We start from the raw sequence: 142,848 nt of genomic DNA, 5'->3' as shown, positions 1-142,848 counted from the left end.
CTTTGCTTTTCCTACCAGACCTATTCAGTCCTCTGTGCACCCCATCGCTCCATCATCTCACCCTCAACTCTCTCCTTAGCTCCAGTATTTTATAAGATAAATACTTACAACTGGAAGGTGTGCTGGAACACGGCACCAAGCCTTCCAGTCATGTTATTATCACCCTCATTTCCAGCTTCGTTGCTATGAGGTGCAGCAACAGTAGTGCTGCCTGGTCCTGGTTTAAGTCTGCCCTCCAGTTCTGCTCCTGGGCGCCTTTATAAAGGTGCTGTGAGAGCAAACACTGAACGCTGCAGCCCTCCCGCGGGGCAGTTACAGTTTTGTATTGGATTTGTACTTCCCAGTACCCTAATCTGTATTTGGGTAAAGCTCTAGCCGTGCAATCCTGCTTCCTCCGCCGTGCCAGCACTACCGCTTGATGCAAACGCACAGTGAGCCCCGTAGGAGAACGGAGACGGACACAAATAACCTTACAGTGAAATGGGGCTTGGTTTTCACCACGGGTGCCAGCGCCGGCGCAAGGGAGGAACCAGAACTGCAGCATCCCTGACGCGGATCATCACCGATCCTGGGAAAATGCACCCTCAGAGACCTGCGGATAGCAGCGCAACGTTGACTTCAACAGGGAGCGAGTTCACTACTGCCCCATGCAAAGTCCAAAAAGGCTGAAAATTCCAGCACAAAGTAAACCGTGGTTCTTCCCGATACCCCTTCCTACGGCCTCAACTCCAAAGATTAAATCTACAACTCTTAATAAAATTCTGTCATCATTTCTATCAGTAGTTTTCAGCCTTTAAACTCAAAGTTGTTGTTTTGCGATATAGCAAAGTCTTTGAAGAGGAAGTTTTAATTATGACAGAAATATGAGTTGTTTGTCCTTGATGACCATTGACAGGGAAAGATAAAATTTGTTTATATCTCAGAGCATGAACAAACACAATCATCTAGTTTTTAGAAAACAGAATGTGCTCATAACGTCCCTGAAAGAGTTGTAGCTTGCAAATAAATAAATCACGTTATTCTATTTTAAAAAATAACCTTTTTCTCCTCAGGAGCTGCATGAAAGCTCCACAAAAAATACATTTTACCTGCCACTCATTGTAAAAAACGTAGCACTTCCCAAGACATGTTAATATCTGCTTCAAGTATAAAACTCTCAGGACAGTTTTAATAGACCTTCAATAATTTATGGTGAAAGAGGAAGAAAAATTAAGAGGAGCTAATTATGGCCTCAGTGGATCACAAAGAAACCAAGCACTTGTTTTCAGGGAGATACCAAGAGACAAATAGGTCATGGAAGAGATCAAAGAAAGAAATCACCTCTAGCAGGAGGAAAAGATAAGGAGTCTTTAAGAAAGAGGTGAGCAAATCATTAGGCAAAAGCAGGAGCTGACACAGATGCTTCCTCTTCATTTGCACATTGCCCTTCTTTTGGTGGGTGGTTGATTAATGGTGGGAAAACAGAAAAGGAAAATGCCTCTAGTATATATATGTATATGTGTGTGTGTGTGTGTGTATCATTGCTCTAAATTATGTTCGGAGAACGCACATCCTGCATGCAAAGGTCCAGGGGCTTGGTGACACAAGGACGTTCCCAGCACCACAACCAGTTGCTCCTGCACATGGACGTGGTGTGGATGCTCTTCCCTCCTGCCAGGGCACCTGAACCACAGTGCAGACTCCAGCCAGAGCGCCGGGCTCCTGCAGGACTCGTGTGTTAGGTGCAGGATCCCATCGTGTGCCAAAGCAGGGACAGGCTGCACGCTAGTGGCATCCCTATGAACTGTTCCTAAAATGTGTTTTTATTTCCTTCTAGCTGCGGGGAACTGTATCGAGGTGTCCTAGGATAGACTTGGGTATCTCAAAAGAGCGGTCGTGGATGAGCATCAAAGATTGAATCTCTCACTGTGCACGCGACATGTGACAGGTCTGCTACAATACACATTCCAGCACCTACAGCAGTTTCCCTGCTATTTTATTTTTAAATGATTTTAACTACCTATGAGCAAATACATCTTATTGCCCTACCAGAGACACTGGCCAAACACTGCACAAATGATGCAACATTTAATATCTTCACGTGAGAGTAAAAAAAGTGTTAGAATGCTAGGAGGAGGAAAATAATTACATTGTTTTCAGGCAATAAGACAAAAATCTGTTATTCTACTAGAAAACATGCTGCCTATAGACCACAGGAGGGCATCACAGCTTAAGAGATCAGAAACTAGCACAAGCTGGACAGTTCTTTTCCCACCCTACGCGTCCTATATGTTATCATACACTCTTAGTAAAAGCCAATGGAAAACAAACCTTTAAAGAGATTGTTAGACCAGTTTTAGTAATTTGCAAAACAGATATTTCTGACATGCTGTATCAGGGGCTCAAACCTCTAAGATGGGAATGTTAAAGCTTTGGAGAAGAGTACCAGGAGCAACAGGATATTGAGAATTCAAAAATAGCCCTTAAAAGTTAAAACCTTTTCATTTATTTAAAACGGTATACAAGCACAAAGTCACATCCTTCTAATCTGTTCCAATCCCTTTAATCTAGTTTTTATCAGTGCAGTTGGCTTCTGTAAATCAACAGATGTAATTTAATTAAAAAAAAATGCGACCACCATGTGGGTCATTTTCATGTTTAAGCAAACCTGTGTTGTTGGTATGACGCAGGTTCAATGTTTAGGTCCTTTTTCACCTTTCCGTGGATAAAATCCACAGGGAAACCTCCAGGATCCCTCCATGCAGACTGTTTGCAGAGTGCACTCCGCACCGACATGCTCCTTGAAGGTGGCAATACGGTCCTGTTAATGCATCCTGGCTGGGTGTGGATTTTGCCCTGCTGTTTCTATATGTGCTCCAGTTTGGGACCCATCTTCGCGCAGGCTGCTCAGATCTTCCAAACCGCTATTGCCAAATTCCCCAGGGCCCTTTGGGAATTAAGGGGACCCAGCCAAGCGTGGCGAAGGAGGAGGGGACCTGGGCGCTATTTCCCAGAGATCCACACACGTGCAGGCAGGGCTGCTAATCTAATCGTGTCACAGAGATATCACTAGACTTTCAGAAGCCTCACTCCTACCTGAATCAATACCTCAGGCAATGAATGATTTTGCAGTTGATAAGAAGAAATTTCCCATTAAATACATGCAGCAGCAGCACAGACTTTCCGATTTGTGGAATGTGAAAAACTTCTTAAAAGACATTTGACAGCTATACTGCAGATTTTTTTTTTTTTTTATTACCATTCCTTTTCTTTCTTTCTTTCTTTTTTTTTTTTTTTTTTTTTTTGCAAAATATTTATCATCAAATCTTGACCGTAAATTTGAGACTATCATGAAACAGCAATGATTGGGACAGTCATCAATTTGGCATTGATGAAACCCCATTAAAAGGTGCTACGAAGAAACCAGACAATCTTCTGCCTACCTAGAGTGTGAACATGACACAAGATGGATATTTCTACCCCGTGAAAATTTAGATATATAAGAATCTGCTAAATGAAGCATTCTGGTATTGTATGGATAAGAAGATGACAACAGAGTAACATGCAGAAACTGTTTGTTCCAAGAGCAGAGTCAACAGCTCTTCCTGACATCATCTTCCCAGGCCCTTTGTAAAGAGAACGTGCTGAAAGAGAGAAGAGCAGGGTGAAGGGGAACGTCAGAGAATTTAATTCAATTTAATTCTTTGAACTTGCATTCCCACTTGTTCTTCAGTCCTGCCCTCTTCCTCCTGTCTGAAGCTCTATTTCCTTTTCTTCTGTATTTTCCACTGTAACTAAGTCCTTTCTCCTCTAAAAGTTTATTTAAAAACGGCCATAATTTGAAGCAATGCGATGAAAATAAAACAGAAAAACGTGTTCTGAGAAGTCAGGAAAAGTTTCGGAACATCAAAGAATCTAGCAGTGCTGGGACAGATATGAAAGGGGAGATCTGAGCTATACCTTAGTCCGAGACAGAACAGGATCAAAACGACGTTGATAGTTGGATCAAATCAGAACCTCTTTGCTGACTATGACTCGCTAGGGCTTAACCATTGCACAGAGCAGGAACACTTGAAGGAATTGGGTTTTCCTCCAGCACAGAACATTATCTTTCCTTCCTCACATTAACTTGCACCAACACAAGGGTGGGGAGGACAAGTTCAGTTATTCTGGCTTATTTCTCTGTGCATCTTTGATGTGCTATGAAAGTTAATGCCTATTAAGAAGAAGTATTCCAGATACTTCACAGATATTACCGGTCCCTGGTGCAGCTCTTGGCTACCCTGGCAGCACTTTTAAAGAATTCTTTTCACCTAGGAAGCTGGGAAGTTGTATATATACAGGGTATATAATATGGGGGGTGTTTAGCTGAGAGAAAAATTCATCTCCAAACTCCTATCAACCACCATCAAACCCCCTACAAGTTCTTGAGTTGAAGCAGAAACTCTAAAGTACTTTGGAAAAACTTCTTTTTTTTTAATAGTATTTTTGACATAGTTAAAATGAGCAGGTGCTAGAAGTATTTTAGAAAAGTTTATTCACATGATTCACTAAAAGCATTTTGGTTAAAATTTCAAAACTCACTGACTAAGCTTGAGCATAAGCAAAGGGCTTAAACTAAAATGAGGGCAAGTGAGGGAGGAAGCATTCAGAAAATCCTCCTAACAGTAAATTAGGCAGTAGACATAATCTAGGATTGCAACTGATGTTTAAAAAGGAGCTAAATACATCAAGAACGGGTATAAGTATCGGAAGCAGAAGAATTGGCTGATCTCAGAGATTCCTTCCACTCCCATTTTCTACAAATAGGACAGCATTACAGTTAACAACATTTTCAGATATTTAGCTTTATCCAGATATTCTAGGTATAGCAGTACGTCAGACACCAGGGCTCTTCCAAATGTGTCGTGTGAAGTTTCCACTCTCTAATTTATCACTTATTTATGCAACTTACCTACTTTTCCTGAATCTGTCCCCACACAAACACACCCAAACTCGGGACACTTTTTTATTGTCTCTCTGTTTCTCACACTGAAGAGCCCCAGGATGGTTCAGCACGAGACACAGATCCTGGGGAGTAAAGGGACACAGGTAGGAATGGAGGAATTTAAAAACCAATGCACCAGGCAGCACATCCCAGGAAATGCCAGTCACTTTCCAGGCCCTTAAACATCCCCACCTAGTTTCCTAAAAATGAAATATATTTATCTATTATGAACAAGACACAGACATTTTATTGGAAAAAAATGGCAATAATAATAAATTACCTTTCAGCACATGCTAGTAAAATATACCATGATTTTTACATCTCTGCAATAAAAGCTAAAATACCAAGTTACAGTGGAAATATCAGGAACATAATGGGGATACAGTAAATGATCCCACCTAATTGCTTGTGCTTGCTCTTCCTAAGCAGCTTACTGTATTTCCTTACCTCCCTCGGTTGGAAAAACAATAATCCATCCGCGGGTGTTTACATGCAAGAAATTCAACAGAGGTTCTTAGGAAAACCTTTGCGCTCCAGACCAGATAAGATAACTGCAAAGACAGAGGGGGAAGCTGATGTGTTTGACAGGGGCGGAGGGAAGGAAAGCCCATCCCTGTGACTACTGGTCCCTTTTCCCCACCCTGCTCACTGCCGTTCGCCTCTTCTTGGATTCCAGAGCTGCTTTTATTCCTCAGCAGCCTTTCCACAGCCTCGTGGCTTCAGGCACACTTGGAAATTGTAAAACTGTGGCTTGTTTCAGAGAGAGAAGAAAGGAGAGCAGATGGCTCTGGTTTGGATTCTTTTATGCACCCAGAAGATGTGTTTGCTGGCTCTGTAATTAACTCAAAAAGGGGGGAAGAACATTTGTTAAGGACAGAGTGTGGATATGACTTGAACTTTTCACCAGGTAAGAAGTCACAGAATCTGTAAAGCGGAAGGAAAAAGTTATTGAAATATAAATATAAAAATATGAATTATATTGAAATATATTATATAGAAATACAAAACATATGAAAATATCTTTTAAATGATGTTTTATACTGACCATCACATTTAAAATTGGATGCAAACTTTCATCAGATTTTATCTATCAAATACCTCAAAACTTAATTAACAGATGATGCTTTCAACCCACATTTGGTCATTTCAAAGAGATGGGGACTATCTATTCTTAGAATAGGTAAGAAAGAACTCAGAGAAAGAGACTTTCTAAAACTAATTTGATTTTAGACTGTGCTTTTAACTTTGTTTTGCTTCTACATGATTTGATAGTATTTCTGCAGCTGGAGGAACGAAAGCGCTAAACTAATTGCCTTATAATTTCTCATATTGGTAAATTCTCACTGTTTCTAATAGAGAATCTTTCTATAATGCACGGATTAGGGATGGAAAGTCACAGAGATATTAGTTCTCACATTAAGCACTTCAGTGCAATTTTGACACGAGCCGCAGTCGCGGCTCAAGGATGCTCATTCCGTTAATATTTATAAATCTCAAATCCTACATAATTTGTTATAAATGCCAGTCTAAATTACAATGTATTTCAACATGCTGCAGTGCATACTAATATATACTGTTTTTTCTAGTGCTATGAATACTTCAGATTTTTAAACAAGATAGTGGTTTCATTGCAAAATAAATGTTTAAATTACCTTTCAGCATGACATGTTACTACAGAATAATCTTTTTAGTTTGCAGCGCAGAGTAAATAGTTAAAGTTTTCTCTTTTTTTTTAACTGAAAAAAAAAAAAGAAGAATGATGATGTAGATGATGAGGGTGTCTGAAGCTGACGTGCTGAGTGAACTGATTAGCAGGTTAATAAAGGGACTTTCCCTAGAGGCAGAAATTGCTGAAGGAGCCTCGAGACCCACAATGAATTCCCAAAAGGGAACATCCAGCTCCGATATCAAACCCTTGTTGTGCAGCCATGGATAAATAAGAGTAGCAAGTAGTGCATAAAATATTACAAAACTGGCTCAGCCTCGTGTCCTCTGAGTCCCTACAGCTTCTCCTCCTTACATAAAGGGCAGGGTATGGATCTTGGTACTAAGCCAGTACTAACTCCTGGTCTCCTTAAAGGACAGCGTTCCGATCTGGGCAAGGTGGGTGGGGAGATCAGTGCAAATTGGACAATCACCCTTGGGATAACACAGACCTTAGACTCTTTCACACTCCAAGCTGGCAGCAAGGAACATCACAGCAGCATTTACTGCTCGTTGGCCTCTTGCTCTTCCCGCACACGCATCCTTCTGCGCCAGTAAATCCAGCCAGGCAAGTCCAGGGACTCTAAGGACACGTAACCTAGGGGGTCTTCCAGGAAACCCGTTGCCCAAAGGTCTGTTTTGATTGTGGTAATCAATCCTACATATGTTTTCTTTTTCCCCCATAGGCTCTTAATCTGAAGCACCCAAACTAACGTCAAGCAGAAGTATCAGAGTAAAACAGTCTGGGATATAACTTCAGCTGAAAAAGTCTCTGGTTAGTTGCGGGTAACAAAACAGTCACAAAAATCATAGGTCTCAGTCTAGTCCTGAGTTTGGTGTTTAAACCTGTGAAAGTCACGGAATATTTTCTATTCCTTGGTGATTAAATGATGGGAATTGCTTCAGTCAAAAGGCTGCTAAGTCTTCTACAGATTACACTCATTACTTCTATTACTGACAAGGTACCTCTCCTGCTTTGTGCATCTTCTAACTCTCCACTACTTTTTCATCCCATTATCTCCTCAGGGCTCTCACTCTACGGTGTTTAGTACTAGGGGTGAAGAACTGCCTTTCTTCCAGCTAATTTTCCAATAATTCCTACTTTCTAAGGAGTTAAGGTGAGTTATGAATTATGTTTCAAAAAGTTCATGCATTGAAAGTTCATATATTGAGGACAAATTCTGCCATCTTTCAAGTTTAAAAGTAAATCTTATCTTTCTCTTTTTTTTTTTTTTTTTTCCCTCTCCTCCTGTCTCCTTTCCCAGGTTGGAAACAGCCTCTTTCTGTCCAGAAGGCCAGTGAGCCTTTGATTTGAGGTTAACTTTTTAACTCACTGCTAAATTCAAACCCATCAAGATACTCAGCTGAAGCTGATTCTTCCCATACTAGTTTTAAAACAACAGGACTATATTGATATCAGATTTTTGTTTGACACCCATTTAGGTTAGATCTGAAGGGCAAAGCAACTCTAGCTCTCTAAAGCACACATTGCATTTAACCCCAGTAAAGGTTTTGGGTATCATTTGTCAAACTTCAACAACAGTGTGTAGGGAAAACAAAAATATAACCTCTAGCTACTATTGGTAAAGAAATCCTTTTGTGGATAACCAAGATGCAATCTCTGTCTGGCTTATGTTTTTCTCAGATTAGATTGAGCGATAAGGACACACCAGCTTCAACACACACAGATGCAAAAAAGGAAACTCCCGTACACATGTCATTCATAAAAGTGTGTTGTATATCACTTATGCTCAAGCACACATCCTTTTGAATCAAGTCAGAGGGATCTGGTATATTATCTCATTATCACGTATAGCTTTAGAGAAAAAAAACTTATGTCTGCAGTTAGCCATTTGATGGAACAAGCTGGTTCTTCATTTTTTTTTGATAGTAAACAGGAGATGTGTCTCATCAAAATTCTTCAAACCTTGCTAAATTATTGGCTGAGACAAATCTTAAAATATTTTGTCTTGGAAAGCAAAATTTATCTGCATTTGATAGAAGAGATTTTGTAAGAAAATCACTGTGCAACTTGAAACAGAGCTGTCACTGCTCTCTCTAATACATCACAGGTAGTTCTGTAAGGGAGACCCATGGTTCTATAGCACTATCAGTGCTGAAAAAGGTAGCATCAATCCCCATCCAGATAACTGTGCCAAACCAAGACTACTTTTCATTTGTTTTTCTTTTCAGGATTCTTCGTGCTGTAAACACTTGTGAAACTTTGAGCAAAACTAATACAAAACCAAATACAAAGACAGAACCATACTCATCACAGCCTTGAAAAGCCCTAGACAAAATATTTCACAAATAGTAAAGGTGGGGGCATGGATACACCCCCGTATACGTGCAAAATAGGTAAATTTTGTCCATAGTTTGGGAGATGCTTCATGATGGATAAAGCCATTCAGGACCCTAGTGAGGTTCTGTCTAATGAAACCATTTTGAACAACAGCTATTCTCAGTTTTTAAACTTTGATACGTGTCAGCTTTCCTTTCCTGCGGTATTTGTGCTCATTACAGCTTATACTTTAGTGACCATAGTAGGGCTTTTTGGAAATCTTTGTCTGATTATTATAATAAAGAGACAGAAAGAAGCTCAAAATGTCACAAATATCCTGATTGCCAACCTCTCTTTATCAGATGTCTTAATCTGTATCATGTGCATTCCCGTCACAGTTGCCTATACCTTAATGGACTACTGGATATTTGGGGAAGCTATGTGTAAAATCAGCTCTTTCATACAAAGTATATCTGTCACAGTCTCCATTTTCTCACTTGTACTGATTGCTATTGAGAGGTACCAGTTAATTGTGAACCCACGTGGCTGGAAGCCTAGTATTTCCCACGCATACTGGGGAATTGTTTTCATCTGGGGGGTTTCTGTTATAATATCCATTCCTTTTTTAATATTTCACCAATTGACGGATGAACCCTTCAAACATCTATCTTCCCATCGTGACTTCTACAAGAACAAAGTTGCTTGCATCGAAGCGTGGCCATCTCTTATGGAGCGGCTGATTTTTACCACTAGCCTGCTGGTTTTCCAGTACTGCTTCCCACTGGGCTTTATTTTTATCTGCTATCTCAAGATATTTGTATGCCTCCGGAAGAGACATGGCAAAACAGATAGGATGAAGGAGAACGTGGGCCGCCTAAGCGAAAACAAAAGGATTAATGTGATGTTGATATCAATCGTGGTGACCTTCGCAGCTTGCTGGCTGCCTCTCAATATATTCAACGTTGTTTTTGACTGGAACTATGAGGCACTAATGAGCTGTAACCATAATCTAGCATTTACACTGTGCCACCTCGTGGCAATGATCTCCACTTGTATCAACCCCATCTTTTATGGATTGCTCAACAGGAATTTTCAGAAGGATTTGGGGGTGTTAGTTCACCACTGCAGATGCTCAGCTTCACCAGAGGAATACGAGAACATTGCCCTCCCCACTCTGCAAACTGATGCATCTAAGGGATCTCTAAAATTAAATACTGCCCCTGTGGATATCTAAACCGCTGCCTATATCTAACTGATATCTAACCGCTAAAGTTAGCGAGGCAATTTTTGTGAGTTTAGTTTTGCACAAAAAGGACTACACTCCCTCGTGTAGACACTGCTAGCAGGCACTTTATGACAACACTAATTACTAATAAACCACTTCTAGGAGGCTTAAAGATCAATAGCAATAGATTAACAACAATATTAATGTTTTAGTCTCTTAATCCACAAATTTCTGGTCGCTTTAGCACCAATAAAACTCCCTCCATCGGAGCCAGTGACACAGCTGCGCTGCCAAGACCCTGGCTCTGCCCAGGAAACTGAAATTTATGGCACCCCCAACCTCATCAGACACCTTTCTGGCCTTCTGATTTCCCCCTCTTCCATCTTCTTCCCATCTCAGCTATCTGGTTACCCTGCACAAGAGCTTTTAGGCTCCTAAATTATGCTAAACCTCCACCAACATCATCTTCTCCATCCCACTACATCAGTAGCCTTGACTGAATACCAGTTGAGCCTAGAAATTGAACCTCTACCAGGAAAAAGGCTGGAGTTAGAACTACTTCTTCAAGTGAGACCAATAGGGGCCTCATCGAGGCCCTGCAAATTCCTCCCAGCTTGCTGCTGCCCCACACGCACTGTGCTCTGCTCCCACTCTCCCCTACAGATTTCTTCGTTAGCCTCAGCACTAGTCATTAAAACAGGCGTTCCAGAGCCTCCTATCGAGCAAGCATGCTATAAATCTGGAGTAACTCATTGGTTTCAGCTGTTGGCACAGATTATTTTTCTCTTCAAAGAGAAACCCATAACTCTTATGCTCTAATTTCAACAATATCTTCCCTCACATCACTGCCCTTGCAAGAGACCATTCTTGAGACAGATGCAGTCATTTTTCCTGGAACGTTTTCAAAAATATTTGTTTTTCATAATGCTGGGCACAGAAGCCCAACGGGACAACACTGAAAACAATTTCTCTGAAACTAAAACATACTAAAAATTACCTTCCAACTTGGTCATAAAAAATAACCAGACACATTCTTCACCCATTCTGTGATGCCGACACAAATAATTTGCTATAATTGTGGTTTAAATAAGATACTTTGAACACCTGAGTCCCGCAATTCACCATCTTAGGGGTTAACTCACTTTTGCTTGTTCATATTATTCAAATGTAATTAGCTGTCTGTACCATGAAAGCTTTTGAGTTCCATCAGTCTTGTTTGCTTCAATATTCACATGCAAAGTCCTTGTAAGTTATTCTCTAATTTTAACAATTTGCTGGTATCCCACTGAAGCAAAAAGAATTAACATTCAGGTGACAACCAGTGTCTTGTACAATGAAACTTACCTGAAGGATCTAAAATTCTCCTGGGCAGGGACTTTGCCCCGTTCATTGCGTCCATCATTTGCCACGTCCAACGTGTCCTTCAGAGACTTCGCCAGGCCATAGCTCTCCCACAGACAGAAAACCAGGAGACAGCTAAATATTTAGTAAGAACTAATGTCTGGTGACAGGATCCTAGTATTATTTATGTGCACTAATTCCCAGTCTATTAAATCACTGGGCGCTCTATTTTACAGTGTCAAGGCCCATACTTAAAGCAGCAATATATTAAAATTCATCAATATGACTCTCAGTTCTCGACATGTCAAATATTTCATATAGTATTTAGTGTTTGAATTGGGCCGAGCCATAGTCCAGTCCTGTCTGCATGCCCCAAAATGCTTCACTTTGTAGCATAGGGGTTTTTAAATATCAGGCCCCAAAGTGGGAAGCACCGTAAACCATAACTTTCCATGCCAGGTCAGTGGTGTTGAGGAATCATCTCCGTTACCACCTCCTGCTCTGAGCACTTAGACGGTACCTTCCTGGGACATTCAACAGTTAAAAAAAAATCAAAGCAAAAAACAGTTGCTATTGCTTTTTGGCTTTTTGGATCAGCAGGTGTCTACTCCCGACACCCTCAGCAAATACAAGCAATCACTGTTCCCTGGCTCTTGGTGTAAGAGCACCCTGCACAAGCACCTGGGAGCTCTCCGAGCAGCGAGCCGGGGCAATAACGGTGCTCATGCCTTGATTTCTCCTTGTTTCTTCCTTACCCTTTCATCCCAGTCGAGTGCTGCCACCCCGTCTCCGCGCCGAGCATTCGCTTATCAAGTATCTCTTCTCTCAGTGCTGCACTTTCCCCAATCCCTGCTCGCTGTCACCCTTGTCCTGAAGATGCCACCCGCGGTGCCCTCGTTGCAGACGCTGCCTGCGAACGCAGCCTGAGCCCTCGCTTCCAATAAGGCAGGAGGAGCTAATCGACTTCAACAGCAACAGGAGAAGATAGACAGAGAGGCGGCTTGTTCTTAATCCATAAACATCACGAGTTGCACTGTGCTGTGCTAGTGATAAACTTGTAACTGTGCAATATAGAATATTTAAAGGCTACTCAAATCACAGTAGTATACTGACAAACGCTGTGTGGGTTATGTAGTCTCAAGAGATTTATTTTCCTTTTTTTTTTTTTAAATCTGTACAGCAACCAGTTAAAGGTACAACTGTCTTGCTCACTGGGATGTTAAGTTTTGTTACATGGTGTAGAGCAATGGAGCACTGTGAGCTTCACTGGGGAAGCAGAAACCTGGAATTAATAAAAAAAATTGCTGCTGAGACTTTCTGTGTATATTTGAGTAGGGTTCTGGTATACAGACCCCTCTCCCATCTTTCTGTATTTAAAATCCTGCATTATATCGTTGTTAAAGAGGGTTGGTCACATAGACCACAGCAATGTAGCTACAATCATATGTATATGAATGTATCTTTATATGTATTTGTATTTTATGGCTAATTGGTTTGAGTCAGATGCTTGAAAAATGGCATTCATTGTGAAAACGATTCCCCAGAGCAGCCAGCTCCACTGATCATTGACTGTGATTAGGCACCCGTGCAAAAACCTGTAAAGTGCCACTGTTGTCTGTTTCTTCAGCACTTGGATTCTTCCTCTCTACTGACAAATAAATAGTACCCTGGATAAAACTGCTCTGTAGCCCAGCTGGTAAATATTCCTGATCATAACTTCAACAGGATGGTTCCCATACAAACAGTTCTGGAAACTGGTTTAGAATCACATATTCACTTATTGGATAAAATCAGGGGGGAAAAGTACTTATTTACTGTTAATTTACTGTTAAAACTGGCAATTCTCTGAGTTACAAATGCTCATCAAAAATAGATGCAAACAACTAAAGAACCTTCTCAGGGTTTATGCTGTTGACATCTTTCATGCCTCACCAACAGGGCAACTTTTCACTATGGTATTTTATGATTTCTACTCAAATATAATCACTGTGCTTGGAATGCCGTTTTCCTAGACTTTTTGCAGATAGATTCAATAATCTTTGCAATTTGTCAGAGTGGATTTCTCTTCAACAGCTCAGGAAATTTTATCCGCAGCACAGATACTGATGGAGCTCTGAGTGCTGCATTGCAGCCTTACTGGTGCATACTCTTTTCTAAAGCATCATCTGCTCCTGCATTTAATTCATCAGTATCTACATAGGAGTAAGATACTTTGATTTTTCTCTTTTCAGCCAAAATGTTTGCACCATATTTCCATACTTTTATATTATCAATACCATATTTTTACATTATCAATATTTATTTCCACACATCATAAAAACTGCTGCATGCTACAATGGCATGAGTTAAAAACAACCAAATATTATTAGGGCAGACTCTAGACTTGAAAATTAGATGATTTTATTTTACCAAAATCTGGTCCACTACAAGTTACAAATGGCACATATGTTCTCATATATATATATATATTTAAATTGAATTGCAACTGAAGCAGTTGCAAGGCAGGAATATTTTACCTCAAAATAACTCTAAACAAACATTGCTCTAACCTGTATTATAGCAGGTAAAATTCTGAAAAATGCCCCAGCTGACTTTGAGGAAGATCAATTTTGCATTTAAGAAGTGTCTGAATCTTACCCAGGCTCTAGAAAGAACTGGAAATTGCTCCAAGCCAGGTAGCTTCCCACTTAAAGAAGCCAGGCCAGGTAAGGCAATTTCACTATGTTTATTGTGAATGCTCTGTCAAAGCTATTTAAGCGAGCCCTGTGCTCTGAGTCACAACTCAGTTTTAGTCTACCTTTATATAGAAAGGAAGCTTATGCCTTTACATTTCCTTGCATTTGACCCTAATAACACTTGAACAAGTAACAATAAATGTCTCAGAGATGATTACACTCCTAAACATCTTAGGTAAAAAGGTGGCTGGTTACAAAAGACACACAAAAATCAGCATCCCCCTTGAAAGAAATACTGGTACGAGATTATGGCTGAACCCTGGGGTGCTCTGTGCAGAAGACAGAACTTCAGACTAGCAAGACCACAAACCCTCCAGAGGAGCTTGGTTGGAAAAGCGGGGGACGAGGGAAAACAGCTAGGGTTGTTAGCAGAACACTAGAGGACTTCCACTTCATGTGGTATATTTCTTGAAAGACTCAATTCCAAAACGCTTTATGGAATATACTGAGGAACTATGGATGGTAACGCCATGAGGGAGACACTAGCCCAAGCAGAGCCTGTCCTGCAGAGCGCATGCAGTGCACACACCTCCAAACCTGGCTCTATAAATCCATCCTGCTGCCAAGGAATTACAAGAAAACATCTGAGATATTTCCAGGTTGAAATGACCTATGGAGCAGATTAAAAAGTCTTCATATTCACCGAATCACTTTCTTCTTCCACTCCTCCACTTACCTCAGGCCATCACTGTAAGTGGGTCATAAGGCAAGTTATTCCACACAGATGAAGTTTGCTCCAGCATATAAATACTCTTATTTTCCTCATCATCATTTTGAATACTGCACTGAGAGGAGAGCAAATGCGTAGCAAAGCTCACCACAAAAGGTCAGAGGACTGCAAATGTACTTAGTGGAACCTCATAGACTCCTTAAACACAAAATGAAACTGTCCTTTCAATTCTGAGCTAATAAGCCACTTAAAAATGCTCCATAATGACAACCTTGGAATTATCTTGTCTACTATTGCTCACTTTCAAACAAGGCTCCTTTGGCATATGGCTTCATTTCCATGCAAATGCACTGACTGATGCCTTTTATTTCATTTCGTGGGCTTCTCTATTAGTCACAGGCTATTTACATAATGTGATGGAAGTGGCACCTGTGCAGAGCTATTCTCTGCAGAATTCGGTTCATCCGCACAGCTACTAAGGAGGAACACTCGTTAATTCACATCGATGATAGGGCTATAACTGTATGAAATCTGAGTTAGTTCTTCACTGTAAGAATAACCAGTAGAGCTGGGAGAAAAAAGCAGAGCAATGGACCTCCCAGGCTCACGTTTCAGCTCCTGCAAAGGCTCCACATTGCAGCCCAGGGTTTAATTTCAGCCTAGAAGCCACTTTAGGACTTGTCATCACTCACCACCAGTACATCCTGATCACATTGCCTCATTTCTTCAAGCAGGCACAGCCAGTGGTAGCTGCTTAATCCACATCACATTAGTGTTATAAATGCAACCGCTGTTTTCTTACACATGAGAAATGATCCTGGGCAAGACAAAAAAAAAAAATTAGATCCCACTCTTCAGAATTTGCCTCAACAAAATTAATTAGTTACTATCCCTGCCCCTTTCAAGTAACTCAGTGGGAACTTAATAGAACCTACAGCCTTATGCTAAACCATTCCCGTTGCCCATTCAGTGGATCCACCACTAAAGGTTCTCTCTTCAGCTGCAAACACAAACTCTGAACTGAGAGCTCACGGCAGCAGAGGCCCCAGAAGATACCCAGGAGGATTGTGCAGGTTGAAACATCATGAACATGTATCTGGGTACTTAATTCAATTCACATTGGCAACTGCCTTTCAAGAAGAAAAGTCTATTTAAGTATTTTAGCTTCATAGGATATTTTTAGAATCATCAAAGATGCACGGGAACCATTTAATATCTAAGCTATATAGGGTGGAAAACCCACATATATATCCATATGCCAAAAGGACAAGCGAAAGGAATAGGCAAAATTAAAAAAGGACTGGCAAACTTAACATGCATCACTCTTGTCTGTCAAAGGAGCCTTGTCAAATTGCACCTATCAAGACCTCAACTCAAGCATCTACCAAGAGATCAATTTAATCAAGATCAATTTAATATGAAAAAAACACAGCAGTGCCAGCATGGCCAGGTGAGCCAGGTGCCCTGTGCCACCTTCCCCAGTGCGACCTGCACTAGCGCTCCGCAACTTGCCCCAAGAAGCAAGAAATAAGGGCTCTACTTGAAGGAATGTAAGGGCCACCAGGCACCACCAGCATTAGCAAGGGGCTGCAAACCTTCTCATGAAGCCTAAGAGTCAGCCAGGAGCACTCGATTGTTGGGTCCTCCAGGAATATCTCTGATCCTTTGGATTTGTAGCACGTTGGTACTTCACCAGGTCCCGTCCCTAGACGGTTTTAAGTTTGTTCCCTTTAGAGGGATTTCCAAGTAAAGGTCAGCAGGACTTCACCACACCCACAGGATAAACCTCGGAGAGCATAACTGAGTCAGCAAAGAGTCTCTCTTATGGTAACCATGTCTAATAGTCCACTATTTGCAGAAAAACGTTTATCAGGTTGACCTTGCAAGGCCGTCAGCTGGCACGACAGCCTCTCCAGTAAACATTGACATTTTTGCTTCTCAGCTGGCTTTCGGTGTCTTATTATGTACAGTTCATCAGACCTTTCTGGCAGCGTAAACAGGTCAAGTTCTCACCGGACAGTGCACACAGGGCACACAGCTGCACAGGCGAGAGATCAGACTTACTTCCTCCTCCCTGGGGCTTACATCGGTCAACCAAACCAACACTCTTCATCCCCAACACCCAAGGAACATCTAAAACATCCCAAGCGTCCTCCTGAGCCGGCCATCCAGAGGGTATTTCTGCTGGTGCCGTCCATCTCCAGCTCTCTGTTAATGGGAAGCACCAGTCTGTGGAGCTCAGCGTGGAGCCAGGAGAGGAACATAGAGCATCGGAGCAGGCAGGAACCCTGGAATAGGTCACATTCCAGCGGTTTTGAACGCCATTACCCAGTGCACTGACCCGAAACATTATTCCAAGACTGTGCTCTCCAAAGGCATCTGCAACCCTTGAGCATCGCAGAAGCTTCTGCCAACAAGTGTCAGACCCCTACATATGTCCAACAGAAGTCCCTCCAACTGATACAACCGTGGAAGAGCGATATTTTTTACTTTATTAACTAAACCCACCTGAAGAGTTGCCTGTGTTTCACTGGGCGTGCCACACTATGGCCACGTTACATTTAATTATCTGTTTGTGCTGCCACTGAAGGAGCCTGGGATTCACAGGGAATGCAAACTTCCTCGCAAAATGCTTCTGATTAAAGACAGAGCCTTTAAAAAGTGGCCACAGGATCCCAAAGAGGCCAAATTCTGTTAAAAGGTAATGTGGGGTGTTAATTAAAAAATGCTTGCAGTATGTTTTTGTAGGGAGGGGATCTTGCGGAGTTGTACAAACAGCATGTGAGACGAGCAACAGTACACTGCAAAGAAACATTAGGACAGGCAAATTAATATAGTTCAGCCTTCAGTATAAAAAAGGAGTTTCAGTATCTCTGCTGCTAAGAAATCACAGATGCTTTTTGTATTCCTGAAATGGCTGAAAACAAACAAACAAACAAAAATCCTACTATTTAAACTAGTAAACACATAATGGGCTTTACAGACATGCAGAGATTACATAATTGGGTAAATTTATTATTATGCATCTAAAAAGTTTTAATACTTTCACTACAAAGCTGCAATTATTTTCTGCAACACTCACAGGAAAAGAAACATTTGTTTAGCTTGTTTTAATCACATTTTCTATCTGACACCATTGCCTTTAGTTATAGGGGAAAAATATCAAATGCCACTGCTAAGTTAAGGGGGGAAAAGCACGTGTCTGTTCTGCAATTGGCACCAAAACCAAACAGTTTCCAAGCAAAGTTAGAGAAGCCACTTGGATCAAACTGTCTAAAAAGGCAAAAGCATGAGGGGAATTGAGAACTAGCAGGTAGCCGGGCTGGATAAAAACATGTTTAAGGGATGGGGTATGGAAGAATAAAATGTGTGGAGTTTTAGGAAGGGACTAAGAGGGATCATCTGAAGGATGCATGAACCAATGCTGGTTGGACTGCCGGCAGAAGAGGCCTCCGGGGTGGTCAGCAGGTATCTCGGTGGGATCAAAACCTTGTTTTTAAATCTGTCCAGTGTTTGAAGCTAGCAAGAGCTCTGGCGCAGCAGGAGCACCATATGGTGGAGCAAGCTCCTCTCCAAGGCAGGACATGGAAGCAGCAGGTTGCGCTCTTGGCTTGGTTCTGCCACCAGGACCATCTGGTTTCAGTGCTGAGCGCACACTCAGCCGCCACAGCCAGGCTTTTGGAGTGAGCACAGTGCTAATTGGACTGCACTAACGATGTCACACCAGTCATACCTGCTTCAGGGGCCCGTCTGATTGCTCTAAGGGTAAAATAATAAGGTCAGAATATAAGGTTGATGCACATTCCTGAAGATCAGATTTGACAACCAGCCTCCGGTCATGTCCATATGAAATGCAGATGCCAGTAATTTGCAGAATCCCAACGTTCTGATCATCTGAGGATGTTACTTCTAGTCTCCTTTTCTATATATCATATATATCTATATACAATACCACGTATTAAGGCATTGGCTCATTGGACCCATTGCGATTCCACAGATGAAGCCAGCACGAGACTCATTCCTATTGATTTCAGCCCTGGTTAGGTCTGTCGGGGGGATAAAGATGAAAAATATTAGTTTTCCTCTTACACAGGTGCCCAGCAATGCAGACTGTGCCCTGCTCTGCCCATGGCTCCGTACCAGAGCTCCTCACCTCTGCCCCATGGGCAGGTGTCCTCTCCCTTTCTCCTGGCCTGGGCTCCCCGGGAGGGTTTTTGTTTTTCCTAAGAATTTCAGCTCCCAGTTTGTCAGCAGCATGAACTGGGATGGAGAAAAAAGTCCCCAGGGCGGCGATAAGCTAAACTGGAGCCAGCGTCAAACTTTCCACCTAGAGCAGCAGTTTGGCAACACGTCATGGCATAAACACAGCCACCATCAGTCTCAGAAAGGTAAAACATTAATTTCTACATAAACTACTGAATTTCCCATAAAAATTTTAAAGATTTTTTTTCTGTTGTTGTTGTTTTTTAAATCAAGCAAACATTTCTTTCAAATGTGGACCTTTACAGAAAGCACCGCATGCTCCCTCATCACTCACCACCCAAGACTAGCTGCACCAGGACAGGAGACTTTCCAGGAGCCAGCTTGATCCATCCAGATTTTTGTTTTCCCTCTCCCTCCTTCCCCCTACCACTCCCTGACTGGGAAAGGGCAAGGATTAAGTTTCTCACAGTATTTAGCAAGAGCAGCCACCTACCTGACAGAACTGCCTAGAACCCGGATCTAATGACACCTAACTCAGCTTTACCAATCGGGGTGATGCAAATGAAGGTTTCGATTTTTTCCAAAATACTTCGAGGCTTTTACCAGCTGCAGTGCTTACATCAAACAAGTTGTTTCCATTCACCTAGATAATTTTTAATTAATAAATGACAACAGCTATGAAGCAATGGAAATCAAAGGCAAGACTTCGGCATCGTTAAGCAAGCCAGGGCATTTTACCAACATAATCCCTGAATGCTGGGCTACCAAAAACCTACAGGTTCTCCAGAGTCATCCCTTCCCTTTCTGGAGATGCTCTCTGGGTAGATTTGGAGCTTTGGCAGGTCTGCTGGCCCCATCAATTGCACAGCCCTCTCCCGGGATGTGCCCGGCCGACCACACGTGCCCTGTGAATCCAACTGGGCGACACCACACACCAAACCTCTGGAGCACATCTGTCTTATCAAACAAGCAGGGACCACCTGCTTTCTTCTGCACACCCAAGGCATTCAAGAGTCGTGCAGCACACGAGTTGTCCAGGAAAGTTTTGAAAACATTTTTTCATCCATTTTTCCATTTTCCATCCAAAGCATGAATTTCTTCAATGTAACAGAGAAGTGACATTTGCAGGACCTCTGTCTCATTTCAACTGTAATGAAAGCTCAGGATAGCCTCAACTGTAGATCCCTGCCCATGTCTACATGCCCCAGTGTGGGGCAGCCCCAAGACCAGCATTTCCACATGCTCCTCCAAGAACCTGCAATGCACAAAGTCCGTGTCAACCTCCTCCTCACGCTGCCCAGACCTCCTCACGTGCAAACTCTCCACGCTCTATCCTTGCATTGCTATGAACACACTGCAAGCCTTCAGCCACCGTCCTACCAATGCTGTATATAAAGCCATGCTTTAAATGGCTTCATTTAGGCACAAGCCTAAAGCAACGTGGACCTGCTGAGTTTCATGCATTAACCGCACGTGCTCGTTGCCGAGTTCCAGTGCTGGGCTCTCCACTCAACCAGTAAATCGGTAGTTTCCACATATGTTTTCACGTGGGGCCCCTGTGCAAATGGGCAGAACTTGGATTTATGAATCAAACAGTTTTTTCTCCTTGCTGAGTGTTGCAAAAGGGAAAGAAAAGTAATCAAAATTCCATCCTCATCTCATCCTTTTATTGTATTGACGTTCTATCTTTTTATCTCCGGAGGCCAGGGTTAAAGTTCCAGCTCTACCAGAAGTTCAGGGCTTGTTGGATTTTCTCCAGCCCCTAACAACTGTTTGCCCACATCATAAAATTATCATCTCATAATTTGTCACCATTAGTCACTGCTGTTTGGCCAAGGCAGCAGGTTGCCCTGGGTCACACCTGACACACGGGCTGGGCAAGGCAGGACACACAACCCAGCACCTCCCCGTGCCCCGTCAGCTAGGAACATTGCTCATTTTGCTGCAAATGGGCACTATTTAAACACTAACATAAAAAGAGGAATGGTTATTATATTGGCATTTTCCCCATAGCAGTTTATGGGTACAAACTATTTTCTTTTGCACTGGAGATAATCAAGGTAGTAGCATGCTGAGGTTATATCTAATTAATTTTTCATGCTAAAAATTTTCTCCATGCCAGATAGCTGATGCAGGCTCGTTTAGAAACCAGAAAGCAAACAGGAAAAAAAAAAAAATACCCTCCAACTTTGTTCACCCTTTTCACTTACAGCCATAGCACTTAGAACATTATATTTGCTATCCATTGAATACATAGCTATCCCAATAGCTATCCCAATATTTGCTATCCATTGAATGAATATATAGCTTGGATTTCCTACTAAACCTAATGTTAAATTAAAAACCAATCAGGTTCCAATTACTCCCATAATCTTTGCAGTTCTTTCTTGCCGCTCAAATTGTATTATGACAGGAAAAGCACTTGAGAAAAGCAGGAATCCTTAATATTTTAACATGTCAACCTTCCTAGCCTATAGATTTATGCTTTCCCGCTCAAGCCAAGTGTCTTCAGGGCCAAACGCTGATGCACAGAAGATCCTTTGGGATATGTGACCCTCTATTTTGGGTTGTCATCCAAGCGGGGGACATGGAGGAAGATGCACGGCGAACCCTCGCACTGGGAGCTGCTGTGGCTCGCACGTCGACACCTTCCAGGTCTCCAAGTTGGCCAAGGAGGAGCATCCCTCCAAGCCAAGCATCCTTTGGGCCGAGATGGACAGTGCCACTGAAGTCACCGCAATGGGAATCGGGCACCGCCTCTGCCCAGGCTGCTGCAGAGCAGCAAAGCGCCCGTGTCTCTTCTCCACGGGGGACACCCAGGGTTGCACGAGCGACATGAGGCACTTCTGTCCTGCTCATGCGCAGCTACCTGCTGGTTAACATTTGCCAGAATGTCATAGGGGAAGGAAAAAAGCTCTCCTTAATTATAGACCTTCTGTTGTTCAACTCGGGGTGTTATTAAAAAGGAAAAAGCACAGAAAGCTGCTAATCAGCTGCTCCTAGCAAAAAAAAAAGTTCGGAGATGGGTTTTTCAAGTGATTAGTGGTGAAACACATGTTCACAATCCAGACTCGCAGCATTTTCATCCAACAGCTATTTTCATTAACCAAGACAGGGTCAGAGGGGGGACAGTTAACAGTCAATACCAGCCTCCAATACCAATAGCTTTATTAACGGCTCAAAATTTACTTAGCAGCTTTGTTTCCAGCGTCCCAATAGCTCCAGAGGCTGCATAAGCAGCTTTAATTAGAAGTGCAAGTCTGTCCTGCCCCTTTGCACACAGGACACTGCCAGGACAACGCGTCACTATCTGGAGCCCCAGGACCCAAAGGGAGCGGGCACTAAGCAAGGGCAGGGGACAGGCAGCAGATCTGTGTGCTGCCTTCGGCTCCTGCTGCACCCCGGAGATGGGGAGCCCTCGAGGCTGACTGTGCCCTTGGGATCCAAGCCCAGGAGCTCAGCACTCGCATGCAGCACCTCCAAATTGAACAGAGATGATCATTAAGATGAGAAAACGCATTCAGTAGAGCACTAGCTAGATTTGGTTTAAACCTCCATCGAGATAAGAGGTTTAAAAATAAGAGAATCGCTTTTCTGCTACTTGGTACCACCCAACTTTGGGCGCTGTTCCCAAGCGCCAGCCCCGAGTCCTGGGCACTGCAGCGAGCCAGGGACCATCGCACAGCCCCTCGCACCCGAACAGGGGCCATGCAGCCCCCACAAGCTCACGGCTTCTCTTGGCAAGGCGCTCCTGGGGTTGCTTAGTGCCTCCGGACCTCCCGGGCTCCTCTCCCTGGAAACGTCCTGCTAAAACACCGCAATGCACCATCAGATAGGACTTCATCCTTGCTACGGCAAGGACCAGCAAGAGGCTATGGCAACTCTATAGCTACTTCTTTGACGTCTTGCAGCAACCGAGATGCAGCACTGGGGCCCCTGGGGAGGGCAGGGAGGTCTCAATTAAGGGCACATTTGTCACCCGGATCGTTACAGCTCCATCACCTCGTTATGGAGCACCGCAGGGCGCTCGCTCACCCAGCGCCGCACCGGCCCAGCCATGATTTACAATTAGCAAAGTGCTGCGATTTACAATTAGTGTGTTTGGGCAGGACATTGCTACCGAAACTGCGATTAACAGTCTCAATTAACCGGTGGTGATAGCAGAAGCATAAATTCTGGCCACACATCATCGCGACCCTCACTAGCTCCTCTCCATTTCATGCTAGATGTGCACAGCCCAAACTTTTGGTCACACTGCTGACCACAGCAGGTCCCTGGGACATGAGACTAAATGGGTTTGATTCTACTCAAGGTTTGGGGCTCCCAAACCTAAAGAGGAAACATTGCGCCTGTAACCAGTAATGGTTTCAATACCATAAACCCACCAGACACTGCCATTAGCAGTCCCTCACATACTCCAACCCCATGTCCAACTCCCATGATCAAGCCCCATTTCCATGGCAGAGACCACACACAGGTCATACCCAACCATGTGGATTGCAGGGCCCTGGTTTGACAGAAAGGCCACATCTCTAACATCTGCTCACCTGATCATTTTCTGAACCCTCAATTACACTGGACGTTGGTGCAATGCTTCAAAAAGGCAAGGTCTTCCTCTCCCTGAGGCAGCTTTAAAAACATAAAAGCACAAATGAACACACGATGGACCTGAGAATAAAGGTTCATTCCTCATGGTTATAATGTATTCAGACATAATCCCACAGAAGTTCCCAGTAGATTTAATTCATGCACTGCCTCCCCCTAATGTTATCAAGATATGGCAAGGAATGCATTAGACAAATAAATATGCATTTATCATGGGGATTGGAACAGCTGAGACCAATTTTCATTTTTGCTTCTGCACTTGGATATTTGTAGATATTGTAGATATTTTCCTTCAGCAAACAATTCAATCCATCACAATTAAAGTGATATAATGTCATCTTTACTTTGATTTAATTGTTCCTCTTCTGCCCAATACACAAGTTCAAATTACTTTAAAAAATACATTTAAAGTAATATTTGCAATAGAAAGATTATTTTCAAAATTAGTACAAGTCTTCTAATGGGTTCAGAATTACATGCTGGGAGTCTTGCAATGCATTGATTTTCAGTACTTAAAAGACTTGCAGAGTGTGCCAGCATGAACCCGAGCTGATATTTTCCAGGAACTCTAACGCACTGGGCTGCTCCAATCCCATAGGAGCTCAGACCTCTTTCCTGCTCGCTGCTGCAAACGGCAGCAATCCTTCCCTCTAATGCTCAGCACAGAGCTTGGGCATTTCAGATCCCAAACCACATTCCCAATGCACCCAAAGAGCGAGTCCTGTCCCCTGACCAGGCAGGCAGCCCATGGGATCCATCCCTCCTGTGCTCTGCCCTGGAGCACCAGAATTAATGTCTGCCCTTAGTGCCAGCACTAATGTCTGTTACGGAAGAAATGAGGACTTCTTGGCGTGGGACATCCAATGCTCTTGGCAGTGGCCAAGGAAAGCCAAGTGATGGAGCCAATCTGGACATAACATCCAAGGAGCTTTCGGTGCATCTTGGCTCCCCCAGCTGCACACCTACGGGCAATACTTTTCAAGGCAATGCCACCACCATTTAAGTTCTCATTAGCTGTCGAAACAGGGTTTTACATAAGCAGCAGCAGTAGCGTTTCAGGAACCCTCCCCTGGTATGGATTCAGAGAGAGCAGTTACCCACACCAAGCTGCAAATCCTCCACCACGGGTCCTTCCATCAGCTCCAGGAGCCCAGATGCTGCCCAAGGCCTGCCGTGCTCCTGCTTCACATATAAACTGAGGATAAATCTGCACCAAAACACTGAATTTGCACCATTTGCACCAGTGCTGCTGAATACTGCTAAGCAGTACTGCATATTTTTTTCCACTTAGGCATTCAAAAATTAATACACACAAATTGATATACTTACTTCTTATGCTTACATTTTACTACTAATTTGCCCCATCTGGAGACTTGGGGGCTAAATGCAATGCAGGTTTAAATCACGAAGAGACTCTTCCTCATTTTCAAGAGAAAAGAAATCAGACTCTCAATATCAAGATCCCACTGCACTGTGACACTATTAATAGGATGCATAGTTATATGTGCAGCAAAACATAGTATTACAGCTAATCCTATTAGAATAGAAATCTATCAAAGAAATGATTGACAAGAAATACATATCAGTATCTGCTAGTGGCAGCTAGGCAAGGAATGTATTCGAGCTAGATATCTTTGTTAATTAAAACAACTCTGAAAGTCTATATTTTTGTCCATTTTATATAATATATAGATATATAACATTTTGTCCATTTTAATTTTATAAAAAAAAAAGAATTCTAAAAAGCAGGGTTACTTCTTTTCAAGGCTTTAGCAGGTCCAGTACCTGCCTCCACGTTGCAGTGCAGTGGACAGCAAGTCACTGCAGCCTGACGGCGCTGGCCAGGGCACCTGCAAGTGCAGTTTAGGGCGTTGCAGGAAGGTATGAGGGACTTTAGGTGTAACACTAATCCTCTGTGGTGTGGCTTAAATGCTCGGCGGCGTTTCCTGCGTTGGGTTCCATGTCAGAAGATGCTCTGCTGAAGTTCTCTTTGGTTTTGTCTGAAGACGCAGGGTTCGGCTGCCATCTGCCGTTCACTGGGGACTGGCAGGGGAGCATCCACAAGGCAGATCTAAGTCAGTATCAGATCACAAGAAAATGAAATAATCAATTAAAATCCCGCATAAATTACAACCCTCCCGATGTTTGGGGTCTCTTGTTGCAGTTTAGGGATAAATGGGGCTGTAGGAGAGATGTATTTAGGTGGGAACCATCAGGAGTGAGTCCTTGCTGATGCAACACTCACCAGCACAGGGAACCAGATCCGTTCCCCTCCTCGAATCATCCCTAGGGCAGGATGAAAACAGAGAGCAATCGGACCTGCCTGTTCCCTCCCAAGGGTGAGGGAGGAGCATTTCCTTGGGAATAGCAACCGGCAACAGGAGATGGAGTCTGGAAAGGCAGCTACCTGCCCCTCTGCCTTCTCAGGGCGCCCAGGTGGAACAAAGCAGGTTTCAGAGCAGATGTGGTGCCTCTTCCTTCTTGTCCCAGTTTCTAAACACTGAGAACAGGCTCCAAGTCTCATATGGAGAGAACTAGTAGAATATTTTCAGCAGAGCACAGAAACCATCGATTTTTTTTAACGCTTTGGCTTCTGGGTGTTAAAACCTGCGGATCAGAGGGGCTTGCGCGGCGTCCGAGGCTGCAGCTGCTCGGCCGGCACGCGGAGCATTCAGAGAGCTTCTGTGAGAGCTAAAAACAGAAAGCCTGGGTGCTCTGAGGCAAAGTGCGTGCAATCCCCTCCTGCATTTCTTCTGGCCATCGCTGGCTGAAGCAAGCTGAGAGAAAAGATCGCAGGACTAAATAAAAAGATTTAGTCCGTTTTCTCTTCTCCAACAAACTGACCCTTTCTCCTAAGCACTAGAGCAAAAGCCTATCACAAAAACTGCTGGAGTGATGTGAGATGAAACAAGAGATTATGATAGACCTTTCCACCCTAGGAAGTAGCTTGCTAAGGAAAGGTTAGGTTAAAACATCCTTCTCTGGAAATCATTCTGCTCCACCTTAATAAAACCTAGACCCACATTCAAGGGGGAAACTCATACGATTTTAACCTATTTTGTGGAGCTGGCATTGCAATTCAGCCTGCAGAGGCTTGGTAGGACCCACGCTGAGGGCACATCAGCACACGAACTTCATAGATATCAGCATAAGGGACCTACCAGCACTGGAAAACATCCAACAAATACTGCCCACTCCTCAGATTACCTACAGATAAGCCTAGATATTTCAGATTGGCACAGGTTTCAGTTACACTGGAAAATATATCAGATATGTCAAAATGCCTGAACTTAAAGCCAAGGGAGTGCTGCCGGAAAACATAACTGGAAGAACATCCAATAAGCAGATGCCTCTAGGCCATCATACAAGATTCTGCTGCAGCACGATGCACGGACTGTAATTTGAGGCTCGTCAGACTCCCCATTTAAATGCTGTTCCCCAGATTTGCATGCAGAGAGCAAACAGGCAACTCTGATAAATCACTTTCAGAAATTAATACTGAAAAATAACTGAAAACGCCCACCAGCAATGCCACACTTTATTATATAATAACACACTTCTAAATTACTCATGCTCATTTGCAATCCTTTTCCAGCACACTTGCTCAATCCCCTTGAAGTCCACCAACTTGTGCCAGGAGTATTTGCCTAATAGTGACATCATCAACGATTACCTAGATTTACACCAGCAAAACTGATAAGAATCTAGGTTAAAACTACTGACCTGCTTGGCTCAGTGAGAAGTGATCTGCTGATCTTCCGAAGTAGAAGCAGCAAAAGAAGGATGAAATGTGTCCTGTTGACCAAACACGGCCTTCATGGAGATGTGCATCGCTACGCTGAAATCAGGGGAGCTCTACTCTTTCAATCCAAGACAGGATTTGGACCAGTGTGCTATCAAAGATGGGAGGTGGCCTTGCAACTGCCAGCTTCATGTTGGTTTCACTCTTTAATCAGCCAGACTTGGCTCAGTCAACTGGTGAGTCCAGTTTCAGACAGGTTTGACTAAGTTTAATCAACCAAACTCTGCTGAGCGTGTTGGTGTTTACCACCCACTTTGAGACACCCATGGAGAAGCGATAGGAAGGGGGGCTGGGGAGCCTTCCACCACACTCTGTCGCTGCCACTCCACCTCATGGCCCCACAACAGGTTGGCTCCTTGTGGTCATGACACCTCTGTGCCACTTAACCCTCCTCAGGCCTCTCCTCCTCCTCTGTTGGCAAATGATTTGTCTTGTAAACATATTACTGACACTTAGCTGAGAATCTCTCAGGTGAGGACTCCAGACACAGGTACAACTACCTTTAAACATTTACCAGCAACATGTTAGTCTACCTTTGCAGGCCTGTTTGGTTTCCTCCTCGCTCTTCAGCAGCTCTCCCCAACCTGCCCCTGCCCACCAGAGGTAAATTACTCTTTGAGAAAGACCTGGGGGACCTTCCAGGAGCTCATCTTTCCCCAGGATCCATTCTCCAGTGACGGGGACACCAGTTTTATCTAAGCTACTCTGAGGGACCAACTGTGCTTTGTGGTTTCAGCAGGGTCATCAGACTCCCAACAAAGGTCTGAGTTTCCCTGCGAAAGCAAGAAACTTCTGCCCAACTCCTGAACCCATCTATTGACTGTAAGCATTACCTCAACTCTTCATCATCGCAACCAGCCTAGGCACCAACTTGCCATTGAAGATACCTGGTTTCTTCATAGGGCAGATTCCATTCATTGCCACACCAAGATCATTTGTTACTTAGATTCCTCTCAGTTTAGAGAATTCTTTTTTGGGGGAAAAAAAAAAAATCACTACTCATCTGTCTCAAAATGATCTGCTGTAAGTTGAAATGACACTTCAAAAGACCCTGACAAAGCACTTCAGGAAGACGGGCCCCAGCATTTGTACGCCAGCTGTTTTTCCATTTTGAGAAGGGTTTAAGATGGCTGGAATAGCCAGTCTCTTCTCACCATCTCTGCATTCAAGCTAGTGTCAAAAGTTCATCTGACAATTAACCACCAAGGAGTGAATAATAGCTTAAATTCCTGGAGTTAGATTATCTAGCTAGAGGACCCAAGTAAATCCCACTGATTTGTATTACAGTTACTTGTCCACAGCAGGATAGAGCAGCACTCTCAGGGATCAAGGCACATTCCTCTGAGGTCTTCAAGGCCAACAGAGAACAGCAAGGCACAATTCAGCCAAAAGCATCCCAAAGGAAGAAGCACTGACCCAAACCAAAATCAGTGATGACAAACGTTGGCGAGCAGGCACCCAAAGCATAAAGTGCCCATAAACCCCAAGAACAGCTAAGTTGTGCCGCTTCCACAACATCCAGGAGGCACAGAATGTCTTCTGCTTGAAAGCTCATGAGCGTGAAAGAACATGGACGAGAAACATCACAAAGCAGTCCCTGAAATGAGATATGACCTCGGGTTTTGGAGCACAGTAACAATCAAATTTGTTGCAGTAACACTGGGCACGGCCACACAAGCCTGTGCCTCAATAACGTCCATGCTCCAGCTCCTCACCACAGAGTACTTCATTGAATAACACAGCTCACTTAAAAATATAAGCTCACGAAAGCACTGTGCTTCTGCCATCAGAACGTTACCTGAGGTCTCAATAGCTTTACGTAGCTCTTCAAATATAGGAGCCTTGAGGAGACTTGTAGGAGACTGCTGGAGTCAGCAGGACATACTGCTGTCTCCACCAAATCGAAGCCATCCCCTGCATTCCTCAGCACTTGGGGAGGGCAAGTAGCTCAGATTTTCTTTATATCTCAGTTAAATAGGAAATTCCTCACATTCCAGATTTGTATAAAAGAGTCCTAGTTCTAATGAGGTTGTCTTGCTTCTTTTTCTTGGCCCTCTTTCAATGCAGAGTCACTATTAACCTGAGCTGGCATCTTCTCAGCACTCAGAAGCATTAACACAATCAATTAACTACGATCTGGCCACAGCTGTAACTCAACAGTGGACCCGTTCTCTTCTAGCTAACGGTGCTGCTCTGTTGACTTCCAAACAGCCTGGAGAGAATAAATTGCTGCAGTTTATTCCCATACAGCTGACATTCCCGCCATGCCATCACTCACAACGTGAGGAATCTAACCCACCACCCGAGACAGCCTTCAGTCCTCAGAAAGGAGTTGCTGCGTCTACAGGAATCTTTCCACTTCAAGACTCGGCGCGGGCTCAAGCTGCTGGCAGCGAGAGCCCAGAAGTCCATTTGATGGCTCAGAGAGGTGAGCAACATTTTAATTTCTGACGTACTGATCACAATCTCATGTTACCCGATGGCTTTTGGGGGAGTGGGGAGGAGTGTGAGGGATTTGATTTTTGATTTCAGAGAGCAATGCTCTCCATTCTGGCACGTGGAGCTCTGCTCTCACCTCTAGACTCATTAAGCATCTGAGGGTCCTGGCTTGCCAGGGCCTCCAGCATCACAGCATTCTTGCTCCTGCTGCCTGCACGAGCATCTCGTACCCTTGCTGTGCAGGACCACGGAGGCCCCAGGCAACGCTGTGGTTTCCACAGCAAGAGCAGACGCAGAGGCTCCGCAGAGGCATCCCAGCTGCACGGCACCGTGCAAGGGGTGAAGCCAGGAGGAGCTTCTCACCCTAACAACTCCAGGGCCAGGCGCTTTGCAAACAGCCACTCCACCGATACTCAGTTGGGTGTCTCAAGCTGAGAAAAGGGGCAAATGGCCTAAAAATCACCTTCCTTAGACTTTACCTGCTGGGACACAGGCTCAGCTGTGCAGTAGCTCCCTGTCACCGCCCCAGTGCAGGAGCCGCCGCCAGGAGCTGGGATGTGCTGTACACACCTTGAGTGTCACCTGCCAGCCCAGCCTGCAGGGAAACCAGACACGTGTGCGTGGCAGTCCAGGACATCCCAGCTCAGAGTGACAGATACTGAGAATTAAATGTTTTCAGGGGGAAAAGGGGTAATATCCATCTGAGGGCAGGACCTGCCCTTTGGAAGGTACCTTGTTCCCTGGCACTTGGATGATTTCACTCTTTTAACATATTGCTTTTCAGCTGCATTAATTATTTTGGAGGCCAAAGAGCTTTTTCCATAACACTTGTGTTGTCTTTTAGACTAATTCCTAGCTTGTGTTTCAAAAGACAGCCAGAAATCAGTGGTGCAACTCCACCGCAGGAGGAAAAAAAATGGTCTGTTTTCCAAAAATACTCTTAACAAGAACTGCAGCGAGTCTCTACTGCTGTTGCTCATTTAATCAGCAATGTTTTAAACGCATTCACTGACCTTCTCTCCAAAGCAGAGGCAAGCTCGGCGGGCAGCGGCAAAGCCTGGGCTTTCCCTGGCACCGCACGCATTCCTCCGTGGTGTCAGTTCCCCGTTTCCGAAGGTGATGGGTGTCTAGGGCCAGCCCTTCCTCACCCAGTGCCAGGGGCTGCCGCCAGGCTCCAACTGCAGCAGTAGCTGGAGGTCACAACGCTGCTCACCGCTGTGTTCGGCGCTGGGCATGGTGGTACCTGAAGCGTTTCCAGCACAGCTAAGGTCTTCCCTGACTCAAAACACACAAGAGTAGTCCTTTGTTTTCTTTTCCTGAGGTTTTCCAGGGCTTACGGACACACAAGTAGGAGTTTAGTAGACACACCATCTCCGTCAGCCTGTAGCTAACAGAAAATTCAAGCCCTGCTGTATTTTTAGGGCTTTCTACCTAGGAATTTTGTGTGGCAGCTGCCAAAAAGACGGCAATCTGAGCACACACTGAGATCACTTCCTCAATATATTCTTAAGCAATCAGCGTGACGCCTAGTAGATCAAGAGCCCACCAGTAGCTTAGGCTCAGACCATGGGTGGCTGTCATTACACAGACCTTCCCAGATGATTTGCATCCAGCACTCGTGAAGGAAACTTCCTCAACCAGAGTGACCCAAGGTCCAGATTTCCTTTTTTCCACTATAGAAAAAGCTTTACACAAGAAAGGAACAGAGAATATGTCCAGAAGGAACTTTTCACCATTTGTAAACAGAAACAGGTATGTACTAGCATGAAATGCAACACCGTTTAAAAAAAGAAATCATGACGGGCTTTTCTGATGAAATGGCATTAAAATCTAACAAATCAGTCACTGCACGTGCTCTACCTGTCACTGCAGAGCTACATTCGGTGCCAACTAAAACCAGGCCTGGCTTTCTAGATTGTCTTTGGGTAGAAAAGCGCATATTTGCTTTAGCAGGGCACTTGGGTTGCTTGACAGGCCAACGGATTTGTATGACACCAGCTGCTTCCATATCAAATGCTGTGCAAGTAGTTTAAATTAGACCGATCATATTTCCCGGAGTGGCTTGTGCAGTATGCCCATCCCACTTCCAGCCATCTCATGGGCTTCCCAGCAATAAATAACAAGTTTATTTCTTGCCATAAACCAGCACATTATTCTCTACAAGCCCACATGCCACCTCTATTCATTTAAACTAACTTTTCCTCCCCTCCCAAGAGCAGACCATGACACATCTCTATCATAAGAACTGTCAGAGAGCTTAAGCAGTCCAGCCTTGCTACTTCCTAGAACAAAAATAACTGTTAGGTCAGATGCTTATTTTTCATCCAGGATATATTACTGCAAGTTACTTCATTCTATGCAACATCTTTTGCTTGAAATATTCTGTGAAACAGTTTAGTTTTTGTTCAATTAACTACTTATGAACTTTCTTCCGGCTGTTCAGCAATGGCTTAATTTAAGCAATTGAAACAACTGTGTGAACCCCTGCTCCATAGTCTATGCCTTAATTCTGTAAAGATGCCCTGCAACTACACGGCCTTCAGTGATATTCTGATTATTTGTACTTTGCACACGTGACTTGCACTGTGCAAAAGCTCCAGGACTGGTAGGGCTTTTGTTTTACAATTCAACAGGTCCCCGTGTTGAGCTCTGGGGTGACAACAGCAGTGCAGCAGTTCTCCTTAACTTGACTATATGACACACTCTGGGTCACTGCAGTTTTGGACACCTACCACAAGCTCTGTTGGAAGAGCCTGAGCTCTTCTACAGCCTAGGAGTTTTTCAGAGGCCAACAGCTGCCCCATCTTCTCTGGTGAAGAGATCAGAGACAGGGCATGGCATTGACACAGGTTTGAAAGCAATCATCAGATCCTAGTGCAGTTAATCTCGAGTCTTTGCGAGAGTCACACCAGGTCAAAATTACGGAAAAATCTCCACCTCACACTGGCATCAGCATCAGCTGCATCTGCTCCTTCCCCACCCTGCTGCCCCTCAGGGCAAACATTTTAAGGAGTCACTCAGGATTACTCTGCTGTTCAAGCTCTGGCAGAGGCAAGAGCCCAACCCCACTGAGGGCAGGAGGTGGCCAAATACCCCTTCCTTCAGCTACTCTTCTCCCAGGTCCCAAACCAGCCTGCCCATCACGGCGATAGGCTCAGCGCTGTGGAGGATGGTGGTTTCATGGGAGCTGTGATGTCCAGCAACGTCCTCCACGACATAAGTACCACGCTGAGCTCCACAGCTCCTGCTGGTAGTGTTGTGCCTTCAGGAATGCTCCTCCACCCAGAGCCACCCTCCAACGGGACAGAGCGGGCGCCCCACGGCTGGGGAACGGCTCCCATGCAGCCCAGACAGACGCTCCCGCCAAGCTAGAAACAAATCTCCAGGCGGGGCAGCGAAACCTGAAACCAGAGCTTTAAATAACACCCTCCTCAATGCAAACGCTCTCGAGGGGAACCTGTGTTTCTTGCTTAACTTACAAGCGTAGGTCTGGCCCAGGAACTTTGCCCTGCTGGTGGAAGGGCTGGTGCTGACTGCTCAGTTTTGGAAGGTCTGCACTCCGGAGCAGCAGCCAAACTGCTAGCAGCACCTCTGCATTATGTGCCCACCGTGAATACTACTGGAGTGGAACCTGAATGAGATTTTTGGACCAGCGTTGACTGTGGTCATAGATGAGAGGCGATTCACCAAGAGAAGTCACCAAGTCAGGCCCTGGCACCCAGTGCTGACTGTGAATGTGTTCAGCAATGGGTCCCTGCCTGGGTGCGGGCTGCAGCAGTGCCAGAAGCTCTTCACGTGGTGCTAGAGATGAAGTGCAAGGATATGAAACGCTGTCACTCACCTCTGCTTTAGCTGCCCACCTCTGCCTTCTCCATTGCTCAGTAAGTGCTCAGGGACCTCATGTGTGGTGGCACAAGGGGGTGGGCAGGACTAAGGAGTCTTGGTTCACCTCCAGCTCCGCAAGTTTTAAAGAGAGCAGCCTGCACACCAGTGTCAGCTCGGACCTCTACGTGTGCTCCGAGGGGGACACAACACGCCTGCTTTGGGGACAGGGGAAGACAAGAACATGCTGTGTTCTGCAGCAAGCACAAATGTAACATAGGAGAGCTACGGATATTTGAAACAGCAAGTCATCATTTGAATGCTGAACAGCATGAGCCGTGCACAATTACTGCAGTGGCCTTGCAGCTCAGATCTCCCAAGTCTGCTGCAATGGTATATCCAGTTCCTTGGAAATATCAAGACTTCTAGAAAGTTGGCAAGGCTTCTCCCTTCCTTGGCCTCGTTCCCTTAGGACTCCCAGGACAATCTTCAACCTGTTCCAGACTGGACCGGTTAACTTGGTAGCTGAACACTGTACTGTGCTATTTGCTGCTTTGAAAATTAAAAGCTATGGGTTGTCTTCTCAGTTAGGGCTAAGTCACTGCATCATTCACAGCAGGTGCCCGTATGAAAAAATAGGGAAGCACCCTTGGATTCAGCCCCAAGAGGGATGGATGGAAGTTGTTTCAGCCTGAACTCACAGCAGAGCCGAGTCTCTGGCTCTCGACATTGTCCAGCTACCAGAAGGGCAACACACAAGGTAATTCTCCCATAGATTTATACCTAGCCAGCACAGCTAAGCACTGCCCCATGCATCAGCTCTAAGCAGAGCAGAGTTCTTGCAGGAAAAAAAAGAGCAGATAAGAAACTGGGCCTGGCAGTGTCTCCCCCAGCTACGTGAGGCATCAGAGACTATTCTTAACTTCACAGCTGAGAGAGAGCCAGCCTGAAGTAGGTGGTTGTGGAGATTAATGAACACTGGCATTCACAGCTACGACATCACGGGCAGAGTCATTGCAAGGAAGTCAATGCAACGTTGGCACTGGCCAGACAAGCCAGCCCGGAGGATGTGCGACAGCTCCCGTGCGGAATAGTCACCCCCTTGTCTTCAGGGGCATCCCACTCCCTCTCAAATCCATGAACTTTGTTAACAAAAAGGAAAAGAAAAATATTTTAAAAAGCAGACAACTACCTCTCAAAGAATAAAAAGACAAAGAATAAGAAGAAAGGACAAAGAATAAGAAAAAGAGTTCCCAGGTCTAAAATTTTCATTCTTAGCAGGGAATTAAGAAGTAGCTGAACTAAAGATGGTTTGAAAGAACCTCTTCCCCTTTTTAAGGGATTGCATCCAACAAAGCTTTTCTCTGAATTCAGAAGAAAACATAGCAGACAGCAGTGACAGAATGCAAAGCTTTTTATGAACACCTGACCTGTAAGCAGAGGTTCCTCAGCATCCCTTGGGAGGGCTGTGTCTCCACAACTCTCCTGGGTAGCATGTTGCAGATCTGCCACACACCACCTAGCTCCAAAAGTGACCCACGAGAAAAACAGAGACTAAGCTCTCCCTCTGCAATATCTAAACTCATTCAGCCCTGCCAGGGACACCTGTCTGGGGAATATTTATAATCCCAAAGGAAAAAAAAAATGCAGGTATCTGAGGAGTACAATGCCAAAGGGAAGCAGTTTACCTTTTAAGGAAACAATTGTCTAATTTTATTACTGTACAGCACCTTAACTGCAAAAATGCCAGTACCCAAGTTGTAGAAACATCTTTCTTTTCAAAGCACCAAACACTTTTACTAGAGTCCATATAAAGGACTCCCAACCGCCTCCAAATGCAGTCCTGATAGGCACCCAGCTAATGTGGATGCCAAGTTGCACCACAGTGAGGACAGCAGAGGAGAATAGCACCAACGCTTCAGGTCACCCAGGGACTCCAGCAAATATTAATGCCTTCCCTCACACCTGCTTTGGACTCTGCAAGTTACAGCCATGAATACTTGGGTCTACACACACTTATGCTCCCAAACACCTTTAATTTTCACACATCCCGATGTCCCGGCACCAAATCCTTGCGCATTACCATAACTCTCCAGCATACAAAGAAGTGGGGCACGGTCTTTTATGGAGCAGAAAAGCAGCAAGTGACCAAAATTTCTCTTTAACATGTGCCTGTTTACATGGCACAGCTGCACGCAGCCCAGCCACCACTTCTGCAGGTACAGCAAGTGTTTGCATGGGAGCATTAGCCCATGGGAGCTGCTGTGCTTGGGGCCAGCACGGCAGCCTGGATGGAGACGAGCGCTCAAAATACGGTTTTAGGCAAGAAGCTGCTCTGCTGAAGAGCCTCTCGGGTTTTATTTTAACAAGTATGGTGTTTCATGTTTTCAAGTGGAAGCTTAGCATCTCTTAAAATAAGCTCTAGGCATCTTTTAATTTCGGTGCTTAAAAGGGGATTTAGTCACTTGGCTCTAGCAACCCCAATTTGACTCAAGTGTCTAATATCTGTTGGCAGTTCAGCTGTTATCCAAATGCAGGGAAGGAAAAGGCAGGATTTTCCAGCCCGGACAAACAGCTGTACACACAAGCGGGTATTTAACACTAGGGATAAAATTAATCTACTCCCAGCCCTGGCCTGCGAGCTGCTCCCAGCCGCTGGATCCACCGCACAGGGCTGGGGACCATGCGGAGCGTGTCCCGCTAGGCGGCCCCCGAGCCACATCGTGCCACCCTGCACCCTGGCCCGTGGCCACCAGCACCCCTCTGCCATGCTCACAAACACTCACAGAGCACACAGCCTAACTGCAAAATTCAGCTGTGCTTCTTGCTGTGCTTTCCCCTACTTTAAGGCTACCATTGTCCCAACACCACTGCATGCAGGCCACTGGTGTTTTCTCCTTGCAATGTGCTGTCCCCTCCAAGGGACACACTCATCTGGAGTCGAGCAGAGGCTTTCAGCACATGCACGTCGTGAGCGCTGGTATTCGCCAGGCCTGAAAGTCTTGGCCTGCCCTTCAGAGGCAGCAGCCGGTGTCGCTCCCAAAGCGCCAGGACAGAAATACCAGCACGAGGCCCACGTACAGTTTTATCCAGATGCAAATCTTATATCCTATATGCTAAAAGAGAAGCACTGAAAACCTAACGCACAGAAAAGGAGCCTTTGAAATACTGCACTGAAGCGATGCGTGTTCTGAAAATACACTACAACGACAAGTCATCTTAAAAACTGACTCCAAATTCACCTGCACTTCCACAGTTTAGAAAGACTCCGCAAGCTTCAAATCCAATTCTGATTTTGCAGTTTCTGTAAATACCTTCATGACTGCAATAATCTCTTCTGCTCTTTGCTTGTTTTCAGAGTATCTCCAATTTCAGGTCATGCAAATCCACCCTTCTCCCTGCCCCAGGCGCAGGCATTTTAAAAATATCTTCCACATTTTGAAACTCTTACACATTTACCTATAATCTAACCAGAGCTCTCAGGATTCTTGGGGCCAGGAATGGAAATAGATAAAAATCACTATTTTCTTATTTCCTACAGAAGTCTTGGTTATCACACTCCGCTGTAGTGATTTTCAAATCACTTTCAAATCACAAAATTAGTGATTTTGAAATCACAAATTCATCTTACTAAGTAACTTGCAACTAGAAGGTTGCTTCTGAAGGGGTGATACTTTCCCCATCTAGCCTCACGGGGCAATAGAAATTGGGCTCCAGACAGGTCTCTCTGTCCCACTGTCTTGGGAAAGCCTCATTCTTTGCAGTTCTTTTTTCAAGCCAGCACTGATATTGCATAAGACAGTGCCATGAGATTTCCAGGCATCAAGGATACACTCCCAAACCCTACACACAAAAACGAGCAGCAGCATCATGCACATGCAGCTGGCTTGCAGAACACGACACTTGTGAATTAATCAAAGGTTCCTATTCTGTGCATCTATTTGAGCCTGTTTTGTAAATAAAAGACAGGCCAGCCTATTAATATGATCATGCAGTCTATACCTTCCTCATCTCTAAATGTAGATTTAGAGATGCACTTCTACCCCACAAACACACTTTTTATAATGCAGTTTATTTCAGATCCACCAGATGCTCATTTTGTTCCCAAAACAGATTTAATGGGTTTTCTGTGTTCTAAACACCTGGCGAGAAGTTCCATGAAGCTTTAGTATTTTCCTAACCCTAGGTTAAATTTGTCTTAGTGTTCCATATAGGATAATTCTGCAGCCATGTCAACTATTCAGGTAATGCTAGAATGTCGTCATTATGGTTTGGGTCAACAGCATGATCTGTATGTACATTGTAATCATTCTGGTGTTGGGTTGCAAAGGTCCCTAGACTCTTCATTTGGCTGAGGCTAAATCCGTCCTCTTCACAAAGATCTAGAGTTACACTAAGTAAAGGCTGACATTTACACGAGACACTAAGGCTGCTAGAGTGACTCACCAAGGTAAAAGCTAGGCTCTATGTTCTTTCAAGGGCGTAAGCCACAACAGTGCCAGCGTTTCTGCTAACCTGCTCTAGAAGGTCTTTGTGCTTGGCAAGGTAGACGTGCACCGAGTGGCACATCACGCACAGGGCTTTCCCTGAGCAGCCTCTCTGCCTCTTGAAGAGCATCTAAGGAGGGTGAACACAGAAGATTAGAGCAAGAAGGCAGCAATCATTCATAGTGTAAAGAAAAGATGATATGCCAGAGAGAAATTAGTTGCCTTTGGATGACCTTTTAGTGTTATCTTGGAAGCTGAAACTCCCTTTTTCACTAGGTTGGATAGCCACAGTTCTACCTGGTAGGGAGCATTACATACAGGCTCATAGAGAAGACGTCTCTGCTGCCGCCACACTGAGCACATCTTGCTCTCCTGGCTTCCAAGCTTCCTCCCCACCAGTGCCATTAGGTCTAAATCTAAACTAGGCAGCTTCTGACTAAAAACAGTGACTGTCTAGGTGACTAAATTTGTAGCATTTTATCTATTCCCATGAATTCTTCTTTATCCAAGTCTACCCTTGACAAGCATCAGGCCAAGTCCAAAGTGAAAGGACCACAGAAGGGCAGCTATGTAGAGACAGACTTCCCAGTGATTGGGTCTCCTCTCAGTTCAGCCGGGAAGATCCCACTTTGGCAGGAGAATGAGCCCAGCCTTCCCAGAGCACCAGCAACTGCAGCATCACAGACACAGCTCCTTGTACTCACCGTGTGAGCACTGATTGCTTTATGCAGTGCGTGGCATCAGGCCAGGTTGTAGGTTTTGACAGCAGTCATCCTTAGCCATGGCCTCTGCCACGTCTGAAGGTCTTTTAACTGCAATCTTTGCACAAGGAGCACAAGGAAGTTTAGATAATGTTGTTCTAATTGTGCTCAGGATTTTTTTTTTTAATTGGACAGATGTCAATCTTGACAATTCCTTTCAAATCTGCATGTGTCTGATTTTCACACACATAAAAACCCACATTTTTTACTTTGGAGAAAAACAAAAGCTAGCACATCGTGGAACTCCTGAAAAATGACTGCACTGACAATTACATGGTAGACTGACCGCCAACGGGAGACAACGCCTACAACGTTCCCAGGGATCTATGGTGAAGTGAAGCCAGGATGAGTTTGCAGTGGGAACCCAGGGCAACTCACTAACATTGTCTTCCTGGTCTCTCCTCCCACACCCAAGAACTTGGATTATCCAGCAGTCCTTGCATCACAGCCCAGCCTTATTGATAGCCATGTGATACAACCTTGGCTAGAAGCCATCCTTGAACTGCTTGAGAGATGCTTATAATTCAAGAGCAACAGATTGAAATAGGAAGGTTGCAAGTGGTCAAAGTACGTGTCTAATTGCTTCGCTGGACCCAGGCCAATACGTTAACCTTACGTATTGCAGGCTTGGACTAGACACATAGCGACAAGCTCTCATCAGACACGTCTGAATGCCTCCAAGCAGCCCCTTTGTCCCATGTGGCTTCCCGCAGTGGTCAGAGTTATACCAGTCAAAACCAACAAGAATGCAAAATATCCTTCCTTGTAATTGGTTATGACTCTTAGTGACAGAGAGCAGGAGAAGGGAGAGAACAGATCTTAAACAAAATTGAATCAAGTGGCTACGTAAAGCCTCTGAAGAGCTCAGAGGCTTACATTGATCTGGTAGGACAAGTTGGGTGCTTTTGTAGCCTACTGACCTATTAGAGGTACCAAAATCCTAGTCTGTCAAGGGAAACACAGACGAAATCAGCAAACCTTTTATCGCTGTGATGTAATGAGATAGCATAGCTACTTTTTAACGTTAATCCGATGTGCTCCGTTCCTTACAAGGGAAGGACCTGGTATTAGTTTTACAAGGTACTGTTTTCACTTCATCTAATGCAGCAAGGATTTTCATTACACTCTTCCACAAAAAATGCATTAAAACCTTAACTCAACCATGCAGCCAGTTTTCACAGGTGACCTCTCTCTTACAGTCCACATCAGTGATTTTGGTTAAATGTTCTCATGCTCTGGAGGTGACTTTAGCCTACTTGCAATTACTAGGGATGCTACTATCCACTTTTGCACATAACCGTTCATTCCCCAGTCAGCATATTCACAAAACAACCTTCACTGCACGCTAAGGAAAAGGAGGTAGCTCTAAACACACTGATTTATGTTTGTCTCTCCAGGTTCATAGAGGGAATCTGAAGGCTCGGTCTCCTTGCAAGTCTCCACATCCTGGCAGGACAGAGGAATGTCACAGTAAGTGCAAAGGCTCTTGGGTCAAGTACATTCAACCTGCTGAAGTCTCTGTCTCCATCCTGCCATGTTTATTTTTCCCCCCACACCAGGAAAAAGCGGAAAGCCACCAGTGTTCTGCTGACCATTGGTTCCTCAGCCAATGAAGTCCCTAGCAGCCGCTCAGCCCACCAGAGTCACACCACTTTAATTCAGCCGTTATCTATTGACCCTCAAAGAGTAGGTTACACATTTTTTAAATTGTTATTTTTAGTATTTTAGAAATCTTTTGTAAGGATCAGCTTGAGCACATCTTCAGCAAGTCACCAAGAGGCAAGAGTTATCATGGATATCAAAATTTGGATTCTCCCTCCTGGAAAAGGGCCTTCTGGCTTGGGATATTTTCCAGCCCAAGTTGCTAAGAGAATTGAGGGGTCAGGGAAATAGGGCTAGAAATAATTAAGTAGCTGCCACACAACTTAGCCATTTACCAGCCTCCTCCAAAGATTCACTTTGGCCACATAATTGGTTTTGAACAGTTATTTGGTCAAGAGTTGGGAAACTCAAACTATCTAAGAACAGACTTCCATTTTATCTCATGTAGGGAGGGAAAGAGCTGATAACTTGGGCTATTTTGGAAAGACAGATTATAGAAAAGACCATGACTACAGCAAAACAAACCCAGGCACTTCAATTGCACATTTTTACACAAAACAATGTCTGAAAGCTAAATGAGATGGGCAAGAGCATACATCAACACTCCACCATGCAGAAAGGACTATTTTGTTCTGCAAAGATTTGATAGCCTTAAAACTGACATTCTTGATTAAGCAGAGACCTTACTCCAATTTCTACATCAAATAAGCTTCAAGCAGGATCAGGACAGACCAAAGTTCCTTTTCCTTTCTCTACATTCAGCCCCACTGTAGATACACATGTAACACAAGACAAGGAGAACTAGACCTGGTTCCAAGTAAACCAGGCAGAAACCTCTGTAGAAGACAACAGCTACAGGAAAGCAACATTAAGCTCTACAGAGAGACTACAAGATGTGAATTGGCTTTTATGCCCTGTATGACCAGCAACACTTACAGGTTATCAGCTCTTCTTTCCACCGACTTGTTGCTCATAGTCCAGTAAAACATTTTCTCTTGGAGCACTTGAAAGGAGATTCTCCCCAGGTTTTATGATAGGTTGGTGCATGGAAACCAGAGAAAATATTCTGGCATCTTCCCCTGTTTCAAAGAAGTGTCAGCAATACCACTGGGTTTCTGCATGTGAGAAATGCAAGCTATAAAATCACTTTTCTTTGCTATGTAGATGCAGAGTCCCTCTACGAGCCAGACAGGGTCTTCCTATGGAACCACACCTGTGTTCACAAAGGTAAAAAACAAATTTGGCTGAAAAACATGGCTTCTTCCTGTGACTTCAACCCTGGCATTACGCTGAGCTTTATTCTTCCTTTAGAAAACCCCTCGCGGGTGGCTCATTTACATCTCAAAAGCCCAAGACACTTCATTAGGAACACTATCAAATTAGTATCTTAATTGGTAAATGATCCTGACAAACAGAACCGCTCACATGAAATCATCTAATTAATTTGGTACAAAGAAGGTTAAAGTGGAACCTCCCATGGTAGTCTCCTTTATTTTATGCCATCCACTAGAATTAGGTGTTTTTCCTGCATTCTCATTTTGATTTGAATGCACAAGCAAGCTAAAGCTTTTAAATGAGCATTGGCCTATGGGTGGAAAAAGAAATTTGCACTCAATCCACTTCAAATATACCTAGAAGCAAATCAATTATTTTAAGTAAAATAGAGTCATGACATCATCTTATTCACTAAAGAGTGCTTGATTGCCTAAGCTTGTCCCCATTCAAGCAATTACCACGTCAGCCATTTCACATCATTTTCTCCTCCTCCAGGGTCTACAAAACATCAGAGCTACGAAGGGTCAGTTAGTGGTATTTGAATGTCGCATTCGCGCCACACCAACCTTACAGGTTCACTGGTACAGAGAATATGACCCAATAATAGATTCTGCAGATTTCCGAATACTGCGGAAAAGTAGGTATCGCTCTGCCTCTCTAGTGCACATTAATTTTATCGGGATAGCAACAAGGGCTGCCATAACAATTAGAGAGCAGTACACATTCCTAGAGATGGAGTTGGGTTTAGAAGTCAAATGATCGGCCCTTGCTCACTGCCATGTGGATCCTGTCCCTTCTCTAGGGGCACATGGGCAGAGCAGGCTCTGTGGGAAGGGGCTGCAAGGGTCATAGTTGCTTGGGCTGAGCCATGAAGCCACTGTCACAACATGCTGTAGCTACTGCTCAATTTAAGCATCTTCTATATGGCCTTGGTGGAGAGGGGTTTGTCCCATGAGGTTTCGGTCAAATCTGACCTTTCCTCAGCAGAAGTTCAGGTGAACTTGAAGATTCCTTCTGATGGACATGGAAATGGGTCTTTTTGTAACCAGATGAGGTGGGCGAGTGAATGGGGGCTAAAGGTTTTTCTTCCATTTTGGCTTTTATAAGCATTTAATTATTTTCTCTCTTACTTTGACCAGAGGCTTGCTCATCAGCACTCCCTGGTAAGTACATCACACCTCTTTGCTAGACATCGCCTCGGTTAGTTTACCCCAAGCTTAGTTTTCACCCTCACCTAACCCGAGATAAAATGGCATTGCTGAAAGGGACACATGCCATGTCCAGCATCCCACTAACAGCTTTCAGGTACTTGGTTTTGACAAAAACTCCTGAAAAGCCCTGGTTTATTTAGCAGGGTCCCTTTTCAGCCAGAGGGCAGCCTATGTGTTATGAGACCCTGGAAATCATCATACTAATCTGTGGGCTCTTCTGGGTTGTTGTCCTTAAACTCACAGGCAGAAAAATCCTTCCCTCATCTTAGCTCCCTCCAAATTACCTCCTGGGCTCTTCACACCACTTCTTGCCATCAAGCTGCATGACTAACAGCCCCATCTGCAAGGACCGGGTCCCACGGGGGAACATTTGATCCTTACAGCGCATCTCCACTGTTGTTCCAGAGGAAGTCTGCACACTGGTTATCACCGAAGCTTTCCCAGAAGACTCCGGGATATTTAAATGCGTGGCTGAGAATGAGTTTGGCTCAGCGGCGTCCAGCGCACGGCTCTCGGTCTCCCCAGGTAAGCACGTAGCTCTCCAAACTGAGCAACTCGGCGCTGTTGGGATGGACGCCTTGTTCATCCCAGCACACAACTCGCCTGCCTCGTGCTCGCAGCCTGCTGCAAACACACGGGCTGACCTGCGTTCAATCCCCTTGGCAGGAGTGAAGGAGCTGGAAAGCTTCGTGGGTGCCACCCCGGTGCCAGTCGCCACCAAGAAACCCACCTTGCCTAGAAGCAGCCAGGTCCCCGCCACGGAGAGGGATGTGGCGGGACCGGCACCCTACAGCAGCGGGCCGGAGAAGCCAGGGCTGGGCCGCCGAGCGGCGCCTGCTGCCACCTTCAGCCGGCCCAGCTCCGGGAGCGAAGCCGAAGACTTTCCTGGTGTTTATGAGAATTCGCCGCAGGCTTCACCTCTGCGGTAAGGCAAATCGGGGGAAAAAAGACATCCATGGGGTGGTTTTAAGGAATAGTTAGAGGATGAGTCTTCCAGTGACCCCAACATCCCAATGAAGTTCTGCCCCTTATCCTACCAAGGGTTCATTAAGAGGGAGAAATCTTCTTTAAGAATGAAGTATCAGCTCTCATAATAGGACCGAGTCCATTTTCTGCCCCAAGTGCAGCTCTCAGGCAGCTATTTACTCACACTGCTATTTAGCTAGTTTAATTATACCAGAGAACCAAAACAAGGTAGGGTTTGCAAGCTTTCCTAGCAATTCTCTAAGTGCAGATCTCTCAAAAGAGGTTCTCTGTTTAACGCCAAGACCTTCCAAAAAACCCAGGCAGCGCAAACACCCAGGGCCTCATGCAAAGCTAAAGCCCTGGCCAAAGGTGTCTTGTCACCTGGTCTAAAGGGGACTCACATGGACCAGAAGACACTGCTGCCCTGTGGAGCTGCAGCAGGTTTGCTCATAACCTGCAATGAAGCTGCACCTGGGCTGTTGTCCTCAATTATCACCAGCCCAGCATGCAAATACTGTGCTGCATTCAAGGAAACTCATGCTCAGCTACTCATGCATGTAGCTCATGCTGAGCTACGTACTTAGCCCCACCTGCCTGGAGATACAGCTGAACTTGCTGGTGAGCATCTACTGCAGCTCAGCACTGCTGAGCTGCTTCTTTTTGGCACTGCAAACAAGGCAGGCTCTTAGCTATCTATCTGGACAGCAAAACTAAACCCTCAAGAGATGTGTTTGAGTGGTTAAAGTTCTGCTTAGTTTGACATGCGGTACCTGACATCTGACATGAAGGGATAAAATCACCAAAATGAGCTATGCAAGAGCTTCTGAGAAATCTGGTTTATATGAAAGTGTTAACTAGTGCAGAGTGTTTTTGATTGACAGTGCTCATGAACCAGATTTGGATGGTATTTACCTCAAGGTAAAGGGAGAAGAGAACTAAATTTTCTAGAAGCACCCACCTCTGAACATTTAGAGATCCTCTATCACAATCCTGATAACATGTGCTTTGAAATATTGTTATGAATGGAATTTAACACTATAAATGCTGCTGTTAATTCAGATTAAGGAAGGGGCAAGTCAATAGTTGCAAGTCTAATGTACAGTAGATTTAGACAGATTTAGGCCTATAACTCTATCAGCCTGGGTGGCCGAAGCCGTAGTAGCAAGACAAAAAGAGATACCAGCAAAGGACACGATGAGAGCTATTACCCCCCACAACTATATAGTGAATGAGGTCCTTGTACTTCTCCAAATTATTGCTTAGCAACAGTCACTCCACAAAAGCTACAAAATGCAATTCTAGAAGTTTGCCGCTTCCAGCTATGCCTTTTTGAGCCTGCTAATTCTGCAGCTTACTGTTCCCCTCTCCCTTTTCTTTAAGGATGCAGAAAAAGCAGCCTGTGCTGGACTCTATACTGACTATTGACTTTAACAAAGCAATTTAATCCAGGCAAAAGGAGAGGCTTCAGGGGCTAAACCTACTGCCAGGTCTTTTTAGAGCAATTTAAGATTACTTGGCAATGAAACAGAAGAGTCTTCAGGCTTTTCTAGCCATTTGTTGCTATATGCTGCAAGCAAAGAGGGAAACCTGAGGAAATGCAACGTGTCATCACTTCTGGAAAGAAAACTGAAGCAGTGCAGAAAAGCTGAACTCTTAACACTTGGCAGGGCTGGTCGGAGCACTATTAAGTGAACTTAACACAAGCTATGAGATTTAATCCTCTATCCTATGAACTTCCAACTCTTCCAATTTTTTTGCCTACTTGGGGGTTCTCACGTTGTCCTGTGCCTTGTCTCTTGTGCATGCAGTCCTAGTTGTGTCCAGCCTTTTAAATAGACCAAGGATGCCTTCCTTGCAGGCCCCTCCAGCTGGGCAGCAAACCTCACCGAGGTCCACAGGAAGCCCCAGGGCTGAACCATCACCTATAGTGCACACAGCTGCCTGCTAGCATAGCCCTTACGTCGCTTTCATTTAACATGCAACACTCACTGCAAATTATTGCAGCATTTTCTGCTTAAGGACCATCAAGCAGCCCCTGCAGACAGGTAGGGTCACACTTCCTCCCTTAATCACTTCCCCTGCAAGGAATTAGAATAAATTAGCACACAATTAAGGGCTGCTATGTAGAATGAGTTCACCAACTGGTGGGCTGATGTTTAAATGCAAGCATTAAATGTGGATTAACTATTAAAGATCACTGTGCAGACAGACTCAGTGCAGCCGAGGGAGGCACCTCAAGGCCACACACGGTCAGAGCCGCTGGACTCGCCAGGTTGTTTTCCAAAGCAATGGGTTACATGTTATGCAAGAGCTTGCAAACTATAATTAAGACACTTAAAACAGTTTAATGCTTAATTAAGACATAAGCACTGAAGTCTTTAATAAAAGGGATACAAACCACTTGATCTGCCAGCACTATCTGTTCCCCTCCTGGTGAAAACAGCATAAGTGGGGCTTTTAATCCAACTAAACAGGTATAATAACACATACAAAAATAGGACATTAAACAGTATTTTCCACTCAAGTATAGCCTTTTGTATGTGTTATTCTATTTATGTCTCTGGTTCTTCAAACACTTACACACCTGTTTAAATTTACCAGCGTAACACCACTGATTTTGATTGTGCCTATTAGTGTAACACAGTAAAATGCAGGATTGGGGCAGCCCAGCCACCAACAGAAACCGTTGTGGGATGAGGGCCTGCTGATTAATCATTGAAGTGTGATTTATAGCTAACTTTCATGTGCCTGCTGCCTTTAAGCAGCCAGTTTGAAAGCAGGCCCAAGTCTTTTTCTCCTATGGATGCAATTAGCTGCAGCCAGCTCTGAAGGAGGAAGGAAGGAAGGAAGGAAGGAATCTCTCCTGAGATGCTCAGCAAGGGATTAGCCAGAAGGGAGCATCTCGGCACATGCAATGGGCCCTCGGTGCCATTCCCCGCAGAGAGGTGGCCAGGGCTGTTGAGGGCCCTTCAGTACTATGGAGGGAGCAGTAGCCCCCATCTTGGTGGTACTGGGACACCAGCACAGTTCAGCCTGGCTGGGAAAGCAGCAGCGCCCTTCACAAGACAAGGGAATCACCAAAAGTGCAGGATTTAACAAACAAAGCTTCACCCACAGACCATACGTGAAGTGACCCAAATAAATAGCGCCAGGGAGGTACAACCCCCCATTGCTGAGCCTAGGAATATTGGAAATGCTCCCAAAGGCACCAAACCATCACCCTGGTGTACCTACAACAAGCCGCAGCCTCCGGCCAGGGCCTTGCTCCCCACCAGGAGGATCCTGCAGCCTCTCCAGAGCTCACAGGGCTCAACAAGAGCTGAGCCCTCCCAGCTGGGAGGCTGCTGGCAGGACAGGATTTATGCAGCCAGCACTGCTGACCACAGACACCTGCAAAAAAAAAACAGAGGCTGTGGCCGTTAAATGAAGTGGCAGCAGGAGGGCCGGGTGCTGGAGACTCTTATTCTGACACTGGTGGAGGCAGGAGGACAGGCAGGTCCTGCTGTCATTAGCTGGCAGCACATTAAAGCCTCCCGTCTTATAATGCTACGCAGAGGGCTACTATGACAGTCCCTCCCCAAAATACTGGTGAAAGCCCAGGTGACAACTTCTAGGCTGTAGGTAAGATGTTTGGGGGATTTTATTTATTTATTTTTGTGCTGCTCTTTATTTCGTATCTAGTTAGCAAGCTGGGGTTGCAGCGCACTGGGTAGCGCAGAGCTGAAAAGCTGCCTTAAGGGTACTCAGTTGTCAAGTAGCATAGGAGGCAAAGAAGATAAAAAAAAAAAATTGATTTTTAGAAGCCAAAGTATGCCTCCTCTTGTACATGCTTTTTATCTTGTAAAGTTAGAAACAGAAATTTCGATGTGTTTTTGTGTTTTCCCTTACTTGGCGGTGGGATGATTTGAGGAAAACATAAGCGATCCCTCAGTGACGAGTGAATCTGTGCGACACGGGGCAATGGGTTTATCTGGCATCTTGATTAACTGCAGTATTTTGGAAAATAAAGGATGGCTTCCAGATGTAGTCTATAGATGAAATGAATGAACCTATATACAGACAGGGATATTAAAAAGGCTTTTAAAACAACATTCAAGCAGGTCTGCACCAGTGAATGAGAAATAGTTTGGATACACTCCAAAAATCTGAGCTGGCTTCAGATTGCAGTGCATGACAAGGAGAAAGTTAGGGAGTTTTTAGTAGAAAACTTCTGCTTACTTAAATCCATTTTCAGCGAATACTGATAAATACCTTTGGAAAATGAAACCTTTGAATCTTTAAAACAAGAGTGATGCCATCAGCTGATCCTCCCTGGGAATTTATGGCCTCCTGGAACCCTCCTTTGGGCTCTCCGATGAAAGGAATACAATATACCGGGTGTATATATAGCAGCAAAACAGCTGATCTCAGTGGGACAAGATTACAATTTTTTCCAGCACATGTAACTGTGTGGATTTATATTCTCATTTATGTTTGTACCTTTTCACTTATTTTAGCGGGAGGCCATTTATTTATTGCAGAGCTGAAGTTATTTGTCAGTTTTTAACAAACTTAATGCAGGTCCCTTTAATTAAACTTTCCTCTTTTATAAAGTGATGAGAAGCCGGGTTTAGGTATCCCTGACCTGCAGAACGCACGCGGCACCTCCGAGCAGCTCTGCTCGTGCTATTTCACCCCACTGCTGTATCATTCCGGCTATTACCAGCCATAAAAACAAACCGCACGCATCGCTGCAAACGGAGAAGTATCGTCCTGGGCATTCCAACTCCTCATCTCCATTGGTTATAGAAAGCTATTAATTCAAAAGTGTTGCAGAAGAAAAAGGGTGTTTTGAGAGAGGTACAAACCTGCAGGGTCCAAAGAGCTTGAACTAGGATGGTATGTGGCAAATGACCTTGCTTAGCTCTCCTATCTAAGGCTGGCTTAGGCTTGGAAAGGTGGTGGTTGCCCCAATGAACCAAGAGCTATTTCTTTTAGCGTTTACTGGGCTCTTCTGGGTTTTATCCCACCACTGCTGGGATAAAACAGCAGTGGTGAACACTGCAGTTGGGTGTTACTTGGTCTATGACTTGTTGCTGTAATCAGAAATGTTCATATAGTTCTGGAATAGGTCCAATCAATCCTGAAATTCTTTATTTTAAGCTTAAGGTTTAATTGTCAGTTGCCTGAACTTTGTGCTCTTTGGGCTGGTAATGACTGCTCACAAATCGGTGTTTTTGCAATTCAGATTGTTCCATACAATTTATTTTATCTGTATTGTCTTCCTTAAGGGAAAATCCACACCAAGACAGCCTCTATTCTGCAAGGCAAGGGTTCCACTCTATCCAGGAGCCCAGCCAGGACAGCTTTTGTGGCCTGTCATCTAATTTTTACCAGCCACCCATCCAAAACCAGTTGTCACCAACAAAAACCCAGGACAGTCGTGAAACCTCTCCTATGAGTGTCCATAACTTCCCATCCGTTTCCTCTATGTACCAACCAACTATGTTTAACTACGAGCGTCCAAAACACTTTATCCAGGCTAAGAATATGTGCCAAGGGCAACAGCAGCCTCCAGGAGCCACAGCCTCTACAGAGTCAAGCAGACAGATCAAACAGTCCTCCATCCTAATACAACCACGTAACCCTAGTGGGCAGAAATTTTCTTCCTCTTCATCGCTGAGCTCTTCAATCACGCTCTCCTCGCCTTCCTGTAGCGCCCCTAAGGAATCCACATACCCCGTCACACCTGCATCTGCGCAGTCTCCTGCTAGCTCATCATCTGGCCACCGGCTTATATCCATGCCTAACCAACCCCCCGCAGCATTCCTGTGCTCAGTGCTACCCTCGCAGCCCGAATTTAACAGCCAAGCTCCTTCTCCTGTGGATCCTCAGTAAGTACCTACATGCTTCTAACTTCCCCTCGCTTTGAATGCGTGGGGGTTGACATGGCCTCTCCCACGCGTTGACCAACCCAACCCAACCCCAACTGCACTGCTGGCTTTGCTGGAGCCAGCGGCATGACTCCCTTCCACTCCTGGTGTGCAAGGCAGGGCTTTGCAGGAGTGAAATGGATGAGGTTAGGAGGCTCAAGGCTCGCTCCTGGCGTCAGCGTGGAAGGACAGGGCTATAAACTGGGGATTAAACTACGCAGCGTCGCTGGCTACACTATGTTGCTGGCTGCTGGGCTTCTGTTTTTGTTGCTTTGAATGGTTTAGCTTGATGTGATTGAGACCCTTTGTGAAAAGGGGATGCAGAGGAGAAGATGGGCATCCATCTTAAAAGAATTTCTGCCAACAGATATGGCTTAGGTTGGGGGAAAAAGTATTTTCCAGATATAAGCACCATGAAAAATCCTAGGCAGTCTCAGCAGTACTTCCAGGCTCCATATCGTGCTTTAAACTTATTTACAATATAGCTTTCATTAATCAAAGGCACCAACGAAAAGGCAGTCACTTGAAAAATTTTACCCCTTCAGACCAAAGACCACATTCTTTCCTGGATATGTATTATATCATTTTGCGTTTGGGCTGCAATCCAAAAATCTTTCAAGGTCAGTGAGATCTCACAGGGAGCTGGGTCTTGCCTTTTCACCACCATTGCTGCCAATGTTAACTGGAGGTCCTGGCTTGCAGGAAATGTTCAACTGGAGCTATTAGAGCCGTGATGAGGGTAGGGGGAGTTCCTGCTCACATGGGTATGAACTTTGGCTTAAATGGCAGTTTGTATTCAGGAAATCTGAATGTTTCTAGGTTTGTGGCTTTTCTTGAAGCACAGTGCTGCAGGGAATGGCAAGGTGATAGTTGAATGAGTGGGTTAGCTCTGACGCCGAGCAGTGTTTCTTAAAAGTACTGCTAATAGAGCAGGACAGTGTGCGAGGGTTAGTATGCAGCTGGAAGAACCGTTGGGTTTTGTGTGTGTAGTGTAGGGCTATTTGCTTTCATTGCAAAGGGCTTTGGTGCTTCCGCACACCTTTCACATGAGCCTCTCTGAATAATCAAACGCAACATCCTGCAAGTCAAGGATTTTGCTAAACAGTTTACAAAAGGGTGAACAGGAAGGTGACACTTAACCTGTTGGCCTGAGCCAGTGCTGGGAATACATACCGGCATTGTAGCTCTTCTGCCCTGTTCCCATCAGCAGAACAAACTCCCAAGCTCCTGAAGGAAGATGATTAGGAACAGAAATAACTGTCTGATACAACCACCAAATACAAACCTTGACTGCAGTTAAAGAATCAGGTTAAATATAGTCAGCAGAGCCCTGTGACCCCTAGTAGATTTTCACAACCCATTTTGAGGGATGCTCCTCGAATCCCTTCAGAAAGTGATTCCTTTCTGAATCAAGTCTACAACTTACCTTATTATCACAGTCAAAACTTCATTGTGTCCCTTGATTAAGGAGTACAGGATATAGTATATGGAGGTATCTACATAGCATAGTCTGCTAAAGAACCAGCCTGGCTTGGGTTATTGCTGATACCCAGAAGTAAATAACTATAAGCTATTTGTTCACACCTAATCAATTAACTTGTCCCTTGACAAACTCATGGCACTTAATGGAATTAGCAGCTCCTTGAGAATACTGATGGTCTTAGTGCACATATGGAACAGGAGATGGGGCCACAGCAAATTCAAGGATGCTGCCCACAGCAGGCTACCCTGACAGCGTGGTGGGAGGACAGCTAGTGACTTGGTTAGACCGTGATGCTTCCCCTTAGATTTTTCATCCCTGATCTGGCCTACATATATCCCAAATGCTTTACAGGTTCATCTGAGCCGTAGTCTCAAGGTAGCAGGTTCACATTTTGGTGTGTGGAGCTGTAGTGAACAGCCCAGGAGGCCTACAAGCATAACTTTGTTTCCCCTTTTTGCATGAGTAGTTACTCAAAATCGATGTATAACAAACAAGCTAGCATCAAGTCTATGCATAAGACATCAGACCACGAGATTCGAGGAACAAAAGAGGCCCTCATTCAGGACTTGGAAAGGAAACTGCGATGCAAAGACACCCTTCTCCAGAATGGCAACCAGGTAAGGACAACCTGCTGATTAAAGCACTCGTAGTTATTCCTGTTATTAGAATGCAAACGCTTGTGCTGCTGGGGCAGGTTCTGGGCCCTGCTCCACCACGAGAGGCTCCTTCCCAGGAAAGGAGCTGTATATAGTTAGGAGATGATGGAAGCTGGCCTGAATGCATGGCAGCAGAGGCGGCAGCTGTAAATCTGCCTGTAGGCACCTTCTGTGGCAGCTCCGTGTCTGCATCTTTTGTGACCCAGCCCCAACAAGGGCTGCCCCGGCTCCTGTTAGCAATCTGGTGCAGCGTGGCCAAGCTGCTATTGCCTTTCCCTCTTAACCCACCCTCTTGGCCACCACTTGCTGTTCAAGCTGTTCTTGAAATTATGCAGGCAAATTAAGAAGGCTCCGGGCTAGATTGAAGAATCTGTATACCCAGGGAAGGTGGCACAAACTGTATGCCAGGTATCCTGCTAAACTTCATATCCACAAATAACTTAAAAACCCAAGGAGGGTACTCACGGTTCTCCAGTCATGTTCTCACCCTGACTTTCAGGGCCAAGTGTTGATAAGCCACCCCTGAATACTTAAAACTAGGAGAAGCACCCCAAGTGCTTTGGAAACCCATTCTAGCATCACTTCATGTGGAAAAGACTCTTTGATTTCTCTTTATACAAACAAAAACAAATCAAGGAAAGCACATAAGCTTTTATCTTAAATCCTGTCTGCTATTAGAAGGTCTCTCATTCCCATCTAGAGCAAGCAGGTCTCTAATGTGGGAGCCAACCTGCTGCTGGGAGGCAGGCTGTAAAAGCCCAGCATTATCCCACTTCCCACAGCAGAAAGGAGTTTTGCAGTTGCCTTCAGTAGAAACAGGTTTGTGTCATATGTATAATTTCAAATATTGAAGGCAAACAGCACACTAGGTCAAAGCTGAGTTAGTGCGTGCCTAGCAGGAACATCCTATCTGCTTTAACAAAGCTTGCTCTTGCAAGCCAGCTTTTCTTGCCATAGGAAGCCAGGCTAAAAATAAGGCTCATGCAATCACGATCCTGTCCCCTTGCCCTGTCCTCCAGCAGTGTCTGAACCAAATGGCCAGTCTCAGCCGCACTTGATACAGCAGTATATCTTGGGGGATATTATAATATATTAATATCTTGGGGATATTAAAATCCCATGGGTTTTGCAAAAAATGTTCTTCTTCTCTTCTAAAGAAAAGTCCTATGAGGATTTTACCTACAAAGGAGCAATTGCAGATGTGCCCCAGGCTCTGGAGATAGCCAGCTGGAGCTTGTCCTCACTGCACAAATTCCAGGTGTAGTTATTGCCTTTTGGGGGAAAAAATGGGATATTAGCATTCAGCAAAACTTTAGTTCCTGAAGTAAATCCCTGGCTGAGTGATTTGCAAAGTTTTCCCAGCACCAATAGAAAGGTACCCTGGGACTTGCTCTGGCTTCTGCGATGATGCCATCAGTTATCCATAAATAATCCCAGCGCAGAAAGAGGAGGCGTGGAAGGCCAGAGATGGAATTAAAAAGGCTTTGATGAACAGACAGTTTAATCTTTTATGCATTGCACTCGTGTGTATATATTGAGGCTGGCTCCAGTAGGCATTCGGACAGCAAACCCTCTGGAACAGACGTGGGGTCTCTAATCAGCTGCTGCTTTTAATGACAACACTTCAAGTTTGGGGCATATTAACGTGCTCTTACAAGATGAACTGAAATAGCAGATGGACTCTAACAAGACCTCTCCTCCGCTCTGCTCTAAGCGATTAACTTATGAAGAAAGAATGGCTCGCAGGCTGCTCGGACCAGAGAACGCCGCATCCGTGCTAGAAGCTCAGGGTGAAGAGGGCCTCCAGAACGCCCAGGTAACGGGGACCCGTCCCCACAGCAGGGGTTTCACTGGTTGTGGTGCCAGTGGCTGAATCTGCGGGGAGGCAAGGTGGGATTTCCTTGGGGCTGAGGTGGACAGGGAAGGGGACAGCATTGCTCCCCAGGGCTGCATTTCAGAGGGTTTCTAGGGGAGAGCTTGTGCAGTCACGAATAGCAGCACTTGCATCCCCTTAGTGGGCCTGATCTGGAGGAATGACCTCCCTGGGCAGGAATTACAACAGCTGCTGCCCAGCACGTTAGTCCCTGCCTGCAGGCAGGAGCAGGACGCAGGTACCCGCTCCCCAGCCGCCTGAGCTCACGCTTGGCCCGGACCGCAGGATTTACACCTGTCACTGCCTCAAATAAGTGACTGATCATAAGAGGTCAGGACCTTGGGGAGCTTTTGGTTGGGTTTGATCCTTTCCAGGAGACTGCGCTCATGAAGGGGAGACAAAGAGGTTATTTTAGCAACCTGCATGCCGATAGCCAAGGAGATATTGCTACTGGCATGTTGGAAAACATTTCAACTAGGGACTTGCATCATTCATTGGTTATTCCAAACAGGCCAGGGAAAAGCTTTCTTTGGCACTACTTTGGTCAAAGTTAATGGAAACGCATCTATGATGTGGCTCTGGATACCTGTTTTAGCCACGAAAGCCGCCCTCTAGCTGCAGGAGTGCTGAGGGAAGCAGCAGGTTGTCACACACCTTCCCAAATGCAAAGGTCTCCTCACTGCATGGGGCACTTAAGATCACAGCAGAGGAGGATCGCGTAGTTTAGAGCTGAAATGAAACTGTTTCTGGCCACCAATGACCTGATGTCACCAGCAGGGACTGTGATGGATATTGGAGAGCAGGGGAGACCTCATCTTCCACAGAGCAAGGAAATATTCAGCCCAAAACAGGCAGGTCCCTCAAAGGGGGTCAGTCCTCCCCAAAGAGTGGAAGGAGAGGTTGGTTTGCACTAGTCTTATTACTAAATATTAGTCAGTGACTCATTCAGGCTCCTGACTCTTCAATAACCTACTGTATAGCCAGTCTGTATAACCAAACACTAGAATTATCAGCAGCAACTTCATCTCTACAGCATCATTTCACAAGATAACCAATTATGCAATACTTGTGTTAATGAGCAAACATAAGCAATTGCCTTTGAAACTCTGCTTTGAGCTCTGTCCAACAAAACCCTTATTCACATGACATTTCTGTTCAGTTATAGATGTTTCTGTGCCTGAAGCTTAAGCCCAGGCTTAAGAGTTCCATGGGCCTGGGCTACCAAGCACAGAACCAAGCACTGTGATGGCTTAATACAAACACCCCAGACATCCTCGTGCAGAGTTTCCTCTATCTGATTCCACTACTGAAATGAGTCTCCAGTAATAAACTCTACTTGTATTCTCCAATCATCTAAATTCCCAGCAGGATTCAATCCTGAGTTCTTTAGAAGATCCACTCATGTGACTGTGGAGCTGTCAGGGAGCTTAGCCGGGGCTGTGATCTAGGAAGAAAACTATTTTCCAGCTCAACATATGTCCATTGCTCCTGGTACCATATTTAAGTAGGCACAAAACAGAGTTCTTGCCAGTGATTTCACTTCTATTCCTGCTGTCGGGAAGGACACTCCGTACTTAGCTCTCGTTTTAGATACTGTAGTGGAACTGTTCCCCTCTAACAAAGGTTACTGGGCTTGCCAAAAGCCTTGGGTGCCAAAGGCATCTACTGCACCTATCACCTGCACCAAGTGACGAGAAGTTGTCCCATGCTATTAATAGTGCTCGTTACTGCCGTGGCCAAAAGTCTAGGGTGAAAAGGAAGCACATTAGCTCCCGAGGCAAACGGCTTTACATCTTGTCCCAAAGACTTCTGAAGCACTCAGTTTGCTTTTAAGCTGCCCTCAGGATACCATCTTAAAACGTGTTTCCCTTCAGTTTATAATTACGCTTTTTCTATAAGTTATTGTATCTTTTCTCTTTCTCTTTCCAAGCACCAGAATGCAGAAAACATCAGGTTGCAGGTTCCTACAACGCACGTAAGGTAATGCATAAACTTGCACTGAGCTGCTCTTGAAGACCTTATTCTGAATATTTCCAGACAATATTAGTTCTTTGTTAATTTTTCTAAAATGAATTATTTTCAACTAAAATGCCACTGTCTGTGTGTGGTTCATGATGACTGTGATCTAAATCCAGTCCATTCTAAGCATAATGTTAAAGCTGTAAAGACTCCATATACCTGGGGCAAATATGATTCCTACTGCAGATAACATACCTGCACTGAAGGCAAGTTCAAACAACATAAATAATAAATACAGACCTTAGGCCACAGTGAAACCCAGCTCTCCTTATTCTTGTAAATTTTGGGGGATATTAGGCTAAAGATGAGTTTTTACATGTGATACTCCTATGTTAAAGCAAATACCTCGTGCAAAATAAGTATTTAATCAAAACTCATGCCTAACCTAGCAGCTGAAAAACAGAATTGCACTGTTGGATTTTTGGGACTGCAGTCAGTGTTTTGATGTGATCTGTGCTATGGTAACTTCTGCATAACTAATGCAGCTGGTATTATGTGCTTTCTAGGAGCAGACCGTCCTCAAGAGGAGATGAACATGGGCATGACTCGATCCAGGAAAAATTTTTTCAGCCTCGCTTTACACAAGTGCCTGAAGATGTGATTATTGAGGAGGGACGGTTCTGCAGGCTCGACTTTAAAGTAAGGGCAGCCTTTCCCTTTCAGTCCCATTACCTTTTGGTGTGGGCAGCACACAAAAGCTTGCCTGTCTTAGGCACCATCTTTACTCATTTTAAGGCAAAATGCCTAACTTGTGACTGTAAATGCATCAAACTCCCTGCACCATTTAAGGCTTTGTGTTATGTTAAAACTCTGAACTCTTCACGTTTTTTTTGTCAACTTTACAGGTTAGTGGACTGCCGACTCCTGATGTGATGTGGTATCTGAATGGAAGGATGGTTCACCAAGATCAGTTCCATAAAATGATCGTGTCAGAAAAAGGATTCCACTCCTTTATTTTTGAAGCAGTCAAATCATCTGATGCAGGAACATATGAATGTGTGGCTGTCAACCGTGCAGGGGAATCTTCTTTTGCAGTAAAAGTTGAAGTAATCGGTAAGAAACTGAGGACTAATAATTACCTGGCAAGTGTCTTTAGTCTAATATCTGCCTCTGTGTTTGGGACACTAAAACAACTGGGAAGCAGGGGTGTATCTCCAGGTACTCAGGCTCAATTTATAACAATTGCTTTACCTTTTCCAAGATTATTCTAATGCAGACTTCTGGGACTCCATATTTCTTCAAAGAGCTTGTATTGGGGTATCTAGGCATCCTGCCCAGAACTAGAGAGTCACTCAGATATCACAATATTGATAAAATATGTTACTGCACTGCCTTCCTAAAGCAGAATTTGTGCCTACTGTATCCTGGTGCTCCTGGCAATTGCCCCTAGGCTACGGAGCTTCTCTAAGAGACATTACATGCAACTACATGTAACCTTCTAAAAGCTTATAAACAAAGCCTGCTATTGACGTTCAATACTTAAGTATAATTCCTCCTCCTCTTTCCTCTTTAATTTAGCAAAAGAGCATCATACTCCTCCAACTTTCATCTTCAAACCACAAAGCAAAAAAGTTTTTGAAGGAGATACAGCCAGACTCGAATGCCAGATCTCTGCTATCCCAACACCCCGGATTTACTGGAAAAGAAACAATGAAATGGTACAATATAATACAGACCGAATAAGGTATCCTACTAATGAGTTGGCCATTGGTGTGTTAGAAAATGATAACCAGTGTTTAAGTCAAAATTGAGTGAGCTGGTTTCTAAAAGCAACAGTCCAGCCTAGCTGTGCCTTTTATTTGCTACGTGTGACACAGGCCCATGTGTTGGATAGATGCAATGCTCAGAGTCTCGCCTGAGAGCACAGAAAGAAAACTCTGTGACCAGATGCCACTTTGAAGACTGGTAGCAGTCACAGTGTGAGTGGGGAAGCAAGGCTAGAGGATTGAAATGTGCAACGTGCTCATCAGGCTTTGAGATGGCATGGGCTACAAGGGGGCCTTGACACCACCTGCACACGACCACACGGTGAACGAGTGGTATCCTCACAACACAGCAGTGCAGTGTTGGTGCCTAAACAATTTGCAGTGCTCTGCAAGAATTGTTCTAGGGCGTTCTCATCTCCTCAGCGTGCATGTTGCCTCTCTAACTTCAGTGTCTTTGTCTTATCTCCTTCGCCCTCTAAGCATTTACACATCAACCCTTTAATTTTGCAGCTTGTTGCATGACAATACGGGAAGGATTTGCCTCCTGATTCATAATGCCAACAAGAAAGATGCTGGTTGGTACACGGTATCTGCTGTTAATGGAGCAGGTGTGGCCACATGCCATGCCAGACTGGAGGTTGCAAGTAAGTACCACATCACAGCACTGCCAGCCTACGACTTAAGCAGACACTTGCCTATGTATTCAGAGCAGGCACTGAATATTAACCTTGTAAAGCTACCTCCTGGGGGGATTTCTTTCCCAAGATACTGACATAGGCAAAGAGCAACTAGTGCAGGAAGATGCTGCATTTGTTCTGTGTCAAAATCCTGTGTAATGTGTTCTTTGTACATGGTCTGTCTGCATCTCCTGCCCACACTATAAGAAGCAGGATGGCTGTGGGCCTTCCCATCAGTCTCCAGTGTCTTGGATAGGGGGTTGTCTGTTAAATTCGTCCCCAGGGTTTGCTGGTTTACATTGCATTTAAAAACATTTGGGTTGCTATATCATAGGTGCCTGGGAAAACACTGTAAGAGACTTTTCTCTCTCCTCCAGCACATGCAAACAAGCCGCTTCCAGCCCCAAAGCAGTTACGGGTTCGACCAACTTTCAGCAAGTATTTGGCGCTCAATGGTAGAGGACTGGATGTGAAACAAGCTTTCTCACCAGAAGGAGAGTTTCAGCGTTTGGCTGAGCAGTCTGGACTATACGAAAGTGATGAACTTTAACTGGAAAGGAAGACTGAAAACCCATTTGCACCTACAAGAGACACTTACAATATAGATGCAGTTAAATGGTGATTGCTCTAACTAGCAAAATACCTAGCTATATATTTTTACTTTGACTCTTGCACATTCTGCTGTTCCAATTTTACCATGTTAGATTTTATTTATATGGGGTGGTGAATGTAACCCTTTACTGAGTATTGTATTTTAACTGTACAGCCCAGGAAAGCAGGGCCATTAGTTTTTACAAGTGTGGGTGGTTCTAATTACACCTGTGCTAAAGTAGATTGGTTTGTACTGCTTCTCTAATATCACTCTTGATAATATCAGAACTCTGTGCTGCCTGAATACTAAAATCCAATAGATTAGAGTGTTTTTATGATATTTTTGTCAAAGACAAATAAAACTTTAAATATCCACTCCAGGCTGTGGTGACTCCTTATTCTGACAGCGAGCAAAGCTGGGATCTCCCCTGCTAAGCTTGCCCCATCTCCTCTCCCCTTTTCTGCTCCCCTTATTCCTTGTCCTTCAAGCACTGAAAGCTTAAACAGCATAAACAGGATGCTGATATGCCCTTAAAGGGCTCCAAGGGGGCTGGGTCAGGGAGTATTTTTCCCTCAGAGCTGAGATGTTTAATGGAGAACATGGAGGCTGCTCCCTCTTTGCTGCTTCCATCAAAGAGGGGCTGGGAGTTGGACCTGGCTCTTGGCTCTCAACAAGGTCTTGAGCTGAAGCACTCAAGGAGTTTGCAAGCACGGTGCTCAAGGCACCCAAAACCTGTTTTTGTCAACCTCCAACTACCTAAACTCTGCTCTTTGCAGCTTCCTTGTTCTCAAACTGCAGCTGCTAAAGGAAATCTGCAAAACTGACACTAGCCTGAACACTCCCGTGACCACACACAGTAAACCAGCTGTGGGCCCCAGACCTCAGAAACAGCTTAGAGGGTAGTTGGGTGTATTGCTGTAGGAGGTCTGAACTTCATACTACGCTGCTGGATCACACAACCAAAACCCCAAGCAGCTGCACCACCACACGCTTCTCCAGGTGTCCACCATCATGCCAGTCCCCAGGGCTGCCCTGGTAATTAACACTTACACCCAATTAAGGCTTCTGGCTGCTCTGAAGTGATCTAGCACAGAGTGAAGCTCCCTGAGCTGCTTTTTGAGCAGCATCCACAGTCCCACTCAGGAAGGACACAGCATTCCCAACATACGGGCCCGGGTAACATCACACGGTGCCCATATAAATACTAATTTAAACGAACGCATTCTCTCTTCTAACAGGGGAAGGGAACTTCCCAGAGCAGGGAGCCGGCCCATGGCACCACCTGAGGCTGTACTTTATCATTTCATCCCTACCGAGAGCGGCGGGCGGGAAGCGCCATCCCGCCCTGTGCTGGCATTACACAGCCATGCCAAGGCGCTGAACGGCCTCACTGGCAGCCAAGCCCCGACACCCTGAGGAGCGACAGTAACTAAGACCACAACCCGAGGGCAGCCGCCGAGCCAGGGCACGGCAGAGCCCACGGCGGGGCGGCGGCGCCCGTTGGGATTCGAATGCAGGCTGGAGCGGGAGGCGCCGCCATGGAGCGGCAGCTGCTCGCGCAGGAGCGGCGCCTCAGCGGCACCGGTGTGCGGGCGCCAGGGCCCAATACCACCCACAGGAGCAATCTGAGGGAGTTACTTAACCCTCGTTCTGGTTCTAACGGCTCCGGCGGGCAGCACGCAGCCCCCTTGGCCCTTGCTCGCTTCCAAGCGCCGCCATGGCCACCTCTCCCCTTCCCTCCTCAGGTGTGGCCCTGGTGAAGCGGCGGCCCAGCTACAGCAAAGAGCTGGAGATGAAATCGACCCTGCGGGAGCTGCTCGTCTACATCGTCTTCCTGGCCGACCTCTGCATCTGTGAGTTGGCCACCGAGTTGCGTGGCCTCAAGCTACAAGTCATTAAGCTGCAGCCTCATTAACGGCCTCTACATCCCCCAGTACACAACAGTGCTCAGGGACAAGGGTAGAGTTATTTAACCCTTAACTCCACCTATCCCAGCAGCCAAAAGTGTCATTTATAAGTGCAAATTTCTCTGCCTGCATGTTTTTTTTCTAGCAGCTTGACCATTAATGATGCTCGAAGCAGGGACAAGGCGCTCGGAAACTGCTGCCATCCCCTTATTTTGACTTATGAGCTTCCCCGCTCTTTCCTCCAGTGAGCTTCGGGATGGTCAGCACGGACATGTACTACCTGAACAGGGTGATGGCGCATCTCTTCCTGGAAACCTCTTCCTCCGAGGCAGATGGGGTTACCTTCAGGAGCATCAGCAGCATAGCCGATTTCTGGAAGGTGAGTCTTTGAAAAACCGTTAAAAAAAAAAAAAAAATGAGGACAAATAGTAATATTGGAAGTTTTTATGGAGCAGCTGAATAAACCAAGGAAAATTTTGTGCTAATTAACTAATACATGATATTCTCTCTATTAGGCTTTAACAAAGCAGAAAAACTGGGTGCTTTCATTTCATTCAGTTCTTTTCCTTTTTGTTTGGTAAAAAATGCCAGTCTTTATTAGCTGTGTTTGGCGCTAGGAGAACCTACTATCTTGGTTTATCTGGTATGCTGTTAGCTTCACAATCACGCTTCAGCAATGGTTTCAAAATAGATATCTCTACTTTTACTAGTAGGTGAAGGACTCCTCAGAATGACTGGTATTGCCCAGCGGACATAGGAAAATAATTTTTTTCCCCTCAGTTTTTCTTCAGACAGGAAATGCCTGATTCTAACAACTCATTTGGAGGATCCATATTTCATCTTATCATTATGTCTGCTCCGTGGACTATTGCTAGTCTATAAAATAGCGAGTCGTTGGTATATGATATACATGCTCATGTACTAGAAGCAGTTGTAATATGTGATCAAGTGATGCCAAACCACAGGGGAATGTTGTTTCATGTACTATTATCCCCAAGTGTAATGCTCTAAGAAACTGCTAGATCTATATCTGCATCTAAGGAACACTGAGTAAGGAAGAAAATTTCCCTTTCCTTCAGAAACAACTATATCTTACTTTAGATTCAGATGACCAAAATGCATCCAGAAATCTATATCTCAAAACAGGTCTTCAGAGAGTATGATAAACAACAAATTGTGTCAGAACAATATCAAATGCTTAGAATTTTAAACAAATATGTTTACATTCAAAGAGAGAGACATATTTTTAAAGGAATTCCAGATATCTGCTGAACAGTCCCATTGCAGGTCTCTGACAGAACTGCATAGGGAGCAGAATTGACTCATAGGAAAAAACACATGCAAAGACAGCGTATCAGGAGGTCGGTCCTTGCATCCTAGCTTAAGACTCCCCAGCCATAGGTGACCTGAAAATCCTATAGAGGCTTGAATGTGAAGGAGCTAGGTAACAGCAATATTTTAGTCTTCATTTGAACCTTAACCTCTGTGGCTTATCTAGTTTGCAGAAGGTCCCCTCTTGGATGGACTCTACTGGGACAAATGGTATAACAACGTGACATTAACCATGCAGAAAAACAGCAGCCATATCTACTATGAGAATTTACTGTTGGGAGTAGCCCAGGTTCGACAGCTAAAAGTGCGTAACGGTACCTGCTCCATCTACCCGTATTTCCAGACTCTTCTAAAAGACTGTTACCGTGAGTATCGCTATCGAGCTGAAGACAGGTCAGCTTTTGGTCTAAAGAACGGATCTGAGTAAGTATCCTGCTTCAGATCTTCTTATTTTTCTTTTGGATATTCATAAGAGATTCTGAAAATCAAAACATTTTCAATTGAAACCAGACATCAAATGCAGAAATGGTTTTGAAATCTCCACTGATGCAACCTAAATCAATCCTTAATGCCCCTATTCTTGAGTGAGTTAAGAACTGTGTATGCAGTGAGCCAAGATTTTACTTGTTTGTGTTGAGACAAACCATGGATTGGCTTTGTGCCAACATTATTGACAGGAATTTAGCATGGAAAATTTATAGAGGAGGAACAGGAAGAACTGGAAACAAGAAGGCCAGTTCAACAAAAGCACATGTTGATGGATCTCTCTCCACTAACATCTCTGGAGAGATGTTTAATTATATGAGGCCTGAATTTAAATCACATGTTTATAAATTGGTATCATGCTAAAATGCCCTGGAAACAGATCCAAATGTGCTGCTTCACACATTTCATTTAGCAGTGATGTAGCTAGAAAGAGCATGTGAACATTCCACATTAATGGGAAGTGTGCAAACCAGAGCTGCTACATTTACCTATAAAGGTTTTAAGATAATAAACCATCTAGTCCAATTTGGGCAAAGTCAAGATTCATAAGCAATGGCTGTTTTGTGATATTGTAGTCAATAGTTAAGTAAAATAAAAGGAATATTTTAAGGCCATATGTCTCATGCACACTTGATGTAGAGGAAAGAATTATTTAAGGGTCTGTCTTAAAAAGTTGGTTGTAAATGCAGTAGAACACAAGAACTAACAAGCAAAAATATATAATAGAAATTAAAGCTTACTTCAGTCCAATTTCCTTAAGATGAGTGGCTTTGTTTCCCATTTCTGATAGGTGGAAATATCTCTCTGTCTCCTCTTTATCCCCATGGTACTGGGGCTATGTGGGCTTGTATAGCAATGGAGGATTCATATTCACTCTACCCAAGTCCAAGCGGGACAGCATGGAGAAGCTGGTGTTTCTCAGGCAGAACAGCTGGCTCACCAGAGGAACCAGGGTTGTGTTTATTGACTTCTCTATGTATAACGCCAACGTAAACCTTTTCTGTATAATCAGGTGAGTTTTTAGCTTATTACACGTGAAATACAATTAACTGAGACGTGGTGCTTCCTTAAGGACACAAGGAAAGGCTGTTCACCTTTGGCATACAGAGTTAGGCAGCTGCTGCCATGGCAAGACTTTAAAAAATACAGAAATGCAGCAAGAGCAGGGAATGGACACAGATCCTTCACGTCCAGTCTAAAGAGGTGGTCTCTGCTCAGTGTGGCTGGTTGCTGCTGTCAGTGGGAATTGACTGCACAGCCTTTTGCCAAGTCAAAAATAGGGTTATTGGTCCTGTTGTGAGCTAGTGCAGAGAAAAGAGAAGAATCTCAGACTCAGGGTATGGCAGAGAATATCTGCTCCTTTCTGAAACATTATTTCTTTAAAGCCTTTCAACCAAACACAATCACTAGGGTATCTAGAGAGCTTCTTGGTTTTGTCTCAGCTTTCTCTACTGTGTTGTACTCTCTTCAGTACTAAGATTTTCTAAAATCTTAGAGGTGCAGGAGTTACCAAGTTGTCCATTTTACAGAAGTATGGGGTCCAGCTGGAGTTCCAGTTAGGACTTATTAACATAGCAATAATTCATATTAGAATATTAAGGTGTGAGATGATTTAGAGCAACAGTAACACCTCATCCCCAACTTCTTTTCCAGGTTGGTGGTAGAGTTCCCTGCAACCGGGGGTGCTCTCACCTCCTCACAGATCTACTCTGTGAAGCTCCTCAGATACGTCACGTATTATGATTACTTTCTGGCCTCTTGCGAAGTCACCTTTTGCTTGTTTGTCATTGCATTCATAATCCATGAAGTCATAAAAATAGCAAAACTGAAAAGAGACTATTTCAGAAGTGCCTGGAACTGGCTGAATATACTATTGGTGGTGGTGAGCTGCCCATCAACTCTTATCCCTGTGCTTGCCAACTTACGGTAGTACTGGATAGCTAGCCAAAGACCCAGAACAGCCCAGAGATTCTCCTGGCTAGAGTTCAGTGTACAACAGTACTTTTCCTGGTACCACAGTGCACTAAGGAGACCATATGGCCCACTGAACCTGAACGCCTTTCCTGCCTTGCTGTCCACTTGCCATGGGGCTCCACATCTGTCCCATCTCTTTGTGTTTAAGCTGTAATCTTTGCAGAGCTGGGAGGCACGAGCACAAACAGTTACCTTAGTAAAATTAGAGTGCATGTAGTATTTGTGCTATTATCCAGCGTTAACATAGTACAGTTACAAATAATTTGGCCAATAAAGTAACCTACTTAAAGTTTACGGCCAAACATGTAATAAGATCTAGTTCTTGAAACCTGACCAAGGGCTTCTCAAAATCAGTAAAGTGTTTCTTTTAAGACAAATCTGCAGAGAGGGAGGTAACTGAACATCAGTTTCACTGGCTTTTGCTTTTCTTCAGATATCTATCATTGCCATTGCTTTCAACATCTACCGCACTGTAGAAGTGTCCCTGTTAATGGAAGAGCTGCTCTCCAACTCGTCTGTGTACCCAGACTTTTACTTCCTTGCATCCTGGCAAGTCCATTACAACAACATGATTGCAGTCAATGTCTTCTTTGCCTGGATAAAGGTATAGATTCTTGCTCCCTTTTACTGTACTTGAGAATAATAGCGTTTTAAAGTACATTACAAATATTTGCCCTTACCACATGGGGTGGTATTCGTATGCCCTTACCTTATTCCTCTCTTATCCGTTATCCCTTACCCTTATCCCTCTCCTCAAGTGTTTGTAAAGCACCTAGCATGAAGCAGTTGGAAAACAGAAGGGGAGATGTCACCCAAAAAGATCACGCTTTCAATCAAACCCTGAATACTTAAACACAATTCATATATCTGCTCTCCAGACCATGCTCTTTTAAAACACAGAGGCTCCTGCCTGTCCTCCACCTCCCAAGCCAAGGCTGAAGGAAGCAGCAGTTTGGGAGCCCTGGCTGTTCAGCAGTTCTGCCACAGCCTCCCTTGTTATGTCGCATCTTCACCTGAGCTGCACATTCCCCCACATTGTCCCCCTGCACTCTAGTTACCATTAATGTAATAGCACAACCGTGCTGCTAATTAACATCTGCCATTGAACAAGGACAGCGTAATTTTGTCCAGGCCTTCAAATTAGAATTCAAATTAAGAGAGATTCAAATGAAGAGAGACAGCTTTTTACCAGCTCAGCCCCACAGGGAAGCCTCAGATGCAGGGGCTGGTGTGTCACGTACATCTCCTTGGCGAAAGGGCCACATCTGCCAGAGCACAGTACACATCCAGCACCAGGAAGGACCTGCTCACACACAAGTAGCTTCAGCAATTAAATTATTTGCCCTACAGAATGTTCCTCTTCTCCAGAAACACACCCAAGCTCAGGGATCCTTGCAGATTCCTGCCACTAACACATCTGACACACAACTTACTTCCAGATAAGATTTAACCTGTAAATAATGGTTATGGATGACATTCCAGAAATTCTGCTAAAATACTGTATATTTTGATATTTTAGTAGCATTTCTTTTTTTTTTTTTCCAGATATTTAAATACTTAAGCTTTAACAAGACGATGACTCAGCTGTCCTCCACTTTATCCCGCTGCGCCAAGGACATCATTGGATTTGCCATCATGTTCTTCATCATTTTTTTTGCATACGCACAGTTAGGCTACCTGGTCTTCGGCTCACAAGTTGATGAGTTTTCCACGTTTCAAAACTGCATGTATGCACCTTTATAAAGCTTTTGCTACAAAGACCCCCGTCCCTACGGGTCTGGTCTGTGACTGTTTCACAGAAAAGCTGCCAAGGAGTCACTGAGAAAAATGGACTTGACTCTGCATTTAGCATCATCTTGGCACTGCTTTTCTCCCCACACCTTCTCTTTGGGTCACGCTCCCTATGGCAGGAGCAAACCCACGGATGGAGTTAGGCAGCATTTCCCTGGGGTCTGCCCATTCTGCCTGCTGCAACAGGCAACAGCTCAATATAGTACATCAAAAATGTAGAGATATTTAATTTACCAGACTGACAGCAGCTTTTCAATGTAAAATTAATGCACTCTTAAAACATAGAATTATCTTTCCGTTCGGATCCATTTGGATGTGACATAGATCTGAGTGGCTGCAGTACAAAGAAATAAAGAAACGCGCATTTGTTTTACCTGGGTTTAAAAACTCCATCTACACCATTACCCTTCTGTAATGACAGATAATGTGGGATCCTGGAGCTCAAACAAAAGGGAAATAATTCTTAAAACTAGAAACCAAGTGCTTTATCCACAATGAAAATATCTGCTGTTCTGTAAGACATTAAGTTTTCTGCACTTTCTCATATTTATCCTGAATGCCCCACTGACCACATTCTGCTGGCTTACCTGCTCATCTCCGTGACTCAGGTAACAGCCCATCAGCCTCTTCCAGTTGCATTCAGTTTCCTTTTTTTGTATTGCTCAAAAGTCTGCTCTATAGGAGAGGTTACATCATCGTTGTCTTTTTACTCCCAGCTTTACACAGTTTCGCATTGTGCTGGGAGATTTCAACTTTGCAACTGTAGAAGAAGCAAACAGCATCCTCGGGCCTATTTACTTCATCACGTTCGTGTTCTCCGTGTTCTTCGTGTTGCTGGTAGGTGGCATCTCAACCAGCACTTGCGCTTCTGCACAAGCAGCAGCAGTGTCTGAGGTCACCTGTTGTGCAGTGCCCCAAGGAAGCATTTTCTTTGCAAACTGCATTCATGTAACTGCATCCTTCCTGTGCAGAACATGTTTCTGGCTATTATAAATGACACCTATTCAGAAGTCAAGGCAGATTTTGCAGTGATACCAAGTCAAGAATTCGCCATCAGTGACTTCCTGAGGCAGGTAAGCACACACTTCCATAACCACCTACTTTCATCCAATGTAGTACAAAGTCTATTGCTATATCCCTAGTGAAGGGCCCTAAATTAACTAGGACCATAAGCAATTAAGAACACCCAGAGTTCAATTTTTTGCATCCAATGTTACATCCTAAGGAAAGGGTAAGGAAAGTCCTAAGGAAAGGGTAAGAAGTGTGATCCTAAGGAAAGGGTAAGAAGCTGCTTGCACTGGTGTAGCTAGGGGAGGAGAGGGGCAGGGAATGGGGATCACTCCCTGCTTGGGCTGATGTAGGTTTTTAAACACAGACCAAGGGCAAAGTGCAGCTGGAGAGGTAGTAAGAGAAGGACAGAGGCAGTGGGAGTAAAGGTGCCCTTGGCTGAACTTCTGCAAGACTAGACACCAGAGAAAGAAAAAAACAATCCTTACTGGGTTTGCTTGGATATTGCTTTCAAGGATTTTGTGACACTTGTGGGAATTGTGTTGGATTGCCAAAACATCGCGCTGACAGTCGGCTCCTGACCTCCAAGTGTGGAAATCTCTGTGGTTAAACACACAGCTCCCTTAACACGCTCTGCTTTCCTTGTGCCAGGCCCTGGTCAAGCTCAAGCTGAAGCAAATGGAGACGGACATGAAGGTGGAAGAAGAGAGCCTGGGGAGCGCGAGGAGGTAGGGTCCCTGTCCGGGTTGCTCCGTGCACGGGGCAAACACCAGTTCTCACGGGATTTCTGCTTGTGTCCATGACAAGCACCGAATCCGCAACCACTGCGAGAAGAGAAATGCACAGGCTTTCCAAGGAGAGCACCGCGGATGCAAAGGTGGGATTTATTCTTCCCTCTTCCTAGAAACTGCCAGCTGCATTTCTAAAACTGAGAAATGCAAAGGGAGACCGAATTGTACCTACTATTACTGACAAAAGTTCTCTCTCCATGGAATACTATTTCAACAACACAGGAATAGCACTCAAAGTAGACCTAAAAATAATCACTAACGATACCCCAAAGTTCCAATGAAAGGGTGCCCAGGCTCTGTTCAGGTGAGGTCATACACTATGAAAGCAGAGCTGGCAGCAGGCTGAGGTCAAGGTGTTTTAGCAGTGATATAAAGTTGTGAGTTAGATATTTGCCCAAATGCTAAACTAAAATGCAAAATAAGAAGTGCTTTAAAGCATCCGTTTGGGTTGTGAGACCTGTTTGCAGCGGGGAGAAAAAAATTGTCTTTTTTTTTTTTTTTTTTTTTTTTTTTTTTTTAAAGTAGAAGAGAAGCTGCTTGGTAGCCCCATAACCCAAGCTAACCCAGAGCAAATACTACTAAGGCATCTATTAACAAGCAGGATTTCCCCATGTCTCTGCATGAAAGGGTAGCAGGTACCCAAATAAGCCACTCTGGCCTTTCCTATGTGTCTGTTTTCTAACCCCTCTGGTGTGGTACAGGGCTACCCAAAGCCGGCACAGCTACAGAAATGGAAGGAGAACTTTCATCAGAGGGAGGACCTCGGCTCTGTCTCCTCTCAGGGCTCTGTCTCCCCCGAGGAATTTCAGCAGTAAGTTCTTGTTCTTGCTCGCCTCTCCCCTGCTCTGGGGGAGCTGCAGACCCTGCCTGACCCAGAGACAGCCCGAGATGCAGGAGGTGAAAAGGCAGAAATTGCGAAGTCAGTAATTTTGATATTTTAAGTGCTTTTATACTGTCTGACAGTGACTTCCCTGAGAGAGAGGGTGGAAGCAGGAAAGATGTTTAGCAGAGCAGCTTGCAAGGAGATTGTCGAAAAGGAAGGTGGGACTGGAATTGGAGGATATTCCCACTCCTGCAGAACGAGCCCTTGTCCATGCCCACTGGAAAACCTTCCTGCTTGTGAAGGGGCAGTGCAGGAGCAGACCCTCGGGAGCTGTCACGGTTCCCATGAGCAAACAGCAAGGCTAACAAATAGGCGTTTACATCCTCTTAATGCCCCGTCTCAAGGATTTATTGCTGTATTTTTGTGCCCTAGGCTTTTCAGGTACACTGCTGAGTTGGAAAAGGAATTAGATGGTATTAACAAAAAGCTCCATAAAATTATGAAAAAAAAGTAACCGCTGAAGGTCATTTCCAACAAGGCAAAAGGGACGAGCTCATCTGGTGACAGAGGTGGCCTTATTCTTCACACCATTGAAATTCCAAGTCAAGAAAAAGCAGTTCTTCTCTCCTCATCTTTGCCATTTCTGCACCAGAGAAGCAGGAACCTCAATAAAAGCAGTCTCTGCTGCCTCACAGTCTTTTCCATGTGGGTTCCTGGTGGTTTTTCCGCTCTAACAGAAACTCACGGCCTTTGCCAGAGCTCTGGGCAGGAATCTCACCCAAGACCTCGATGACATTTACTCCTTTGGGCCCCCTTTGAGGAGCACCGAAACAGGGCACGAGCAAGGGCAGCTCCAGGGCCTGTTCCGTTCCCTTCTCTCCATTTCTCACCCAGACCTGCTTCAATGCAAACCACAATCACTAATCAGAGCTCAAAATGTGCTTCATTAGCCCAGACTTCTCCAGACTGAGTTTTTTTTTGCGAGTGCATCTGCTGCCAGGTATTTTTCAACACCTCTTCTTCTTCTTTTTGTTCTTACACCTCTTCAGGAAAAATCTAGCCTTTCTCCCAGTTTTTTTTTTTTTTTTCCCCTCATCCAGGCCTTAATAAGTGGGGCCACTAGAGGGCATTTGCTTCGCCTCTGCACCAACAGGAATTCTGAGAATGGTTCCTCATTCCCTTTCTGCCCACTTCCCTGGTGACCTGCACATTCCCGGGTCAGGAGGGCCGTGTCCGGCAGGCAGGACGGAGCAGCACCCACCACTTCCCAGACCTCGTTTCTATCCCTGCCAGCCCAGCACGGGGCACAACAGCGACTGCTTGGCCACAGGGCAACGCACCGTGCAGGTTTAAAGAGTAAATCCCCTTGCAAAACACACCAGGGTTTGCAAGGACGCTCGTCACTCTGCAGGCCAGCTCTCCTGCTGGAACAGAGGCCCTCCCGCAGCCACGGGGTTCCCCACTGGCACATTTATTCCTGGAAACAACAGGAGATAAACCAGGTGTTAAATCCGCTCATATGTGGCCATTAATATTTGCACACAGGAAGAATAAAACCCGTGTCCGAATGCTGTCTGAAGGCACCATGAGAAAACAGGGGCCGTCACCCACACCCTGTGCCCACAGCTCTGCTGCTGCCATCTCAGTGCTGCAACCCCCAGCCTCAAAAGTATTGGTGCTTTGGCCTCACTTCCTTGGCAAGACCCTAACCCTGTATGCCAAAGAAGCCCAAGAAAATCTCTTCAGGGGTAGAACTTGGAATACTGTAGCTTGGTGCTATCTCAGTCTTGGACAGGGAACAGCCTTGAATTTTTGCCTCGCTCCCTGCAACTTTCTCATCCATTTTGGTCAACCATCCTCAGTCATAAAGTCTTCCTTCAGTTTTAGGACACATGGATTTCAAGCCGCTCCCACCAACCCTCTGCTCAAAAGTTCTGTCTGCTCGTTAACATGAGTGCAGCAAGTTTTGCTATGTAAAGAGCCATAAGGGAGGAGGAGGGGAGAACAGATGTGCAGTAAGACCTTGATCATTCCTCAAGCCTTCTAACATGTTTATTTTTTCCCCATCTGTAAAGAAAAGCCAAGTACCTGAGCTTGCACGTGCTAGGGATCAACATTCAGCGTGACCATCTACACATGCTACAGCTTCACTGATCAGAGGGAGGTTATACCTTCCCAAGCCCAAGGCACACACTAAAGGCGGCCTCCTTGCTCTCCTCTCTCTGTTGTTCCCCCCTTGCTTCACTTTGATTCCCGCTGTCCCTCTCCCTTACCTGCAGTCACATCTCCCCAAGCAGACTCTTCATCTTCAGAAATTCCTGTCATGTGCCAGGCCTCATGATGAAGAAAGCAGCAGTTACACCAAATACAGCAGGGCAGCTGGATGGAAGGGCTAAATAAAACACCTTCCATATGATCTTATGCCAGGATACAATGAAAAAAAATCAATTTGTTCCAAACCTAAAGCATCCTCCTGTATTTCCAAGACTATGTGCAGCGGCAGCACTCATTGGCCGTGACCTGCTCTACGTGACATTGGCTTTAAGGAATTGCTATGAATATAGAGGCACAATAAAACACTGCCCAGCAGCCCCAGCTGTCACAGCCCGTGGGCAGCGAATTAGACCCGCGGTGACCGAGTCACCTCCCTGCTCCATCTGCTGCCCCGGTCAGAGCGGGGCCGAGCGCGACCCAGGCACCGTCACGCGGCGGCACCGGCTCGTCCAGCCGCCACGTCGGGGCGGCCGTGGTGACTGCCCTGCCGAGCAGGGCGCGAGAGGCGCGAGCTTAACCTGCGTAGCCGAACCCCGGGCTGCCGCCGCGGCCGGGCCCCGCTCGCGAGCGGCCCGAGCGCTGGGGCCCTCGGCGCGACACGTACGAGCAGCGACAGCGACGGACGCAGCGCGTGTCTTTAGGAGCTGGTACTGCAGGAAAAAGCACAACGAGAAACAAAAATATGACAATAAAGGTTAAGGTACTTTTATTATAAAAGTCTATACAATGAGCACCAGACATAGCAATGCAATTATATCTGGTTTAGTTATATATATTCCGTATCTATATATCCATATAGATATATAGGCTTTGCTTTTACCAAAGTAAAACTGTTATATCACAAAATGCCTAGTTCTACCATTTATTTATTGCTCAACAAGGATGGCACAAAACACACTCGTAGCATAACTGTTGCCATGCTTATCTACGATACCGAATAAACAGCCAAACACCGCATAACAAACACAAAGCAGCTGTTAATTCTGAATTGGAACCAGTCTGATCACTCACTCACTTATAAAAATATTGGAATCATATAGATTTAAGCATTATAAAGGAGGAATATATTATTTAAAACATTTAAATAGTGCATATTGACATTTTGCATGTGGTATATAAAACACAAACATTCATGTACAACACTATACAGTACGCATTAGGTTCAATGTTCGGATACACCCGTGTCTGCAGACCAATAGAAAAGTTAACTGAGGTGTACATTGCACAATGGAACTGAATAAAATTGATAAATGGTCTCAAGACTAGTTTAACCTCATAATTCTTTAAGGTCCCAAATCATTTTGCTGTTTTTTTTTTTTTTTTAAAAAAAAAAAAAGGAAAAAAATGCATACCACCAGTGCTCAATAGTTTTAGTGCTTTTTTTCTGAATTAAAAAACACGCCCACAAGCAAAGTAAAACAAAACAAGAAGTATTCTATAGTACACAGATGAAATCTGAGCACTAAAAATCCTACTATCAACCTATTTCATATGCTTCATGACAGAACAGCAAGCCTATGAGGTTACATGCGAGCCACGTCTTACTTTGTGAGAAAGTTCATTTTTGGTCTTTCATAAAGCAGTGTGAATAAAAGCTGTGTTGACATTAGCCAGTCTTAAAAACATGCAGTGAGAGGAGGTGCATGCAAAACATGACCACAATCAAACGGATATAGCGAAGAAAAAATTGGAGAAAGCACCAGTTAAAATTAACACTTAGATTTTGCCAGATCAGAAACAGCTGCTGATGGCTGTTGTAGCGCACAAAGCTAGCGAAATCATCGTTCAGCACAGCAGATGTGATCATCAAAACATTATTTAGTTTCAGCTTTGAAGCTAAATCATGCAAGGCCCATAAACTGTTTTGCTTACATCATAAAGGTTAGATCGCTTAGTTTTCTTCTCCAACCATGTAACAAAATCATGATAAACAGCAGTGATTTCCTCCCTCCACACTGACACAGTTCACCTTATGGTGCCCATTAGCTACACTGATTTTAGCCCTTGATACCATACTTGTTTCACGTACAGTGGAATTTTAACTGACCCAAGCCAGGTCTTTTCTGCTGGAGCCGTGCAAGTCTGAGCACCGACACATTTCCCATACACTGAAATGTTCATTATGTTCCTCAAGTCTTCTCAAAGTGGAGATGCAGTATCCAATTCAGACAAAACACTGTGTCACCACTAGCTGATAAACAAGAACTGGTAAAATGGTATAATGAACAACAGTAACGTAAGTCCTGTAGGCAGCGTGTGATATAACTTTTGAGTTTTCCAAGTTTTAAAAGACACTAAGCAAGGTCACTTTCTGGTTTGTCCACTGTCATCTTTATCAAGGAGGATACGTGACCACTAAGTAGCAAAATCCATAGATGTTAATTATTACTGTGTGATAGATGCAATTTAGAATACCAAAAATTAAAGTTGTTTCACAACAGTCCTTTAAAAGGAATTTCAGTCCAGTTTTTAAGTGTCCCAAGAAAAAGAGCTGTGTATTTAATTTGCTGACCTTTTTTTCCCCGTAATAAAAAACAGGCAACAGGAGGAGTTCAGTGTAGGACTATGATATAGGCAATTTCTTCAATAACGCAAAAGGTTGGTAATACCAAAAGTCTCAAAGCTCTTGAACGCTAAAGAACAAAATGCTATAGTCTTTTGGGAACAAGATGCATATGTAATACAAAATTTTGATGGAAATCATGTTTGCTAAAGTTGGATAGAGCAGTCTCGAACTTAGAAATCTGATTCTTGCTCTAGACAGGACCTACCTACCCTTCGAACAGGTTATAGCGGCACCACAATAAAGTGCACAAACTGGATTCTTTCAACAGTGCATGACAAATGAACACAAGTACCCAATAAGTACAATGGTAGCATAAGGAAATATTATGTTATTCAAAGTTTTGGAGGAACATAATTTATATTGACTTCGAAGAGTCTTGTTTGCTGATAAGGACTTCTAACAGCCTAAGTTTGGCTTTAATTTTCTTGTACTCCCTGTACTCATCAAGCATCGGAACCCGGTCTTCTTTCTGTATGTTCCTGTGAAAACAAGCACACCTGAGTCACAAGAAGATCCTACACATTGCTCGAAGTCAAACACAACAAGATGTCCAAAATAACTGAACAAAAACAAACAACATCTGCCCCCATTACTGGTGAAGCACCCTGCCCACGAACCACCTGTGCTCAAAACAGGTGGGCAATCTGAATAATTTTTATAAAAGCTAATTCCTCCAATTTCATCATTATGCTTTACAGATTTTTAACAGAGCAAACAGAGCAGGCTTCCTCCTCTGTTAATAAAACACGAGCGAGGCCCAGTTCTACCTTGAAACCAATCAATTATTAAAAGTAAAAATGGATTTGATTCCATTTGACAACAGTCATTTAAAAAGTGAAAAAAAAACCAAAAAAAACATGGCTACAGAATCCGGCTGCTGCCGAGCTCTGGTCTTTCTGCTGAACAAACCTGCCGTTCTGTTGATAAAACTCCTCTTCAAATTCTCGTAAGGTCTTGCGTAGCTTCTTTTTTTCAGCTCTGGCTTTCCACAGTTGCTCCAGCAATTCTGGCCTAAAAATTTAAGTTAAAGAATACTGTTGGCCATATGATGAAATTTTAAATTCTTCAGAACACAGTCAAAAAAAAAAAAAAAAAAAACAAAAAAAAAACCACACCACTAAGCTAGCCGTGAACTAAACCTAAATTCATCTCATGCACCAGAAGTAGAGTTTCTGTTTGATGATGAAATCCTGAAGACAACTACTAGTTAATAAAAGGGTGCAAGTTTTCTGCTGCCTACACAGCTAAAACAGGAAAATGCAGATGACAAAGATCTTAGTCAGACATGTCAGAGGAAAAATGCTCAGTCCAACCAAACAGTTCCGATAAGCGCTGAACTTGTCAATTCTCCTCTGCCTCAATTTCATATTTCATGTCATGACTGTAAGTGCAATCAGTGCAATGGCTGTAAGAGCACTAGTCATTTTGTAGTTATACGTACATAGAAGCAGCTCGAGTGCTTGACAGCCTAAGGTCCCGTGTCAGTTTTTCTTGACCATCTTCAACATCAGACTCCGAGTTTTCAACGGGGCTTAAAACAGACTGTGTTTGGGTAGCAGTTTTTAGGATATCATTCAGGTCTGCAGACAAACCATCACTTTCCTCCTCTTCTTCCTGAGGAAAGTCGAAATTCAAAACAAATATGAAATATTTCCATTTCTTATTTTATCTGTTGGAAAACACACACATAGCTTTATTTTTAAAATTCACTATACATACCTTAATTTCTTCAAAAAAATGTGCAGTTTCACCCTCAATAATGGGCTGTAACATCTGTCCCCGCCTCTTGGTTGATGGTGACCCCTGAAATATTTATGTCATTACATGCAATCAGATAATAGATGCTCTATAGAGTAAAACCAATTTTGTTCAAGTCACTGCATTTAGCAATTAATTCTTCATACAGAAAGATGATAAGAGACTGTAAATATCCTTACAGGACACAAACTGAGCAGTGAAAAAGAATCTTTTAAATTGATGGAAATAAGTGACTGCTTTCCTTTAAAACTGTGGAAACATCTGGTAAAAATTCAAAAGAAAAATATAGCTGGTGACTGGAGGAAACAGAATGAAGAAAAGAAAATCAAAGTCTGCCCTGCGCTCATCTGCTCCAGACATATCTAAGAGAAACAGTTCATGAAATCTGTTCATGAACTGTAATACGGCTATATGTAATTGAGGTGGCAATAAACCAACCTCAGTGAAGCCTGCAAAGGGAAAAAAGAGACCCTTATATTGAATTGAGCATCTAAAAGTTGCCCTACAATTCAGAAAATGAAGGGAATTCTGGAGTACAAGGAGGTTTTAAGGGTTTTTTTTTTTTTTTTTTTTTTTCCTCTTCTTCTCCATAGCACGTGCAAGAAAGGAATGATTTTGAATTGGTCTCTGTATCTTAGTGTACTTCAGCTGAGAAGGGATTGCTTAAAACAGAGTAAAATTAGACAGCAGATTAAATTGCTGCTGAGTAAAACATTGTACAGATACATAAATCTGGTTGAGGACTATAGCTATACAACCTCATCCTAAAATGGTCAAAAAACTAATATCAAAACTATGCTGTGTTGCCAGCCCAAGTCAGCATGCAAGTTTTTGATTCCAGTCTGTGAAGAACAGCCAGCTTGCTGTCTGTCACTCCATAACTTCTTACAGGTCCCTGTAAACAAGGGTACATCCATCTTCTTACATAACATGGACACCCTTCTCTTCCTCAACTCTTACATAACACATTGCTCATAAACACTTCTAATGAGAGACTGGGAATGGGAAGTACTTCAAGTTAGAAGGAAATGTAATAGTTAAAAAAAAAGGCACAGATGTTGTACAGATGCTGTAGATATCGATAACATATCTCACACTGGAGAAACGTGAAGGAATGAAATGCTTCTTGTGCCTGTCCTTTCCCTCCTGCCTCTCATGACAATATCCTGCACTACAGCAGAGTGGCAGGTTTTATTGCAACTGGTGTTACTATTCTTGGGAGGACTCAGAGTACGGTCTGTCCCATGCGATGATACCTAGTGCAAGGCGACTTGGGAAGTCTCAGCCAATTAAGTTAGAACTTGATTTACTTCTATCAGGAGCCATCTACTACTTGCGAGCCATCAAGGTAGAAGAGAGCTAGAACTGCTCTGCTCTCAGCAATTAAATCAAATGCCCCAAGTACAATGGCAACATCCTGCACCTTCCAAAATATAGATATGTTTTACAGAGCAGTTGTGCTGAGCTCTTCTAATGCCATCCTAGCACTTCAAAATTGGAAAGGAAAAAAAAAAAAAAACCAAAACAGGTGGGGGGAAGAAATGACACTTGTTTTACTCACAAGGATAGGAGTAATGCTTGCTCTAGTTAACATTTGTTTTACAAGTCTGTATCTGTCATATAGTGGCTTCACAATATGTCTTTCTTCTCTAGTTACCTAAAGGCAGAGAAACCGCAGAATTAATTACACCAGTCGCTTAGTAATCTACAAGCAAACACAAAGTGCATTGCTTCTCATGCCAGGCCTCTACTGCATTTCAATTAGAAACATAAGACTAATTTAAATAGTGTATAAGATATTATTTTTTCCCACCAGATAAAAGAAGTGGGTGCTTCTTCCCCCGATTTCTCATTCCAATTCTGTGTTTTTCAGATAAAGTCTAGAAAAATTCCTAACAGTGGGGACAGCTGCAGTAGAGAAAAATGATCTATCTTTAAAAAAAACACAGAAAAGAAAAAAAGAGGGGAGAAAAAAGGGGTGAATCAAGAATTAGGGGAGAAGTCTTAGCAATCAACATTGATGATTCTTTACAAATTATACGGGCGGATGTCAAAGGAGGGAGAAAAAAAAAAAACGAAAAAGATGAAACTACAGAGGGAGATCTGATTTTACTCTCAATTCTTAATGACTACATGGGCTCAATTTAGCAGGCCAGCCTGAAGAATTCCTGGGATTTTCTCCCCCAAGAGACTGTAGCGCCAAGACCAGTAGCCCTGGGATCACTGCTCTGCCGCTCTTCGCTCTCGGTGCTGAAGGCCTGGGCAGACTCACATGGCAGAGCTGATGGTCTAGTTAATGCGTCAAACCCACAAGATGATACAGTAATAAGGATCTTTTGATTGGGCTAGTGATCCTGACCACTTACCAAAGTAAAATCCAAAATTTCAGAGACTGATACTCATTTATTCGAACTTCCATGTATCTATTCACATAGGATACACAGCTCATACTTGAAAAAGTGTCTTTGGTTTTGAAATACTGAATACACTTTTCAGGCCAGGACATAGAGCTTGTTTCTATGATTTCCCTCTATTTCACAGGGAACTATGGAACAAACTACATAAATTGCATTGGAAACTGCAATATTCTACCAATCTGTGGGAAAAGAGCCTACATAATCTTTATACAAAATTCTAATTTTTAGAACTTGAAGCAGTAGCTTCATCTAAAAGTAACATGACAATTGATATATAACTTTGTGCCTTTAGAAGAACAGTGTTAAACTCTGTTGCTGCTCCTGCAAGGAAGTTACTGCTGTCTGCACGTGCATTAACTTAATTGGATGAAGTAAACCAGGCATTACCGGGCGTCCATGCTGACTTTCATAATACAGGAGACTTTTCTGGAGAGATGTTTTCTCTTCTACCAAATGGTCCTTTGTCATTTTCTGTCAGAAGAACAATTCGCATCTAATCAAGCACATGCTGCTTCAACAGTTTAACAACTATGCAGATGCCTTAGATAAACTTAGCTTAGTAAATAACACATATCCCACCTCTATCCACTTAAAACTGCCCAATATTGTCAGTACTCATAAATATTTAATAAATATAGAGTAAGAAAAATGTGATTCAATTCAATCAGTTCCCCACAGAGTCTGAAATGGTAACTAGGCAGAGATATCATCTTATTGATAAAGTAATTTGTGAGGTGTTTGACAGTGCTCTATTATTCTCCGCTATTAACCTAGGAGCAGCCTAACCATAAGCTTACGCTTACTTTTATATCTTCTGGCAAACATCTTTCAACTCGTTTTTCCTTCAGTCTTTTCAAAATGAGTTCAAGTGTAGCTTCCTTGGAGGGCTTCTTCTCTTTCTGCACCACCCGCATCTCATCTTCATTTTCTTCATCCTCTTGGTCAAGAGAGGAGCCAAAGCTTTTTGGAAGTGTGTTACTCCGAGGACGTGTTTGAGGTATGAATTCTCCATCTGAGCTCTTCTGCTTCGAATCTGAAATGAGAAAAATCACAATTCAGAAGTTTAAACAAAATAGTTTTCTCAGTTGGTTTAATTGTGAATAAAGGATGCAACAGTTTCCACAAGCAAAGTTTCTCTTCCGGCAAACTAAAAACAAAGCCACAAGAATTATTTTATTTTGCTTTTATAATAGAATAGGTCAGAATCTAGAAATTAAAAGATACTCCCTGTCCCGTGGAATTTTTTTGAACAACACTTACCTTTTATTTGCTTTCTCAGTTTGGTAAGCTCTGTCATCCACTTCAAAACTTTTGGATTGGCCGCAATATCACTATAGGAGGGCTGAAAAACAAGAGAGGAGCCACATATGTCTCAAGTCAAACCCACACTAAAGCTTTTTATAAAGACTTCATTCAACACTTGACAGCGAAGGTGACTACCACCCAGGATGCCACTCTTAATACCAGCTCAAATCTCTGTGCCAGTGTAATGGACAACATCACTGAAAATAAATTTGAAACACAACACCAGAGATGCAACAAGTTTGAAGAAGCTTTCTTTTTTTTTTTTTTTTTTTTTTTTAATGGGTGAATAAGATCCCTTTTTTCCCCCCGCTCTATCTCGTCCGACATTCTCTGTCTCACTGCATAGATGTCACTGTCTGCCTTTCTTAGGGCTCAGGCATTATAGCTTATTTTCTGCTACTGCTGTTTTTCACTTTAATTGTGCAGACAGCAGCATATAACAAAATTATTCAAGTTAGTTACCTAGTACTGAAGTACTGGCAGTTGCTTAGCTTTACTATGAGATAATTTATCCAGCATAAAAGCAGGAGTGGTAACTTACCTTACTGTTTTTCTCTTTTTCAAATTGTTCCTCAAATTGCTTTATTTTTTTCTGTAATTTCTTGACAAGCTGATACGGAGTCTTGTCATCCCTTTTGTCATCTTTTGAGCTAAAGGATGCTCTTCGTGTTCTGTATTAAAAACATTTTAAAGTGTCATTTAAAATAATTAAACCAGTGCAAGTAACTGTATTTTTTGAGTAACAAATTAACTTTAGTATTTTCCCCTCAAGTTTACAACTCATTCTTTTCAAGCTTTCAGAGAGAACTATTAGTTTATTGAATCAAAATGCCTTGATCTTCTGCCTTCAAAGTGTAATGTATTATCTCTTTTCTTTCTAGTTTCTGAAAGATCTCTCAACACATCTATGTAGTTCAAGATACCAGAAAATACTACAAACAGTGCAGATCCTTATTAGTTTGAGAATGATGAGAAGAGCTGTTGCAATCATAATTTCCCTGCAGGTCACTCATCTGTGTCTTTTCAATAATAATGCTCAACCACACTTTCTTCAATAAATTTATACTGTATGGAGAATTAGTGAGAATTATCGTATAGAGATTCTGAATCTGATCTTTCCTGTTCCAAGTTTCCTCATTCTGTAGGATTATTCTTTTCCTAATGAGTATGAAAAGCTTCTTTACACTATTTCTCACGGCAACAGTATTTAGACTGTAGTGTCACCCAGTTATTTACAGTTTTGGAGGGTCACAATTTCCAATGTCATACAAACAACTTGCAGCTTCTTTAGTAAACAGAACTTTCACACAAAGGGATAAACGGTCTTGATCTTTTAGGCTGTTAAAAAAGGATCTGCAAGAAGAATCCTATGTCTTCACTGTACTGCTATCTCACAAGCTCTCCAACAATTCATGAGATCCCAAAACCCTTCAGAGAGAAGGCTTTCCAGTGCCCAAACGAACAGTCTTCCCAGGTTATTACTGCACACTTTGGTTGCAGTGATTTCCGCAGCTTGGTTCCCTTTACTGGGATCCTGTAACACACTACACGAAGCAAATCTGAAATAATGCTTCAGGAAAAGAGATATTCTTGCTACCAAGCCCCCTCCCAAAGTTACATAAAATCAGAGCCCAGCAGTTCAGTTCAGACTGAACTTAAGAGAAGATAAAAATACTTCTTCAGTCCAGGAAGCACCATTACAGTAGGTGCCAGCAGCGCTGACTGAATGCCAGGAAATATTTCCATAGGTTTGAACTATTTTTATACTCTTTCCTCAGTACCTGCCAGCAGCCACTTTCAGGGACACGACACCACCTCAGACAAACCTCTGGCCTGACCCCATAGGGCAGCTCTCAGGAATTCAGAACAGCCAAAAGGCCATATAAAGTTTGCTCTGACCAGAGCCTTTAAGTGATTATATCACCAAAACCCTTTAGGTTCTTAAACTGCAGTATTTTCAAACTGGCAGTCCCATCTCCTACCCCAATTCTTACCAAATTGTATTAAAATACACACCTGACAAAAGAAAGTGCTTTGGATGAAGAATCTAACGCTTCTGGATCATGCAAGAAACGTTGGCTTTGTCCAAAATCCAAACTACGATGAGACAGTACTGGGTGACAATCCTCTTCCAAGGGATGGTTGGTCATTCGTCCAGCCTGCGGGGAAAGCTGAGCCTCTCCAGATTCACTGTCTTCCTGCCAGGATTTGAAAGCAGGAAACGGATCTATAAGATAAAAAAAGGACACAGAATTGTACTCGTTTTAAAAACATTATAAACAAGAGTCAGAAGGAAACACAAATGTGCACCCAATGCTTAGTCTTGTATGCTATAAGGGATGTGGTGTCATACCCAAAGTGAATAAATACAGTGAAATACATCAGAAAGCAACAAATTCTGTCATATGAGAATTGAAACAAAAGGGTACTGAAATGAAGTATGCACACTAGGATCCCTTTTTCAAAGTGTATCTTAGCAATATGCATCCCTGAATGATTCAATAATGTAACAGTATCTTATTTACTGATCACAAATATGAAGGTTACAAGAAAATTATTCTCTGTTACCATATACTGTTGTGGAAACCAATTTTCCTAGGCTCAAATATAGGCTTTGGCTTTTTAAAGGAAAGCTTTTATTTAAATTCATCCGAACATCACTGAGAAAAAGAGATTTGTTCATTTCTGGAAGGTAATTTCTCTCTTAAGCAGGAGATTCCAAAACAATAGTACATCTTCTAATTGCCCATAAAAGCTAGTTACTAACATCCTTTACAATTCTCCAATACAATTTTCTTGCTAATAATAACAATAATAATTGTAAAAAAAAAAAGCTAACAGTCTTCCAAGCAGTTCTGTTGAAAATAAAACTCCTTTTTGCTTATTTCAGAATGCAGTTACCCATATCTTCCTGTGCAAATCAGAAATTTGAAAACTGGGTTCAAAGTGTGCAGAACAACAATAAAACCCACAAAGTAATCTTAAAAAAATATATGTAACCCTTGTACCTGCTTTCCATTGTATTGTTATTATTATTATTAAGAGGCTTTTGCTTTGTTTAAGCTAGAATCTTGCCTGTTTACACAGTTCAAGATACAAGAAGGGGAACTTAAAAAAATAAATAAAATAAAAGGTTTAAAAGAAAACAAAACTTGTAGATGAGAATATTCCCAAGACATATAAGGAACAGCAGGTGAAGGGTTAGTTAGAAAGCAAACCATAAACTATCAAAAGGCAGATAACTGAACGTATGGCGAACCATACTTACCCTCCCCTTCTCTCTGCAGATGCATTGTTTTGAAATCAATGAGGGGAAAAGTGATAGGGCATGGCGCTAATAAAATGAAAAAGAATGGCAAAAATACTAAAGTGAACACACAGCACAGTCAGAACAAACCATACATCACATGTAAAGCAGGAAGATACAGTACCAGGGAAAAACATCCCAGCTTTTGGGCTAGGCCCTGAGCAAAAACTTCCAAGCAAGTTCAGTGGCGGGTAAGGATGCTCAGCCCCGGGCAAAATTAAACTGCTTCCCAAAAAGGTTTACAAAGAACTGACAAGGGAATAGTGAAGACTTACTGTAGTTTAATAAAAGTCCCAAGCATCTCCATGTTAACAAAAATAAGTTCTAAACAGAGTTTTGCTCACAGCTCAGACAACAGCGATGGTAACAATTTTCAAGAAGCAGAGCAAACGCTGAAAAATCAGCTCAGAAATGTCAATTAACCGAGCTATATTTTCCGCCTATTAAGCCATTACAGTATAAATAAGCATGCTTATATTGAAGAGCAAAATTGGATATGGGCCTCTAAGCTTTCCGACACCAAGGTTTTAACATCAGAATTCTTGTAGAAGAGTTGAGCTCGTGCAGAGTGCTACAAAACCCCTCCACTTGCGTGGAATGCCACGGGACCTGCGCTGCCTTCAAGGCCAGGGATCCCAATAAATACTCTAAATAGGACTGAAAACCTCAAGAACTTCACAATGAAATACCACACCTTCCAGAATATCATGAGTTTACTACCCAAAAACATATAATATACAGATATTCTAATTTCCAATCAAGGTAAAGATCATAAAATTATATGGATATAGGAAATCAGGGTTTATTTTATGAGCTTGTGTGGATATAAGAAACCAATGTCTTTTATGAACAGAATTAAAGAAATAATGAAAATGGACGCCACAAACCTTATAGGAATATGTATTAAAGTGGGTTAACACAAATAGAGAGTGCAACAGAACACGTCAAGCAAACAAATAACATAAATAAAACAGAGAACCAAAGTTATCGACTTGAATAATGGGAACAAAAACCTGAACTCAGTGTCTTTAGATGCCTGTGACTCCTGTGACACGACACACTCCAAGTGAACCATGGAGAGGACCGGCCGGCAACACTGACAGATAGAGGTGAGCCAGGCCCAAATGGCAAACTCGATCGTTTTACAAAGGATTAAAAAGGAAACACAGATTCATGCAGGGAATTAACTGGGAAAACATGTAGAAGCAAGTAGAACACAAAAAGAAGTGCTGTCAACACCGGTGACAAACTAACAGCTGTCCCGGTTATTGCTAGCGGGGCTCCAGGACAAGGTTTTATGCCCTGTTGTTCTACAACTATAAGCTACTCTGCTAACCAAAGTACATCTCAGGAGTATTTAAAACATGGTTTAATGTTTGTAACACAGCAACCAAAAAGGCAATTGCATTCATTCTTAGTTACCAGGAGTTTATTAATATTTGATGGTGATGCCAATAGACATCTCAATAGATGTCACAGTGTTTTTAAGTAGGAAATAAATGGATTTTGATCATTTTACTGCTGGTGACAATTCATGGTATTTTAGCAAGCTGCATTGCTTGTATTTTTGTTAGGTGCAGATAAATTGAGGTTTCAGAATATCAGCAGGCAGAGGACAGGATATAATATATTTTAAAAATGTTCACAAGTGAGTAAGTATTTTGAAAACAGATAATGTCAAGAGGTTTTTTGGTTAGGGTAGACAGGGGTTGTGTTTCTACCTAAGTGTTAGGACAGCCTAAATGGTTATAGCCATCTGACTAATAAAGTTCAATAAAATTACAAGTTTGAGGACTTGCTAAAGTTGGAAGACTAACGAATTAGCAGCCTACAAAATGTAAAGAAAGCTCTGAGGCAAAACTATTTCTTAAAATATCGTTCATTCTGCAAATCTGTCTAAAATTCAAACAGGACATCAAACAGGGCACAAAGTAATAATACTTAGCTCTCATTTGAAAACTGAGAGCTGTTTCAATTTGTCTAATGACAAGAGAACCAACGTTTGAAATTCCTGATGTTTAAAACAACCAACATATTTTTCAGACTATATAACTACATAACTAATATAACTAGCTACATAACTAATATACTAACTACATAATTTTCAGGCTGTGTTTAGTCCAATTTAACTAGTATTAGTTAAGTCCAATTTAACTAGTATTAGAACTTAAAGATACTTTACATTAAAATATATATATATATATATTCATGAGAAGAATAACATGTGAATCACTGTATGACAAAAGCAGAGAAAGGATTTTTAAGGAGCTCGAGATGCACAGGGTTTTCAAAACCAAAGTTCCTTTCAAATTCCTACTATGACACTTAAATGTTTTGCTATCTACAATTGCTCTTTTAAAGTTACTTTTTTCTTTTCATTTTTAAATGTTTTTTTATTAGTTAGAACTTATCGTAACTTGGCCCATAGCACAGGTATAGAAATGCATTACTTGGACAAAATTAAAGAAAAAAGCTCAGGTTGCCAAACTGCTTGCTCTACTTTGTTAAAACACGTTATTTATCATGAGTAACTACAGTGCAAATGAAAGGGTGAAAATTACCTTCCCATTTGTCACCATCAGATACATTCTTCAGATCTAGACGTGGTACTTGGACACCCACAGCTTCCTCAGAAAGATGACTGCTGCCATCCCCTGACACCTCTGAATCAGTATTGGCATTAAGATCACAAGGCTTGCTGGTTGAATCCTGTGTTTAAGTAATAGACCAGAACAATTCCATTATTATTTAGCAACTGGAAATCAAGTAATTTTTCAAGACTTGTTTCAGCACCTCTGAAAGTTTTCTGGAGGAAAAAATTTTTTTTTTAAATTAAAAACCAAAATAAAAAAAACCCACTATCTCAAGTAAGGATACTCCATGAAGGAGTATCCTAGGAAGGATACCTCAATACTCTCTATTGAATAAGTATCTTTAACTTATCCTTAACTACAAACAAAAACTTCCACAGTAGTAGTCAGTTACCAACCTTTTTAAACATTCTTTACACCAGAGGCACAAATATAAGCCCACTGTGGTGCCAAAAGTTTATCTGCAGCCAAGTGATAATCTCTCTCAAAGAGATTATGCAAACATAGTAGTTGGACAGCAAACAGAAGAAATATTAAAGCTTTTTTTTTTCCTTATCTCTATTTAAAATAAACTTACAAAAATGTATTTGTATACAAATTAAGACACCAGCTTACCAGAAACATCTCAGAAGATATATTGTCACTGCCATCAAGCAATACACAATTTTCCCTGAAAATAGGAAACAGGTTATTGATTTTAAGTATAAATTGCAAATGGTGAGCAAAACTTGAACAGTCTCTCTACTAGCTTTTCTTAGACACTGCAGTCCAGTTTTAACAGATATGCAACACATTTGCTTGAACCGATAATTAATATTTTGGATTGCAGGTGTTACATTACTCCTTTTTATTTGTTCTTCACACAAAATTTCAAACTGAAGCATGTAAATAACAATTTGTCTTAAATTAAATGAGAACTAAAAAAACAGCCCAAACCTTTCATTATTCCCAAGCTGGGAATATTTGGATTTCAATTGTACTCTACCTGAAATCTCAGTCAATGATGAACCCAAATCGCAGATGAACTAAAAAACCCCTAGACGGCCACTGCATTACCAGTATTCCAACACCGTTAACAGTGTCACATCCCAAAATGATTTAAAGAAAACAACATTTTTCCTTCAATTTGTTTTGCCCAGAACATAGGGTTATTTGAAAAACATAACACCACAGGCATAGGTTTGTTCCAAGTTTCTCTTTTAAATTAATGCATTTATTTCATCATCATAAAACAAAAAAACACTCCATTTCATCCTTGCTCTTTTTACATGTGTGAAATTGGGCCTTTCATTTTCCCACCCACACGTCACACTGCTATAACAAACACGCCTGTGGCACACCTAGCTTTTCAGTTTGTTATCTGAAGTTAGTTAACAATCAGAATCAGCACAATTTAATCGGAAGTTAAAGGATGTGCAGCTTAAGCAACAAATGAACCAAATTCCTACCTTTCACTATTATTTTCACCATCAACTTCGGCATCTTTACTGCACGGTTTCAATAATACATCTGCAGTCTGTTGGCAAAAAGTATGTTAAGAAAGATTTAGCAACAGCATTCTTAGCTGAAAACATTTCTGTAATGATCACTGACCATAAAAGCCCTCAAGTAAAAAGCCAAAGGTTGTTTTATATTTATATAAAAGGACATAGCAGATAAAGAGTTTCCATCTTCAGATGAACCATTTTCTACCTGTATTTTTTTTAGGATACGGACAAGGCTTTCACTACCAATGCTCAGACATAGCATGAGGTTTGGGGTGACTAAAATCTTGGCAAGAAGTATATCCTTGCCTTGAAAGCACCCTGGATCCAAACTTGTGCTCAGCATGTGTAAAACGAAACAAGTCTGACAGACTTTCTGCAAGGAACTACTAATCCCTGATACTAAATAAAGCACCACCAGAACTGCAAGGGATGAAGAATTGCTGGCAGTTATTCTATGACACCATCTCACAAAATAAGTTCAGACGAATACACATCACCATTTTGTTCACTGAGGCTGGCAAAGGAAAGACTGATTACTTCAAGGACCTAAGACTGATCACTTGAGCTATTTAAGCTGAAGGCCAATACTTGCTTTCCCCATCAAGTGCCTTATTTGGAGGAATCAAGTGTCTTGAAATATATCCTCCTTAAACAACATATCCCATTTGATTTCAGATTTTCAGCTCTCACTGAAAGTCGAGTTTTAAGATGTATCAACATAAAACAAAAGATCAAATAGGCAAATATATTTCAAATATACATTACACACCAGACTGATGTTAATATTTGCCCTTTACCAGGCAGAACTCCACTAGTCTGTTTATAGAACTTCAGTCCTCTGGCCAAATCTCAAATGAAGGAGTCTATTCCGAGACACAATGCATGTGCCATACCCCCAGCAGGTCATTTTCACACTAGAGACAAGTGTGCAAGTCTGACACGTTCACACTGGTGGTAGTTGTGGAACAGCTGCCTCTGCTTCCACTTCAGACCCAGAGAAGGGCTCACACACAAGAGTGTGTTCAACTTGTATTTCTGCCAACCCTATATGCCAGCTCCTAAAACCCCATTCAGGCAGAAGGATCACAGTGCATTTCCTTGTAGAGGCCACTCTAACATTAAAACTTTACAACAAACTTTGAAATGGCACATTAACAAGAAGCTAGAACTAACATATGGAAGAAAAGTTTTCCTCCAAGCCTTACCATTGAAGTTGATGGACAGAAATATGCCAAAAAGCAGAAAAGGCTGAGAACAGTACTACATTATAACTCACATTTCTCAGCTGTTCTTTCACCAAAACCATTGAAACTGCAGAAATACAGTGAAGAATCATGGGTTTAGAATTTTTGCTTCTCTATCTGCACTTTTTGAGTTTTGATTTCTGAGGCTCAACATATATTTTAACCAAGAAATGAAGAGGAAGCAAGGAGAGAGTCAGCAGTTACTATGAGCAATCCATTTTCTCTTGCTCGTGAAGACTTTCATTGTAAAAAGATTCAAAAACTAAAAGAAATGTTACTTCAGAGGAAGAAAAAGAGGTGACTTCTTAACAACCTGTCAAGACTGACATATGGCAGCAGTGTGCAACTCTTCCCTGTACATTCTGAACAGTTCTTGCAAACACAGTATTTCACCTGGATTTAATAAAACATCACACATGTTACTCCAACCAGTGCTGTGCGTGCAGATTTATTACTTACCTCAGCAAAAGGAAGGGCCAGTACCTGCGAAAGAGAAGAAAACCATTAGCCAGTGTCCCGACAAGCTGCAAAGTGCACAAGAACTTCTCTGTACATTTCTAAGAGAAACCTGCACAGCAAAAAGAGGAATTAACTGCACAAAGCAGCACAAAAGCACCAGAGGCCAGGCTCTCACCTGAAGGTTTTCTTCCTCCTCAGTCACCGTGTCCTGTTTTAGAACAGCACTGTCCACAGTGGTGCTGGCCAATATTTCAGAGCTGTCTCCTGTGTTCTTACTGCTACCAACGTCATTATCTTCAACATTATCATTATCAACATCATTCCTAAAGAGACAAATAAGAAAATCTTTCAGCAGTCTGTTCTTTTGCTCTTCAAACAATTTAGTAAAGCCTTTGCCTTCTTTCTCTCTCTCAAATTCCAAACTACTTTTAGAAACACTTTCCTTCAATCAGATACACAGATATTAACAGCATGGCTTCAAATTTTACATTTTACCTCATTTTTTCATAATTCCTGAAATTACTTTAAGCTAGTGTGGTGAATTTGCATTGGATTGCCACTTTTTATTTTTAATTAACTCTTTTATAAATTATTACTTAATCGGAAGTACTTCTCTGTAGCCTCCTGGCTGCACTGCTTCAAAGGACCCAAATAACTTCTTTCAAGAATGGAATCATATATCATCTATTATGGTTAATCCACAGCGCTATAACAACCATAAGCATTTGAAAAACAGTCCCAGTATATGGGTTTCAAGTCTGCAGTGATGGTACTTTTAGCCTCTGCTGCTGTCAAGTGATACAATTTTAAAAGCATTTATTTTGTAACTGAAGAAATTCAACAACTACAGATCTTGCAGGTGATTGCAGACTAGCCCATCAACTCAAGCATATTAAATCATTAACATTAAAACTCAAGTTATAATTGATCGTTATCATCAGTGATTATTGCTACTGTCCTATGAAAACTTCATGTTGATTACTTCAGCCACAGTTAAGGCTCAAAAATACTAAAGATTTGGAAAACAGTATTTGAATCTCTGAACATTTGACGTTTCAGATTCCAAGCCACAAAGAGACCGCGCACTGAAGTCCTATTTAATTAACTGAACTAGGTTTTTTTTGAGTTTGGTTATTAAACACCAAGTGTTTTTGTTAAAACACTAAAACACAGCAGCTTTTCATAGTCTGCCAATCACTACACCCACAGAGTTCCGATAAAAATAAATGCTGATCAAATGGGACAACGCCATGCAATAAATCCAAATTGCTCCTTCTGATCAGTTTTAGATGTTCTGTTGATACAGGCAGGCAGAGCAGTCTAACAGCTACACTGTTACTGCTGCAAAAGGAGCACTAAAACAGAGGGCATCTGCAATAATTTTGTGTAATAAAACTGATCCACAGTAACACAAGCAGAATTAGAATGAAACTTGCTCATGCTACTTACAGTTCAGCAGTGAAGCAGTTATACACGGCAATATTTTGAGCTAATATCATATGATCTATTTAAAATATTTTTAACAGCTGTTGATTACTGGCAAATGATAGAAGCTGACTTAGCTCAAAACACAATATAATTTCAAGTTAATGACAAAGCTTTTGCTTTGGGCTGATGGTCAGAACAGGGTAGATAGTTTGAGAAAAGTTTAGATATGAAATCCTATGCAATTCATTAGAGATAAAAGAATTCTTACTGGTTGTTAGATCCTTCTGCATCCCCGTCGGGGTTTTCTGCTTCATTGTTACAGCCCAATCTGTGTTGCTGAATATGCTTAAGATCGTGATCTAAGCTGCTCTGCAGATCGAAAAGGTGCTGTTCTACAGCCGCTCTGATTGTTCTTTCTAGAATGCTAACAAAGAAAAAAAAAAGGCTGAAAATTCACATTAGGAACATCATCTTGCATTGATCAACTATGTAGAAAGGCAGAAATACCATCTCTTAAAAGATAAAGGAATCTTTGAGGCTAAGTACCTCAAGTCAAAAACAGACTAGTCTTTCCCAAAAGATGATTGAAATTACTGGATCTATTATCATTCATTAAGATTTACACAGGGAAGTATTATGAAGTCTATTAACAGTGTTTCAAGAGAATATAATTAACTCATTACAATCATTAACCTATTTAGAAAAGAAAAAAAAAAGGAAGGAAAATCACTTTATAATTTTGGAACTGAACGCATATGAAACATCTAAGTATGAAAGCAAAACATTCAGAAATCCAGATGCCACCATACTGTGCTCCATGTTTCTGCAGTCAACAGCATGGACAGAGACAGTGTTAGTTCCTTCATAAGCACTAAACTCCATAAAATGAAATACTTTGCACTAAAAATGTGCTCATTCGTAACTGTAATAATCAAGTCTGCTGCATTTCTTTTTCTTGAAAACAGACCTATCATCACAAATTTTAAGCAACACCAGGAATCACACATTCTATATTCTCATTATACTTACTCTGCAGAGGCTGGCAAGATACTTATGGGAGAGATGTGAGCACTGCAATAAAAAAAATAAAAAGTTCGTGTAAGACAAAAAAAACCTGTGACACTAAACAGAAGTTTTCAAGACAACATAAAATAACTTTGCAAATACTAATAATACTGCACGTAATTAATGTAATTAAAATAACTATAAAGGAAACACACATATTTGCATTATTTTGCCTGGTAATTATTTAGATGGAGAAGCTTTAAAGAATGCCACCATGGCACAAAGCTACAGAAGCATCAATGCAGATTTCTGTCCCTGGAGGGCTCAGCACCTTACAGGGCTCGGAGCCGTCAGAGGGAGGGCCTTTCCCTTGGGAAACACTAATCGCTGGATCTCGAAAGGCCTCCTGACATCTTGCTTAAGAATGCAGATTTTAACCTTGCTGCCTTAAGCAAATTCCAAATTACTTTGCTTCCCTCTGAAGTTGCAATTCAGAGAGACCTTCACTGACTGTCAGACTGTTGCATATTTTTGTTCTACAACGTTTAACAGATGCTGCTGCAGACACCAAGGACAGCTATATTTCAAGTGCAAGGCACATACCTTCTAGTAGGTTTTTGGACAAAGTTAGTCATTTGTAAAGCAACTAGAAATCTCTGAGCACTAGTCACTTCAGGATGAAATTTTTAACTCTTGCATAAATTAAGTATATTTACACAAAAGTTCAAGAAATTAACTCATGGACATGCTCTCCCATTTCCCATTAGTGTGATTAATTGTCATCGCTGGAAACACAACACCTATGAAATTTTAGGAAAATTGATATTAAAACATACTAAAACAAGAGAAAAAAACTGCACTATAAATATAGCAAGGAGTTGTCACACATCTTATTCAGGCAAACTTAAGTATTAATTTCATTGGGGCAGGGGAGCAAAACCACAAGATTTCCTTTTGCCTTAAACATAAGGCTCTCAGGTCGCAGGAAAGTGCATTGTGTTTGAATTATACTATGTAAAGCCATTAACAAAGCTGGTAATTAAAACAGCCAATTTTGCTTTGCAATGGCCACATGCTTTGGAATGAAACTTCTTTTTTCTACTTTTTTTTTTTTTTTTTTTTTAGGAAAAGAAAAACCTAGAGCAGAGCTGTTCCAAATGCTCAGATAAAAAAGCCAGCTAATAGTTCAATACAGATGCTGCCAGACAGCTTCAAAGAACGTATCTGAAGTTGAAGCTTGATCTTGTAGCTGCTAATTTCAAAGCTGTATCAAACAACTAGAAGGGTTTGAACACACTAACATTTCTCTTTTCTTTCAATCCCAAACCCAGGAGTTCAGTGCGGCCCTAATATGGCATAAAGCGTTAGAGCTCCCTGATCAACAATTTTTGTTTTGACATCACTTGAAACAGAAAATGAAGAGGTCAAGCTATGAGTTCAGCCCCATGAGCAAGATATAGAAGTGAAGGACAAGCAAGAATCTCAGAGGAAAAAAAAAATTCAAAACAAAAACCCAGAATCCCAGAATTTTCAGTAATTCTAAGAGAGCTTCCCTGCAAAAGCTATGATAACTTTCAAAAAGAACCTGTATTTTTTTTTTTAAAGGAAAATAAGTTTACTCTTAAAGTACAGTCACTTCTAGGACACAGGGGAAAGAACGAGAGGCGAGTGCATAGGACACTGCAACTCATGAGAACGGAGCAAAAAAATTCAGTCAAGGGCACAAGTACAAACACTATTTATAGGAAAACGATGCCCTGGAATCCTTTTCTTCTACCACTTGAGACTATGAAGAACTATGTCAAGAGTGGAGAGAATAAACTCATCTCCGAAGAGCCCAAAAGATTTCAGACCTGGTTTGTAACAAAATTTTCCATCGTACAGAGTAACCTTCAGCCCCTTCAGAGCAGCAGCATTCAGCACTGCTTTTATTAAATACCTTTGGATGCATTAGAGGTGCTCAGCAAAATATGTGCATAAATCAGCGCTATTCCCAAGCCTGAAGAATCCTCTTACTACTAAATAATATCTTACGTCTTCAACTAATCACTTCAGCAATTAAGCAGGTTTTGAAGAAAATGCATCAATCACTTTCAGCTGAAAATCCACCAGAACAGACGTGCAGTGCTCAAGAAGCCTTATTTAAGAGCTGTCATTATCCTCAACGCAGCATGACACAGCACGACACAAAGGTAAACATCTTCCTCCCGTAATGCTGAGAACCCTTTTTTTTGCACTGTCTCCCTGCCTAGAAGCAGCCCGGGTAAAAAGACAGCTTGAAATGGAAAAATACTGTAACTGCAGACAAAACACTACAAAGTTCTTCTTGCAAACGTACTGAGTACATGTAAGTTCTTATTTCTTATTAAAAAAATAAGATAAAATCAACAGTGCCGTTACTTAATTTCATAATATCCCCAAAACACATTTCATCTCACACATTTAAATCAAAACAAGAGCCTCTTACGTGCAATCATTCCCAAGTAATGCCTGTCTTTAAGCTCTTTACCTGTGCAGCAGAACTTTACAGGCCATTCGGATGATTTTTGCTATCCCGAATGAGCACTTGAGGTAGAAATGCTTCATTTGCAGCAGAGCCAAGCGGGAAGGTGCCTGGTGGCCGTGCATGCTGCTCGCCGGCAGCGCCGCGAGCGCTGCGCTACAGCCCGCAGTCTAAATAGAAAATCGACTGCAACATGAGGTCACCCCCAACAACACGCTGCCCAATCAACATCTGAAAGCTCCTGAACATGTTGGGCACAGATTTGCTAGGACTGCAGCGGGGGACAAGTATTTGGATGTGAAACAGAGAGCATAAGCACAGTGATTTTATTATATTCTCCTGCAATCTGATCCAGTGATGACTGGTTTCTATTACACCCTCTATGTGTATATACATATATATATATCATATATATATAAAAACCCCACACACACCTTGTGCTGTTTGTTTTCTTAGTTTGTTATGTCCTCTCTCACTGACCAAGCTAACAAACATTAACAACACATATATCACATAAGTAGTCAAGAGATCCTGCTCGTCGTTGCATTTGACATGCAGAAATCAAGCTCACTGCTTGTCACGTCTCATCGTTTTATACATTTAATTTTGAAAAGCTCAAAGATCATGGTGCAAGTTTTATTTTAGGGGCATAACTGACAATATCAGGGATGAACTGCAGATGGTCAAATGATTAACAACAGGCAAAGAGTAGCAATGAAAAAAACCAGCATAAATAAAGGCAGAAATTGATTCTAGGGTGATTATTTCAACAGCACCTCGAAAGTGCCCTAAAAGGGCCCTAAAGATCACTCAAAAGGTTCTGTTTAAATAACATTTTCAGGCAGTCATTACAGCAGACTGCATCAGGGAGGATCCACCTTCTCATCAGCCCTCGCTCACACACACGCAAGACAAATTAACACCAGGAGTGCCTGAAGGTCATCGGGTTTTAATAGAAAGAGCAAGTCAAGAAAAAATTAAGTAGCAAACAATTATAAGCATGTTATGACTGAAGTATTTGAAAGGAAGATGACCTTTCTTGTCACGTGGATCAGGATGTCTCTAACAGAAGAAATGGCAACCTTTTCCTCAAAAGTTTCCATAGAGACCCATAACATATGGACACTTGGTTCCTGAAATCTGACATTGATGCAACCAGACTCCAAGTTAAAGAACATTAGAATCATGTTTTCAAGATACAGTTTTCTTCCTTTCCCCTAGGCAGTCCCCACATCAGTGCAGGTAACTCCAGAAATGTGCATTACCATGTGGTAATGGACCCAACCATGAAACATTTAAGCTTGCAAACACAAACAATACATTGATTAAAAATCTATTAAAACATATTTTCTCATTCAGTCTGTATTATGTCTTATTAGATGTTTCCTACAATAGTTTTGGCTTGACAGTCAAAATCCTCTTTCTTACTCTAAATTGTTCTTTCATATCACTTCCCACAAACTATGCAAAATACTAACCATAAATAATACGTTTTAATTTTTAATTAAGCCTAAAAATAATGCAAAAATGTATTTCTCTTCAGGCTATCAAATTTAAACTCCCAAATTTATGGAGCTTGTCACTATTTCTGCTCTTAGACATTCCACAAATACCAAAACACCAATGAATTACACAATGGTTTTAAAACTTTAACTGGAATAAGGTACGTTTGCAGAAATTGAAGTTTCAGGAACTTCTCCGGTCTGATAAAATTAAGCAACTATATTGCTGACAAGGATAATTAGCAATTACACTATAATAAAACAACCAAATCAGGTTTATTCCCTACCCTTCCCTGTAAGCCATTACCTGAAATAGCCAAAGCAAACACATGCCACAGAAAGCTGTAAAACTCCCCGTAACACTATAAACACAACACTATAAACTATAAACACAAGTAAGATAGGCTTAAAGATATAAACCTGTGCATCACCAGCAAGCAAAATATAAACATGTGTATTATAAGCAAGTGCAAATAAGGTCTCAGATAGAAGTATGATATTAAGTTGACGTATATGCTTTATGAGGATAAGTCTTAATTAAAGACTAACTCCCACTAATACTCCTGCCCTTATTAGACTTTGCAGCTTCCAGACTTGCTCCTTGCCTGCCTATCCAAACAGATCCCTTTACAGGGTCACACTCCAAGGTAGATAATACAGGACCCTCCAGCTTCATCTGGAATTACACCTGTTTAGATCCAATAACTCTTTTCTAAAATACAGTCATGCAACCAACTCACATCTAAGCATTAGTCGTGATACTCCTACATTCATGTAACAAAAAGGCATCAATCCCTGAGTGGAATTTATCTGGTAGAGTTTAAATAAACTGAAGAAGGGTCTTTATCTATTTTACAAACACATCAACAAGACAAGTTTCATTACACTGCATGAAAAACGAAGTATCCAGCACCTTCATTTCTGCTCAAATTAAGAGGCCTGGGGAGATTCTCCGGGTGAGCAAATCAAGTTTTGCTAGCAGTTCGTTTTAGAAATTCCATTTATAACCTCACAAAAAAAAAAAATCTAAAGTATTCAAGATTTTTCCATACTACTGTTACTAACAGCCATTCCACAGCCATATTCCTCTAAAATCCAGGAAACTATCCTCCAAATTCCAACCTAAAAATCACTAACGGTCAATATTATTCTCTTGTTCTCATCAATATCGTCCACTTGGCCATAGATAGGTCCTCCTCTGCCTAAGCAAAATACTGCTTTACGATTCCATTAAAAAAACGCTCTCTTTCCCTTTCTCCTCCTTTTCTAAAGTGGTGATTAAATCACCACGTTTAATTCAATTTAGGTTACAGAGTCATTCCTTCACTGAACTTGAGAACAGCTATTTTGTTACACGCTTTCTACAAGAACTCCTCCTACTCCTAGAGCCTTTTCTCAGACATTGCAATATATCTCAAGTGTCTCTCAGCTTCTCACGCACAACTGACCCTACTCCGAATGTAAAAACAAAAGTTTAAGGAGGAAGCAAGTTACCTTGCTGACGCTGTAACACTCTTGGAATCCGAGATGCTCTCAGTCATGTCTAGATGCACCTCAGCTGGCCTTGCAGCAGGTTTCTCCGTGCCATCTTCTGGAAGTTCTTCAGACTGCTCAAGCTTGACATCTTCCTCCTCTTCCAAGAGATCATTTATCTGTGCAAAGATTTATTCAAAATTAATATCTTAAAAAATCATGTGAAGAGCGCTGTGGAATTAAAAGAGCATGTGAATTACAGAAATACCTGTATTTGTAAGAAGAGAATATATTTTATGAGAACTGGGCACAGAAAACTTGCTTTTAAGTAAAATCATACAATAGATAACCTACAAAAATGGCATAAAAATTTACAATTTTTAACAAAAATCTGCCAAAAGCTGCACCTCTGAGGCAGTAAGTGTGCACGAGCAGAATCACAATAAAATTCCAGACACACAGAAATCACATGGCACAAAATCCAGCTATAAAACATGGATGGTAATTCTCATCTATCCCACAGATATTACAAGATTCATTTATATCCGAGAAGCATTTCAAAACCTTCTATGGAAGGCAATACAGAACTCTGACTCAAGATTTTCCATGCACTGAACAAATGTTTATAATGAGGACTGCAAAACTTGTTTCTGTCAAGCCCATTTTGTCTGATATTTCTTGTTTCCAAGTGTAGGGGATGTTTTTAACAAAACAGTAAAACACAGCCAATTAAGAAATTAAAATAATATAGCCAACCAACAATCAGAGCTATCACTTTTTTTTTTTTTTCCTAAAAGCCAAAATGCCTAAAGCTTCCAAAAATGTGAACCAGTAAGGGGATTCTATTTGATTCCCCAAAACTCCTTGATTGATGTGGCAATCTCCCAAATCTGTAAAGCCAAGAAAATAAAAGCATCAGCAACAGCCTCCAAAAAAAAAGATGCTTCATAATATCCACCACTGGAACAGAAAAATGCTGAAATAAGAGAAATGAAAATGCAAGGAGCTTAAGATTACGCAGAAGGGAGAAAAGAAATGTATTCTCTGCTATTTTAAGCGGGGGGTATAATGTTATGTTACATTGCACTATAAATCAGATGTAGACATTTATTTACCCCGGAGTTCCTTCTGTAATGGCAAGAGGACCTAATAGGGCAGCAAGGGCAAAGCCAGCAGTGCCCAGGAAAGTGTCCTGTGGTCCCCAGGGAGGGTCCCCAGCAGGAGAGCAATGTCGACACCTGCTGGAGAGGACCTGGAAGGGACACCCGGCTGGGCAGGACACTCGCTCGTGTTGGGAACAGCTTTTGCTAAGAGGGCGAGTGAGTCATTTTTATGAAGTACGAGAGCCCAGACCAGCTAACTGCACAGAGCAGTCACCCTAGCCCAAAAGGGGAGCGCTCAGCCTCGCGCTGAGCTCCCATCCCGGGCAGAAGGCAGCGCCCTGTGAGCAGCAGCCCTGTGTTTGCTCTGCGCTCCGCGCGTCTCGCTAAGGGCTGGAGACGCACCCAAAGCTGCAGGTTTGGGGCGAGAGCAGCGAGCAGAGGAGCAGCTGCTCGAGGCAGCGCTCGCTGCCCACGCTCGCCAGTCCGCGCCGACGGCAGCTCCGTTGCTGCAGAGAGGCGCCCGTGGGCTGCCCTGCTGCTCGCTGTCTGTCACACTAGGTGTGGGGTAGTTAGGCTCACAAGTTCCGTATTTTGAGGCATTTTACTCAGCATCTGCTGTCAATTCCACCTTTTCCTCCCTAACAATTCTCTGTTTCCTATTCACAGTATGACGTTAACATTATGAAGTTAATTGACTGAGAGGAAAGTCTTCCAAAAATTTGATAGAGGGATTCACCAACAACACAACCCAGTGGAAGGCAAGACCCTGCGTATTTCATATTGCATATTCATGTGCATATTACACAACCAGATATATTAGAGACCACAACTAACAAAGTATGGTTTTGCTATCACTTACAAATCTGTTCCCCATTCCTAAAAGGTAATTACAAAGCTATATTACTTATACAGCAAAACACTGACTAGGTTGGCCTAGATATTACTGTTGTATTCACACATGTGCACTATTATGCACACTCCAGCTATCCCCCTCTTACTTCAACGCAACAATTTCACAAACACAGGTATGCAAAAAAGTGTTTAATACTTAACCTTCATCAGTTTACAAGAGACTACTGAAAGGCACATTAAAGAATATTATATTTCAACATATCTTTCATAAACATAAATGGTTAAAATGGACATCTAAGTAATAAAATATTGCCACTTAAAATATCCTTACCTGCTCAGTTATTGAGCTTAAATCATTAGTAGATGAAAAATCTTCCTCTTCATTTTCAAAGAATTCATAGTAGTTCTCCAGAAGTCCCGCCATTATTCTGCTAACTATTTCTTGTTCTTTCAGATCCTCCACATCTGTGTAAATGCTAAAGATTCCAATACTATCTTAGTTTGAAAATCTAAATCCAACTAATTCCCCAAAGAACTCCTGTGAATGACATCTGAAGCCTACACTTTTCACCATTCTCCCTGATCTACTGTAAATACAGAGAACTTCAAAAATAACTTCAAACTATTGCACTACAAAATTTTATGCTAACATATTTAATTGATAAAGCAATAAATATTTAGTCAATAAACTTTTCATACAGAATATTTGAAAGTCTAGTAGTTTGCTGTAGAAAGGAATCCCTAGAATACATTCACACCTTAACAGTTCTCTTCCAGCACGTTTTTTTCCTGTAAAAAAATAATCTTGCACACTGTCATTTAAAAAAAAAAAAAAAAAAAAGTCTAACTAAAGTAATCCAAACAACCAAACCAGTGATTCCATCAGTACAGCTCACAGGCAAGCTGTTGTTTAGATCACAAGCACAATCTGCAAGTGAAAAATCACCTGGGTGATAGAAGGAAAAAAAAAAAAAAAAAAAAAAAAAAAAAAARGAAAAAAAGACACTACCCAAAATATACACCACATATTTGCTGCTGTTACTAATGAACCAGGAAAAACTCTGGACAGAATTATCCTTTCAAATGCCTATAAAAGTACTGCATGAACTGCATGAACTTTTAAAATCAACTTACTGAAAGACATCTGGGCCAAAGACTGCAGCCAAAGAACTTGCCGACCAAATTTCTTCATGATGCGATGCTACGTTGGCTAAAAATTTGCACAGAAACTTTAGCAAACTGTAATTCACAGGTGGAAGCTGCTGCAAGAGGAACCTCAACTTCCTTCCAAATTCATCTTCATTATTATAATCTGTAAAATGCAGTAAAACAAAATAATCACAAGGTTAAAATATTTGATTTTTTCCTCATTTGATATTGATAAGACTCAGACAAAAATTACTCACTGCTGAAGTATAAATACTTTGGCCAGACTGGAACCTAAAACATCAGGATTTGAACTGCATTTGCTTGGCCTGAGTTTTTAATATTCAAATTTTCTACAGAAAAGTCAACCCAAAAGAAACTTAAGCGTCCATCCCACATAGCTAAGGGATATTTACTGCAGTAATACTTCCTAAATAATCTCTCTACTTGTCCCAGCGTTTGGCTCTCTCATTTCAGTCCTGGAATTAGTCTTTCCCTCTCCAAGCTATTCAAGACAGGTAGTTCCTATTTGCTATTCAGATATCCTCCAAGGATGGAAGGAATTGGAGGAACATGCCAGAAAACCTCTACAGTCTTGACTTCAAAGCAGCTACTTTCTCTAACTATAAATTTCATTTCTGTAGTGAGGCAGAAATCAATATTCCAAACCAACTACTTCCACTGCACTTCAGTTAGTAAAATCACTTGCCTTCAAGGCACCACCACTAGGCCTGCACAGAACAAGCCTTGAAGGGTCTGTAGGCCACATTTGTCATAGAACTAAGTTGTGTCAAAAAAATAGTTTAACCTAATGATACAGCAGGTCTGCTAAAAGGAGACATTACCATATACTATATCTGGATCCCAAATTGCTATCATCATCTGCATTTTATAAGCAATCCCTCTAAGTTGCAGCTGATTTCATAATCCTAGAAACTAATAAACACAGATAAGGCTACCTGGCAGTCAAAATGTCAAAAGCCAAAAACCAGAGTAGAGGAAAACAAACCTCTATCAAGAAACAATATTTATGGGTTTACCTGTAGCAAAGAAACAAAACATAAGCCTTCTTAAAATCACTCTTTTTTTTGAGGGTGGGGACAGGGGGCAATGTAAAATAGAGAGAGAGAAAAAACCAGCAAGCTGTAATTACAGCAAGCTACAATTTTACGTGAAATACACAATTTCTCTGCCTATTTAATCAGTGGAAAATAAAGTGGGAAGTATGTGCTGGAGCGCAGCTCTCCTTCTCAAACAACCTACATGCAAATCCTTCCAGTCATCTATTCAAAGATGGAAAAAATATCCTCATTTTCACACTATAGTTTACAAGTCACAGAAGGAAATTACACTGTCATTACACCAAATGAGCACACCACATTTCCATTTCTAGTCCTGCTAAGGTAGCAGTGCAGGTTGAAGCACAAAGCAGTATTATCTGACACAAAAAAAGAAAGGCAACCAGCAGCACTACTGCTGCTTAATTTCATTATCATCTGTGTTATATACCAGCCTTTTCAGAAGGCTAAAACTAGCTTCCTAGCTGCTTAGATCCAGTGAACCCTGAACTTATCACCAGAAATCAAACAGCAGATGCATCACTCGTGAAATTTTGTCTATTGACATCCATTTCAGTTGCTCATTACTGCACTGCAGCACAAGTAAGTGCACAGAACCTCAACCTTAAGATACTTAACAAGTCTCCCCAGTCAAAAGCTGACAGAAATTGCTTCCAGGGCAAGTCTACTTTTAAGCCACACATCAGTGTTGAGTCTCTGATTGCTGCCCATCCAAATACCCACTCCAGGTTCAAAGCTTCAGTGGGTACATGGGTTGCAAAGGGACAAAACTGAAGCAGCTTCTCATTCTTGGAGACCACCCTCCAGTTTGCATTTATTAAGCTCAGCATAACGACATAGGAAAAAACACTCTGAACAAAACAGGACTAAAATGAGGGCTGGCAGCTGCTTATCAGGAATAAGCTCAGCAATGGAAAAATAAATTAAACACAGACAAAAATGTGCTTCTTACAAAGCCAAACAAGCCAAGCACATGAAAAGAAAGACTAATCAACCCTGGAAAATCAGTAACACTCCTGTTGATCTAGGACTAACAAAGCCCTCAGGTATGTTACAAGGTGTGGAGCACTGACATCTACATACTCTTTGGGGAAGGCATTACTGATGAGATTTTACAAGTCAAATTATGAATTAACTCCCAATACTACATAACCCAGCAGAGGCCAAAGGAGACAGGAGAGTGGATACATATAGACAAGCTGGGAATTAGAAAAACACTGTGCAGGACATCAGTGCATCTCAATTAATTGTTTACTACCTTGCGAAAGTTGCATCAAATGTGTGTGCAAGCTGCCTGGAATAACTGGCTCTGGAAGTTCTTGAAGAAAAAATCTAAGAAGGCTGATAGCTGAGGGTACATCTGCTTCCTTAACCAGGTCCACATCTTCTCCATTATCATACCGCTGCCGAAGCCACTCCACTGTTTCAGCATTCCCATTGACTTGAAAAAGTCCTTCTTGTTCCAGACCCCCTAGGTGAGAAGAAAGTTGCAAAAACAAGCTTTTTGACATATTACATACTCATTATAGATCCAAACACTACTGACGCACAAGATGCACAGACTTTCACAACAACAGATTAGCAGAACGTCCATTAATCTTCTCCCCAGTAAACACCATCTTATGCCCAGCTAATAATACGATAAGGTCAATACCAACATTTCCTATGAAGTGCCCTACTGGGCTGACCACATTAGTCTTATCTAGAAAAGAGTGATAAATCACACAGAAGAAAAAAAATATATATACATAACATAAAAATCATGGTCAATTAAGTACCAGAAACTTAACAAACAAAATAAACTTCTTAAAAGAGTATTTAAGAAAGACAAAAACAATTAATTATAAAATATAGCAAAATAATACATACCATGTTCCTCAATATAGTCCACAACGTGGCGGACTATGAATGGAACCTCATTGTCTGGTTGCCCTTCTTGCTGCAGCTCATCAAGTGGAATTCCAAATATTTTGTTAGCAAGAACAGAGTTGCAGTTACTCAAGGAAGGGGAAGAGCTCTTCCTCATATCTTTTTGCAGCCAAAAATCAAAGCTGTCTTTTCTATTAAAAAAGAATTAAAAACAAAAATCATACTTCACTACACACTGTTGATGTGCTTCTCCGTAACATACTGTATTTTATTCCTAATGCAAATACTGCTCGGTCTCTCAATCCGAGTACTGATTTTATAAAAGTTTTGTTATGATTTCAAATACAGCACGACTAGATAAATGACTCTAGTGTTGAGGTATTCTGTTCAGTCCTTAATAGGAGACAGGGAAGCAAACGTATTTCCACAAAGGCAGCTCAATAAAATTCTAGTCACTTCATAGTTATTTAAGCAAGCTCCAAGGGACTTCAGGCAACTGAGACTCTCCATACACTTCCTGACAGTGCTTCTCTGTTACACAATTAGTTAGACAATAAAGTTTCCACTGCAGCTCAAACTGAAGTTCAGAAGACTCCCACTTAAGAGCTACTTTAAGTAAACTCTCAACATCCGACCAGGGTTCAAAGCTGTACTGAACAGGATCTCCCCCGTCCCCAAAATGCTTTCTAAGATGCTCAGTGATAACACTCCTCCTGTCACACAGGATCTTGTGTTAGGCAGGTCTTTGCCCAACCTGGGTTCTACAGAGTATTACACAGTATTTCTATTTAACTCACTCAGCTGTTACTATTACACTACATATATTTTTAATCAAAACAAGGGAATTTCTTCTTTCACTGGAGAAAAAGAACGTCTTGTTCAAAATGAAAAACAAACAAAAAAATTGGACTTGCTTTAAATGCAAGCTATCACTTTCATATAGGCTGGACAAAAAATAACCAGCCAAACATTGCAGCTGAAAACCGTAATAGACCAGGCAGAGCAAAACCTACACTTCCCATTTTTAAAAAACACCCAAGTAGTTTAAGCAACCTACCTCAGAGTACTTAAACAGCCGAGTTTGAAAAACGTTTTCTGCGCCAGCTGCCCTCACTGACCAAGCATTCTTTTGTCATTTATGGTTGTTTAAGATTATGGCAAAAGATCAGCCTGTAGTTCCTCATTGAAGAATAGCAGAACTCGATCAGTACTTCAGCAGTTAATCTAAAAATAAGAAAAATACCATTAGACCACACCATTTTCAGAGGTTTGAAACTCAGTCATAAGTCAAGATACTTCACTTGAGATGTTCCCCTTGTCAAATCACATCATTTTCTTGTTTTAAACGTAAAAGCTTACTAATCACACCAGTACAGTTCATGTGGGAGCTCACAAAAAAACAAATCTGCTTGAATTTCAAGCAGTTAATCAACCTCAAAGCAAAAGGTAGCATGGGACATCTTAGAGAATCATAATGATAAAAGCATGAAGGAAAAAAAAAAATACACACACATCACACACATAGACATTTCAGACTCATTCATTCATTCTTCAAAATAAATCACTGATAGGTAGGAAGGTTAGATAGGAATGTTTTAAAATACTTATTGTACTAAAGCACATCACAGCTTAAAAAGCCCTGAAGACTCACAGACACTGATTTAGCATATTATCTCTAACTATAAGCTTGGCATGCATAAAAACAAAGTTCAAACTAAGGACCGACAGGTAATCCATTTTCAGTGGTACAACAGATCTTCGCTTAAGAAGTTGACTACGTGTCCTAGTTACCAGTTCAAAGTCCAAGTGACTATAAAATCTGAATACAGAAAGCAATTTCCTTCAAGTCAGATTTCCTACGAGCTCCCTATTTTCTAATTTGTATTATATACACGCACATAAAACTTGACAATAAAATAGGTTTCCCTGGGTTTAAAGGCATGTACTGAAACCTCACATTTCCATAATGGAAGACTGTATTCATAATATTGACCTTGAAAAGAGTCTTCCCTTTCTTTGTTGCCCCACGCAGGCTTTTGCTTCTTTACTACTTCGGAACCAATTAACTCCATCCTCACTTCCCAAGCCCCCACAATCCACTACTCTCATTAAATATCAAGATGCCAGCTCCATTCATTACCCTGTTATACAAGGAATCCAGCTTATTTTGGTAAATAACATGTTTTGTGTCCCCAATCCTCCCCACATTATACACATATTTTAGACAGCCACAACCTTCCCATAAAGACTGCCTCAATCTTCCTCTTCAGAAGAGTTTTTGTAGAGAGTCCCACAGGAAAAAAAAATGCCATCTTTCAGGCTTTTCAGTGTTAAAATCGATATCAATATGAACAATGACGACTGATATTCCTTCCCTTCTCTTTGTAGTCTATCCTGTTTTACACATGAACACAACTGGCTACTAGTCCAAGACCAGGATTCTAGATATCATGACAACAGAAAATAAAAAATTATAATCCAGTCAGCAGGCTTTGCCATTTTCTCCTTTTTCATGGATGTCTTTTGGAATAACTCACATAAACGCACAGTGTAAAAGCTGCATAAATTTACAAGTCATTTTCAAATCTATCATTGTGTAGGTCTTGATTACTAAAAAGATGCTGTCAGATTTCAACAGTGAAGCAGTTGCACTTCTTCACTTCCCTATAATTTATGAAGAACCTGCCCAGTCATTTTTCTTATTATTTTTGTGTATAAAGCAAGAGTCAATATAATCCCTGCACACTCAGTAGATGCCATTCAATCAATGCCAATATATCAGGCGATTTTCAAAACATGATGGAGTGGCAAACAGTCTATCCTCTCAACTTCTACTGAAGTCATTTTACCCGAAACAACAAATTAGGAAGACTCCAGTTAGCCAGCTACAGGGTTAATAGCAGCTGTGAATAATCTTTGATGGATCTGCCACAACGCTTCAGGCTGTGTTACTAAAACAAACAAACACACCAACCTTCAAAACAAACAGCACCTAATAAATGAACAAATTAGAAGCAACCACCTCTTTTTACCACCCAACCAAGTGGAAAAAAAATGGAAAACTGCAGCTCTCTCTTCACAGGGCACTTTGTGTGTAGCTATTGGACACAAAAGCAGGGCCATTTTTTGCTAGGTACTGAAGATAAACAGGCTCTTTGAATCTTAAATTCATTCCAGTGACACCACAAAAGGAGGGATTCTATTTTTGATGACTTGACAAAGGAACAATGAGGTTGACACAGCTTTTTTGCTTCACTTTCCTGAACAAGATCAAATTTATAACCCAAGCTTAAACTGTATAAAACAGTTTAACTCTTGAAAAAGCTAGAAATTTAACAAAAGTTGCTATTCTGACTTCCCTCAAACTGTATTTTCTGTAATTTCTAGCATTTTAAGACTGAAGGACATGCTTAAAGCTATTAATTATTAATAGCATACCTCTGTTTTTGGTATCGATTAACGGCTTTCCCCTTTCTCTTCCCTTGACTCAGGAAGTGTCACTTCAAGGCACTGAAAACCCGGACAAGTTTTCTAACCTTCAGACTCTGCACCAAGCACTTATGGATATCAACAATACTTTTTTTTTTTTTAAATATTAATCAACAGCTTCATAAATAGCAGCTGACCCATTCGATCAACTATTCCTATTTTTGTTCCTGTTATCCAGACCCCTTTGAACATGTGTTCCCCCCCCACCACCCCGTTTTCCCCAGTTTCACACCCTTTATGCTTCTCTAGTGCTACTTCGGGAAACAGAGTAATTTTTAAAAGATACATGCCAAATCCTGATAGTTTAATAACAAAAACCTAACTGCCTTATTAGAAATGTTCTGGCTCTCCCTTTCTCCTTCTCTCTTTTTACTGAAAGTGTTTAACAAAGATCATTCGAGTTACAACAGCACTCTAGAAACTATAGAAAATTACAGATACACCTTACTGTGATTGCAGACTATTGCATAATATCACAAGAGGATTAAACAATCCAAAACCCCTATATCCTATGCAATACCTTGATCTCAAACATCTTAGCTGTGAAGATGAAATTCTGTTCTGTACTTTGCATTTCATTGCACTCATCTATTGAAGAAAACGTCTCCCCACCCTCCGCCCAGCTATAATGCAAGAACTTTGTAGAGTCTGCTGGGAAAACTGCACCACAAATCTCATTTTGTCATCATAACAGCATTCATTTATCTTGCCAGCTAAAAAAGTAGTCACGCCCACGTATGAAATGCCACTAACGAAGAAAACAGAATGCATGGCTGATTCTCAGCATTTGAACGGTAGGCATGAATGTTTAGTCTTAAATTTGGTTCACCTTTTACACTACTGGCCACCCTACAAATGTGTGGGTGTCACAGCCCTCAGGGTTTCATCACCTTTCCTGAAAATGAAGGAAAGAAGGGACAGAGTAAAAATAAAGAATAACTAAGAAAAAAGGTTGCAGGAAGAAAACCATGTTATAGGAACGAAATATTAATTCTGCACTTATAATTTCTGTACCAGGGATCAACTATTCAAGGAACTCTTATTTACTGCTTTCTTTGCCTGGGAAGACAATACGATTGCAGTGTGGCCAACAATGGTGGCAGTTCTGCACTTTTTACTATTAGAAAATGCTTGCAGCTATGCATTATTTTAGTGATTATCAGATAGCACCTGTAATTTTTCCAAAACACATGAAAAATAAAATCTACATCTAGGATTCGAGGGAGAAAAGGAAAAAAAAAGTTGTAGGACAACATATTAGGTGATCTACTTAAAATCAGGTAATTTCTGTGCTGTCTCTAGTGATGTATACAATAAAATTAACATACTTTTAAATTGAAAGAACTTTTTTATTATTTTAAATCTAAACTTGGAGTTTTTATAATCCAAAAAGGAGTTCAAAATTATACCTTAAAACTTATGTCACAGATTCCAGCTTGGAAGCATGGGAGCTTTCCTCGTGCCATGACTCTGGGCGATGTCACTGCATGAGAAATATTTGGGGACTTCCTGCCTACAGAGCCCGTCCCCAGCTGCTAACTCCTGCCCTACGCATCATTTCATTTAAGTTAAAAAGGCAGCGGTTACTGTTCTTGTAATCAAGCTTTATCAAGGTAAAAGGGGCTCTTCCTCCTACCTTGTAATACAGGTCATGATCATAGCATGTTAACCAATGATTTCAGGGCCACGTACAAATGTATGCTCGTATTACTGGAATGGATGAAATGCTTTCAGACAGAAGAGCTTTTGCCCATGCAATTTTCATCTTTTGTTCTGCTAACAAATACATTTAAAAAAAGATTGCTCATTTGAATTAACCCATTCATATCTGAAAGGTTCCCCTGCCAGGTTGGGGCAGAGAAACAGCTTAGAAAATGAGCTTTAAGCAAAGAGAACAGCAAAAGCTCAGGACACAGAAGTACAAGCGATACATCTCACAACAGCATGACTTATCAAAAATCACAATCTACAGAACATCCTCCACAAGAATAGAAAGGATATTTAATTTTAAAGACATGTTTGTGTCCATAAATATATTTAAGTGGCCTTGCTATTTAAATACATTTTTTAAAAAGCACAAAAGTAAGACTAGTTTAGAATAGATTATCTAAAAGAGGTATTTCCTCTTTCTGACTGTCAGAAAATGAGCTGAAATGAGCTGCTGAAAGCCATTTTAGTCAAAAGGCTGGACGGCCAAATCAGACAATTGGTTTCAATTATTATTTTAAATTTTAAAAGCCAGGCTTCTTAAGATTACATTTGCCATCCCCTTCAAAGCATAATACTTTAAAACAGATATAACTACAATTCAACTTGCGATGTTCAAGGAAACCATTTTAGAATAAATGTGTTTTCAAGTACATGATTTTCCCTTCTCTCATTTCTTCCTATGGTTATTGTATCTTTGCCGACAGCTTTGCTTTCTAGTTAAATAGGATTTGAAAGGAAGCAAGATTGTTGCAAATTTGCACACAATCCCGAAAACATTCAACAAAAGTATTAGATGAATGGTATATTACCTGCCTTTAAAACTTCTACTTTGTACCTAAATAGCCTTAGAAAACAGTCAACCTGGCAATACTGACAAAACAATGTACGCACAAGAAAATAAAAAACACGGCATCAGAATCAGCAGATCTAGACAGCAGGTTTCTCTCATCCCGGGAAGGCAACAGCAACCCTTGCAACTCAGAAATTAGAACTATTCAAATTAAGCATTTATGTCATCACCATGGAAGAAAGCGACCAAACTATTCCTGAAAACTCTTCAGAGAAATATACGAGGCAAATGGATGGGCTTTTGTTTTTTATACTTAAAATTTTCAAGCTATAAAATTAGAGTATTTATTAAGAGTTTCTCTCCTCCTCCCGCGCCCAATTAAAACAGAATCTCTAGTTTCAGCACACTGAACCTGATTACATTTTCTCTGAAAAAAAAAAACGAAAAACAAACAAAAAAACATCAAATACAGATCTTCAGCAGAAGTGGGTCTCATGTCTGCCTCACAGGCATTACTTTGAGTGTTGGATTTGGGGAAAAAAATATGAAAATTCAAATTTCAGGAAATACACGAATCCTTTATCCACTGCACTGTAGTAATTTTAGTAAAGCCTCAAACCCAGCAACCAATTTAAACATGACTCCCCCAAATTCACAATTTCTAAAACAGTAAGCTGGCTAACAGATTTCAGGGATCTCAGTTTTCAACCCTTTCAACACAAGGATAGCATTTTATAAATACTTACTACATAAAATCCAAAGGCTTGAGCAGCATTATTGTAATTCAAGGTTCTTCTGTAATGATATGAGCAAGATGAATTAATAAAAACCATCAGAGATACCAGCGAAAGTAGATGTTTGCTTGGTGCTTCACACCCACCACTGAACGCTGCCAGATTTGCTCTCTCAGCTGCTGCTGCCAGTGCACATGTGCAGAATTATAAAGGAACTTCCTGCTAGCACAATCCCATCACATTCTTAACGGCAGTAGTTAATAAATAAAAAGGCTTCTGTATCTTGTGTAACAGCTAATTATATTCATTCTACTTGCCTTCCCCCAAAGTAAAGCTTTATTCAACCAAGCACATGTATACGTGCCAATATATCAGATAAAAATGTTACTTAAATGTAAAAGTACAGTAACTCTTTCACAGGAGGAAGTTATAGGTAAAAAATACGCAACTTCAGAAGCTCCTATCATAAAACCAAAGCAGTTTAACAATTGTCACTGCTGTTAAGGAGGACTTCAGAACAGAAGTCAAGCTACCTCACAGACACCAAAAAAAAGCAAACTATAAATATATAATGCACTTAATTTATTATACATAAGTTATCCTATTACATACATTTATCATACATTTATCATGAGCCTGTTGCTTCCCCTCCTTGACAGGTGAGCAGAAATGCACATTAGAGCTCAAGGCCATTACAAAACGTGGTCCAGAAGCCCTTTACAGGATAAAGAGGGTCTCTGTCAGGATGCCGGCCAGGCATCACCAAAATAAAGGACAATCTTGGCATCTTCACTGGAGGACTAAGAAGTCTTAACAAACAGTTCAATTCCATGGCAATGACTAGGGAATTTGAGAACAAGAAAAAAAAAAAAAAAAAAGAAAGAAAAAGGAGGCGGCAATGGCTAAAGAAATCTAGTAAGATTACAAGAATCAACAAGACCTAATGAAATGGGAAGTCTGAAGAAAGGTTTCCTAATGTGCACACTCAAAACCACAGAGGGTAAATGAAGAAGGAAACGCATGTAAGATTCCAACTTTCATCTTGTTTTGTGCAAAAATTATCATTTTACACAACTGAGCACCATTTTTTAATTCTTAATACACTGATGAGAAGTACTGTATTAACAGAGCAGCCAGGAAGATTGAAACCTAGACTATCCTTATAAGGCTTCCTTCCAGCCCTACTCTGTTCCGATAGAGCAGCCACCCTAAATTCCTTACAAATGTACAGACGAGTGACTAACACAATCCATTTAAATCTTAGTATAAAAAAAAAAAAATAAACAATCCATATGGCCATGTGTGCATGAAAGAACCAAATCACAGTCTTTATTGCATATTGTTTGAGCACAAATACAATGCATTATCTTCAACATAACCTCCAGTTTGTCATACTTTGCTTCTTCTAAGACAAATACACTGGATATAAGATTTCACGTGTTCATATGTAAGAGAGTGTAAGAGTACAATGAGTCACTATCACAGCAGAACTGTTGATTCTAGTATAGTCAGAATAAAGTCCTAGATTCAACTGCAAGATACTATTCAGTTTTAGCATTGAGCTGACCTCCATGTTGCCAATATGGAATCTCAGCACAGTAATTGCCTTCTATACTATGTCTGCTAAAACGGCAAAGTAAATCAGCTCTACAAGGATTTGATAATAGAAGATTTGATAATAAGTACATTACCATTATAAGAGTATAATGATTTTGTCTGAATTGATTTAACTTTCTCAAGTCCCCTCAGCTAGCTGGGAACCAAAGACAAAACTTCAAAACCAAATCTGAATTTATTAAGATTCTGAGACAGCAGGTCACTACTCTGAAATAAAGTTGCTATTTACAGAGATGATTAGCTAATTTTCAAAATAACACAGTCAGTGAAAAATCTCAAAAGTGAGCTTCCTAACTTCAGATAACTTCCCAGGAACAATTCTCTGCCTGAATATAACTTTGACATGCAACGTACACTCTCTCTGCTGAACAACTGATATATCAGCCACTTCAGAAACAGCATTACAAGTGAGAAGTGCCACCCTTTCTGATTCCAGCAAAGCAGACACTATTTCCCTCCATTCTGTCTTTTTCAGATATATTGGATAAAAATCTACTTTTTTCAGGTCTTAAGTAATAGTCCTCACAATTCAAAGGATTAGCAAGTATAAAACTGTGTTGGCAAGGGAGAAAAACAGTTAAAGGTTTACCATCTTTCATCCTTACAGATCCAAATACTGAATTGTTTTGCAAGAAGCCAGCTAACTCTCATCCTAATGGCTACTAAGGTTTTATTTTGTGTACTAAGATGGCAGCAAAAATAACGTGGTGCTATGCACAAGATAAGGATAATTTAAATGCATTCTCTTAGAGACATCACTTCCTCTTCCTTAAAGCCGCAACGAAAAAGAAAAAGAAAAAGAAAAAGAAAAAGAAAAAGAAAAAGAAAAAGAAAAAGAAAAAAGAAAAAAGAAAAAAGAAAAAAGAAAAAAGAAAAAAGAAAAAAGAAAAAGAAAAAGAAAAAGAAAAAGAAAAAGAAAAAGAAAAAGAAAAAGAAAAAGAAAAAGATATCACTCAAACTTGGTAGGTTTTGTTCTCTTTCTCACAAGCTCTAGGAGAAAACACCACTGGTAAGATGTAAATATCTAACCAGAGATAAAAAATACATATATTTGAAGTGGGGGGAAAAAAAGGAAAAAGAGTAGCCACACCCACAGGGCAGGAAGGGCTATCACAAAACTGACTCACGCCTGCTCCAAACACCAGGTGCCTTCGGCCTCACCTGCTTTTGTAAACATGTTGCTTTGTACATGAAAAATAAAAGCTTTACTGCTGGCACAGCTCTCATTACAAACTGCACATGACAATATTTAATGAACTCATTTAACGAAGGCCTCCAGTATTACAAGCAGTAACAGAAGCATCTATATCGAGCAGGACCAAGCAAAACTGTAATTAGTCCAACTTGAAAGAATTAAAATTATCACATGAGGTCTTGTCTTGACAGCTTCTTTTAAAGTAACTAAGAAACACCACTTGATTTGCCTTCCTGGAAGATTAACTATATTATTTTCAGGAGATGCTTTAAAAAAAATTAATTGAATTAATCGTAGAAATATTGATTATTATAATTTCACAAGGACAAGAAAAGAACCCCTGCTGTGCTAGATAACATACCAAAAAAAAAAAAAAGATGATATTCTAAACATCTTCAAATATCATGCAACAACAAAAAAAACACATAAAGCTCACGCTTAAGCTCAAAGCTTAGTAGTACCACATAGTTAAAAAAAATAAATAAAAGAGCTAATGAGACAGCAGAATTTGTTTTAATATACACGAACAACCTTGGCTTTTTTTTTTAATGCTGGCAGATTACATTGCACACAGGACAGACAAGCTGCAATGGCAGATTTCTAACCTAAATACTAATCCAATTCCACGATTTATTCTACAGTCACGTAGCATCTCATTCCTGAGGACTCTCAGGAAGGCAACGCAAAAAAACGTGATTTTGTTACATTCACTTTCACTTCTTTTACATAGGAAGGGGTAAGGAAAAAAATAAAAGAGTCCAGGCGGTATTTAGTTTTTCGTCCCTCACTTTTCCCCCTTCTTGAGCCTAACGGCAGTAATAAATTATATTTTTAAGAAGTCAAAAAGACAACCGGAGTAAGGAAACACGAGCAAGCGAGCTCCGTGCCAGGAGTTTAAGGGTGGTTTTCGGTTTGGGGTGTTTTTTGCTTTATTCGTTTCTGGAGCCGGAGGCAGCCGCGCAGTCCCGGGGTACCCCGCGCGAAAGCGGCTCCTTGGGGAACACGGGCCGCTCCCCCGGGCGCGCCCGGAGCCCCGAGGAGGCGGCGGAACAATGGGAGCCCCCGCAGGAGCGGCCGGGGGCTCGCGCGGGCGCATCGAGGCCCTGAGCAGCAGCTGCCGCCGCCCGCGGGGAGCTCCGCGCTCGGCCGCGGGGCCGGGCCGTGTGTGGAGCGGGGTGCGGGGGACCCCTGACAGCTCCGCGCGGCGCCTCGCGCAACCTGCGCCCCGTGGTCTCCAACGCGGCCCGGGGGGCTCCGCGCCCCGTCCCCGCCGCGGCGCCCGCGGGGCCCCGGCCGCGCCCCCGCCCCCCCGCGCTCCCCGCCGCGCATGCGCCCCGGCCGCCCCTCACCGTTGCCGGGTGACTCGCCCTCCCCGCCGTGCTCAGCAGCGGCTGCAGGTTCCTCCGCCTCTTCCTACCCCGGGGGGCCGGTGCGGGCCTCGGGGCGCCTGGGCGCTGTGCTCGCCGCCTTCCCGCCGCGCCGTGTCGCGTCGTGTCGCTGCGTGTCGCGTCGTGTCGTGTCCGCCGCGCTGCCGGGCCGGGCGCCGTGCGAGCCGCGAGCTGCGTCGCTCCAGACGGGGGGTCCCCAACGGTAGCGGCGGCAACGGGCGGAAGTGACGCGCTGACTGACAGGTGCAGCGCGCGCCCCCCCTTCCCTCCCTCCCTCGGGGTCACGTGCCGCGGGGCGGGCGCGCGAGGGGAGGGGGCGGCGGCGGCGCTGAGGGGAGGCGGGAGGCGACGGGCGGCGGCCGCGATGGCTCCGGCTCCCTTCATGGCCGCTGCCCGCCCCGCAGTGCAGCTGGCCGGGCAGAGGGGCTCTCGGCCGGGCGGGAGCGGCGGCGCCGCCGCGGGCGCTGAGGGGCTGCGGCGGGGAGCGAGACTGAGGCGCTGGCCGAGGGACCCACTCGTTATTTCGAGCCCTGCGGTGCTTCGGCCACCGCTGATTCGAGGGTGCCCGAGGTGCAAATACAGCCAATAATAGCAAAAAATACGTATATTTATTACATTTGTTGTGTTTCCCAGCCACACACAAGCTACGCGAAGCACTGGACTATTTTCCAAGCTAAAACAGCACTGAGCCATCCCAGAGCCGTCCCTCCCCAGTATTTCCCAAGCAGGGGAATGCCAGCAATAATAATTTGCCCCGAGACCACGAGCATTACAAAATACACAAATTTTAGCACCTTTAAACTTTTTAGGTTGGCCTGGGCGAGCAGGGAGGTGCGAGCTTGCACGAGGCGGGTTAGGAGCAGGGCTGCACCCATAACACTGCCTGCAGCCATAGGCGGTGGGTTTAATAAGCGTTTAAGGAAATTCAGGTTTACTTACTTAAAAAAATCCTCTTAGGAGGAGCTTTCTTTTTTTCTCCATTAAAAAAAAAAATCCTTACAAAGAAATAAGATAAAAAGTATTCAGAACCCAAAGAAGGGAGAGTCATAATCCAGCAACATACAGCAATAAATTAGCTGTATTTTTTTGCTAAAAGGTGGGCTATCATTGGAAGTTGCCTTACAAAGACATTAAAATGCATAGGGTCAAAATAAATGACCTCGGGTGGTTTATATTTTCTGCCAGTCTGCTCTCACAGCAGATTTCTCCACTTGAACAGTTAATAAGATTTCCTCACATCAGGACGAGCTCCCAGAATTTGTATTTTGTATACATAGCAGTGTTCTTTCTGATTCATTTAGCCTCATCAACAACAATAAAGATACTGAATCAGAACAAGCTGGCAATTTTGTTGATGAAACATGGGAGAGAACGGACTCCAGCTGGCTCCTCGGCAGCTCACGCTGGCTGCTCGACAGGAATCAAACTGCAGGGAATGTGACACAGAGAGCACATGCAGAGCGTGAGGCGGCTGCGCCGGGGCAGGCCGGCACCGCACGGCACTGCCCGCTGGCTCCAAGGCCAGGTCTGCATCCCCTGCTCCGACTGGCTCCGCTTCGTGCCGCTTTGTCTGGCCTCCTTTGAGGCCCTTGCAGTGCTCTGTGCCGCCCCACGCTGCCGTTTTAGGCGTTTCTGCACTTTTCCTGCCCTCGCATCCCCGTTATCAAAGCCTCAGGTGGCTGCCACCACGCCACGTGGCACGGGGCTGGCACCACGTGTCAGGACGTGTGACACAGCACCGCCCTGAACACAGAGGCACGGTGACGGGACACTTCTATCTCATCGCTAAATCCGTGCCCAGAGCCAGGCCCCTATGGATGAGCAATTCCTGCAGGTCGGGGCGTTATCCTGTAAGCCCCACTAAGCTGCTCAGCCCACAAATTTTAGAGTTTCTACTGCTAGGCATCTGTACAGCAACCCAGGAGATCTGAAAACATATTAGCATAATTCCTTTATTTCCAGAAAATAGTATTCATGAGTATAAATCAACAACATAAAAGCATTCAACAATATATGTCACTATATAGAACACAGAGCTGGAACCATTTCTCCTTCATTGGTCCCTAATATGAGTCTCCTGACCTTTAAGCAAGACTTCAGAGTAAACAAGCTCTGAAACCTAGTTTCTAATTAAATCTAATTCCAGGAGCAGCCGTACACTGCTCCTCATCAGACATTGAGTATGATAGAAAAATAGTCCTATGCCAGCTGTGCACTACTGAGCAAGGCTTTGTACAAACCAAGGCACTATTCCAGAATTGAATCAATTCTGTAATATCATCCAAACGTTTGAAGCTTGATAGAACTGTTGCACAATTCTTTACCTTCATATTTGATCATTATCTTACTGAAAGAACATGGAAATCTGATGTATAGCAAAGCAAGACTTGGTCTGCTGTAATATCTGTGCATCGTATGTCTATAGTTTTCACTTGGAGAAAAATAACTCCTGCATTTATGTACACACGGATGATTTGACTTTCCTGGACTTGAAAGTGCTCAGTTTTTGTCTCAAATAGACCCTATTGACCTCTAAAAATAATTACAGATATCTTAACACCAAAGAAGGAACGGCAAATGGTAACACTTCTCAGCTCATTATTCTGTAGAAAAAAAAAAAAAAAAATTCCTCTATTTTTTTTTTTCAGGCATGTCACTGAACTGGGACTTTACTTTGTTCCTCTTTTCCAGCATTAAAACATTTTGCTTCCGGGTGTCCAGCACCAGACATCTGGAACTGATGGACACCCTTAACTCTCAAAGAAGGCTCTAGGAAAAGCAAGTGTTCAGTTCCTCTGACTCATGATATCCAAAAGGGCACCAAAACTCAAGGTACCTTATTTTGAAAGCTTTGCTCCATACTAACAAAGGAAACCTTCTGCACAGAGATGCCCTTGGATTTTTCCAAGATATATTCCATCCACAAGACTGTCTGCCGTTACTGGATGCACATGTAAGGATTTCTTAACTTAATTCAGTATCAAAGGCACATGTTCTATGTAATGTCAGATATCTTTAGTTGGTTTTCTACCAGAATTGTATGATGAAGGTAAATATTTACACATTTCTCACAGCTTTTGGATATTTTTAAAGATCTGAATCTTGAGTTTGAAAGATCTACCTTTAGAGTAGAAGTCTGGGAATATGGGACAAAAGTAGCTTCTGAGGCTTGTTCACGTCTTAATTGCATGATTGCAGACTTAACGGGAGATAATTCTTCTCTCCTTGAAATTCAAGACATCGTAAGGTTAATTCAATCTTCTCAGTTCCATTTCCGCCCTTCTGTTCCCCTTCCCACACTCCCCCCACCCCATCTGCAGACAGCTGAATTTGAATTTTATGCAAGCTAGTATGCATCCAAGGGGAAAATTATCCAACGTGTGCACCAGGCACGAGCAAAAATTACAGTATGGCACACTTGTTTTTCACCTCCTAGCTGTTTTTGTCCATGTTCACCACTTTGAGCTGCAGACAGACACAAGCCCATGCCTCAAAGCTAGTTTCCACCGAGAAGTTATCTTGAATTACACCTTGAATGGCCTCATCCTTTTTAAATTCCTGTTCTTTGCACTTAGAAGGACCTTCACTTCAGCGGCGCCTTCGGCTTGCCTTGCAGTTGGAGCAAGTGCCGTTCGTCTGCTGCCAACGCGACCGTCGCTGCTGCTGCTGCCCTGTTATTTCACAGTGCTCTCACTCACAAGGCTGAGCAGCTCCCGCAGAATCAAGTTAACTCTGTCCAGACATAGCCTTAATAAGCCTATAGCTGTTTATATAGATTTATAAAAAATAAGCCTTAAAAGTAGTTACTGAAAACTTTCTGCTACGGCCAGGTTATGCAGAGATAGCCATCAAGAGGCTAAACAGTCTAATCTTTTTCCTTTGGATCTTAGGGAACAAACCCAGCATGTAACATAGTGTACTTACAAGCTTTCATTTCACCAGGCAATAGATAACAAATGTGGAATGCACCGATTACAACTTCCCTGTGTTAGTGGCAGTTACTGGTGACCTTGTACACGATATCTAATGTGCACATGCCCAACCTGCTCTGCATAGCAAGTTTATAAAACTGGAAGAAGGAATGCTGGAAAAGACGATATATACATCCCTTCCAGTAGAAATAACAATTTTTGGTCTGGAAACAGCCTTTTTAAACTGATCTCCATGAACTCAGCTGATGAGTTTCTCCGCTTGAGCACCCTTGTTGTCTTAGACAGCTGAACAACTGTGTTTTCTGATTTTGCCCAAAACCCAACAGATCCCTAAGCTACCAGGCAGTCACAGGCTGCTGGAAGTGGAATGATTTTACAACCCAGAGGGAACTGCTGCAGAGGCATCCGTGAAAAATTCACCCACAGGGCTGCGTCCCAGAAGTTGTGGATAACAGGGCTCTGTGAGTAGCCCAGCACACAGCTCAGCAGGGCTTGAAACAACAGATACACCTACGGTCCTTTCTCCCTCCGGACAAAATAAACCCAATAGGGAGCTAGTACATCTCTCGAGTTGATTATTATTAATCCATGAAATCTTGCTACACCAGCTGCACCCTAGATGCCACAGTCTAATCCTTGGGCTAGGTCATCTCAATGCAAAATAGTGACTTTCCCCTTCTTTAAAGCAATGAGTGATAAACTCGACAGTGCAATGTCCAATTCCAGAGCGGTCAGCTCCACGCAGAGGTACTTATATCACTGCTGTCATGTGTTCTATAACATATTAAGTAATGTGACTATTAAGTAATGTGACTAATGCATCACATGCTTCTTTCCCCTCCCCACCCTTGGGAGAGGAGCATGTGCATGGATATTTTGTATTAATTTCCACACTGCCACTCCCCCTGCTAATAATGCACGCACACATTGCCACATTTGCTAGAGAAGGCAAGGCCAAAGCAAGCACTTTGCTTTGGAAGAGGACCCACTACAGCTTCGGGTTAGAAAGTTCAAGTTTCAAGAAAGTTCAGCTGCAGGAAGCTCTATTTGGCTAAACCTTTAAAAATTCACTCCCATATTGAGCTGTATAAGATGAAAAATGAGGGGGAAAGTAAATTTCCACTTTAACTATTGTTGTTTTTACTCTTTTCACTCTGTGCTGCAATGGGACTCCTGGCTAGTCTGAATTTCAGAACTATTTGGGAAACACAGGGCTGGAAAATACAGCCAGGGCAGGAGGACATCCCCATTAAACCTCCTCTCCGTCTCCTCACCCTCAACACACTCTAGATAGGGAAAGGAAAACACCTTGGCTAGGCGTATACCGGAGGAGGACACGTATGGAGCATTTATGTGCAAGGGCCATCCCGCCACGGAGAGATCCCTGCCCGGTCACACCCCGGGATTCATTGTCTCCTTGCCTGGGAACCTGTCCCCATTCCCAAACATGGATATTTTTCTTGGCAGCCGCATGGAACAAAAGGCACAAAGAGAACTAAGAAAATCCTTTCAGTGAAGCTCTAGGCCTCCTTCTGTTCCGCCCGGGAGGGGAACCTCCTAATACTTACTAGCAAGCCCAGCCCTGCTACCTTTCTGGAAGGTGCTCAATCCTCACTGAACCTAAAGCAATTAGGTGCTCGCAGCATCCGGCCCAGCCATTCCAGCCTTGAGAAAAAAAAAAACTAATCCCCCACCTTCAACACCAATAATACCACAACATTTTGCAAATGAAATCACTGTTATATTTGAGTGGGCGTGTTACTTCGAGACAGCACTAATGTGATTATAAAATCAGTGGTGTCAGCTTATTGGCTCAGCTACAGACACCGATCTGCTGGAGCGTCTGTTCCTCTGAGCGGCTGCTCACGTTAAGATGCCTCGTCCTTCTTTGCTTCCATGTGAAATAGGTGCAATCTCATTGCCACTGTCACACCAAAGAGAAGGGAACCCTCTTCTTGCAGTCCTCCGCCCAAGCTCCGTGCAACTTGGCATTCCCAGGGCACAGCTTGTGCCAAACATGGGCCCCCAAACCTGCAAGGATTATGCCCAAACGAGTCACTACATCCAAGGGAGGCCGGGCTCGCTGGTCCCAAGCGCAGCAGAGGACAGAAACTCTGTAGCAGCAGACTCCAAATCTCCAGCCTCTCTCCTCAAGCACTCATTTTCCCTTCCCGCTCGAGCTGCCTGTAAATGCTGCTTCTCACCTCTTACTGCATCCTGGTAGCAAGTGTTTGTTTTCCTCTGTTTTTCCGTAGGTGTCTGACAGACACGCGGTGGTGTGTGCCGCAAGGCGCTCATGCTCTAAGGAGCAAGTGACTCACTGCCATCAGGGGTTTGGTCCTGGCACATTTGACTCAGACCTTCATCTTTTGGCAGTGGGCTGAAATAAAACACAGTTTACACTGTATTTGTGGCATTTTTCAGACATGACCCTACAAATATGTTTTTTTCACACTTTTATGTGTCTGTGATCTTTAAAGATCCTATAGATCCTCTTTTACTTGCTCTGTTGGCTTAGCATTTTTTCCCCTTTCTATATGACACATCAGTCAGTTGCCTCCATGTACCTAAAGACTGTTGTGGTTCAGTGTTAGGAGGATCATTTCAATGCTAGGTTCCTCTCACAGGAGGTGGTGATGCTGAAATCCTGCCATTCAAAACGTTCTACCAAATAATTGTTTCAAGGCTGGTATCAGGAAGAACATTCCAACTCCCAGGTCGTGGTGTCCGAGGAAGGTATCTCCCCTCCATCTCTCCCTCCCATAACCAGCTCATCCCGTTGCCACGTGCTCACCATCCTGGAGCACCTCCAGGCCAAATTCCACACAAAACGTTCCATAAGGAAACCCCACAGGGCTGTACCACACAGGGAATGTAAACACAAGGTTTGAATCCAGCAATAAATGCATTTGACCACAGCTTGACCGCAGCACCGTACGGATGAGCTGCAGAGACTTGACAGGGAGTTTGTGCAACGGTCAAGGTGTTTGCTGAGGATGAGGAGCTACTGATTTGAACTGACAGCAAGAACATAATTTCTTATAATTATGTTACATGGACTAACAGAGTTGCATTTTCCTCAAAATCCCAACCCAGTATCAATTAAGAACCTAGTCATCTTCAATTTAAAAACCCAAACAATTTGCCCAAGCTGTTTTTAATACTAGAATTGCCCCAAAATTGGACACTTAGAACAGCAGTGGTGAAAGAACAAGAAGGACCACCTTGTTCTGGCTTGTTCAGAAAAGCCAAAGTTCTGCTGTGAATGCTGAGCCCTTGATTACGTACCCAGATTCTTCTGCTTCTGTGTCCTAAATACTCCAAGTGCACTTTATATCTGAGAGAATTTATTCTAAAAACAAAAATGGTTTTCCTGTATAGATCCCATTAGAAGAATCTAATCGTCATTTGTAAAAAAAAAAAACAGAAAAAAAAAAGAAAAAAAAGAGGTAGTCACTATTTACGAACTTTCACTTGTGAACTGCATGAATTCACAAATCAGGTTGCATTTTAAAGTTATTTTTCCAAACTCAGGATCTTCTACATCTAGTGTCCAGCCTAACAGAGGTTATTGCTGTCTCTTTAAGCAGACGCTAAGATTATTCAGTGCCAAATCTCAGCCATGCCTAATACTGAATATTCACCCAGCAGCTGCCTTCCTGCCTATTCCCGGGAGTTTTCAGTCAAGAACACAGCTTTCTATTTATGACAATTAGTTGGAGCAAGGGGAGGGAAAGAAGGCAACTATGTCCTGACACGAAGCATTACTGGTAGGCAGCAAAACTGATTTTGCACGGCTGGTTGGTGCAGGTGCAAAGGCAGCCAAGCCGCTGTGTGCAAGCTAACCGAGCCTTTAATCCTCACAAAAAGGTAGCTCTGTTCCTGCCGGGACAGCGTCAGGTCCGGAAGCAGCACGTCCAGGTCTGCACAGTCCTGAGGTCCCTCTCGGGAGCTCCACAGAGCAGCGTTATCCAGGTTCTTCCACCACTAAGGTTCTCTGTTCTCCTTTACTTTGAGTAATGCAGATGTGTCCATAAAGGAAAAGCTCTCAGCCAGCCCTTTGCCAGGACACTCATTAAATATTGCGTTTTCTGAAGATATGGAAAATGGAACGGATTAAGGAAGAATCACAGGGTGGGCAGAAACCACTATTTCTGAATGCTCATGAGTAAAAAGAATCATCTTTTCTTGGCGTGTTCATGTATTTTAATTTAAACACACATTGGAAAGAGACTCATTCCTTCAAAATACACCCATTTTCCCAATGTACACACAACCCTCAGCCTCAAAAATGCTCTGTGCCTATTATACCAACAGAAGAATCCACATGACCTTTGTGGGGATCTGAATCTGCTGCCTTCATCTGCCCCTGAGCTCTCACAGCTGCCCAGTAGACGTCTGAGCTTGTTGTCTAGCAGAGAAGAACAGATACTCCCAGCACACATTAACCTCATCCCAAGTTAGATGTCTCAAATAGATCAGTTGACTGGCACTGTAGAAGTGTCATTTCTCTCCTTTGACTATCAAGGAGTCCAGGCAAGAAATGCAGGTGGAGATACCTGGAGTTATACGAGATGAAACCCAACGCAGCAGCTTGGGAAGACGCACGCAGCCCTTCCCTCCCAAACTGCAGGGTCTTGCAAAGGGATTCCTCAAACTGCAGATGAGGAAACACGGCTGAGAAACACAGACAGGAGACCTCGTAGCCTGACACAGCCCTTACAGGAGCTGGAGGCGGTGGCTGCAGACAACATCCCTGGGCCAAACCATCCCTTCCCCGTTCAGATTTTCCTCTTAATGCCAAGTGCATCTTGCAACGGAGCCAAATGCACCCGAGAGCCATTAACCACGTTAAAGACTTCTCAGAAATTGCCTCACTCAGCACCTACGGGATATTCTCCGCTCAGCATTCCTCCCTTCCTGACTCCCTGCAAGTGAGCCAGGTGCTATTCCCGCCCGGAGCACAGCGGGAAGGCAGGGAGCAGGATACACAAACAGGGATTCTCGCACAGTCGCTGCGGAAAGGTCAGCTCCCAAGGTCCTGCTTGCAGAGCGGGAGCACCTGGGGCCAAAGGAGGGTGTATCGGGTGGTTTTGCAGCTCCTGAAACGGGTGGGAATAAAAGGCTCTTTGTTCTTCCCTTCAGGACACATTCCAGCTGAGGGCTCACACTGTTGCTTATCTCTAGGCTTGGCCCCGGGTTGCAGCAGAGCTCCCACGCCTCTGCTTGGAGCCCTCTCCGCCCAAAACGCCCCATGCGATTCCCCAAAATTCTGCAGAATTGGGCTCAAAAGCTACGCACAGAACAGCGCTGCAACGCCAGCCCTCAAATCAGCCCCACGCCTCAAATCAACTCCAAATCTCTGTATTATAAAAGAAGAGCAGGAAGGGAAACCTCAATATTTTTGCCTTGGCAAATGGGAAAAAAGGAAAAAAAATCTGTTTTGGCAGTTTTCCACAGTCACCTTTTTGTTCCCGTCCCTCATCCAATTTCCGCAGCGCCGATCTGTCCTTTTCTTGAATGCTGAGCAATCCCAGCAGCGACCTAATCAATATTAATAGCGATAGGAGTGGGGAGCAGGAGGAAGAGAGGAGGGATTAACGTGACCTTTCTAAACTCCCACCGCCTCAGACGGGCACCAGGCAGCTGAGGAGAAGGCAGCCAGACGGTAACGACATGTGGTTTTAGTGGCTTTTCATTCGTTTTGCCTGTGCATATTTACTTCTCTTGTCTCAGCGTGGCTAGCAATGAAATCAGGATGTCTTGAGGAAGGAAAAAATATAATTCTAGCTGTAGCCTCTGGGCCAAATTCCTCCTTGATGGGAGCTCCGTTGAAATCAGTGGATTAACACACAGGATGAATTTTATCTTGGATTTCTATTAAAAGCAGCTATTAGGCTAGGAAAGTTTTGACAGGCAGAGTGTTTAATGCAGGTTTTTTTTTTTAATGGATTTCTTTTATAATAGGGTATAATCAAAAAACACTGAGCGTGCGACTTGAATATTGAGCGTGAGAGCAAACAAAGGATTCTGTGAGCCAGCCTGCCTATTGTTAAGCACAAGTGAACACAGCAGCTAAGCCAGATAGGTATGTTTGTATGTATGTACTTAGGTTAGCGTGCTCAGAATTAAAGGGAAAATCCTATTAATTAAAACATTATAATTCAAACTATTTGCTCTCATTGGATTACTGGTTAATTGGAGACTTTCTGGTTTCCAGTATTAAAGTAGAGGTTTATGTCAGGAGGGGAGGTGGGTTATTGTCAGTTAATGCATTGTCTTTACTTAAAATTTTTTTGTTTCTGTGTTCAGGATATGATTTTTCAGAGAAATCTAGACAAATATCTCTTTATATCTTTCCTCTTTTGCTTTGAAAGAGCTTTATGAACAGATCCCAGATTGAGGTGTTAGATTCGTGTTGTATTTGGATGAACATTTTTAAGGGATTTTTTTCATTTTTAGAGCAGAAAATGCTTTGCAGATGGCTGATATCACAGCACTGGCAAATAAAGCCACGGGTGTGTTTGCTCTTCCTTTGTCAGGACCCATCATGTCCGACAAACCAGATTTTGCAGAAATTGAAACATTTGACAAGACCAAACTGAAGAAGACAGAAACCAGAGAAAAAAACCCATTGCCCACCAAAGAAAGTAAGTGCTTATAAGGCTATTTGTACTAAGAATAGTAAGGCTGCAATCCGTATCGCAGTCGATATGCCAAATGAATACTAATCATAGGATTAACGGTTCAAACTCATTCCAGACTTTAACTGGGAATAACACCTAGGCTCATGCGATACGTTGGGCTTGTAAAGATATGAGCAGTTATTACAGACATGGAGTTTTGTCTCAGGAATTCTTCCCATTGGGATTGATCCTTGCTGAAATTAAGACCAGTTTTCCTGCAGGTAGCAGGATCCAGCTGGGTGTAACTGCCAGGGTAGCCGTCTCTTCCGAGGCCGGGATAGGGAGGGAATTCCTGCAATCCCTGGCTGCTGGGGCAGCATTCCCAGAGGGTGCCCAGGCACCACGTTGAGCGTCTCCTCAAGCACAGGAGCTGCTGCCCTCCACTGGGTGACGGGCAGGAGACACTGCTGAGTTTGCACGTCCCACAAGGATCCTGCCCTAGCAGAGAGCTGTTCCCACAGCTTTTCCAGGCGAACTCTTCTCCGCTACATGTGGGGAGCCAAAGAGAGATGTAATTCACACTGAGCTTTGGACACGTAAATGGCAGCTTCTCTGCATTTGGATCGCACCTTAAGTTTCCTTTAAAAGCATCTCTGAGCAGAAGGGGAACCAAAGGCATCTCTAGTTGTTAACAGTTCACGGGATTTGGATGCACTGGCCATGGAGACACTCTGCCCCCCCACATAACAAAACACAGGGCAAGCAGCAGGTTTCTTCTCTCTGTGGGAGCTGAAGGTGTAGGAGAGGTTTGTACATCTTGACCTCTACCCCTTGCTGCACTGCCGTGGGAACCGAACAGGCAGCATTTCCAAGCTCTGAGAACTTCATAACACTCCCTGGATATAAGAAAGACTGTCAAAATCTGTATTCTGCTGAATCATCATAACTGCTGTTGATGACACTTGATTTCCTGTGTTTGTTTCTTCTTTTTTGGCAGCTATTGAACAGGAAAAGCAAAGCGAAAGCACTGCCTGAGCATGAGCTGGAAGATGCCACGGCTGCTTCTTCAGTGGGGTTTTGGCTTCCAAGTTGGGGTTCTGCCCCTTTTTCTTACTATGTGTTTGTTGTCCGGTTAATTTAACAAGCAGTTGTTCATTTTGTGTTCTTCGGGAAAGTTTGTTTTGCATTGGTTCAACACGGAATTTTGTATTTGTACTCTTAAAATTGTAACTCCAAGTTCTGTATCAACCCTATTACTTGTCCCCCCCACCTCAAAAAGCAATTTGCCTACAAAAATTGTTTTCCTAACCTCACAATAAACAGGTTTCTTCTGATTAGCTGTCTGTGCCTCTTGCTGAAATCGTAGTTTACCCTGTGACTCTTACCGTGTCCCATTTGCATTGCTCTGGTGTCTGAAGATGACCCCTCTGAGCAGAGGGATGCCAAGCAGTTCTGCCTGGGCACATGGTGCTCAGGTAGGGGGAGAAGGAAAGAAAATAATAAATATTCACCAAGAGATGGGGGCAGACAAAGGGAGATACTCAACAGCAAACAGAGGCAGAGCACAAACCTCGAGAGCAAAGGAGATTGCTTCAAGTCTCTGTTACTCCTGGTGCAGGAGCATCCGCACTGCTGTGGGGAGGGGTTGGCAAAACTGACTGTGGTCCCATTTCTGTCCTCAGAAACATAATATCACGTTACCTCTGCGACTAAATTTGCAGTCATTGTAAACACACACACACAAAAACACACTCTGGGAAGACAAACTGCTGTCACTAAAACTTCAGCTGGATCATCAAGGCAAAATAGGAATAATTCTATGGGCTTCAAAGACTGTTAGTCCGGATTTGTGTCAGTGCAGAGCAAGAGGAATGGTTAGTGTGGCACCTAGAAAGCTCTCATTTATGAGACTTATGGATTTATGAACATTCACGTCTAATTAAAAAGTGAAAAATACAAAGGGCTGAGAAACAAAGAAAAGAGCCTTGTTGCCTTGCAGCTCATTCACCCCTACACTCTGGTGCAGCTCATTCCAGGTAATGGCCAGAGAGGGTTTGATATGATTTAAATACCTGCTTGGCTGAGCATTCCTTAAAGCAGGGAGCAGAGTTAATGCACAGGGCAGCGACACCCACTGCAAACCAGCACAGGGAGCTGCACCCATCCACATCAACCCTCGCTCCTCTGAGCCGTTGTTTTGGCAACAGCAGCTCAGCCTTCCTCCTGCTTGGGAAGGCCCAAGGGCACTCGTCCTTGCAAATTGCTGCTAGAGTCAGCACATGGAAGGAGCGACGTGGGCACCCACAGGAGGATGGGTCTGATGGAAGAGCTGCTGCTGATACAGTAAAACCAAAGCCTTAGCACTTTACTTGCTTAACTTGGCCCAATGATAGGGTTATTATTATAAGATTAAAGTTTATAAAAACAAAGACAGGTCTGTTTTTCAGTTGCTTTAGTCAAACAGCATCACACCCCTCACCTGCAGGGCCAGCCAGGCCACAGACCAGGGAGCTGCTGTTCACCCAAGGCCAAGTGAGAGAGACACCACTCTAGTCATTCTACAAGGAAATATTTGTTCCTGGCATTAGAAGAGCTCTACAAAAACAAGGCAAACCCAACCCAACTCTCCATGCCCACCTAGGACTTGCTTCCTTAGCATTACCCACCTCAGTCACGCTGTTTCTGACCTTCACCACACAAGAAACCTACAACATTCACTGCAGCAGCAACAACTACCACCACAGAAAAAACCACCCCCACGCAGGTGGGCAGCCCATATAGAGACAGCCCCATCAGCTCACCAACAAGCTCCAGGTGGGAGACTTCAGGCTAAGCACCAACAGCCCTTGGCTGCTTTTGGTCTTGGTCTCGTCTTTAACAACACTCACCCTTACAGCTCCTCCAAAGAAAACCAGCATCTGAGCTAACCTAGTCCCAGCAGGAGGATCCACAGAGAGAGGAAAACACCATAAGCAGGGGCAGGTTTTGTCCAGCTCTCCTACCATCGTGAAACATGGCAGGGAAACAAGGGCCTTCCAAGCAGCGCCGCCGTGCGGCCCGGCAGCTCCCACCAGCAGCCCCACGGCCGCTGTGCTGCCCTGGGGACACCGCGAGCTCCAGCACCCCCAGGGCCATCCCGCACGGTGCGATGGGGGCGCCCGGGGCTGGTGCTGTGGGGCAGGATGGGGGACGCAGCTCCGTGTGCTCTCCGTTCACATAACAGGACAGGGGAGCTGCCAGGGAGGCTTCGTGCACTGCTCAGCCCCTACCTCTCCCCATGCATCAGCTGCCGGCTCCAGGATGCTTGTAAACAACTGGGAATCAGGAAAATACAGGGGATGGGCAGGGCAGCCAAGGGCCTTTTCCAGCTCCGGCACCCAACAGAAAGACTGAGGCCTTCAAAATAAAACAACGAACTTGGGAATTCTGAGCTGCTTCAATGCTGCATTCAGCGGGCAGCTCTTTTTCTGCATTCTTGGATTTGGCAAAGTTGCAACTAGCGAGGAAGGAAAAAAACAACGTGTGACTCTGAGTGGGTGTTTTCAAACAGAATCTTGTTGGGGGAAAATAAGCCTCCTTGGGCTGCTTTGTTTTCCCATGAAGCTGGAAATAACGCTGCTGTCAGCGAGAATAAGAGCCCTGCTCTTCTTCGGCCTCACCGACAGGGAGTTGATCCAGGTCCTGCTGCGTCAAGAGCAGTGCCCCCATGGCTGGCAATGCTGTGGTGTCCCTTCCTGAAAGGGTTAAAGAAACGCATGAGTTTTAGATATATATGTATAAAAATACATATATATGAGTTATATATATGTATATATAAAAATATACATATATATATATAGGAGCCCTATAGCATAGGTTGAGGTTAATGCCCTAGAGAGCGTGCAAGGACGAGCAGGCAGCCGCTGAGCCGGGTGCTTGGGCTTTGCTCCCGGGCACTGCAGGACCACAGGGATTTTCCCACCACAATCACGGAAATGAGGAGCTGTCCTTTGAAACCTAAAGCTCCGTCTCCAACACATTCACCCAGCAGGATCACGGCGGCTTCCAGCCAAGGGCACGCGTTGGGCTGGACAACCTGCGGTGGAGATGGGAGCCGCGGCCGAGGAGCAGCGCCCGGCTCTCTGGGGATTAGCAATAGCCAATAGCTCCATGATAGCACTGTAACAGCTCCACAATAGCACTATAATAGCGTTATAATAGTTCTATAATAGCGCTGCGGTGGCTGGAGCTGCCCCGGTGCTCCTCCGAGCGCATTCCCGAGGCTCCGCGCTAGCCCTGGGCAGCTCCAGCCTGAGCCGAGGTGCTCCGGGCTGTCTGGCGTTCCCGTCCTGCCCAGCTCCTCTCCCCGCAGAGCAGGGGATCCGGATAACCCAGCGTGCCCCCCAAATCCGGTGTCAGTGCCGTGCGGGCAGGTCCCACAGGGGGGAGCCTCGCCACCAGCGAGCGGGGCCACCACTGCCCGGACACTGTCCCCTGCTGCTGCCCAGCCACCACTCCGCTCAGTTAGCCCTCAGGAAAGAGCAGCACCCAAAAGCAGTTGTGCTCGTGCCTGAAGATGCTCCTAAAACTACCCAGCCGCCTTATTTAACCTTCTTTTCTGTGCACCGAGCATCAGGCTGCGGCTATGGGCCCAAGCGGGAGCGAACAGGGAGGGCTCAGCCTGGGAATCGGTGCGGGGCAAAGCCAGGTCCAGCTCCACCACCATCTCCAGTGAGCGTTTGCTCATCAAAACACGTTTGTCCTTGCTCCAGGAAGCTAAAGTTCAGAAGACTAAAAATAAATTAAATATATATATATATATTATATATATATACATGTCTATATACACACACATGGAGCCACTGGCCTCGTGTGGGGCCGAGGGGAGACCCCCGTGGCCGGACACAGCAACCGCCGCGGCCCCCGCGTCTCCGCCCGGGGGGGCCCCGCTCTAATGACCCAGGTGGGTTTTTATTGTAACGCGGGCGGCAATGCAGGATTTGACGCTCGGGCTCCGAATGTGTCACCTGCCCGGGGCAATTTAGCAAAGGGGCCGCGTTTCCTCATGCCCTTGTTTTCCGCCTTGTTTTCCCCGGGCCCCTGCGCCCGCCGCAGCCATCGGTGCCGCAGCCCCACATGTGTCACGAGTGCGCTGGCCTCAGCCGGCCTGGCACACGCTTTGAGCTGCAGACCACGTTTGCTCCGTACGAACGTCCGAGTGTTCGGCAGGCACGTGGAGTGGCTGCTCCTCGCTGCAGGAGGGATTCGTGCAGCCTCCCCTGAACTCGCTTGCCTTGTGTCTGATCCCGAGTGCATCTCGCGTTGCCCTTAAGGGAGTTTATCCCAAAGTGCAGGGGGTTCACGGAGCACGGGGCTCTGTGTGCTCGTAGTGGTGACCTCAGGCAGGCACCCTGATGTGTTTTAGCACCCTACAAATTGCATGCAAAGCAATGTAAATATCTGCTCATTGCAGTCACTCTTTGCTCACCCAAACCAAGTTGGTTTCTAAGCCACGAGCTGGTCTAGGAATCCGCTCTGGCTTCTCAGCCGGCTCTGCTGCAACCCTGGCCCAGCCACGTTTCACCCAAACCAACAGGCATCCTGTGGGAAGCAAGGCACCGAAAGCAGCTGCAAAAGAGCCCAATGCAGGGATGAGATCCACAGGGACACAGCTGGAACCCCAAACAATGCGCTTGCACACGGAGAGCGCTCAGCCAAAGGGCAGAGGCGTCCCCGGCCCTCCGCTGGGACGCTCCTGCTCCTGGGAGCTGCCTCCGACAGCTCTCCCAAGCCCGGCCCGCTCAGGAACCAGGGAAGAAAGCGCCGACCCGCGGGGTCCTGCGGCGCCGGTGTCTGCACCCAGGGCTTTCGCTCCCGCCGCTGCTTCAGTGCTCCGGCTGCAAGCAGCTGCTGGCAGCATTGCCATAGCGGCTCCACGCGCCCTTCCTGCTGTGTTAAAAAACAGCCAGCGGGTTTTCCCAGCCGCGCGCAGGGGAAACCAGACGGGGATGTTTCATCTGACAGAGTCCCGCGGCATCGTGGCCCATAAGGGTGTTGGCCATAAGCACCTCGGGTGGCTTTCCCAGGCTTGCTCGGGTAAGGATGCTCCTGCTGGGACCGTGTGTGTGGGGGAAAGCCGCTGGCCTTCCCGGGTGGCTCCCCAGGGAGGGCACCGGAGCCTCCCCGCACTCCCGGGATGCGCGTGCTGCAACCAGGCTGGAAATGCAAGATACCCATCGCAAGGAGGAGAGAGCAGGGGCAGAAAACAAGTAAATAAATAAATAAAGGGATCAACTGCCCTTAAATGGACCTCTGAGAATGGGTAAGACCCGGGAGGTGTGTGCAGCCCAAGGGGGCTTTGCAGCCCGCTGGCGGGCTGGGCCGCGGGGCCGGGTGCCGCCGGGGCACTTTGCGCTCCGGCGGGAGCATCCCGGAGACACCGGGCGCTGCCTTTTGAAGTGCGCGCGAGGCGTCGCCTCCTCGCCCATTGGAGCAGCGGCTCTTGGGCCGCATTTAGTCATTGGGCGGCAAACGAGCGGCGGGGGGGAATGCAGCTGTTGGTCCCGCTCGCCTTATAAATATCGGGCAGCAGGTTCCCGGGCTCACCTTGGGCAGGCGCCCGCCTTGCCAGCCATGGAGGCAAACACCTCCCTGCTCCTCTGCATCGCCTGGATCTGCTGGGCCGCGTTCGAGACAGCCGCGTGGTAGGAGATGCCACCTTGGGCTCTTTTTTTTTTTTTTTTTTTTTTTTTTTTTTTAAGTCATATATTTTTTTTTTTAGGGATGCTCTTTAGCCATCACCGGATTAAGCAATCCATTTTCTTTTCTACCTTTCAGGTCCGTGAATAATTTTCTGATGACAGGACCTAAGGTAATTCACGCAGGGCCTGTTTGATGTGCAAACAGAGCAGTGTCACTTTGCAAATGGGGAAAACACTTATAAAACACTCCTTACCCGAGGAGCCAGGTTTCCCAGAGCGTCCTGGCTCTGCATCCCGTTGAGTAATGGGGAGAAGTGATTGCTGCCCTTTGGGTGCCAGCTCTGGTGGGCGGTTTGGAGGAGGCGCGGGTTGTACAGGCTGCTGATCCCCATGCCAGGCCTACCTGACCTACTCGAGCAGCGTGGCGGCGGGCGCGCAGAGCGGCATCGAGGAGTGCAAGTTCCAGTTCGGCTGGGAGCGCTGGAACTGCCCCGAGAGCGCCCTGCAGCTCTCCACACACAACCGGCTCCGCAGCGGTAAGTGCCCTCCCCAAAACCTCAACAACTCCCCCCAAAAGGCTGTTTGCCCCTGCTGTATTAGGTGGACACAAGCTGTGATGTTTTCCTGCGAATGGTGTCATCTTTCCGTCCCTGTAGATGTGCTAACCTCACGCTCGGTGCTTTGCTCTGCACTCGCTCCAGCCACTTTTCAATGCAGAATTGAACGGACGGGATCAATAGAGACACGAGAGCTTGTCAGGGAGGACAAGAACAGGAAAGATGACAGAAAAAGACAGACACTGTCCTAAGAAAACTGTGGATATAAAACAGAAACTGTCCTCATAAAAAAAAATGTGGATATATTTGAACACCACCTAGTCGAACAAGCTAACCTTGTTAGCTTGCAATAGCTTGTTAGCTTATTAACAACAATAAACCTCTCTCCCCCCATCCCCAGAGCAGCATCTCTACTCACATCTGCTGCCAACAGGTTGGAGCCCCAAAAGAAGCTAAAATAAAAGTGTGGGCCTAGGCAGCCATTAGCACAGGGGGTCCCAGTGCCCGAAGCGAGAGCAAACCCGAGACGAAAGCTGGAGCGGAGCACAGCCCCCGAGCGGGGAACGGGGGAAGCCACGCGCCAGGCGAAGGCAGCGACAGCGCTGCCAAGAGCTCCGTGCCACGCGCGGACACCTGGATAACACAGCGCCAAGTTGCTGAAGCTTTCCAGGCTGAGGCCTCTGCAGGCACAAGCACTCTGCAGTTTATGGAGGTTTTAATTTCTGCAGCGCTTTATCTTTTGCACAAATGGCTGCATGTGTATGTTTTTCTCCTTCCTTTTTCTGCATTGAACTGAAGACTTTGCAGGAGAGCTTCTTTCCCGATAAAACAGGAGGGATGTCACGCTTGCTTCACGTGACAACTCCTTTTTGCCCCTCTCCTGCTAGCTACCAGGGAGACGTCCTTCGTGCACGCCATCAGCTCGGCCGGCGTCATGTACACGCTCACCAGGAACTGCAGCCTGGGCGACTTCGAGAGCTGTGGCTGCGACGACTCCAGGAACGGCCGCGTCGGTGAGGCGGGACGTGGCGCGGGGACCCCCCGCCACAAGCGCCCGGGCACAGCTAGACCCCTGCGTCCAAAGCTGCTCCGGCTGCTGGCGGTTCGAAGAGCGTGTGGGTTTTGCAGGTGGCCGAGGCTGGGTCTGGGGCGGCTGCAGCGACAACGTGGAGTTCGGCGAGAGGATCTCCAAGCTCTTCGTGGACGCTCTGGAGACGGGGCACGACACGCGCGCCCTCATTAACCTGCACAACAACGAGGTCGGGAGACTGGTGAGTCAAATATTAAGGAAAAGTTATCAGCCCTGTTGAAGGTGTAGCTGGACACAATCAAATACCTTGGGGTTTGGTTCTTCACCCTCTATGCCGATCTGCACTGCTTGCAAGGGGGGAATAAATAGTCAAAAATCTAACTTTTAATCTGCCCCCACAAGCTGCATTTCTGCTTGCAGCTTCTGCAGCTTGGTGCAACGCAGGTACCTGCTAACCCAGGCAGCTTATTTAGAGCCATATGGTCTATACTGCCTCGCTTTCTTGCAATAAGCATTTCCGAGCCGTTTGGCAGGGGGAAAAGCCCACACGAGCGAGACGCCTGCAGCCGGCTCCCGCTTGCCCCCGCTCCCCACGGGGCCGCACCAGCTCCCGGCGTCTTGCCAAAAACCCTCCTCGTCTGTAAAAACAAGGAGGGCATCACTTTACATGCCTATCTCGTAGGGCGTGCCGGGGCTTAATCTCGCCGAGATACCAGTGATTGGGACCTTATAAATACCAGAGAGCGAGAGATGGGTAGATAATATCTGTGAAGTGCTGGGCCCGGAGGAGATGCATAAAGCTCGAGTATGATTATCCCGTCGTGCTGTTTCACACGTTTTGAATGAAATCTGTGTGAAGGACGGCGGGTTGATATGCCAATGATCCAGGTGACCTGCAGCCCAGACAGCACAAAGAGGACACGACCTGGGCTGGAGACCAGAGCTAGTGCCCACCTGGTACCTGGCAAGGACACAGGATCTTTGCCAGAACCTGAATGAGCAGCAGCTGTTTGTGTCTTGGCATGACCTGAAGTCACGTCCAGCATGAGCCACATTTGCCTCAAAAGCAGAAATTCCTCTTGGCCTGTTTCTGAGATTTAGGTGCCGATAGCTCCGTAACTTTTCTCCCTATTGCCCCCAAGGCGGTGAAGGCAACCATGAAGAGGGCTTGCAAGTGCCATGGCGTGTCGGGCAGCTGCAGCATCCAGACGTGCTGGCTCCAACTCGCCGACTTTCGGGAGATCGGGAACTACCTGAAGCTGAAGTACGACCAGGCGCACAAGCTGGAGATGGACAAGCGGCGGATGCGAGCGGGCAACAGCGCCGAGAGCCGCGGCGCCACGGCCGAGGCCTTCAGCAACGTGCACACCACCGAGCTCGTCTTCCTGGAGGACTCCCCCGACTACTGCACCAGGAACGCCAGCCTGGGCCACCACGGCACCGAGGGCCGCGAGTGCCTGCAGACGGGCAAGAACCTCTCGCAGTGGGAGAAGAGGAGCTGCCGGCGGCTCTGCACCGAGTGCGGCCTCAAGGTGGAGGAGCGGCGGGCCGAGATGGTGGCCAGCTGCAACTGCAAGTTCCACTGGTGCTGCACGGTGCGCTGCGAGCAGTGCCGGCAGCTCGTGGCCAAGCACTTCTGCTCGCGCCGCGACGCCCACGCCGTCGCCAACCACACCAAGCGCCGGAGCAAGGGCCACAAGAGATAGGCGGCCGCCCGCCCGCAGCGCCGGGGGTCTGTCCTGCCCGCTGCCCGCGCCGCGCGGCCATGGCGGCGGGAGGGAGGGAGGGAGGCGGCCATGGCACCTGGGCCGCATCAACGCTGAGGCACCAGCAAAGGCGCCGAGGGACTGGGCACTCTCCCGCGTCCACACGTTAAGTTCTTAACGTTTCCTTCACCCTTCCAGGGAGTTTGGGTCCCACACGGCCCGTGCGCTCCATGCCAGCGGCGCGGCCCCGTCGGAGCTGCCGCATGGGGCAGGGTCCGGCCCCGCGCGCTCCACGCGCCGCCTGTAAATATTCCCAGCGGAAGGAAAAGCTCATGCACTTTGTGACACGAGAAGGGTCTTCGCGGTGGTTTGCATTAGTACAACAGCAGGGTTTGGGTTTTCCCTCCTTTCCGAGGGCGTTGGTGGGGTTACAGACAGTATTGAGAGATTTTGTACAGTATTTTTATAATGTTCCTCTCTTTTTTTAATGTTCTGTGCCTTGGTACCAGAGCCCCTCCCTATAAAGGACAGTAGTTTACTGCCTTTGTCCCAAATGACGTTAAGCCACTTACAATTCCTGTACTTCTAAAATGCCAGCAGAGGAAAATGCAGGGTTCTTCATGCACAGTAACCGGTTGTTATTAAGTTATCACTCAGTAATCCATTTTTTCTCTCTATTTTGATGGTATGCCTAAAGATTTTGATTTTGCACCATATTTTGCAATAAAAAAAAAACTCAGTGAAAATAACTGGCTTGCAGAATTCCTGCTGGAAGAACTTCCAGTGTAAAAAATGTCCTGTTCCTGGGTAAGACCGAGCACTTCCCTAAGGGGAACAAACCCAAGAGCTCTGTGTGGTGGTGGGTGCAGCACGTTGGTGCTGTGGCTCTTCACATCCCCATCGCTCCTCACGTAAAGCGCTCTTCATTCCCAACAGGCCCAAGGCTTTTTGCTTGGTGCTACCCACTAGTATTTGTTTGCAACCCACCAAAACACATCCTGAACTGGAAACACTGATGAAAAAAGGCAAAAAGAAAATCCCTCACTTGCATTTAAAGGCCTGCTGGCCGTCTCACCTGCTCGAGCACATGTTCCACTGGCCTGGGCCTCGTCAGCTGCCCTGTCCTGTAACCTCATGTCCTTCAGGACAGGTTATTTCAGCAGGCCAAGTCACAAACAGGTATCTAAATGGGCTCGCTGCGTGCACACACAGGGGCAATAAAGTGACTGGTGGCTGCGGGAGAGCGGGACTGTATGGAGCACAGCTGCACATAGAGCACAGGGCCAAAGCTCTCGCTTGTCTCTGCAGCATTTTCCAAGATAATATCCTGCAAAAAAATGGGACATAACGAGTTTGCAAGTGTTCACAGCAGTTGCTGCTGCACAGCAGACCTGAGACCGCTCTGTGCAGAGTGGATGCACTAGAGCAGAGACCGAGACGGCTCCCACAGCCTCAGTTAGGGGCTCGCCAAGCCTGCACTTGCACCCACTTCATTGCATTTAAGTGCTTAAGAGGACCAGCTCTTCCTTGAATTTGTCCAGTTGCTTTCTCAAATCCATTAGGTTTCTGGCATCCAGATTACCTAAGGGCATGAGCAATCTTATGCAAAATAAATAAATTAATTAATAAATAAATAAAACAAGGATGTGAATGCAAATTGAAGCAAATACAGGAGAAAGTTAAGTGCCATCCCATGATAAACAGAGACTGGAAATTTGTATAGCTTGCAGAGATAACCCCAAGGTCTGAAGAAATACCACAGACCACTCTGTTCCTTAGAGCTGCACCTTGACAGCAATGCCGCAGCCCTGCGGATCCTGCTCTCCCTCCCCTTGTTGCTTGGATACAAAAGGAATCCATTCTCCCTATGCCGCCTGCAAAACAATAGAAACTTGGGATCATCCCAATCCATCACTGCTCCGTCGGGAGCTGCTGCACCCCCGAGTGCTAGTCCTCATGTTCCCAAATAACGGCACGTGCACGGGGCAGCACGGAGCAGCGGAGAGCGAGGCTGCCCGCGGGACACGAGCTGCAGGGCTCAAAGTGGTTTGCGGGCAATTTTACTCAGGGAAATTCTGTATGCCAATTTTCAAATAAATAATGACATACCTTGCACAGAAAGGCTCTCATCTGCTGCTTTGCAAAGACTCCTCCAGCTGCAGACAGGGAGGAGCGTTCAAAGAGCCTGATGGTGCCTCTAAACATGAATATTTACTTGTGATTAGCTGAAGTCTACTCGAATTTGGGACGCTAATCCCAACCACCTGTAAATCATTTCATGCTTGCTGTAAAGCATAAATGGGCCTTAAAACACCCTCAGGAGGACGCTGACTGCTCTCCAAGAATGGCAGTGGTTACAATTACAACAAAAAATAAATAAAAAATCTGAATCCTGAACTCATGAACGACATGAAATAAAAACCCAACGCCTGCTCCTCACGGGCTGTCCTTGCAGCGTGGGCAAAGGGGTGCTGGGGAAGGCAGAGGAGCTGTGCTGGGCACCTCGGAAAGGGGCTGGGAGCATCTCTGAGCATCCGGGGCCTGAGCAGCTTGGACAGTCCCAGAGCGGCACTGTTAAATTTCGTCCGACGTTATCAGATGGCCTGTTCTCATGGGATATGTATCTCCACGGCAAGAACAGCATATTCCATAAACTCTGTCGCAGGAACTGGATTAGCCCCACATCACGGCTCTCTCCGTGCTCCCTTATCACCACCTTTCTAGCGGATACCCTATTTGATTTTCACGGCAATAACCGGGGCTGAGCCAGAAAGCTTTGCTGGCTCTCTGGATTTAATCCAGGAAAACTCCCACCCATTCCACATGTTACCTTGCGCTCCCTGCATCCCATCCCGCTGGCTGCAGCGGCACAGATTGCACACCAGACCCCAGGCACCCTGACGGATCCTTTCCTTCCCAACGGGACCACCAGGGCCCTCCTCGGAAAGCAGAGCAGTGCTTCACCAGCAGCCCCATGTTCACCAAACCCGGCCTCCCTTGGGTTGTTAAACCCTTTGCCTTGTGGATTACCTTTAATTCACGCTGGCAGCGCCCTTTCAGGGATTATCATTCTCTACGAGACGTTTGTGCTGTATCCTCCCCCTGTATTAAAGTGTCAGGAATATATCCCCGGGCTATCCATCTTCAGCACTTCCGCCTGGGCTTGGCGATTCTCTGACATGAATATTATGGCTCTCAGTGTGGCGAGTCTCCATCACTCAAGCTGACAAGTGTTAGCATCTCCCCTCTGGAGCGGGGCGAGCGACCTTTTCATATGCAGCTCAGCTCCCGGTCACGCTGCATCTGCTGCCGTGAAACCAGCGAGGGCCGGCAATTCCCTCAAGCCTTAGAAAACAAGTCGCAGGTCCTTTTCGACTTGCAAAACCAGCCCCTTAGCATGACAAAGTTAAAGGGCCTTAATCAGCCCCTGCTACCTCCAGCTCCACCAGGGAGGATGGAAGCGCAAGGCCTTCCGCGGGATTTGTTGGAGGGGATTTGGGGGGATTGGGGATGCTTGGCTTGCCTGAGTGTGCAGGGAAGATTTTCAGGACAAGTTAGGAACTTGGAAACTGCAGCTCCAACCCGAAATTATGTCTTTTAGTTGAGGTGCTTAAAGTTAGATCCCTAAACCCCAACAGATTCTCAAGGCTCCCAGGCATGGATACTTCCCAGACTAGTGCAGAAACTCCACTTAATCCAAGCCTTGGAGAGAAGCAGGGGGAGAAAGCAGCCCTGGGAAGCCCTCCACCCTGGTCCCTTAGGCTGTGCTGCAAGGAGGACGCTCTACCCCATCTTCCTTGTCAAAATGGGAATCGATTGAACCGCATGACAATTCAGGCTAAATCCATCCTACAAAATTCACCGTGTTACTTTGGCTACATCTTTGGCTATATGGGGGTCTAGGCTTTTTGCCCTCTCCCGTTGCTCAGAGCAGCCTTGCTACCTTCTCCCAAGCTCTGCGCAGTGGCTTCTAGCCAGCCCAGCACCACGAAACTTGTTAACACCTTTTCAACTCAGTCTTATTAAAGTCGATGCAATTAACAGCTTCACCATTTACAAAACAAATCCTCTCTGCAGCACCTGAGAAAAAGAGCAGCAAGTGTTTCCCAAACATTTCCCAGTTGGGAAGAAACCCCACAGCAGCTGCCTGGTGCGAGGTGTTTCATCTGCCCTCTGTGCACATCCATGCGGGCAGATCCACACTTTGGAAATTCACAGTGCACTTTCATCAAGGAGGTCCCACCAGTGAGCATAGGGGCATGCTGGAAAAGTTTGCAATCCAAGAGATATTCCAAACGGGAACTAGCTCACCTGCAGTCCATGTCCACTCCTGGTGTTGGTGGTGGACACACAAGACTACACACCGGAGCCTTTTGGTTAATGCAGGTGGTTCCACACCAGAGATGTCTATACAGGCACCTGGTGATGAGTGGGGAGGTAACATCCCGCTGCTTTGCCCTCAGTGGAGCAATCCACAAGCTTTACTTTTTCCCTTTTTCCAGTCCCCTCCTACGATGTGTCCCATAATCCCTGCTTTGAAAATCAGGTCCCTAGCCTACTATGCAGTACCTGCCGCCCCATCCAAACAAGCCTCAAAATGAGCAATTTCATGGAAGATTGATGGAATAGTCAAGCAATGAAGTGTAACTTGCAAAGTAGTTTTGAAATTAATCCCTTCTACTCTCCCACTCACTCCTCTTTCCTCCACACACACACAGGGCCTTCCTTGTAGTCCCTAGTTTCTGACCAAGAAAGGTGACACATTCCCTAAGTCAAGGAGCCTGAGGTATGATTGGGATATGGAGTTTAGATCTGTGGGGCTCTGATGCTCCACAGTGAAACCTGAATTTTCCAGCCAACAGGTGTTGAACAACCTCCCTCAAAAGCATCCCCAGTCAAAGAGACTCAGTCTAGAATGGGCAGGGTTTAGAAGAAGTTCTCCTGGGACCACAACTCATCTCTTCCAGAGACTCTGAAGCACACAGAGGGAAGAAGGAGCTGGTGGAAACCCGCAGGTGCAGGAATGAGAACATAGGAAACCCTGAGCTTGTGCAAGAAGGAGGGGAGAAGAGCAGCAACAGGGTGGGATAGGGAATGTAGGCCAAGAAGTCTAAATCTGCTGTACAAAGGGAATGTAGAAGGTAAAGGTGGAAAAAAAGTGATGGGAAAAAGAGAAGCAAATCTGGGGTGCTAGTTTAGATTTTCTTCTCTTTCTATTTTTATGTTTTCTTCAATATCCCCACACAACATAAATCAAAGCCACTTGTGGGCACATTCAGGGGAGAATAGCTCATCGGGGGACATACGAGCACAGCGCCTGGACAATATATGGCCCTTAATGTCCTCCTGCGGTGCTTTCAGTAGCTCACGGTATGCCATAAAAGATGATAATGACCAGGTCGGTACAGAGACTGTAAAACAGTGGGAAGAGCTGCAAATGGAAACCTCACTCGGGCTTAAATTCGGGCCATGCGGGATCGAGTTTGCCGGTTGCTGCCTCTTCTGCACGTCCCCCCGCACAGCCCGGCTGCCCGTGCCCAGCTGTGACAAGCAATGGGACCTGGAACATTCACAGAATGGTTGAGGTTGGACAGGACCTCTAGAGATCATCCAGGCCAAACCCCTGCTCCAGCAGGGACACCCAGAGCATGGGCCACAGAGCGACATCCAGGAGGGTTTGAAGATCTCCAGATAAGGAGACTCCACAACCTCCCTGGGCAGCCTGTTTCTGGGCTCTGTCACCCTCACAGACAAGAAGTTCTTTCTCATATGAAGATGGATTCAGGTTGTGAAGTTTTGTTTTTTTTTTTTTCCCCAATACCATAAAGTTAAACTCAGATTTCAATCCCTAGTCATGTCTGGCAGAGACTGCTCCCGCTGTACAACTTCCATTAACTGTTATGGGGATAAGGCACCTCCTCCCTATCATTAAGTGTATTTCCCAGGCAATAAGCAAGAGGATAATTAAATTAACTCAGCCCTGAGCACCTCCTAAGGTGCTGAGCATTCCTGGCACATTGGCAGCCCTGAGGTTCTCCAGAGAGAGGAGCTGGCAGAGATCTGGTCATACCAGCAGGTTGCACACGTGCTCCGGGGACGCTTCGGTGCCGGATCCCGGATAGTCCGGGATCTAGGAGCGTGCGGGTGGCAGGCACAGCTGCACGGCGTGCGGCAGAGCAGACACCCTGCGCGCTCAGAGCTTTATCTCACCCATCACCAGAGAGGTCACAAATCACCATCCGATCCCTTTCAAGCAGTTGGCAGCACTAAATTGTACCTTTTGTATCCAAACACCACCCGCTCCAATCTCAGACCCAGGCCAGGTACCTTGATAAGGAGATAGCGTAAATGGTCAAACAGGATGGAGCCCCAAACTCACAATTTCCTGTGCTTTAACCTAGCAAGTGTCCTATCAGTAGGGGAGTCTTGTTTAGATCATTTTAGATAATCTCCCTTTCTGAAGGTGAGCCAAGCATTTGCCACAGTCTGCGTCTGTGAAAGCATCTCAGATTTTGCATGAAACTAAGTACTGAGAGCTCTGTACATCTGCAGCACAATTTTAATTATAACACAAATATTTATGGAGAGTACAAAATGCTGAAAAAAAAAAAGAACTGATAATGGCAATCTGAATCCACCGCTTCTTACCCAAACCTGTACTGAGCTTTAAGCTCCAGATGGTCTTTGGGGCACTGCTATGTACCCTGTTCTACAAGAACATCACATCCTCAGGATTTGTACAGAACTGTCTGCCCAGTCACGCTGCTTCACAACCAGGCTAAGCACTGGCAAATGCTCTTCAATTCATTTGAGGTTTGGCTGCAGGAGGACACCCACCTCACCCAAGGGAGCTATTTTCCCATTGCTATTTTCTAGCACTACACATGAAGTTACAGCTTGGTAAGCTATTAAATCCAGCCATGAAAAATAACTGTCTATCTGTCTATGTCTATCATCTCGTGAATGCATTTTAGCTTAATTTTAAGGAGACATAAATGCATTAAAACATTCCATTAATCTGATACACGTATTTTGCTTTGTTTTCCTAGAGAGGCCATTTCTCCACTGGAGAGAAATAAAAATTAGTAAAAATGCTTTTGGTAAAAATGTATCAACTAAGAAGCTAGGGAATAAAAAACCCGTCCTTCATATCCCACGCACTGGAATCAATGCCACCCTGGCTTGTGTTTTGAGTGGCAGACAGCTATTTAAACAGATCTGCTCGCCCATTAGATACTTCCTTTTCACAGTTACGTGGTAACGAAGAAAAAAGTCCTGGCCTGAAGGCTGGGAAAATCAAATCATAAGGCAGCAAAGCAGTGCTGAGAGAAGTAACTCGGTGCTTACGGGAGGCTGGAGAGACTTGCCAAGGAGACAGGGCCGCCGGTGGCTGCTCTCGGCGTCGTGGGGCTGCGGGTGGAGGCGGCTCTCGAAGGGACGGGGGCTCCTCAGCGAGCGCTCGGCTGCAAAAGACAGGGAGCAACGGGACACGAAGCCCCCGGCGCGCCTGTCTCCCCGGTGGGTAGCGGATTCTGCATGGAGCAAAGATGCATCCCTTTTCCCTGGTGTAGCAGAGAGGCCATAGAGTGCTTTGCTTGCTGAAGGACACAGATTTTGAAGAAATCCAACTAAAACATTCGTAAATGACTAATAGGGGAAAAACTAAAGTCTTAAAAATAATACAAAGGTAACCTTTTTTGTTGACAGTAGCTCTGTCTCTACAGCCATGGTGGTAGAGGTTTTCATGGATCTGACTGTTAATCTCCCTAGCAGCCCTTGCGGAACAGGAAGAAATCCTCTGTGAGATTCCATCAGAGCTAGAAGCAGTGCTCACTTCTTAGAGATGGGATCAGCCCTCACTTCTTAAAGACAGTCCAGATGGTAAGGCAGTACCTTATGGTCCCAAAGGCTGTTGCTGCAATGGAGCGCTTTCCAATGCAAATCATTCTGTAACAAGTTGCAAAATGTTCTTTTGCTGGAATGACTTCAGTAGGCACAAGAAAACAGCACCGGATGCCTTCCACGGCCAGTCGTGAGCCCCAAGCAGGCAGAGGGGATGCTCGCATGACGGCTGCACAAAGGAAGGGAAAGCTGGAGAGGTGAAGTGCCCCACTGGATGCCCTATGGAACCTACTGTAGAAATCACAGCAGGACAGTGCCTGGTAGCGACCTATCTTTGGCTTCTCACTCCTCTGCCCTACCAGCAACAGGGCTTTCAGAACACCAGGAGCTCCCCCAGAAACACCTCCAGCCTGTGCATAAGCTGGGTTGTCCCCTTGCAGCTCCCAGTCTGTGCTTTCCAGGATGTCAGAAGAATCCCATGGCACAAGAACTTTGGAAGGGCACGATGGGGCCCCACTGAGCCCTGAGCTTGCTGGCGAGCTCCTGGTGTGGTGTTATTTAAAAACTTAGTCTTCCAAAGGCAACCTAAAAGCTAGAGGAGATGGTCAGGGAGCAGATAATTTTAGCAGGTCAAAAATGACTCAGGGTCACCCCAGTGGGCGACCTTCCAGAGGTGCCAGGCAATGGGCAGACACCAATACAAGTTGCTTTTGCTTTGGCCTCAAACTCCCATTATTTAAAACATCTCAAGGAGCATTTGTGGCTCTGGCAGTTTGCCCACTGCTGTGCAAGCGCAGATAAGTGGCTTCCTAGAGGCTGTCACACAGGTTGGGGGAGAAAAAGAGATGGCAGAGAAAGCCATTCTCACACTGTGTTTTCACTCTACTTTGCACCGTGGACTCCCTGGGCACCAGTCACATAAGAGGAACAAAACCCTGGTCACACGCCAAAGGAGAGTCAGGTATGAGAGCTCCAGCAACACAACCTGAGCGCCCAGCCGAGGTGCAGACCTGGAGCACCCCGAGGTGTCCCTCATTCCCACTTAAGGCTGCTCAGTCC

At 43.9% G+C, this 142,848-nt stretch overlaps 6 protein-coding genes and 1 long non-coding RNA gene across 10 annotated transcripts; 5 read left to right on the top strand and 2 right to left on the bottom strand.

Moving 5' to 3' along the window:
• Positions 1–5,004: 5,004 nt before the first annotated feature.
• On the bottom strand, positions 5,005–5,732 carry LOC112954283. Its single transcript, XR_003250681.1, has 3 exons — positions 5,607–5,732; positions 5,414–5,517; positions 5,005–5,049 (listed from the first exon to the last, which is right to left on the bottom strand). It is a non-coding gene; the product is annotated as an uncharacterized LOC112954283 (long non-coding RNA).
• Positions 5,733–9,060: 3,328 nt separating this feature from the next.
• Positions 9,061–10,185, top strand: LOC112954487 (neuropeptide Y receptor type 6-like). The gene has a single exon (XM_026047668.1). The coding sequence runs from the start codon at positions 9,061–9,063 to the stop codon at positions 10,183–10,185; it is 1,125 nt and encodes a 374-aa protein (XP_025903453.1).
• A 31,622-nt stretch (positions 10,186–41,807) lies between these two features.
• On the top strand, positions 41,808–59,328 carry MYOT (myotilin). Its single transcript, XM_026047568.1, has 14 exons — positions 41,808–41,870; positions 42,414–42,555; positions 43,058–43,081; positions 43,535–43,654; positions 43,796–44,054; positions 49,366–49,968; positions 51,957–52,107; positions 53,861–53,962; positions 55,950–55,999; positions 56,545–56,677; positions 56,884–57,091; positions 57,557–57,722; positions 58,255–58,388; positions 58,799–59,328. Exons 1-14 carry the CDS (start codon positions 41,808–41,810, stop codon positions 58,969–58,971), a joined length of 2,328 nt encoding a protein of 775 aa, XP_025903353.1. The 3' UTR covers positions 58,972–59,328.
• Positions 59,329–60,551: 1,223 nt separating this feature from the next.
• PKD2L2 (polycystin 2 like 2, transient receptor potential cation channel) lies at positions 60,552–69,652 on the top strand. Its single transcript, XM_026047550.1, has 13 exons — positions 60,552–60,597; positions 60,759–60,866; positions 61,166–61,299; positions 62,419–62,675; positions 63,529–63,750; positions 64,392–64,620; positions 65,146–65,316; positions 66,258–66,439; positions 67,220–67,340; positions 67,475–67,576; positions 68,163–68,231; positions 69,004–69,113; positions 69,558–69,652. Exons 1-13 carry the CDS (start codon positions 60,552–60,554, stop codon positions 69,637–69,639), a joined length of 1,833 nt encoding a protein of 610 aa, XP_025903335.1. The 3' UTR covers positions 69,640–69,652.
• A 2,685-nt stretch (positions 69,653–72,337) lies between these two features.
• On the bottom strand, positions 72,338–113,440 carry FAM13B (family with sequence similarity 13 member B). Of its 2 annotated transcripts, none has more exons than XM_026047686.1 (24): positions 113,378–113,440; positions 103,551–103,717; positions 102,494–102,684; positions 101,883–102,095; positions 99,534–99,711; positions 98,731–98,875; positions 96,466–96,623; positions 90,991–91,032; positions 90,230–90,385; positions 88,709–88,856; positions 88,534–88,557; positions 86,792–86,859; positions 85,959–86,013; positions 85,314–85,461; positions 81,462–81,672; positions 79,987–80,116; positions 79,401–79,482; positions 78,944–79,173; positions 78,528–78,611; positions 77,285–77,380; positions 75,685–75,768; positions 75,407–75,579; positions 74,875–74,976; positions 72,338–74,444 (listed from the first exon to the last, which is right to left on the bottom strand). In XM_026047686.1, exons 3-24 carry the CDS (start codon positions 102,648–102,650, stop codon positions 74,321–74,323), a joined length of 2,808 nt encoding a protein of 935 aa, XP_025903471.1. In that variant the 5' UTR covers positions 102,651–102,684; positions 103,551–103,717; positions 113,378–113,440; the 3' UTR covers positions 72,338–74,320. The 2 variants fall into 2 exon arrangements, with proteins under 2 accessions (XP_025903471.1, XP_025903472.1); XM_026047687.1 differs by lacking the exon at positions 113,378–113,440 and adding an exon at positions 109,229–109,245.
• A 2,753-nt stretch (positions 113,441–116,193) lies between these two features.
• Positions 116,194–125,284, top strand: LOC112954518 (thymosin beta-12-like). Of its 3 annotated transcripts, none has more exons than XM_026047698.1 (4): positions 116,194–116,369; positions 123,316–123,436; positions 123,891–123,998; positions 124,972–125,284. In XM_026047698.1, the coding sequence occupies exons 3-4, from the start codon at positions 123,899–123,901 to the stop codon at positions 125,007–125,009; spliced, it is 138 nt and encodes a 45-aa protein (XP_025903483.1). In that variant the 5' UTR covers positions 116,194–116,369; positions 123,316–123,436; positions 123,891–123,898; the 3' UTR covers positions 125,010–125,284. The 3 variants fall into 3 exon arrangements, with proteins under 3 accessions (XP_025903483.1, XP_025903482.1, XP_025903484.1); XM_026047697.1 differs by lacking the exon at positions 116,194–116,369 and adding an exon at positions 122,848–123,016; XM_026047699.1 differs by lacking the exons at positions 116,194–116,369; positions 123,316–123,436 and adding an exon at positions 122,848–123,016.
• Positions 125,285–130,586: 5,302 nt separating this feature from the next.
• WNT8A (Wnt family member 8A) lies at positions 130,587–133,947 on the top strand. The gene is made up of 6 exons (XM_026047548.1): positions 130,587–130,657; positions 130,791–130,824; positions 131,052–131,190; positions 132,099–132,224; positions 132,340–132,482; positions 133,384–133,947. Exons 1-6 carry the CDS (start codon positions 130,587–130,589, stop codon positions 133,945–133,947), a joined length of 1,077 nt encoding a protein of 358 aa, XP_025903333.1.
• The last annotated feature ends 8,901 nt before the right edge of the window (positions 133,948–142,848 follow it).

This window comes from Nothoprocta perdicaria, unplaced genomic scaffold (genome assembly GCF_003342845.1).
Source record: "Nothoprocta perdicaria isolate Ctin4 unplaced genomic scaffold, notPer1 scaffold_5, whole genome shotgun sequence".
In the NCBI taxonomy this organism is placed as follows: domain Eukaryota; kingdom Metazoa; phylum Chordata; class Aves; order Tinamiformes; family Tinamidae; genus Nothoprocta; species Nothoprocta perdicaria.
This window is presented reverse-complemented; position numbering and strand designations above follow the sequence as displayed.

Bases quoted from the DNA above. Each gene is read 5' to 3' on its own strand.
- WNT8A (XM_026047548.1), top strand. From the start codon at position 130,587: ATGGAGGCAAACACCTCCCTGCTCCTCTGCATCGCCTGGATCTGCTGG. The intron at 130,825-131,051 runs GTAATTCACGCA...TCCCCATGCCAG, and splicing joins TTCTGATGACAGGACCTAAG to GCCTACCTGACCTACTCGAG. The intron at 132,225-132,339 runs GTGAGGCGGGAC...TGGGTTTTGCAG, and splicing joins CTCCAGGAACGGCCGCGTCG to GTGGCCGAGGCTGGGTCTGG.
- PKD2L2 (XM_026047550.1), top strand. From the start codon at position 60,552: ATGGAGCGGCAGCTGCTCGCGCAGGAGCGGCGCCTCAGCGGCACCG. The intron at 62,676-63,528 runs GTAAGTATCCTG...CATTTCTGATAG, and splicing joins GGTCTAAAGAACGGATCTGA to GTGGAAATATCTCTCTGTCT. The intron at 64,621-65,145 runs GTGAGCTGCCCA...GCTTTTCTTCAG, and splicing joins TGAATATACTATTGGTGGTG to ATATCTATCATTGCCATTGC.
- FAM13B (XM_026047686.1), bottom strand. From the start codon at position 102,650: ATGAGGAAGAGCTCTTCCCCTTCCTTGAGTAACTGCAACTCTGTTCTT. The intron at 96,624-98,730 runs GTAAGGATATTT...ATCTTTGCACAG, and splicing joins TAAGCTCAATAACTGAGCAG to ATAAATGATCTCTTGGAAGA. The intron at 79,174-79,400 runs GTAAGTGTTGTT...TTCTCATTTCAG, and splicing joins ACTGAGAAAGCAAATAAAAG to ATTCGAAGCAGAAGAGCTCA.
- MYOT (XM_026047568.1), top strand. From the start codon at position 41,808: ATGCAGAGTCCCTCTACGAGCCAGACAGGGTCTTCCTATGGAACCACA. The intron at 43,655-43,795 runs GTAAGCACGTAG...TCCCCTTGGCAG, and splicing joins ACGGCTCTCGGTCTCCCCAG to GAGTGAAGGAGCTGGAAAGC. The intron at 57,092-57,556 runs GTAAGAAACTGA...TCTTTAATTTAG, and splicing joins AGTAAAAGTTGAAGTAATCG to CAAAAGAGCATCATACTCCT.
- LOC112954518 (XM_026047698.1), top strand. From the start codon at position 123,899: ATGTCCGACAAACCAGATTTTGCAGAAATTGAAACATTTGACAAGACC. The intron at 123,999-124,971 runs GTAAGTGCTTAT...CTTTTTTGGCAG, and splicing joins CCCATTGCCCACCAAAGAAA to CTATTGAACAGGAAAAGCAA.
- LOC112954487 (XM_026047668.1), top strand. From the start codon at position 9,061: ATGATGGATAAAGCCATTCAGGACCCTAGTGAGGTTCTGTCTAATGAA.